This window comes from Diachasmimorpha longicaudata, chromosome 2 (genome assembly GCF_034640455.1).
Source record: "Diachasmimorpha longicaudata isolate KC_UGA_2023 chromosome 2, iyDiaLong2, whole genome shotgun sequence".
Taxonomy (NCBI): Eukaryota; Metazoa; Arthropoda; class Insecta; order Hymenoptera; family Braconidae; genus Diachasmimorpha; species Diachasmimorpha longicaudata.
In genome coordinates, this window is record NC_087226.1 from 495,512 (window position 1) to 639,690 (window position 144,179).

A 144,179-nucleotide genomic window follows, 5' to 3' on the forward strand; every position below is an offset into this window, starting at 1 on the left:
CGATTAGATTGGCATTTGCAATGACTATCAACAAATCCCAAGGTCAAACGATGTCTGTTTGTGGATTAGATTTGAGAACACCATGTTTTTCACACGGACAATTATACGTGGCATGCTCTCGAGTGGGTAAACCATTCAGTTTGTTTGTGTTAGCTAAAGATGGACTAACAAAAAAAATTGTTCACGCTATAGCATTAAGGGATTCATATTGTTTAATAGTGTTACTGTCGGAATTGTTTAATTAATGATATATAATTTTAAGGAATAAATTACAGCATTATTATTTTTAAGTAATAACTTAAAAATAATGTTTGCCTTTTGTTATTTTCATATTCCCTCATCGTTCACAGCGCTCCATGCTTATTTCACGCATATACCACCTTCTTACCTACATACAATATACACATTCCAACATACATACATACTTACAATAAGTAAGCTATTTTTGTCTACACTAGAAATTACTAGGAAATTATTTATCTGGCAAAACAACGTTTGCCGGGTCAGCTAGTATACTATAAAAAATTGAAATCCAAGATGGCGGCCTCTATAAAATGGCAGATAACTTAGATTTTATCAATCCCATCAACATGGGTCTCACATGAAAGGTCTCAACAAGTAAAATACAATTTACTATGCAAAATTGAAATCTAAGATGGCCGCCGCTACCAAATGGCTGATAACAATTTTTTATCAATCATAATAAAATAGATACAGTCGTGGGAATTATAAACATATCCGTAGACTAGACTAAAATAAAACCGTGGGGCACGTCAATTGTCTATAATTGTTGATTAAAATGTTTGTTTTGTAATGTTACACTATAATTAGGCAGTCGTTCAACCGACAACGATGGACGTGTGATAACTAGGGCTAGAATATAGAAACAAGCTAGCAAGCTCGATTATAAGCGAGTTTTAGGGTTTCATAGTGGTGAGTGAGTCGAACTTTTATCATATGTTTTGTCGATTAAAGGCGAACTACGAGCAGTGAAACGATTCCTCGCCAGCCAGCAGTGTGAATGTCCAACGATAAACTAGTTGAAACATCTCTTTTATTTACATGGAGTGTATAACTATTGGAATTTCCATGCGAAAGACAATAGTAAGTAATTTTCTCACCGTCTGCGGGCCAACTACCTAACAACGAATTAAACGATTCTTCTATCGCACATTAAGTCGATAATTTGTAGACTATTGACGTGCTCCACTGTTTTATTTTAGTCTAGTCTATGCGTATGTTTATAATTCCCACGACTGTATCTATTTTATAAGTTTTTGGTTTTTAGTACATTTATCTTAAACAGTGCAATGTATGTTTAACATAAAACCGTTTCACTTAAAAAGTTTTTTTACCTATTTCTATTTTTTCTTACGGCCCTTTCTGCCCTTTTTCGGCTCATTGTACACTGCAGCGCATTCACACTCCTATTGAACGTGGAAATTGGAATAGAAAACCACAGGTAAACCCTATACCGGCACAGCCGACTGCCCTACCGACAATCTCCTGCTGACAGTGGAAGACTCAAATTGTAAGAAATTCGCATCCGCTGGGATTTGAACTCAGAAGCTACCGTACACTAGGTTTGTGCCTAGTCTCTTCGGCCGACCACGTCGATAAAAAAAATCAACGAATGGATCAACTATGGAAACCATATAAACTTCATATCTGAAGGTAAGTGCATACGGGGGAAGAAGTTTTGGTTGGACCGTGGAATACTGATCGGGTTGATGTAGAATCACCTGGGAGCTTACCTCGGCTGATCATCGGCCTCATCATTATCGTGTACGCCCGACAGGGATCCGAGCTCAGCGATCGGTACTAAAAAATATATCCTTTTCCTTAATTATCTTCACTTTCCCTCCTCCGGAAATTAGTATTGACCCTTCCTCGAATTCAAAACAGTGAAAAACACTGCGGAAAAATACTGTTTATGATTAATACTCTAGGGGTCTTTACTCACTCATCCCCTCATAAACTATCAATCGATTGATTGAGACATTTGGTATCTGTTGACTATCGGAATGCTCCCACTTCTGCCGTGGGAGTCTGGTTATGCCCCTATCATTTCTTGATGGGATTTGCCCCGTCGGACTGGGCATCGAATTTTCGCATTCAACGAGCCCGATAATCATCCGATTGTGCCTTCACCACGGCTTCCGTTAAGAGGAAACTCGGATTTTGCCGTTATAATTTGCCGATCAGGCTTTCCCGCGCCAATAGTTTTCATATCAAATGGGGGGTGATCTGATGATCTCCTGATCCGGTCTTCATCGGGTTCTCCCCACATGCAGGTTATCAAAGCAAAACCCGATGAGATCCCGATCTAACTTTACACATAATTACCCATTTCTCTCCCATTTCTACTAGTTCCAATGGTCCTATTATTCCACATATATCTATAACATGTGAATATTATGTTCTCTATAAATGAATATATATTGTTACGTGTCCCCCTTCGAATATCATTTATTTGTCTATGATCTGAACTTGGTAGCGAGAACGACTGTCTTTTGGATAACATTAGTCTTGGTGTGTCTCTCTTCGGAGCTCTTACATGACACATCGTAATACTTCTTGTAAGTAATAAACCGCCCCAAACATTTACCAAACTGTGTCGTCTTTATTCTTCGCTGGATATAACAATATATAAATTTTTATATGAGCACTCGACACCTTTTAATTGATTAAGGTAATCATCACCAAGACGACCCTTTTGGAAGAAAAAACTGAAATCTGTCCAGTCGCTGATGAGATATTTGAAAAAATATATTCGTAAAAACGATTTAATATATCCACCATATTGAGGTTTCATTATCTTTAAGCGAGATTTATACAAAAATTCGACTCGCTCTCTCCATTATCATGTAAACAAGACTTTTCAGTAAAAACAGGAAATGTCAAAATTTTCTGTAGACATATAGAAAATGGGGTCATCGGGATAAAAATTATACAAAACTGAGAATGACATCAGTTCAGTAGATTTCGAAATAGTCAGGATAAATTAAATTAAATTAAACAAATAGAATTTAAAGAAGTTATTAGATGGAAGGAACTATTGCCCATCACAATAGATCTTAATCACAGCTACAATTGCAAAAAAATTGAGATTTTCCAGATTGAATTACTCCGCTTTTATATTAAATATATTCAAAAACTGATCGCGACAAAACCAGGTATTGCAAAATACCTACAAATATGATGTCAAAACATTTTTTTTTACACTTCATAATGTTGTCGACCATTCAGAATCATAATTAGATAATCGAAGAATAGCTAAAACAGAAGGCTCCCATTCGGGAGTAAAAACAAGCAATCAGACCGGTATTGCATGGGTTATTATTTGTCTCCCTTCGTTCCGACCAATTCGATTGATAGAATGCTTTCAAATCGCTCCGCATTAATTCCATTTCAACAATGAAAAGGTAGATATGGCCGATGTGAGTTAGTTGTAGTACTGACATTCACCAGGGGGTTCCCGAGTCGCCATATTTGTCTTCGATTGGATCTCAAACTGAGTTCCAAGGAGTAAAGCCTATTGTGTGATCTGGGCATCAAAGAAATACATTATTTTTTAATCCTCAAAAAGACCTGAAAATAGTAGGTATTTCCCTTTTATCATTCAAACGCTAATTAGTGTTCCGTCGCGGCTTTTTTTGTCATGAAAATCTTTTCTCTATTATTATTTTTTCCCCAGTATTACACAAATACTGTAATAAGATTCAGATGTAGCGATAATAAACCATATTATCGCTAATTCTGAAATTTTCAGTTTATGTCCCCAATTATTCATGTTCTTTGATAGTTATTAGCGGGAATTCCCCAAGTTTATTAAACATTTTCAATGTATTATTTATGCGAAATTCCGCCGTTTATTTGAGTCATTTATGTATCTAGTAGGGTCGCTCATGGATCGCAGACCCTACGGCCCAGATAAGACCCGATTATCCCCCCGCGTTTATTATGGCCATGCTTCCCGCAGTCCATTCATCATTTTATGTGCGAATGCACATTTGATTTTCAGTTAGTTCAAGTTTATTCTCCGACTTTGTAACAACACGGAAGTAATCGGTGTCTTTTTCAGCCTTGATCGAAGCGCTGCAAAGAGTCCCATCATTGAATTCAATAGTCAAGTTGCTCGGATTTTATTTAAATCTTGATTGTAAATTTATAAAAATTGTGAAAGTGTTTTTTGTGTTTAAAATAAAGACATCACGTAGGACAAAATATGGCCGAGTATTTATTTTTATTAACAGCGTGATCCAACCGTTTGATTCTTCATCCAAGAACAAACAATTAGGAAGCCCTCGTAGGTCTCACACTTCATTATCCACATAGTCCTCAATTTAACCTCACCAATCGGGAGTGTATGTCAAATTTTATTATAATTTACGTTTATTGTGGATGTGAGTCCCATACCACTATCCGAAAACTTGGAAAGCTAAATGTTTAGGAGGCCATGAAGGGGGCAAAATATTTTTCAGAAGTATACTGAGGTGAAAATCGAGAGTCTAACCGATTAAAAACTCGTTCGATCCTCGTATTTGAGTTCCAAATCGACTCTGAGGTTTAAAGGAAAACTAAACCAAAGGATTGAGGCCTAGTGAGAAGGAGAAATGATGAAAAGCTATGATCATACAATGTTTTAACTTGCTATCCCAATTTTTCATCAACTTATTTAGTGCAGAATGCTAAAAATATAAAAAACCGAAAAATATCAATATCACGCAATTTTTTACCAGCGCATATACATATTTTCATCGCTTTGTATGGTGCCCGCTGACACGAGCATTTTGGTCAAAAGCATTGAAGTTCTGCAAGAACTTCAATGCGAATGCACTTCAATGCTTCGAATAGATGGTTTGTTCGAGTACAGTGAAGAGGGAGAAAGAAGTGATGAAAATAAAAAAGATTTGGAAGAGTTGAAGAGTTAGTTCGTTTTGAGTTTTCAGAGAAAAGAGACATATTCTCATGACAGCGCAATTTTACCTTTCATTTAATACTAATGTACCAAGTTGTTATCTTTTATTATCAAAGTTTTAAATAGTTACCTTTGCATTTATTTATTGACGACCACTGTGATCCTGCATGACATATTGAGAAAAAACGAAATAAAAGTTATTATGTCCCAGGACGCATTAACCGCGCATCGCGGAAACAACGCATCAAAATAAAGGTCGATAATAGCTATCATAAGTTGAAAATTCTGATTTTTAACTAGAAATTTTACAGTATTTTTTTAGAATCTTCTCATAATTAGTTTTAAAAATAGCGAACTTTCCAGCGCATACACACTGACATGATACAAGAATTCCATCACAAAATTAAAATATTGTACTAATAGCAAAGTAATTTCTCACTTGTTTAATATACCTCGTGTTTCAAGGCTCAACTATGATACTGTCAAGGTCATCGCTTCTAGCTGATGACAGATATTGGTGGCTTAACGGGATTGAGAGAATAATGATGAGTTCTGAAAGGATCACGGGTATAATAAAATATTAAACGCTTATCGTAATATGAATCTCGATGGTATCGAAGAACTCCTCGACGTCGATCTTGAAGAGGCCTCCGTTAATGGGAGAGAAAAGTAAACTTCGGCTTGTTTTTTTCTTCTCATATTCTCCACGGTGAAAATAGTAAAAAGGGAACCAACTGATAGATAAAGTAACGAACCTCGTCCTGCTACAACATAGGTATATTGAACTCCTGCAGTGGTCAAAGCCCCCAAGCAGCCGTCATCTTTTGTTTTTATGAGTGTGGGTTAAATTATGGACTACAGTAGTAGCTACCTTTTTTCAATATTCACCAGATTGATATAAATTTCGATTTCACGGAGAACACTCTTTCGGATTAATCTTTTTGATTCATCGCAATCAATTCGGTGGGCCAATTTTTTCAAAAAAGCAAGTGTTTTTTGCTATCTAATTGAATATGTCGTAGTACCTTAGCGCATTTTTCTCTTGTGAAGGGCTTTGCATTTGTTACACTTGAACATTATGGATTTTACTCGACCTCTATTTGATCATATTTTATTCAATGGGAAAAATGTCAAATCTTAAAAATGTAAAGACAACATTCAAGCCTAGCGTACTTGATGCGCTTCTTCATATCCTTATAACTGTTTAGTTTGGTGAGAGGAATTTTTTCCACACTTTATATACAGGGTGTCCCAAAATTGAACGTCCAGACTTTAAACTTAAGTTGGGGGTGAAATTCTGGATCGAAAAGTCCTGAGCGACTTTTTGATCAGACGCACCCTCTTCAACTTATTCAGGGTTGAAGTTGGACGAATCAGGGGCGTGGGATAACCGCTCGCACGACGGTGAGAAAAACATGCGAGTGCTGTGGTGTCCCCTCCATATCGTACTACTCCCCTGCGGCGGCAGAAAGAGATGGCTGGCGGCGGTGGGTAAGAGGAGGGGAGGGAAATGAAAAGAATGAACACCCAAAAAAAAAAAAATCATCAGCGATTGATCATTTTTTTTCTCCTTCGCTGAAAGAAAAAATGAAAATCTCATACAGGGCCAATGGGGCTTTAGAAAATTAAATCGCCGGTTTTTTTTTTCCAGCGCTGTAATTTTCAACGCTGTTTTTTTCTCCTTTTCGATTAGATTAAGAGATGTAATGGGCCTCAATCGATGGGGAATTTATTCCTCCATCGAATGCCCTTGGTTTCATCTCTTGGCATTAATTAGGGGAGGAGTAAATAATTTTTATGTAGCGGACGGGTGTTCATTTTTTTCATCCCCCCCCCCTCCTCTTACCCACCGCCGCCAGTCATCTCTTTCTGCCGCCGCAGGGGAGTAGTACGATATGGAGGGGACACCACCACACTCGCATGTTTTCCTCACCGTCGTGCGAGCGGTTATCCCACGCCCCTGATTCGTCTAACTTCAACCCTGAATAAGTTGAAGGGGGTGCGTCTGATCAAAAAGTCGCTCCGGACTTTTCGATCCAGAATTTCACCCCCAACTTAAGTTTAAAGTCTGGACGTGCAATTCTGGGACACCCTGTATATAAAGCTTTGAATCAATCTACATAGGGGACGTCAAAAGAACATTAACATCGGCCAACCAATAGTTTTAAAGATATTCGCAAACAACCATTTACACCAAAATTTTAATGTTTCCGTAACTATTGCTCCAATTAAGCCCATCTCCAATACGAACGGTTGTGGTCCTGAGGCGGGGCACGTTTTAAGAAAACGTGATACCTCCATTTTTGCGAAGAACGATTGTTTTAAAAAGTACAACATAACAAATATCTCCGAAATTTTGTAGAGGAATATCAAGGTGAATATTTGGAAAAAAAACTAAAATCACTAAACTATTCACTAAAAATCATTGAAAAACAAATCGCTTTTTCTCTGAAACAATTGGACCGGTCAAGCTATTCTTTTGCACAGAGTTACTCCGCATTAAGACCTATGATCGATGCAAATTTGAGTTTTTTTTACTTTTTTTAGTCAATTTATTGGCCAATTTTCTAAAAGTTGGTTTCGGAAAAGTGGGAGGGGGGAGGGAGAGGATACATACTGACATGGCTCTCAAACTTCGTATTTTTGCGTTACAGACTATTACACTTCACTTCCAATGAAATGTGAAAAATTACCAATCACAATGTTTTCATTCGCATGTCAAAACACATCAGAAAATTTACTTTCGGAGAAAACGACAAAATAATGATAGAATTTCCAAATTTTTGCGTTATGAGAATTCTCTACAAATAATTTATAAACCACGAATTATATTACGTGTCTTCACCTTCATCACATGTCTAATATCGAATGAGAAACAAGTGAAATCCACTCGACGTCCTCTCATGCTACCTGACAACGTTCACGCTTGTCACTTGGTTTTTGTGCGTACGCGAGGACACGCCACAAGCAAAAATTAAATTTTCTTTATCCGCACCCGAAAGTGCGGTAGACCAGAAATATCTTAATATTTAATAAGTGGTAACGCCATCAACTGAAATATTATATTTGTAAATTCGTCGTTTGGCTTTTGTTATTGATTGAGCGCCTGCGCGGGATATTCATGTGTACGGCTATACCATATAATCACACCTCGTGAAGACTAGATTTTTTCTATTTCGATATTGACAACAACATTCTCTCGCCAGTTACATGGGGGGCCGCCCGACTTTTGCAAAACCGAGGCAAAGCCGAGGTTTTTGCTGGTCGGGGCGGGCGAAAAGTGAGAACTGAATTTAAAAGATTTCATATAATTGCTGCAGAAAAAGTGAAATCCAGAAAATGACTATTTATAAATATGTATGAGCTTTTCATTTATTTTGCGGATTATTCTCCTTATCACAATGACATCGAGAAATATTAAAAGTACAATGCCTTGAATAATGCCTTTTCAGGGTTAAACTCGTTTCAAGCTGATTATTATAAACTTGATTGGATCGGTTTTGGAAAAATCCGAGAAACGAATTTTTTTAAACTAATTATCGTTCAACCAAACTTTCAAATTTGTAAAATCACAGCACTGATAACCTGTCACATTTGTGTACAGTCCTCGCCTGGAGAGAAAACATATGAATAACGCGCGCCACAAAAGGCGTTGTTCCCGGAGCACAATTGCGCCGGGAAGACCGCACTTTCGGGTCGGGGATCAAGAAAAATAGTATACGACACACGGCCAGAAAATCCAACTTTCTGGCCTTGTGTCGTAATATACTATTGGGGCCTAAACGAATGAAATATCATGTATTACATAGGAGTAAATACTTTCCGACTCATGTGGTTATAATCTTCAGTTCCGACGCGGCTAAAAAACTCACATAAGTCAGAAAATACTTTAATCCTGGTTCCATTCCTACTTCATCCAAAATCCTATTCAACAATTTCCTGTGACATGATAAAATATGAAACGCTATATAAATTCCCCGTCTTGCATGTGTTACAAGTAACACACGTCCAGAACGTTAAAAAAAAAAACAACAAATCTGCGAGAATTAGAATTAGAGAGGCAACATTTCCGGCTTTCCTGAAGTGAAGTATTTTTCAACTGATTGAGTTTATCATTCGAGTCGGAGGTGCGGAATAGTTCAAAATATCTAAAACAGAAAGACAATTGAGGATTATTATTTTTTTAATGCTTAACATTCGTCAGATAACTCGAGGCAAATGCAAATAGACATTGCATTAGATTTCTTGTAGCTTTTGATAATTTTTCGTTAGAATGGCCGAAGAGGAGGTAACGTTTCAACCCATGAAATGTTTAAATACAGATGATTATGTATGGAGCTGATTATAATTTATTAAATTTGGTAGGCATTCGCCTAATTCAAGTATCCGCTGTGAGATCTTTATGAGATCAAGAATAGAGTACGATACGCCGTAAGAATTTTGCGAACGATGTTCTCACATTCACGAATGTTCGGTTTTCCTCGTCGAACTGAACTACGAGTCTCCCTTTATAGAAAATTCTTTCATTATTCCATTCAGGTTAATTTGCGATCCCGAACTAATCAGACGCTTTCATGAGTGTTCACCAATCCCTGAGCAGCACCCAAGTGGACAAAAAAAGGTCATCCCCCGATCTATTACACCCTCTTATCCCGCAGGTGCCCATACACTCAATCCTCAAAACCCCCTGTGCACCAGGAATTTTATAACCTCGGAGACACCCTCCGTGATTTTATTGTCACAGCAAATCCATCTAAAAAGCCACTTCTTTCTGAAAAATGTTTTACTCGTTTCGAAGTATTGAACCATTTTTCCATCACAATGTGCCGAATAGAGACTTTTTAGAGACTCGAAACCCAAACAGTAATTTTGTTGGACGACATTGGGAATTCAAACATGTTTTATTTTCAAATGTTTCGTCAGTTTATTTTTGAAACACGGGAAAAGTACTTGTGAACCTCAATAAATAGTCCCAGAAAAGTTCCCGAAAAAACTGCGAAGCAACGAAATTTCGAAGTCTTCTGAAAATGAAAGAGTATTTGGCATTAAGCAAATCATGTTGACTACAATTTATTGTCAGACACATGACATTATCTGCAGTTTTTTACAGCACATATAACAGTTTCTGAATGTGCATATTAAGTATATAATAATCGATAATAAGCTCATTATTCCAAAACGACTGATAAAAAATAATAATGATTATTATACATAATTTTATCTGAGCTGTAAGCATGGGTTTCTAATTTTAGGAAAGTTCTGAGACCGTGCGACCTTTCAAGTTTCAAATGGTTACTCACCCACGAAGTCATATTGATAACTAAACATCAGATTAATTGAAGTGTTGGCACACACTCCACCTTCAGCGGAATATCTGTGGACTACCCTTTGAATTATGTTGGTGAGAAGACGTTTGATTTGCAATTATAATGAAAATCTTCGTGAGTGAGCACAGAAGTTGGCAAATGCGCAAGTCGTTCACTGTAATATGAGAATGTCACAGCCAATGGAGAAATTTCTCAGCTACGAACGAAATTAGTTAAAAAACAATGTATCAGAAACTCAAAAGAGCATATAGTAAAAGGGCCAGCAATATTACTGTCGCTATGACATAAATTCCAAAAGATTACCAGGGATGGTAATTTAAATTCGCAACTATTGACCCTAGAAAAATGGAAGTTTCACGCTAAGTTTTATTCCGCAAGTGAGCACTTATAGAACGAACATTTATTTTAGAAATCAGTCCCTCCATTAATGGATATGTATTTCGGTCTTTCACAGAAGATTCATATCTGATATGATAAATAGAGATTTGATTTGAGGTTAGAACCGCGTTTTATCAGTCGCAATGACATAAAAATATTTACTATAACGCCGTCGCGACCGCGGCCTTGTTCGCGGTATCGCCTTTACTTCTTCTCTAATCGATTCTCGATTGTCAAATGATCTTTATCTTTATTAAATCCACCATGTTCGATTAGTGACCCCTCGCGCTTTTTTATTGTATAAGATGTCGCAGGCCATGTTTCGATTACGTCTACCATTTTTAATTAATCGATTTCAGATCTCATGTCTTTTTGACATAGGATAAGGAAAGTATGCAGAGCAATGACAAATATCAAAATTTCAAATGTTTTCGCAGATGTGTTTAGACGTCTAAAACTTAGATGCCTTTTGTATCCAAACCTTGTATATTTTTATATTTTTCATAGCATTTTCAATACTGTGATGTGAAAGCTATGACATTTCACTAACGTACTATTTCGAATCAAAAGTCAAGTAAAATCGGAAAGAATAATATTATATTTCGTGAACGCTGGAAAAACGTCTGAATTAACTGAAAATTCATCTGAATTTCAGACACACTGTTTCCTGAAGATCTTAATTCCCTTTATTGCAGGAAGACAATTTTAATAACATCGTACATTGTGGAGATGTACCTTAATAGCAAGAATTTGATCGTCTTGTTAGTGATGCGATCGGTGTTTGCAGGAGATCTCCATGTAGATGGTAAGAAGCGGGGGGGGGGGGAAGAGGAGCGTTTGTAAACGCAAATGCATTGGAAGGTTGGTGAGGTGGTTTACTATTGAGTTGTACAGGAAATTACCATAAGGAATATGGTGAAAACATCAATTATTTATCGTAGCGAATCGTCTCCAGCATAGGGAAGGGCCTTGCACGCTCATCTTGTGTACTTACGTTGTATACTTGAGTGGAAGCATAACGGGACTCGGCAATGATTTATTTGTAAATCTTGTTTTATGCTTTTTTCCTACGGCGTAGAAAAAAAAGCAGGCGATCGGCTCTATTTAACAAACGATGCGGCCGATGCTTTACGCGCCATTATTTATTGTCCTTCGTTTCTACCAATAGGATTGGTATAGTATGCTTCCGATACGATCCGCACCAATTCCATTCCAACATTGAAAAGATATTCGTTATATGAGTTAATTGGAGGACTGACATTCGCTGGAGCTTTAGAAAGACATATTCCATCTGTTGAAGACATGAACTTCAACAAAACAATAAATTTTGTAATTATCCAACGTCGGATATGGAATTTTAACTTGCTATCCCAAATTTTCATCAACGATTTCTGTACCAACGGATATATATATTGTCATAGCTTTTTATGGTGCCCACTGAGACAAATATTTTGAAAAAAAATTAAAATCTGTTGAGTGGTTGATGAGATATTGAAGGCAATATATTCACACAAAAAAGTGTGATATCTCTGGAACTGTCTGGCCGATTGCGCCCCTCGCAAAATAGCAGCCTTTGATGTTACAAGAGATATACGTGTACAATATTTCAACTCGCTAGCTCTATGTTAATTTATGATGATCACAACGTTTATCACGATAAAACCTAAAAACGGTGATACATTGAAGTTTTATATCGAAAAAATGTAGATATTTTGATCGCTATAGATAGGACCCACCCACTGAGACGAGTATTTTGAACAAACATTGAAAATTTGTCAGTAATTTCTGAGAGATGAGGAAAAACGAAATTTTCAAAAGACCGATCGAGCTGGAACAATGCATTAAAGTAGAGATAAGTAATAGCTAGCATAAGTTGAGAATTCAAATTTTTATCCAAACAAAACAATTTTTACCCTATTTTTTTGCCATTTTTCTCTAAATTAATCAAGAAAGTTACGAACATTCCAGCCCAGACACACATACATGATATAAAAAACATCGTTTGGTCGCGTTTTATAACATTTCAGATAATTTGAAATTGAAATTCGAGAATCGACAAGTTGGTCAGATATAAGGCTTCCATTCGTACGCAAAAACCGGTTAAATCGATGAGACACGAATAAGACTATTGAACATGACTATTAATCATGATTATGAAGATGTTTTAATTTACTCATTCGAAAATCCATTTATTGGAAATAGATTAATCTTCATACTTATATATCGTTAAACATGGTTCTTTGAACCATGTCATCAATTATTTTCTGCTTCATGTGAGATATTTACTTGGGACTTGACGAGAGATATAGGAATTTACAGTTAAGAATTAATGATATGGAGGAACTGTTGCTGATTAGTATTCTAGGCTTTCTTACGCTTCACTTGGTTGGTTCTCGTCCAGTAATTTATTTTCTCTTTTGTACGTTCTTTCGCTTTTGTTCAATTTTATCAAAATCTAAAAATGGAGACGGGAACATGATTTTTCGCATGAGAGTATCTTATATATAAGCTATGGGAGGTAATCACTCACCTAAAATTATCTGCAAGGAAATAAAGAACTGCAAAATGCCTTTCGTTTTTTATTTCTCCCTGCAATCATTTCTCCTGTGAAAGACTTTCGGTTGATGATGTGCGAATGGAAAAGCTGAAAAATCAATGGAGATGTTGGGCTTTGTGTATGTGTGCATTTGTAATTTCAATTTCAACTATTGTAAGACGTGTTCAATTGCTCGAGCAGGCATTTCATCGGTTCCGGTTAAAATCCATGAATGAACTTGGTGAGTAAATTTCGAAATTCGAATTTTGTTGCATTAAGTTGGTGTTTTCTCTTCCAAGTTTTCTATCACCTTATTTCCATCGTTATGCTAGTTCTTTTGGGATGAGGGTGCGATTTTAGTAATTCGCTGATTTCCACTTTTCTCATTTTTTATTGTGTAATTCTTATAATATGCGTGTACAGCGATCTGTCGTAGGCATTTGTCGTATTTCAAATTCATCCTATTTTTTTCAGGTCTCGGCGCTTTGTTGTTTCATTACTAAAGTTTATCTCTTAATTATCTGACGATCCATCATATTTTTTTCTTCAATTGTTATCTTGGCTTCTCGGTATGCATGAACGGAGAAGTAAATTATAATAATAACTTAATTAATTATTTCACTCAAACGGCCCTACGAACATATCTTTGGTGTACTGCTTCGGGGGGAAAGAAAAATTCGTTAGAAATAACATTTATAGTGTGCGCCTATTGATTATGCATTCAGCTGGGGTATTTTGCGGCACAGCGGGTTTTATTTATTCATCTCCAACGTCTTCATTTTTTACGTAAAAAATCGCTTTTCTTTTTCTTCACCTCCCGTTCAATACTCACATAAATTTTCCAACATTTTTCTTTCAATCTTTCAATATTTAAAAATTCATTAAAAATTTACATTCACAATTTTTTTCATCTAAAAATTATTTTTCTCGTAATTTTCACAAAAACATTTCATTCACCAATTACAGCCTATTTAATAATTGATTGACAACGAAGCCTGCCAGACATGTAATAATTAAGAGAATGTCGCAGTGAAGTTGTTTGAAAGTTTGGATAGTATAGAAACCATTGTAACAGTGGTCAATATTAATCCTTGATAAATAATAAGTTGTAATTAATTGAGTTCTATAAGTTTTTGACGGTTTTGAAGAGTGAAAACGGACGATAAATCCAACGAAAATATTCTAATAGCTCAACTTTCGATAAATTTGGTTGAAATTTCGATTACACACAATAGTATACATATTCCGTTACTAATGCGTGAAGCTGAAAATCATACGAGAAATGCTATATTATGTAGAACCGAACTTCCAGCTCAACCAATAAAAAGTAGAATCACGCCCTTGTTTATTGTGAATTTCTATAAATTTTGACCCCTGAAATCCGTCGGGAATTTGGGGGGTTGAACTTTTTTTCACTCTTTCCAACTTACAATACTTCCTGCAAAATTTTACAATCGTCACCATAATATCCGGAGAGTTTGAGATTTTAACGCGGTCGTCTCTTAAAAAATGAAGAACAATTGTTACTGTTAGGCAGAGTCTTCAAAGGCACCTCGAGGCTTATCTGAGAGCGAGAAAGTGTGGGAAATGGGTAGGAAGAGGAGAGAGAAAATTATTCTGACGTCCTGCGTCAACGCTAAAAACAGTGTCAACCTCAATTAGCTAACATCGGATGAAATTGGGCCTCAGATTCGTTATATTAATTACCATTTTGTAAAATAACCTACCTACAATTTTTGTAATCTTTTACTTGTTTTTATTTATTCTTTTATTTATTATTAATATCTAGGAGCATTACTCCTGTGCCGGCATATACTTCCGTGCACACTTATAGCCTATGAACACATGAAATCACTGCCCCCCCAATCATCCAAAATTTTGGACCCAATTAGACAAGGCACTGAAGGTGTATTGTCCTGTTTTTTTTTTTTATTGAAAACAGAAGAATTTAATGCGCCAAGAGTAGGCCGATACTTCAATATTGGACGTAAATAATTCGGTGGTTATTGAATCACGATATAAAAAAATATATTGATAACCAAGAATTTCTTCCTCCCCTTGTTAATGATGAAAATTTAATTAGAATCAAGAAGCTCACTAGCGTCTCAATTCATTGACAGGTGAGTGACAGGGCAGAAAGAACAACTAAAAACTACTTAAACAGAAAAAATAAAATCGGTGGAAAGTCGGTTGGTCCCTATGCAAAGTGTTAAATAAATAATAATGTCCATTTTTTTCATTTATCTATAATTACGTAACATTATTTACAAGAGAACCACGATCAAGACATCAAGTGCAAATTCATATTGTCATTTATTTAGAGGTGATAACCACTAATTTGTGGTTCGAGAACAGCCAATATGGCGCAGGGGGAAAAAATGAAGAAATGAAGTGATGGTTGCTTTTTCACTCTCTGCCTTTTGTCGGAGATTTGTTTTTATTTATTCATTAATTGAAATACTTTAGTCTAAATGTTATCCTAATTGTGCAAACTACGCTTCATTTCCCTAGCTGGAAGAAACAAATTACCAATCCAATATCTCGTAAATAAGCTACATAACTCACAAGATATTTCCAATCTCAAGTATCGCACCAATATTCATTGAAACTTTAGATCTCAGAGATGGCAGAAAGAAAATATTCCATACGCAGCTCGTTAGTTCTGATAATATACGAATATTATCTTAATAGATTGGGACTGAGGTGGAATGCCAACATGTGGAGCTGAAAAATTTATTTTTCATTCATGAACGCCCTAAATATAGCTAACTAATAAATACTTGACTGGTTAAAATAGTTATTTCAAAGGCTTTGCAATCGTTTGTGACGCCACGGAAAACGATTGGAACCGACATAACCCGATCTTGTGGCAAGTCTGCGCCAGTTGAGATTGACAACTCTCAACTGACTTCATACTCGACCAATCATATGCTACATGGGACATTTCCTGATGTCATGATCACATAATTTTGGTCAGTTCAATTGCCATTTCTGTCAACATAAATTTTCCGAGTAATTGGGAAATCTGTTCATTAAATTCTATGAAAAAATTGACTAATTATAGTCATTAGGTTATGGACAATAACGTTCTGCAGCAGCAGATAAATATGAGTTAACAAATCCTGACAATATCGATAGCCGTGATTTATCGAGAACGATTTGAACGATTTTTTTAAGCAATCTGACAAATTGCATAAATTTGGGAATTGCTGCTAGCTCTATATTCTATTCATCTTACTTAATTTCTATCATCTCTGAGAATTAAAATGATAGATAATGTCAGTGCACAACTGTAGATTAGAGCGCGACTTCGAAATGCATTATTCTCGAAATGTTTTCTGAGTTACGTAGTTTTCTTTAAAAGTCATCGAAATTATCTCACTTATTCATGGTGCGTCATGATTGTTTACTTGTTTTTTTGTTTTTTTCAAACAATATTCAATCTCTTTATACAATTCATTAGCGAGTATTGAACTCGTTATTAACGAAGCACAAGGTCGATCCCGGTTTTTCCATCCTAAGATAATGAAAAACATAATTAAAATATTCAAGAATTTATAGATCATATAAATTAACTGGGGAGGTTATGTTTTAGATTTGACGGGATGGACCTTGGTTATCGTCGCTATTCGTGAAGGTTTTTACTTAATAAAAGATTGTTGTGCGGTCCTGACAAATGCCTGATAAGCTCCTGAAGACTATCGAAACTCAATGAACAGAAACAACAGGTGAATGTGTTGTCAGGAGCCGCTATGACCCCTCTATGAACTGAGCACAAATGTTTTAATAGGTGGGCTTTTTGCTTGAACATGGCGACACAGAGTCGACAAGCAAATGGTTTCTCTCCGGTGTGTACTCGCAAGTGAGTCTTCAAATTCCAGGACATGCCGAATTGTTTTCCACAGTAGGTGCACCGATATTCACGGACCGGATTACACTTTGGTGGATCTTCGGTGGAGGGTGGCGGTGGAGCTCGAGCTGGGGGAAGGGTCCAAGCACCCCAAGGGGGTTCGAGACCAGCCACTGATGCTGGATCGGCGCTGGGAGGGCGGTGAGAACCACCTGGTGGCGTGATTGATCTGTCCTGCTGAAATAAATCATTTTATTCTTAGTCAAAGCTACAAAAACATTTTTTTCTTTTCTTAACAAACCTGATTTGGATAATGATATGATTGATGAACTAAGTCGGATAACTCGCCACGGAACTCTAGAGTTCAACTGACGACAACTTGTTTGAAGCACAAGTAATGAAATAAGCATGGGAACCCCCTCTCTATTTGATTCCCCTTCGTTTCAATAAAGACAATAAATTATCCTCATAAGAATGACAAAGTTTCCAAAAATGAGCTACAGATTTTCATAAATCTATACATTTTAAAAACACTCAACTCTTCGATTTATTCTTCTATCTAGTTTTCTGAATATTATAAAAAAATTCAAACTAATGAACGGTTCTGTCTTCAACAGAACAACGGTTTCAATAGCTTTCACGGTATTCAATAGGGAAAATCCGTTTATTAAGAAAAATTGTCAATGAGTTAAAATGTCGTAAGAAAAAAAAATCCGCTTCATTGAGGTAGGTTTCGGATACGCGCACTCTTCGAGGAAAAATTTCTCTTTCGTCGAGTCGGGATTCGAACCCGAGTCTCCCCGATATATACCGAGCACGTTTACCGATTCAGGTGTCATCCAAATTTACTACATGGGATGGTCACAGCCACGATGACTCATTGCTAAATGATGGCGTTCAAGCTTGTGAAATAATGAGCATGAAGATTTACGCGATTCGCAATTTTCAATGGCTCTATGGGATCTTCGGAAAATGAAAAAACTCGAAGTTATTTATCGTTGAAGATCATAACTAATCAAGGCGGCGTCTAACCCCAATTATGTTAGTGGGAGCACGTCTAAATATCCGGTCGAAAATATCCAGTTAAAAATATCCAATTCGAAAATATCCGATTGTAAAAAACCCAATAGCAAATATATCCGCGAACATTGGATCTGTTTGTAGATCCAAGAAGGTGGATTGGAGTTCAAAATAAATTTGTCTAATTTTTGTATTGGATTTGATAGCATGTGGATATTTGTATTTTGGATATTATTGTTTTGGACATTTTTCATTGGAGATTTTTGTTTGGGTATTTTCGACTGGATATTTAGACGTAGAACCATGTTAGTCAATCTCAGCTTATCTTTCCAAGACTAATTTTTCCAACAACACGTAACCTAAAAAGTGGTTGACTCTGTAGAGGTCTAATTTTAATCTACAATTTCTTTCCGTCTGCTCATACATAACCGACGTCGGTGGCCGAAGTGGCTAGGCACCAGCCTAGGGTGCGGAAGGTGTAAGTACAAATCTTAGCGGCTGCGAATTTTTCACACCCTGAGGCTCCGACGGGGGCTGTCGGTAGTCGGTTTTTCTTGTAGTTTACCATACCCACTACTCTGTAGAGGGTATGTTAGGACGAATTAACCGAAGGAAGACAGACAGGGACGAAATATTTCTGAATTTCCTCAACTATTAATTTCACTATTGGGCAATCAGTTGACGCGGAATTGTAGGATCATAGTGGTCATCAATAAATAAATGTAAAAGTAACTAGTCAAGACTTTGATAATCAAAGATAACCACTTAGTACATTAGTATTAAATGACAGGTAAAATTGCGCTGTGATTAGAATATGTCTCTTTTCTCTGAAAACTCAAAACGAACTAACGCCTCAACTCTTCAAAATCTTACTTATTTTAATCACTACTTTCTCCCTCTTCACTGTAGTCCATCTGTCTACAGATTCTATCTCCACTGGACCTCACGCAAAACTGCCAAAAAGGTAGGTATGCTATAAAACCGTCATTCAATCCCTCTAAACACTGCACGCTAAATTATTAACACTAGGAAAAACTATAAAAGAAAAAAAATAAACATATAGCCTAAATTTCACGTTCCACAATGGACTTATTTAACTGACAGAAAATCTTTGTTCTAAATTCTACGTCTTTTCTTAATACTAAAAGTTATTTCCCTATGCATTTTAAAAATCTTAAAACCCACAGAATATTTTAATGAATTTCAATTATCACTGAGATTTTTCTCCGTAACATAGCTTATATGTAATTTAATACAAGCTTTGCTGACCCTTGCCACGACACCGAGAAAAAAGTCTGTGAAAAATTACTGTGCCAGGCACTAGGATCGAGGTGCAACATACTAGAATACTGGAATGCGTTTAACTTACACATAAAAATTCCTACCGATACCATAAATTTTGTTATAAATTTCGTAATTAATGATGTGTGACTTTGTGAATTTTACTAAACAGCACTGTAAAATTTGAAGGTCTATTATTTGTTCTTTGAGGTTTGGCTGTACTACACAGCAATGTTTCGATAACTCATTGCGAATGGTTAACGATGAGCGTCGAATGCAGCGGATTATTGCCAACATTGGACTTGGTCATCAGAAATGCTGTGTTGCATCCGACTTTAAATTGTTACAAGACCGATATAGAAGTTTTCCTAAGCGTAAATATGAAGAATGTAGATAGGGACAACAGCAGGAGAAAAGTATCAGCTTACTTCAACATACTGTTAGAAACGAAATGAAATTTTGAAGACCATTGACGATTATTTTTCAGGGCGGCGACACTTAATGCAATTGAGGGGTAAAAACCTCATAAAATTTGGGGTTACACTGCAAAATTCTAGAACTTTAAACGATATATCAATGGGCATTCTACTCATTCAATCTACTCATATCTGGGATCAGATTTAAATATTCCAGATTGGAATATATTGAGTTTTTTGATAAAATTTGAAATCCAATGTATTCACTACCATTCCTTCAAAGCTAAGAATAGATTCACCAGAACTTTTTGGTTTTACATTTATTGTCGGAGACAATGACACGAGAGTTTACCGTTTTATTTACTTTATCCTCTATCCTTTACCATATCAAAGTTTCCCGAATTCGCGGAAGAACATTCAGATACAAGGAAAAAGTTATAACAATGTAAACATTTTACCACTATGGGGAAAAAACCGTCAAACTTTTGTAATAATCTTGAATGGCAGCTTCATCGCCTTTATTAGTCCCATCGAGGGTAGGAAAAAACCCTTGTGACTACCGACATTCTATAATCAAGACCGTGATCATGTGCTTTGCATATGCTCATAATATAAAATGAATAGGCAAGAATTTATTTAAAAATTACGTACAGTAATCGGCTATTCTGAAAATCGATCATATAGATATCATAGATTTTTATCAAAATTTAATTTCAGAATGCACTGGAATCAATCATATATTAAGGTGAGGTTTGATCCTGTGATCAGTTAAATTGATTGTGTTAAACCCCCAAATGAGTTTCAAATGATTAAAAAAAAATCTCGGCGTTCTAATCTCGACAGAAATTTCTGTCTTTGAGGATCACCATTTTTCCATTCCCAAAGCATTGAAATTTTCGATATTTTCACAAATCGTTTTTTCCCCAGCTAGTGAATGAGTTTAAAAATATGTAGGTTGCGGGAATCTTTCGAGTATTGATACAAGATCATAATACTTTCAAGAGCAAGCCTGAATTTTTTTCTTCTGGCAGTAGAACGGGGTCGCTAGTTTGTCAAATGTTATCTTTTTCATGATTACCTCTGTGGGATGTCGTTGTCAGAAGAAATAGTGAATACTAGTTCATAGTTGATATGCATGTTCTGCAATGATTCTGCATATTTCGCGTATTTGTGTATTGTTTGACAAAATCCCAATAGATCTTTTTTCGTAAAATAAATATTTGTCTAGTGAGTTGGTAATTTTAAGATGTATTGTGAGAAAAAATGAGGCTAATACTGAAAAAGCTGTTGCCATTGAATTACAGAACATCAATATTCATTGTAATATTTACACTTTTTGGAATATGCTCTTATTGGTGAATATCTCGGAATTTGTGGAATCATATCACAACCTTAATTTCGATTGAATTTCGTTGAAAATTCTGTCTAACTAAACAATCTATCCCCGGTAGTTCAACTTCACACTCGTTGCTATCCCCTCGCACTTGTATTAAAATATACTATTTGGTGACGGGGTGAAAGTAGCAGTGACAAAAGAGTATATTTCGATGCCAATGCGAGAAAATTTTTTTAAACTCGTAGGAGGATTATAGCATGTACTGACGATGAGTCTCAACGAAAAGTGTTTTGGTTTCTAAGTTTGCACTTTTTATTCACTCGTAAAGAAAAAATGGCGGAGTTGGAAACTGGGTGAACATAATATTGTCAATAAATAATGCAAAATTCTAAAAAACCAACTATTCGTAAAATCCGAAGAATACTTACTAAATATGGTGGTGCTGAGACACTCAGTGGATGTGGAGCTGTTAACCTCCTAGGCGTTTCAAACCCCGGATTGAATGGTACAAACGCGGTATTTTGCGCAGGAGAATTATGAAACCCCGGTCGACGTTTACGATGCGGTGTTACCACGTACGCTTCAGCTGGAGCGAGTGGTATTTCTTCGGATTTTCGTTTTCCGGGTTCCAGACCCAACGACAAACGTGCTGCTAACTGTCTCCGCCTCTCTTCAGCTTCTTCAATTGACTCTCGCCTCTCCAAAGGGGCTTTTTCTGGCCTGAAAATAGTCGTCAAGTTGACAATTTTTTATATTTTTTATGAATACCCCCCAAACGCAAAGATAGGGACTTTTTTAGGTCATTCATCTAAAAATGGCAATTCTATGAACTGTTACCGAAACCATTTAATTTGTTGGTAACGGATGTACTTTGCCACACGACAAAGTTGCATTCAATTTTTTTTTTTCAATATACAGGGGACAGTTTTCACGCATCTTTTGGCTCCCTTCTACCGTGGCTTAAATTTTCGATGGAGTTCCATGAGTTTCTCCATCGATCTCTCTGATTATCATCTTGAAAAAGTTCCTTAGACTAATTTTCGTTTACTACCTCAGTTCTGAGATATATGTATATATTTTCTTAACACGTCGATAAAGGCAATTTAACGATTTTTATTTTTTTGTTTAATTCACCATTCAACGAATTTGGATGCAAAAAACCAATTTATATCGATTAACCATCTCACACCTAAGAAATCACTTGAGACACTCGGGTTTTCTTCCAAAAGCTGCAGCTGGTCGAGCCTATATTTAAAAGATTTGGCTGAAAATGAGTTTTTCACTCTCCACATTTTTCAACGATAGTATTTCATTACAGTTCAGTACACTGTAGATATTCACTAAGCATTGACAAGTCCACAATTCTCCTTCCAGGACAAACATTCTGTATTTTTGTCTCTTTTTTTCATTTTTTTGCACGTGTCATATTAGAAAAAAACTCCTCCACTTGTCTACATAAATCGTTCCCTGTGTCTCAATCTACTTGACATTTTTCTAATTATTTTGCAACAACTCAACCATCTCAAGTGCGAAGTCTCCCTGGTTAGGATGATGTACAAAAAAAGCCCCTGTGATAGCGAGAGGCCGCCCATGGTTGACACAATCGACACACCGAGCATGAGGTACATTGGACTGTACTTTGGTAAAACTTTGCAGTCCAATTGAAGCGCTCAATTCAGGGGGATCGTTGTGCTAAACCTGAAAAATTTTGCCACTACCCCACTCGATACAACAACCTTAATATACATGGAAAGCTGGGTGTATGGGGTCGGTGAGGACTCGCCTATGAAACCGGAGGAATCCCGGACACCAATGGAACTTTATCAGGATTGTCTAATTCAGTTTACTCCTTAATGTATGTGGGATGACTGATTTATGGTGTGAAATGAGTGAAAGGGCAAATGCGGGTGTGAGTGAGATGAGAGAATGTCGCCACAAAATGTAAACCTAGACGGTAATTTTCCAACTATTTTTAAAGATTTGAATGTTTATGTGAATGTATCGGATGTCTGTTGCGTAGTAGGGAATAAAAGAACCATTGTTAGATTGAGTGGAACAAGGGAAGTGATTTTGGGAATGAGTGTGACGTGTGAGGTATGCCTTTTTGTGTTTATGTGTGTCGTATGAGTGGAATGAGTGTGAAAGAGAAAACAGTCTGACAGAGTGAGAAAGAGAAATACAATAAATAAATGTGTATGGATGGTGCGAGAGGACGACTTATGGGTCAGTCCGAGGATGAAGTTTGAGCAGTGAAGATCGTAGATTATACCTTATGTATTTTTATTCATTTTTTTTTAATAAATATTTTAAGTCTAATTGAAATAGTTACTGTCCCCTGTACCCTGATCCTACATGTATGAATAACTAATACCGGTATTATTCTCATTGTAAATGTACAACATCAGCGACTTCCAGGCTAATGACCATCATAAGTCTAAAGCTTACAAACTCAAACTTCAATAATAAGTTGAAAGTAATAATTTACCTGTGTATTCCGTCATGAGAGCTTTCGCTCTTCGTCGATGTACCAGAGTTGAGGCTGAGATTGACTGGATCCGAGCTATCCCTTCTCCGGGGAGGTTCGATATTACTTTCTCGATTATCCGATAACATAACATCCCCCTCCATTCCCTCGACGTCAACATCTTGTTCTACTTCGTCTTCATCACAGCCCTCACTCTTGATGAGCACCGAACAGCAATCAGCAGGGTTATTCGACGTTCTAGAAATTTCAATTCGATAGTAAAGATATCTGAAATGGGCAGACATTTAACTTTATAGGAGTGGATAGATAGAAACCGTTTTTCATACTGTGACTCATAACTGGAGCTCTCTTGACTGTCCGATGGCTGCGGTGTAGTTATCCTCAGTTGATCCGAGTCGGATGATGTGTGAGGCTGATTGGGATCGAAAAGCGCCGATTTTATTTGAAGAAGGTCAAAGAGTTCACGTAGGGGCGTCAATTCCGCTGACTGAAAGACATGAATTGGCATTTTTTAAAGGTTGTAGTGTAAAAAATTTCAATGCTTATAGTAATATCATGTTTCAATCTAAAATCATGTCGATGATTGCTCAGAGAGTTTTTTTTTATATTTGAGTCGTTTGCGAGATGAATTTCTAAAGGAATTTTCAAATCATGTTCCAAAACCTTCTGTCATTTGTCATTTCTCGGATTTAGAACTACCGCCTGTAAAAACAGGAATTTGTACGACTTTCCTTATATTTGCATTTTGGAGGAGGTACGAGGAGCAATCTTCAAGTGTTCCGGCATTAAATTCCGTGCGATAAAATTTCATGGAAAATATCTTTCGGGAAAATGATTTCTTGGGAACAACAAACTAAGGAAAAAAACTTTTCGAAAAAATTTCTTGGGAAGAAAAATATTGCAGAAAAACATCGCAAAAATGAATCATCTCAAAACAAAATCTAACGCAAATATATTTTAAGGACACCCACGACAATATGTTTCAAAGAAACAGAATTTCGGTATCGGGAATAAATAGAACCTTCAATTACAATAAATAGATTTAGTACTAATCAAAATAAACACAAACAAAAAAATGAACAAGGAAGCACTCAAAGCGCCACAAATGTAAATATCCTTCAAAACATAACTCATTACAGTCATTACACTTTCAGTTTCAATTGCAAATAAATATCAAACCGATGGTCTACCCCTGACAAATTGCTATTAACATACGCCAATTTTTTGTTGTTTTTGTAAGGAATTTATTCCCAAATATGTTGTGTCCAAGGAATTTTTTTTAACAAATTTTTTCCCCTACAATTTTGTCCAAAGTTTGAGTTTCCCAAGAAATTTTTACCAAAATGTTCTTTCCCAAGGAATTTTTGGGCGGACACCATCTCCAAGCATAGCCCAACCATCTTTCACGTGAATATGTTAAATTCAGACCTTCAAAGGTCTGAGCTTGAGATTCAAGTACAGTGGAACTTTCATGACTGCTGACCTTTGAAATACGCCTCGTCCACCTCCAGGAGGAGAAACGTTCCCACACCTATACAATTACCTTCTATGGCCACACTCTCTCCAACTTCTTTTACTCTCCCTTTCCAATTCACTATTGCATCTACACCTATCCCTTTCTGTCTCAGCGCTCTCCTTCGTTGGGTAATGAAGAAGGCTCTTTTCCTACGTATAAATTCCAAGGAACCAAAGCACCTGAGATGTGCAGTTATGAAAGTTCCATTTTACTTTACCAATATTTTTTCTAGTCAAAAGCTTTCCTACTTTCATGGTCGAATATTGAAAATTTGAGTCCAGCTCCATTTAACCTTGAGTTTTGGAGTATTTTACAGTAGCCTCGTTACTCTAACTTCGCAGGTTTCACTTTGAATTTTTCCACTGAGCCATTAGGAAATATAAAAAATTTTACAAAAATCAAAGGACTATGATCAAGGGAATTATTTCCAATTGACAATTTCCATGCATAATTAGCATATAACCAAAATTTATTTATTTATACGCTGTAAAATAGTAATCTTAATGACGTTGAATTTTCATGAGTTTGAAATATTTTTTACGCAATTTGATTGACAAGTTTTGCAACTGAAAACACTGCATGATTGAACTGTAGAAAGGATTTACATATTTTCATATTAATATCCTCTATAAAACTCTTGAAGTATTTATTTGAGGATATCTTTAACTGAAAAAAATAATTTTGTAATACAATATTATCATTATTATTACCATTATACGACATTATATTCTATTTTTTTACGGCGCAGCTGTATATATACACATATATAGGGTGTCCCATTTGAAACACTCCACCTAAACATCTCCTGAGGGTTGTAGGGTGTTGAGGGAGCTTTTTTAAAATGGCAATGGCATTTTCCACCCAAACTTATTTGTCTCAATGAGTTGTTATTGAATACCTTATAAATTATGTAAATTCCTACGTCTTTACTGAGAAAATGATTCGAATTCTTTTAGCCTGACCCGGGATGCGCCACCTGGAGGTAGAGTCGGTGCGCATTGCCTGCGCTAAAAAAAAGGAGTTGATGAATGTTGCTACCGTTGACTTGCAACATGCGCGTGACAGTTGTTCAGGAGATATTTAGGTGGATTGTTTGAAATGGGGCACCCTGTATATATGTTAAATATAATGTTATTGATTGAAGAGGCCATTCTGGGCATGAAGAAATAAGTAAATAAATAAATAAATAAATACACTGAACTCACAGGTATCACAGCTTCTCCATTGTACAAAATTTCAAGTAAATGATTCAGCTGTGTCTTCCTAACTCCAGACAAATGAACAACATGATCAAGGGCTGGATTACGAAGGAGACTAGCCAATAGTGGACTAGCTGCCGCCAAAACAACACGATGAGCTCTCACAACCGAGCCGTCGTCACATGCTAGTGTCACATCAACGTGACGATCACCGCTGTACCATGCGCCAACCTCAGCGGCCAAGGTGGCGGGGTGTTTCCCATAGTGGAGTGTCAGAAGACCGTCTGTATACATTGTCTGTAAAAAAAATACACAATACAATACATAATGAATAAATAAGGTATTATGAGACAAGAAAAAATACGATTAAATTCCAATTAACGTTTTTACGAGTTCATGCGGAATTCGATTATCTCTTCACTGGATAATACTTCATACTTTCATTTTTTTTTTGCTATCAATCAATCCCTGACCTTCGCTTCGTTTCGAAACATTACCATGACGCTATTATGTAATCCACGATTTCCGCCTTCGTTTTTTTTCTGTTACAGTGAGTCATAGCGTAACCGTGACGAATGGAAAAAGAAATACCACACGGTTGGAAGTGAATTACCATTTTGGCATTTCTCAGCTAATAATGGAGAAGTTGAAAGAAGAGAGGAAGGGGAAAGATCTCGTGAGGTTTGTTGCGAAAACTAATTCCCGTAATTTATATATAAACGAGATACTTTCATTCTTTCTTTTTTTCATTAGTAAATTAAAATTGCAGAATATTGGGCGTTTCTGCGTGTCGATATTCATTATAATCCATTTTTATAGCCCATCGCAATGGCTATGAACATCAACAGCAATTCAATGTGGTAAAAATCATTCTCAGCGAATTGCATTTGAAAGTTTTCGTATAAAATTCAGAAGTAGAGTTCGTGTAATTTTCAGTATTTTTAATGTTGTTTGTCATATTGACATGAAAATGACCATTTCATCAGACACGCCTATAATAACCAATTAATCAGTAACTTTGCATATAAAATGTGCATGTGAATAGCGTATGAGAGGCGCTCTGTACTTAGTCTAGAATAGAAAAAATATACTGACAGAAAATACAAGAGAGAACAGAAGAGAAACTCAATTTTTTAAACTTAAAAATTCGAATTCTATATATACAATATATTATATAATGTATAATATAGCATACTGTATAGTTTGCGTTGTGGACATTTTTCCACCACGCAAAAATAATTTGAATAAAGTGGAAATTTGTCTAAATTTCATACCATGAATTAACATTTTCAACCGCCTGTTCACCTGAAATTCAAAAAATTGAAATATCAAGGGAACTTTTTGACTAGCCGAAAAATGCTTATAAAAAATCTGTCAAGTTCCTAAATTATTTCTTGCTGTCGTTATAGCCTTGCATAGTAACCGTTTACATAGATTCTCGCTTATTTTTTCATTGAGCGATGAACAAGCTCAGCGGAGACAAAGTTTCATCGAAATTGGACGAAGCGTTCTGTTCGAAGATGATAGCAAACATGGAATATTCTCAACTGTGTCACGACGAATACAGTATCTTTAGAGTTTTAATGATCGCGGATTTTTTTCAAAAGTGGACGTTCTCTCAATGACATGTTTCCGTCGGGGGACGAAAGCTACTACTAATTAGTTTTTGGTATTTTTCCACTTCTTTATTAGCACTATTCTTTGAAGATAATGAGAACAAGTTTTTTTTAGTTGGGCATTGATCACCTTCAGAGCCCTTCGTATTATTTCATTGAGTTATACTACGCATTAAATTCTGGATGATAGGCAGTATGTAAACCTTTAAAATATTGCCACCCTCATGGCGATGTTGTACCAACCCACTAAATTGATTTTGAATATTTTCCGTTCCCAAGTTCAACTGATTGCATAACTAAAATTCAAAAAAACTATTCATCGTCAGTATTATCTAAATTAAATTTCGGAAAGGATGGATATTTCACCATTCCCTTCCTATAAACAAATAACAGAATTTATATCCCAAATGGTGGATTATCTTTTATGAAGTGTCGTAAAATTTTATTACCTGTAATGGTCAAAAATTTAAATTTCAAAATTTGCCTAGAACGGAAATGTTGATTTCCCCGTAGGATAACATTTCAAGTTCTGATTTTTTATCTTTAAAGAAAACAGGAACGATAATTAATTGGAGAAAAAAATAACGATTTCAAATATGATCGGATTTTATAAAAGGTTTGTGTAGTTTTCGCTAATCAATAAATTTACTAAAAAGGGCGGACTAATTTAACGACTGAGATAATTTCCAGATATATTTATTTACCAATTTTCTAATTCGTAGAAGAAATCTCTCTTCTAGAAATAATGAAATTCAGATACGCGGTAGAGTATCAGGCCAAGATAAACTTTGCTCGAACCCGGCAAAATATCTGGCTGATCGCACTGCATATCTATACATGACAGAACTTCCCCCTCCAATACTGCCAGCTCGTTTCTATTCAATATTATGGAAGCAGCGAGAGGATTTCAAGAAGTAACCTTAGTTATATCATACAAATCGCCTATGAGACTTCCAATGATGTGACTTTCAGATTTTTTAGGTGAACAGTAAAAAAGTTACGTACATAGAAACCGATTGATGTTCACATTATGTCGTCGGAAAATCATATACATAGAGGTACCTTTTTTACTTGAGTTTGACAACGTAGAATCAAATCTTGAGTTGAGAAACCCATTAATCGATGCAATAAAAGACAATCAATACATCTTGCACCTTAATTATGTCGCCTAACATGACCGAACTCCATACCCTCAGGTATTTAGTGCATTATCACTAATTCTTAATAACATCGTAGGAATTTTCGAGGTATAAATATATTCAATGAAAGAAAGCTATTGAGCTGATGTTCAATAATTTCTGTCTTCAGTACTCGAAAATTCGGTGGTCAGGACAGAAATTCATTCTACTCCTAATTTGGAATTTCGTTATGCATGTACAGTTTCAATAGCAGTACAACAATTCATCTACGTCAACATTATTTTTCAGTAAGAACCAACTAATAATTTTCTTGGCCCGTTTTGTTTACAAAACACTAGATTCCTTTTCTTTATATAGTACATTACGTTACAAGTGCGGAAATAGTACATTTTCTTTCGATTGCTGGGATGTGTTTGAACCTTCGAGGCTGCTTTATTTCACAATCTGAAGGCGCGGTCCCTCAGACCTGATAATGTAAAAGGACTTTTTCAAACATGTATTTCAGAAATAAAATTCCATATCTTGGTTAATATATATATATTTAACGCAATTCGTTACAAGATTTAGCTGGTCATTGCCCGAAGGCCTTCACCCAGTCTTTGTTTTATTAGAAGCAACAGTCGCCGCAAAATCATCATCTAATCTTTGGAGTTGTCTTATTCAAGAAGACACGAGCATATAAATAAAGTTAGCCATGGAAGGCATTTGCTAACTTCATGCCTAAGATTTGGTCCACCTGGTCGATGTCAACTCATAATTATAAAAACAGTTATTCAAGGTTATCGTTTTCAGGATTCACTCTTCGAGAACACGCCAACTTCGGTACCAGCGCCTCCCTGGACACTTAATAGCTCTTCAGCAGAGAATGTTTTAACGCTAAATCTCATTCATATCACCAATCAGGACAGGGCTACTTGGAGAAGACGATCCCTGAGCTGAGACCCCCGTCACCGACTGTGGGAATTGGTTGGTTCCATTTTTATCCCCACTCTTCGACTAGGTCGCCATTCCCAATGGCCGTGTAGACAGGTACATACTTCGGCGACATACAGTCTTTACAATATCCTGCGAATGCGGCAAATGACTCCCTAGACAACACAAGAGCTTATTCCGTCTGGGGTCATACAACATCCCCCATTATTTCCGCAATGGATTCTCGCTGTGGTCAACCTATCGGACAGTCCATAATAACGCGTTGCACTGTGTCTGTAGGTTGTTCGCCACCACAGTTCCTTGAGTCAGCAAGACACCGTATGTTAATATTTTTAGGAGCAGTCATAGCACATTTACCAGCTGAGCAATGGATTCGAGCAAACAGGCGACGGGGCGCTCCCCTCACCCGACTAGCAATAATGTCAGGCGAGCCTGAGGTTTGATCAGAACTTGATTTGGTGGTGACCAGGTTCAACTAATCAGGCGAGACTTGATGAAGAACTGATGAGTTTTTTATTTACTCCATCTGATTGGAATTACTCTGATCAGGTTCTCATATGGTGAGCTAGATCTGAACCTGAGGTCCGTTCAGCTGGTAAACGCCTTGATCAAGTTCGGATGAGATGAGTCTGATTTTATATTTAAGTCAGTCTGCTTGCGATTATTCAGATCAGATTTTGATCAGTTCAACTTGAGTGGAAATCGAGCATTACGCTTACAATTGTCATCTGCTAGGCAGAGTACCGAGGATAAATGTCTATGTGCAAAAAAAAGGGGAAACGCCTAGGTGCGCGTGAACAGCGAGTGATGCACACGTGTCGACCGTTTGCTCGGGCTACGACTTATCCCGGAAAAAGTGAAAAAAATGGGGAAGTTCTCTACTCAATAAATTCGGTTTCGGAAAAAAGGCTCTTTGTCGAAATTCCCCCGAACGTTCCCAGCTCATCTGTGACAAGCTAAAGATTTGAATAGTGCCAAAAATGGTTAAAAGATGGTATGCACATTACTATGAATATGTTGTGACCCAACACCCACCGTGCAGCATAGTCCGAGCGTTCATTTGATCAAATCCGGATCTGTCTGACGGGATTGACTTCTGATCAAGTTCCGGTTATCTAGCCTCATCAAATTCTGATCAGTTGGGCCTGATCAAATTCACATTTGGTCATATTGATCAAGTTCGGATCAGATCCAATTGAACAAGTCCGGAACGAGTGAAGGCTTTACATGCCGGATCAAGTTCTGATCCAGTCCTTGGATCAGTACCTGATTATAAATGAGGTCTGACCTGATCCGAGCTTGATGCAGACCTGAGTTAAATTTCGACTCGGGCATCTTCGGCTCGGCTCGTTCTCTCTTCGCTTGCCTCCTCTCATCTATCGCTCAGCTGTAAATTGTGTTACGACTGCTCCTAAAAACATTACCCCACTCGTTTCAACATTCTCCCTTTTTCGCATTTGTAACGTAATATACTATTATGATTTGGTTCTGACGCACCTGCTTCTGTGATATCAATATTTATAAGACCCAAGGTCTGAACTCGATGTGCCGTAAGCAGTGCAAGAAGGTGATAGCAAGTCCTAAGCGCGGAGTAAATGGGTGACTAATGTTAACGGAATTCAATGTAAAGTTTACAATGAAAATGCAAACGTGAAATTTCGATGTTTGATTTATTCATTTGTATAATCCAACAGCGAGGAATCAACCATCAGTAGCTTTTATAGAACATTAACACTGATATAGTATATCTCGATGCAAGTAGGGCAGGGCGGCAACAAGTGTGAAGACGGGGCGGCCCAAGGTAAAGCCGAGGACTGCCAATCACACGAATTAAAACACCCCGTCGTCCGTATATCCGAACTAGACTTTTTGTTAGTCATGGTACGTTCAACGAGTGGTGAACTCTGCCATTTTTCATTCACTTGTAAACGAAATGTAGCAGCACGGCTCCTATTACAATTTTTAGATCTTGCTTTTTTAGTTGCAAGGAAGTAATGGATCATTTGGATTCAGGTTCAATTGGATCATCGCGTGAAGTTTGCACTTGAATACATCCCTCAAAGGATTACACAGCCCCTTGAAGAATCTATGACTTATTGATCATAAAATATTGAAGATGTATCGCAGCAATAAAATCTGACTGTAATTGAAAATGAGGTGAATTAATTTTGTCAGCTACAAATTATTTATATTACCCCATTAATGCCCAGAATAAGTTATTGTTCTCCGGTTGATAAACACGTGTTTTATTATCTACGATGAGTCAATTTTGAACCGTTATTATGTATGAGATGCAATTTACCTGTTACAAGCATTGCATTGGCTCTCTTAACACTATTATAAAATGAGAGAAGAAAAACTTACATCGCGCGGAAATGAAAAGTATGATCACGTGAGGTTTCTTAATACTGAAGGGAGAGGGGAATGAGAAGGAGATGACCTTCGATCAGAATGATGTGTGATGTGTGTTGGTAATTGGAAAGGGGAAGACCTTGAGGTAGAGAGTCACCAAGACTAAGAAACACATCGATACGGACCAGATGTCTTCGTCACACTGGGCATTTCTGCACGATAATCTGCTTTGGATCTTAACGATATGTGATGACAGTCCATTGATGGAGTGAAGGCTACTATCGGGAAAAAATTATTTGTTGAGAAATTACGTGGAATTTTCGTGCGGTTTGAGGTGATCTAATTTTTTTGGATTTTATGGTTTTAAAGGGTATGGCGCATGTAGGTGATACTCAAGTGAGGAATGTCCATTCTGATGATGGAAATTAGATTGATCTAGGATTTGAGATGGAGCTCTGGGGGATCACTCCGCGATCACATGACTAAATATTACACGACACAATATTATTAATCAAACATATTTCGCTTGACAAAATATGATTAAACAAAAATATCACATAATAAAATATTATTAAGAGAAAAATCATAAATGGAGAACAAAATATTGATTTTAATTTCCTCACTTGAATCTTTGGGAATTGATTGAGTAATGGAATACAATTAGCAAAAAAATTAAAACCCATAAAATTTTGGCGAATAATATTTTTGACGTGTAATATTTTATCAGATAAGATTACGTCTCTGTAATACTTGCTCCTTCCAAGAATCTCAATCCAATCTTAAAATAGTCTTGTGCCTCGAGGCTGGAGGGCCGAGGATAGAATAAAGTTTGATATCATTGTCGAATCCACGACATTATTAGGTTTATAAAAAACGTACTTCGGTGTACCCAATTTTATTTCACTAAAATACCTCAAGAACTTATCAATGATAAGTAATTTTCTGGGGACTTATCGGGAAATTCGAAGGGTTGGCAGAGTATTGTCGGTGAAGCCTCGATCAAGACTGGAAATTCCAACCTGGACACTTGGTGAATTATCAAACTTCGTCCAAGTCGGGTTCAACCTTGAGAATCTAGGTTCGATCCACTTCAGTCAATTCTCAATCAAGCATGATCCAAACGCCATTCCATCATCCATTCACAACTGGATATGTACATTGTACAATAAGATTCACTTCTTGAAAGAAACGGCAAATAATTTGAATAAACAATAATGATTGGTACACGGTGTATTGTTAATACATGATGAAATTGAAGACTTTTCATGAATGTAATGGCCATCCAATAAATTTTCAGGAACTTTGCTTGATAAACTAAAAGTAATTCAATACTATTGCGCGACGTATAAATGTTGAAACCACCAATATCAGAGGAAAATAAATTACTTCTACTCTCTAAAACTTGCCTCCATAAATGGCAATGCAATAAAAATTAATTCTTCAGTATTTTTGGAAATAATTTATGAATTGTCAATTCGGATTCAAAGTTATTGAATCAGTGAGTCCATTTAATCCATTGATATTTACAACAAAAAATTTCTGAAAAAATTCTCAACCGACTATAACCATTGGGATTTCCCCCCGCAATTGTCGACTGCTTTAAAAATAAAATTTACAGCATCCACCTCCAGTTTGCCCGCATTTAGTTGTTCCCACTCCATATAATGATAGATTTCAATTAACCTTTCGATGAATGATGGAATGATAAAATTGCTAAACTTTTCGCAAACTTCTTGATTAGTTTGAACCTGAAATCCTATGATTAAATTAACTAAGCCCATCGTCTTAATAACTGAATCACCGCGTTTGAGTTGATTCATATTTCGTATTGTCCATATAAACATTACTTATATATTCTTCTTGAAGACATTGTGTTTATCACGGATTACATGTCTTGATATCTTGCCAGACGTCGTAAAGGTCAGCTGGTTTGAAAGCTCCGACATCTGAATCACAATAAAACGTAAGAGTTGAATGGAAATTGAAAAACGCGTGGAGAGTGAAAACCCACCATCAAAAGTCTATTAGGAAAGTGTTTGTTGTTAACAATAGTGGATGAATAATATTTGAAGATCTATATACACTATACATGCAAATGACTATTATATCATTAATTAAAGTTTCAAACTACGACATTCTCGGAAAAGATTAGAGTTTTCACCATTTAAATTGTTGATAAAAAATGGACGAGCCCAGTATCGCAAAAATAACTTCTATTTACGATCAGCAATTTCGAAAACATAAAATGCGGAAATGAACAGACGATAGGTCAGTGTATGTACTATATGTTAGTGATGGTCAACATCGGTCGAGTTCACTGGAGTTCATCTTTATAGTTAATTGATAGTGAGGAAGATTATTACTTCGGTGTTGATAATATAATATAAAAATTAAGAGGAATTATATTTTGGAAATGTGTACTAATAAGAAACATGATTGGAGATGGTAGGAAAAATGGAGTGAGAGAGCAAAATGGACCACTAAATTATCATTTCTGCGAATGTAATTCTCTACCTCAAAACTATGGACATATACACGAGTGACATGAATGTCTTGAATATTTTAGGAATTCCTAGAACAATTTCACGTGTCCTGAGAAATCCAAGGGATGTTGGAACTTTGTGAAACATGTTAGAATTTAAAAAAAAAATATCATACCACCATCTCAAAATGACAAGATATTGAATATTTAGAGACAATAATATTATTATGAAAGAAGATTGTTTCACATCCAGGTTCCACAAAATATCTTGGAAAAAATATCCGTGGGAAAACTATGCACAACAGCAATATCTGCAAAAAAAATCCCGTCGGAATTATCCTTCGAAACATGTCTAAATAAATTTTTCACATTTACGAAGGGGAATATATATAACATTTCACATCTTGTGACACCGCAGAAAATTGTTGGGTGGAACCCAGATTTTTCTCAATATAATTTTAAAAGGAAATTCTCCCGAAAAAATGGACAGTCTGGGCCGGAATTTGAATCCGGGACCGCCCGATTATATATCGGGTGCTTTCTCAACTGAGTTGTTTTTGTATTTATTTAAAACGAACAGTCAATATTTTTTATCCCAACTGAGCTATTCGACTCCTCGTCCCTTCTTCATTTCAAATTTCTTATTCATATCAAGGTCTGCCGTCCTTCATAAGGCAGTCGTTTTCAACATATAAGAGGGGAAATTTGTATAGCATTCGACATCTTATGACGTCACAGAAAATTGTTGGATAAGATTTTAGATTGTGTAGGAGGGCCACGAACAAGTTAATGATCAATAATTGACTTGTTCCTCTCTGTAAAAGTGGATGATGCTCCATTCAAAGGACATACACCTCTCTTTTGTAAAAAATACCTGCTCCTTAACAAAAAAAATTGCGTAATGGCCAAAATTTTGAAGGCAATTTGAAATAAAAATTTCCAAAAAAAATCCTATATGTTGGTGTACGATTATTTTGGTCCTGGATAGCCCTTGCACGATATTATGACGTCTCACCCATGTTCGTTATTTGGTGGAAGGAGATCATGAATATGTCCAAGTGGAAAAATTATTTGTCTGAGGAAAAAAAAACAAAAATTGTTCCAGTCCTTTTTGCCCTATCATCAAAAAAACTTTGCTCTATTTCCATAAAACTGGTGAAAATTCAGCAATAGTTGAAGCATAAATTGTAGACAATCCACTCGCAACATGATAACATCACCAAGTTAGTGAAATAAAAATAATCAATACATATATTCGTAATGATTGCTTAATTCTCACTTGTCGATTGTTAACGGGTACGTAACGCGCATCAGCTTATATTATCAATCAAGGCGAAAGGGGGAATGGAGGAACGGGAAGTCCGTGTAATGCAGAGGAAACACTGAAGGTAGTTACTTAGATGGGTAGAAAATTCATGTTATGGATTGAATCCAATAGTTGCAATTTTACCTTCATGAATGCAATTTTTAATAAAGCATTGACAGACAAAATCGTGAATATTCAATTGATTTAATGTATAGCGTAACGAATAGTCTAACGATGACACCATTAAGTAGATAAAGGCTTCGGTGTCCCTGCCGAGGTGATGTTGCGTAAAAAAATAGAGAGATAGAGAACGAAGAGCGGGAAAATAATTACTGCAAGTCAAGGCTATCGCTCAAGTAACAATTCATCCGGTGCACAACTCCATCGATTGACTGCGATGCGACGTATCAAGTCCAGAGAACTTTCACGTTTTAAAATGGAAGAGCGGCAAAAAGTCTACTCAATTTTTATTTTTTCCTCTATTGTTTAATTTACCGAGGAGACATGTACAACCTTTTAGAATGTTGCGGAGCATGTTTAATTTATTATGGAATATTGAAACAGTGCTCAGTTAATCCACCTTTTAGGGGAATTGCCGTAAGACTGTTATGAACATTCAATGAAAATGCTGTCAAAGTCGACAAACTTCACACATCTTCAGAATGTATAATCACCGATCTTTTAAGCGACTAAAAAATGTCAGCTAAGAATGGAAAAAATATCTTCCTGTCTGTTAACATTTTTCACACCGATGGAGGACGGTTTGCTGTGTGTCCGAGCGAACATAACCGTACCAGTTCCATTAAAAATGATTTTCCGACCCAGCGGATGCGAGGTGATACTTCTCTACCACTTCGCTAAGGATCACTTATTTCACTTGTCTTGGTTAGAAATATATTATTGTTAGAGACGGTACCATCAGCCAGTGGCGACAAATGCACCTTTCAAATGCCCGAAATTTCCATTGGCAAATCCGCTTTAAATTCTTTTCAGAAGAATATTCAATTGGCAAAATTATATTTTTAACTCAGTGTATACTCTTATAGACTGTTAAGGTAATGCTGTTTACTGATCCGTATTTCTCTCCGTATGGAAAAATAGAATTGACATATTATTTATTTGTCCCGCACCCTTACTAAAGAACTAGATTGAACCTTTGCGGTACTTGTCTCGTACATTTTCTTCCATTTCAGGTAAGGAGGTACTCGACACCGGAGTTGCTCCACAATTGCGAATTTTTCCCATTTTTCTTCGTGTGACCCTCAAACCGCAACAGTTTAGTGATTGTGTTCAGGCATTGAACGAAAAAAATCGTTTCTCACTTTTCCAGATCATAATTCCATCCCTTAATCTAATTGACTTTATCGACACTATCTAATGGTCTCTATTATTACTCAACTAAAAAATAAACGAGATGAATTTAATAATCAACAAAGATGGTTGTTTATCAGAACTAATTATTTTTTTTCATTTATTAAAAAATATATGAGGAACGCATAGCGTTCCTAATCCATAGATTGAAGGACATATCGACAATCTGAAAATATAAAAAATCTCTAGAATTGTATTTGTACGGAGAATGGAAAAAAAATTACAGATTTACTCTTCAGCGTGAGAGACGCATTAGAGAATACTTATCCTTGGGTAAGAGTTATAGTGATCGTTGATATATACTCATGTGCATACGTAATGGTACGTATCATTAAATGCACTCAAGGAAAATATCTGTATAAGGAAATTGTTGCTCACTGAATGATTGTATTTGCAGTGCCAAGTACGATGGTTATATAGGACTAACTCGAAGTTCAGGGTCAATTGAGATTACGTAGTGCACCTCGTTTTTTTAATGTCTATTTAAGCCTCAGTTGTTATGCGCGTGCGCAATAGATCGACAGGTGTGTTGCTGCGAAAAGGGGTGGGAGGTAGCAACCCCCCCTGACTGGACTCTCACCAATGACTTTTATTCTGCAGGTGCTGCACTCTGCCCTCCACCAGTGACATTCCTCATCGTGCACGGTAACTCCAACAGTCGGTAAATCATTTTCCCTCCAATTGAAACTAACGCCCCAAAGACAATAAAGTTGCACTCTCAGGCACAAGAGGGCTATTTAATGCCATCATTTAATACTCTATTGTCTCACATTCGCCAAACGTTGAAAAATGTATACATTTTACTGGTGTTGCCAACTAATGTCAATATTAAAATTGATCACCTAGTTCCAGTGATATACGATTTCTGGATTATAACATTTATGACGTAATTAATCCACAAATCACAAATCCCACTCACTTTTGCCCAACATTCTCCAATGTTTAAGATTTGTCTACCACCTGTTGAATCCGGACTAGTTCAAATCACACCCAGAGTGGAGTTTCTAGCAGGAGTGAGAGGGAGAGGGGCATAAATCGATTGAGTCGTGTAATGTCAGCGAGTTTATAAGTTGAAGTCCTTTCTATCTGGTAAATATCGTCATTTAGCGGAGATAAATTTACATCTACTTAAGGGAGGGCATTACTTTTTTTTCATATCAATTTTACGCAAGAATAGATTGAGAAACGATCCCAGTCACTCATGTCGAGCTGAAGCTCAAGACGTAAACCACGTACTATGTTATCGTCCAAAATCCAGACAATAACGCTCCAGGCACAAAATTCTATAGTAAATATTCCCCTCCTTACACGACTAAAACATTTGCCCAGGATATAATTATCTCAAAGAGTGTAGACTTAATGTATAACATGAATTGATGTTTTAAACTAAACTAATGTATACAAGATGTACAATGAAGTGTGTAAATAACTCAACTCTTGGGTTCCAGCATTTTAAATAAATAAAAACAAATGCTCGGGGCTTTTAAATAAAGTCGAACGAAACGAACTGCACCAGACCTTACACGACATAAAAGTTCGCCAACACATATCACCATAAGTTGATAGAAGAAGTTTGTCGTTTTCTTAAAAAATGTAAATTACAAATCTGGGGGAAACAAATCAAATGTACACAGAAAGGAAATGTAATGCAATGACAGTGTAAGGACCTCACATTAAAATAAATGAAAAAAAATTGATTGCGGAATGGAAGCAAGGAATGAGATGCAATTTGGCTAGGCTAGATAACAAATCCGATTCGACAAAGTCCTAGGCGTTGAAATTTTATATTTTCTCAATTGTACGCAAATTAAACCTCGAAGGTTTAAAAATTTTTGATAAAAAAAAAGAATGAGGTGAAATTAAAAAATTAAGTGATTGAATAATAGTATTATTCTTCGACCATCAGGTTTTAAATATTTTGAAGTGTTGTCTACTTCGTAGGGTATTCACTTATTTCCTCCTTTTTCAAAACTATTTAGAAATGGATGAGGACGTGGCGTTCATATTTATAGTATCGTTTTTTGGTAATAACTTAACAAAGACTTCTGAGGAATGATTTTGTATACTGTGACTTTCTCCAGTAATTAAAATTCTTCGTTTTGTCACATTTTGTTATCGGCAGTGAAATTTCTTCTTCAATCCAGTTACGAATATATTTACACCATTCATTTATTGCATGAAAGTGCAATCAGAATAGGGGATTTTAGTGAGAATGGAGAATTCAAACTATTTCAACTATTAATTTTCCAGAGCATGGAATATGTAGCAATTTTCAAATACGATAATCATAATCCACGAATAATTCTATTTTCACGGAGAGATAAATGCAATAGAAATTATTGTGCCGTTCGGTACTCGTATTGTAATTTGGCCATTTGGGGAAAGTTATGGTAAAATCCTTCGAGGATTTAATGAAAATAACTTGAACGCTGGAGAAAAATCATCAAACAGTTGGTTAAATTTTCTCGACTGGCTAGATAGCTGTTACTAAGCAGTTGAAAAAGTTGCGGAAAGCTACGGTAATTTTTCCCGACCGAAAAACATCAACACGATTGCCAAACGGTACCATCATTTCTACTGAATTTTTCCCCCCGTGTATTAGAGACTCTAATCTTCAATTTCTATTATTTATTCGGTTCATTCTATTGAAAAATAAGGATAGAATAGTCGTGTATTTTTCCATTATTCGAAATAATATATCCATTCTTAATACTTTTTGTAGAAATGGAAAAAAAAGGTTTTTTTAAATTTCTACCCGTGTCCCTTTTCTTACTTTATGTTCATATTTTCCACTTGAAAATCACTCCTAAAATTCCAAAATATTCATATTTGGTGTGCAGTCGAAGACGATAGAGCGATTCGAATTGTCCACCGGCAGAAGTAACGATTTTTTAAATCTATTTTGGTAGACGAATATCAATCAACAATAATTGTCATTGCATTCTTTTTGGTTTTTTTACTTCTTGTAGGCCAGATGATCTTCAAAAAATACATTCAATCATTGAAAGAAAATTCATAAGTTACGTACTAACTAATAGCTGCTGATATGGTCTAACAAGACTTATGTAGGAAAAAGAAATTAATTGAAGCAAAATTTACTATATATAATGTATGCTTGCATTACATTGACACATATAGAGCGGAACGGGCTCTAAAAGCGGGAATAGCAGACTTTTTGGATTATATTCCATTCATATGGCAGTAAAAATCCAAAATGTTAATTGGAATTATGCTTTTGTAGGGTAAACGACTACTTTCAGAAAATTTTGATTAATGCACATCCAACTTCTTATTTGGATATCCATTTTTATTCGTGCAATATTTTCCAGCATTTTTTGGTTGGAAAATATGGTCCGGGTAAAAATAAATAGGAGCTCATTAGGTCAAAATTCACTCTTCCAATACATAGTAGTATACTGTATAGTATAATAATACATAGCAGCTTCGATTTAAATGTCGATAGAATATTCGCGGTTCGATTTTCGGACCGATAAGTTTGACCTAATAACTAGTATTTCCTATATATTACAAATCATTATTATCCTCATAATTAAATCAACCAATATTTTATGATTGTGATTATTACTGGAAATTTTCCTCTGCCAGTACAGTATTTCCAATCAACGCCTGTTTCTGTCCTTTCTGTTCTATCATGATTTTTACTGCTGGGAAAGGGTAAAATTTACCGCCTAACGATAGGATTTGTCTTCAAATCTAGACAAAAATTCCTTTATTGGAAATATAAAATTTCATATACGGGAAATATTATCAATACTCACGCTGACGGTATTTAAACAAGAAATAAGATTTTACTTTTTATACATCAAAAATATTCAAAAAATACATCGTCATCAAGCGAAAAGATCATTTATACTAGAAACTTTTTCTCGGTTTGTAGTGTATATATTTAATACTGATTAATGTCAATGGATCAGGACCCATAATAACAATGATTTGAACTTATTTACCTCGATGGATTTATCCGCAAACTATTAAAAAGAGATTTACCATATACAGGTAAGCAGAGAGGGCATCCAATGCGCATATTCAACCTTTTTGGGTCATTGCCGGTTAACAATATAGCAATTTTATGCATTTTGTGAAATACATTCTTTAATATATTCTAAAGCCATGTACGAAGTTTTTAAATGCTGAGAGAAATAGTTCAACTAGTATAAATTAATGGAAGAAAGGCAAAAAATACCATTGGATACTTTTTTCAGTTGTAGTTAGCCAAAAACCACTGAGGAAATCATTTTTTATGCGCAATATCTGTAGTTACGACAAGGTTGCACTTGGCAATCGGTGGGGGTGAGTGAGTGAGTAAATTCAAATGCGTATAAGATATTGTAAAATGGTCTGCCGCTTTATAATAAAAGAAGTTTATTAAAAACAGGGCTAAAAGGAATAAAAAATATACGTTTGGATACCATTTTATTGATGCGGTAAGTGCGCGAGTTTGATATTTTGCAGGTGCTACGCGCGTTTCCCTTTCCAAAAGAGCCTCATTCCTTAAGTGACCTCGGTTTGAGGTTAAGTCAAACAAAGACAACTTTTGTCCCTATGACATTATTTGTGAGAAACCACACGAAATTCTTTCACTATTTAAAGTGCTTAACTCTAACGTGAATTATTTACAATGTCGTTTGTTGCATTTCTGTAGAGTGTAAAAGGATTATTCTTTTTTTACATATCTTATAATTTTACCTCTACATTCTTTTGACACCGCAATTTTATTATTTTGAAGTGTTTTTACTCTGTAATTATTTTTATATTTTCAGATTGCACTCTCTAAGATAATTATATATGTTCCTTTAACTGTCATTTACATTATTAAAATGAAGAGTCAATAGGCAATGAAAATGACGTGATTTTTTAATTTTACGAAAAAACGAGCGTAGATGTAGGCAGATTACCGACCGAGTAAAACATGACAAGCTTACTAGCTCTGTGAAAAAAATCATGGAGTCGGATGAACATTGCCACGTTTTTCTCACGAATTAATTACGTCGTATTAATGGTTAAAATTGATTATTGATGTTGGATTATATGACTTATTATTGAGAACACATTTAATAAACATTATGGGTAGAAAGACGAATCGACGTGGAGAGAGTTGGAGAGTTAATATAAACATAAACAATATCTTCGTAGGGAGAAAGAACTGAGAGTTCTTTGATGACGATTTAGTCTGCTTCAGCAGGCCCTAGGATACAGGCGTCCCTTCCTCGTGCCATATTCATAATGAAATAAAGTAAAGTTCAATTCACTGCGTTTTTCTATTAAAATTATTTTTTGACCCATTTCCATTAATTGAAATGTGTTGATGTATGTCACGTGCAGAAAAAAAAGTGTCTTGATAAAAATAATTATCTGATTATAGAAGCGGACGAATATAATCTAAATATTGAGTTAAAGTGTGAATAATTTTTTCATTCAGGGATTGGTTTTCTGCAAGAATACAATGCAATCTCCTGCACTCCTTCACTCCTCTCCTCTCCTCTCCTCTCCTCTCTATCGTTAAAGCAACGAAATGTCTAACAATTAAATTTGAAAAAAAAAATTGAATCCCCTTTTTCAATTTTGAAATTAAATCCGGCTGAATGACTGATTGATGATTCGATTTTTTTAGGACAATGGGCCGCGACCCTCTCAGATTACAAACGCTGACAAGGAGAAAGTTCATGAATTCGTAAATTTCATGGGTTTGAGTTCACGTTTCTTATCGCTCACAACTCCTTTAGCCTGTAAGTATAAGAGGTATTTATTATGTATACGACGAGGGGAGATTCCGTGTGGTATACAACTGTATTTACAACAGTCAAACGGTATTATATCCCTCTCTCTAGTTTTTTTTTTCTTTTTTTTAAACGCGCATTGTAATCTCTCGTTTGTCGCGGCAAGCAATACAGCGGACGTTACGATCCAGCCATTGAATCGAACAATGGATAAATCTGGGTTACGCAAATGTCGCACGTTAAATTAAAATGCGTTTATGTAGTACAAGTGTTTGTACACATTTTTTTATAACCTCAGACATTTTATTCAAGAATATAATATATGGAGGTTCGGTCATTATTAATTTATAAGTTTTTTAGCACAAGAATATAAATCGTTATTGTTGAAAATGCTTTAAAAAAAATTACTTAATCATTGTTTCCCCTCCATTTTTGATTCTCAATGGAAGCTTTGTAATCGACAAAATTGAAGTTTCATTTTGTTGCTATATTTCAATCATTTTCGGTTTTATGAGTATACCATTTTTCGAATCCACAATAAAGTTTATATTAAGTGTTTTGGAAATGGGTTATTTGAAATAATAATTCTGGAAATAATTGTAACTATTTTTCTACTTTATTATTTAACTCAAATAATTGTGCTCGGAAGACACATCCGCTCTGTACCGATTCCTGAGAGGAACTAACTAGATTTACAAAGGGAAACAACACCCTGAACCTTTTAGTCACATCCTCTCAAAAAATCCTGTTAATTCCACATTGTCTACATACTTAAAATCAAACCTAAACACCTAACCTCACACTTCTCTGAATTCCAACCCATAAAAATGTTTTTTTCAATTTAAAGTATGAACACTCAGAAGAGAATGAGATTGATTTTTGCTTTTTATTTATTTATTTCATGAAAAATCCAGCAAAGTGAAACGAAATTTGATCATCAGAAATTGGTTTTTCTGAAGTATCGGTACAGAAATGAGATAGCGATAATTCATGATACTCCTTTATAAAACGATGAGTCAATTTTTACTGAACATTTATCTGAGCGCTCTTGTATCACGACATGAGTTGATTCAAAATTTTTGAGACCGAAATATTTAGAACAACTACGACCAAAAACTGCCGTTACTTCCTCCTCATTGCAGGCAACAGAATAATTTTTTAGCAATTTGGCCAGTTAGATTACTTCAGTAATAGCAATTTTTTATGTTAATTCTGTTCAAGAAAGCACAAGCACATAACTCAATCACCTGATAGCCGGATGAAGTTGTGCACCCACTCAAGTACAAGTCCAGTCCTACTCGATTTCTACTCAATTGATCAACTGAAGATGAACTAATAATCTAATAGTGATCGATGAACCATCGATTGGCAATCGACTAGCAGTTGACTGCCTGTTAGTCAGCATTCGACCATAGATCAATTGGCCATCACCTAAGTAATCGATTAACGATCAATCAGCCTTTGACCAAATGCTCAAGTCGATGCCCAATCGACTAACCCTCAAGTAGCCATCGAGCGATCTACCAGAGATCTCGCCTAACCTCATGTGGAAAACTTTTCCTCATTGATCGATGTAGTCGCCATATGATCGTATTCGAGGCGGGAAACTCGAATACGGGGCGCGCCTCGTAAGAATTCGAGATTTGAAAATTATTATTAAAGTGAAACTTCTTGAGTGACTTTGAAAAATCTTGCATTAAACGTTTAAAACTTAAGTGGAGGGGGAATAGGGTTGAGCGTTTAACGCCACTCGAAGGGAAAAGAGCGAGAGAGAAAGATAGAGTACGAGCGACAGAAGCATAGGCGCTTGACTAGGTATTTCAATTATAACACTCCAATTATAAATATTGTAAACATTAACCAGTTAGAGACCAGCGAGGATAATTAATTTAGACTTTGTATAATAATAAATGTAGAAAAGGTGAATTTAAAAAAAAAATTGGCCATTCCCCCATATTTTATCCTTTCCCTCACGCTATTTTTCCCTGGCACGAAATGATACACATTTCTTAGAATATCCTTAAGAAATTTCCCTTTTCATTATTATTATTTGTGATTAATTTATTATTGGTTGGAAATTTATTATTATTTTTGGCTGAAATATTATTCGTATTGTTGTATTCAATGAATTCATTATATCGTTTAGTGATATTTAGAATATTATTCTAATGTCAACATAAATTGTCAATTTTACCGAACCGTGGCCTTGACACATCGGATCCTCGCTAACATTGATGGCCCAAAACAACATGTGAAGTATTCCAATGAAATTAATGAAATTTTTTCAATGCAATTCTCCTATTTATACCAATTTGAATTTAGCGCTGATTAGGGCGAGGTGCGGTAAAAGATTGAACAATCGTCAATGGAGTGTGTACTTGGGCCGGGCGTTTCCGCTCTATTTTGTTTTTTTTTGTGATCCCAGTTGAGTACGAAGAGATAAGTATTAAAAGCAATATTGTCGAAACCTCTTGTATACTAAAAAAAACAATTTTTTAATATTATCAATTTAGCTAGAAAGTTGAGAGTTGTTAAAAGAGTTGTCTCGGTAGTTTGTAAAGATTGATTAAAAATACATCGAGTTTTTACCCTTTCTCGAAATCATGGGACCAACTCTTTGGAATAAACCGTCTCCTTGCCACCACAAATATTGATCCTTCGAAATAACTAACGTTCAAAAGTACTTTAGATTTTTTTTTGTTTAGCCAGTTTTTTCCTTTGTCAAAGCAATCAATATTTACAATTGTTGGGAAATTAGAACACAGCTTTTCTGTTTATCTTCAAAAGAAATTCGACAAGGTTTATGACGTGCTTGAACGAGTCTCCAGAAAAGGACTAATTTATGATCTGTTGTGCTCCGAACTTGAGAGCGTCGCAATCCTGTCCACATGGGGTATTCAAAGGAAACTCTGTCCTCTGGACTAATAAACGTTCTCTTATTTTTTCCCTCGGTAAAGGTTTATCAAATTGTAAGAATTCAGACACGGGTCCTCTGGGTCCGGTCGTCGTGCCTTCCTCGTGTTAAAGTAATTGATTGTGTAACTGTAATTACCACTCGAGTTATTTTTAGATCGAATTTCGAAATCGCTGGATTTTGATGATTTTTTCAATTTCAATTTTTCCGCTTGGAAGGTATCTACCAGATTCAGTATCAAAAAATTTTTCTGATGATATAAATTTTATGTCTCTGTATAAAAGGATCTCCATTTTGTTGGACTATGCTATTTCGACAATATTCGTCGTTCTCCACTATGAAATATCATGCAAAAATCCTATTCAATCTTAATAGATTGAGATAATAACGAGTGTCTTGGTATATTTAAAAATGAAAGAACAAATTTAATGTACATTAAATTTTAGATCAAACGCCCTGAAAAGTTTGGATTGTCTGATGATTTTTCAAAACTCATTCTAGCTCTCCTAAAAAGCTTCCTCACGAAAGATTCAGACGCCACATTGAATTATAATTATCGCCATTATTATTATCACTATTTCACAAAGGTATTTGAAGATAGTTGTAAAGACGCTGAACTAATACATTCTCCAATAAATTGAACGATTTCTGAAGACTACAAGAGAAGTTGGAAAATTCAATTAGATTCACAACTACATGTTTTACTGGATTTAATAATCATTTTGGTAGAGTCCATAAACAAAGTAGAAAAGTGACAATAAATTTGACATTCTCCAGGGTTTATTTTCCGATTTTTGATGGATTCCACTGGATCTAATCATAAAGAAAAAGACGAAAAAAGAAAAAACTGAACAGCTTGCTTGGTTTCAGAGATGATTCCGAGAAACGAATCATAAGCAACTCAGGATTTACCAAAAATGGCGTCACCGATCGAGCTGAATCTGAGTTACGAGTTAGCCTCAACGCTTATCTAGTATATGATAAAATTTTTAGAAAAAATTGGATTTTGAAATTTCAAACCAATCTACATCCTGTTCCGGCAAAATAGATTTCTTTTTAGATCCGCAGTGGACGATTGCAAATATGTTATTTGGATGGAAAAATGTTTAAAAGATTAAAACGAAATTCTTGTATCATTGGATGTTCAAAAGTAATTAATTATAAAACAGTTTGTTAAAATACTGACAGACAATGAAATTTGAAACAATCCAAAATAATTCCAAATGTTGATAATCATCTCATAGTAACTGAATGACTATCGAGGATCATTCGTTTAGTACTAGTCTCGTAGTTCAACATAGTTAGCATACGTAGAACTGCAGTGGAATCGCCAGGGAGGAACCAATAGAGATATTTCCTTCTACTAACTCTTACGACAAGAATTTCTTTCCTCAGAACATTTTCATCAAGATAATGATCGAGCGGTTTACGCGTCAATAATTGCTACCACTGTAGCCTTATCAAAGAAAAGTGATAGTCTGGCTGCGTCGGTAGGGCCTAATGGTAAATAAAATTAAACTCTCGTAAATATAGACTGGGTTAGATTCTATTAGTTAATAAAAAGTCGAGAAGGGGGAGGTTGAATTGAACTCGTCTACTATATATCCCCTATCGTCATCGTGTCACTGGGTCACAGTATCTTTTCAAGATATTCATTCTCATTCTTCTATGAGCAAGTTATCCACTAGAGCTAACGTTTAGCTTAACTTTAGATTATTACAATCCTGTCCAACTCGCCATGGGTCGTGCCATTCTCACAGTCTTTATCTAATGGCTGAACGTTCCAGTATCGGATCATTGTCGGTGGCTGGCAATCATAAAAGTGTAATGGATTATTTTACCCAAATAAGGGGGTCGGTTATCCGGCTTTGAGAATTCTGGGTGGAAAGTTTTTAGTAGCGACATCTGGGGGGCAAAGGTTAATGCTTGATTTATGAATTTTACGATTGCTCGTGCGATAATGATGGAGTTATGGGGTTGAGCAATCGAAGCCATTTTTCTCGATTGGTTATTCCGATTATTCGATTATACCAATTATTTCTTTACCGACTCCCTTACTGCTAACAATTTTTGTCGCTATTTCATTTGGAAGTTCATCGCCTTGAATGTTTTTATCGAGACTCGATTTCATCGGTTTTTTACAATGTTCGTTATAACAAAATCAAGCATTTCTTACATGTGGCAACGAGTTTGGCATTTTTTTCGATTTTCATTCACATTGACGTTCACACTAACCGATTCTGAGATAATACGGATATTCGTACTAATGAATTCTCCAACGAACAACAGATTTTGCATTTGTTTGGATTTTCATTTCGATGATTTTCTCTCAAACATGAATGGAGCCACAATAAGGCTCGAATTTAGGAACAATGAGGGCTTCAGTACGGAAAATAAATCTTGTTGTGGAATAAAGATCTCATAGAAAAAGAGAGTTGTAATATTATTCTTGTCACCCAGGTGGGAATTCACCATTGGTCTAAGCTTGGACCGAGACGAGGCTAGGTTGGTTCGATCGTGGTTTCCAAGCTTGGAACAATCTTGGCTAGCCTTTGGTTTGTAACGCCCGTCCGAGCTTGGATCCCAAGTTTGATCCAAGCTTGAATCGAGTTCGGCGTCCAGACTTGGACCAACCTTGATCCAAGCGTCACGCAATTTGAGATCAAGCTTCAGTCTAATTTTGTCATCAGCCTTCACCCAAGCTCGACTTCCAAGTTTGACTTGAAAAAAAATATGTTCAGCTCGGTCCCCCCAACCCAAGCATTAGTATAGCCAAACAAAACTGTCAAAAGTTGATAATTCTTCCAATTTAAATTCTGACTTAATTTTTTTTCTTTGACCATCACGATCAACTTTATTTTTTATCCACGCATTTTGTTAACAGTTTTCCGGTTTTGGCTCAAAGCCCTCCGACGATAACCAGTTAGAAATTCTCGAACTTGCAAAAAATTAAAGAAAATAAAATAAATAAATAATATATTTATTTATAAAAAATATGGATCCATATCTTTCTATAATATAAACTATTGAATTTTTTCTACAATATATTGGCCCGAGCTTGGTTCAAACTTATCAATTCAAGCTCGGAGACTCAAGCTTGGATCAAGATAGGAATTGCCTTTGTAGCCAAGCTTTAATTCACAGGGAATCGCCAAACTTGGTTTTACCTAGGAATTACCACAGGTTCAACCCTGGTCAAAACTAGGAATCCCGAGGCTTGGTAACCGAGGTTGGACCACGTTTGAGCCTATCGTCCAAGCTTGGAAACCCTCATCTGGGCACGTGATCGTAATTTGTATTGTAGGGAAGAAGAATGCACTAGAGTGGTACCTCATGGCACACCATTAATTTTGAGTAAACTTAACACGCTCGGTGGTCTTATATCAAATGAAGACTTCAAATTCTCATCATTATACTTCGTTGACTTATCTGAAGACAGTAAATGGAACAGCAGTTAAACGGTTCTCTTTGAATGATTCAGAGGCTATTTTAAAGGATTGTTCATCATCCCACCTTTTCATCATAACAATTTAATGCTGACTCATCTTCTTGTTGCATGCCCCAATATTTCAATTCACATTTTCTGTATTTTCCTAATCCTCCTGAAAATTCCCCAATCGAATAACCCTTAGCGGACATACCTTAAATGAATGCCCAAACGTTTGAGACCCTACGACACATGTCTCAAAACCTTCCCCTCCATTTTTTCCGCAGATCGTCAGACACATAAAACTGAAGAGTCCTTTAATTCTAAGTTAGTTCTAATTTGACACCTAGCAAGGCAGTCACCCCGAGCTCCAAAAGTGTCTATCGACTCGGTTGTTGAATAACTAGTGTCTCTCGATTAAAATATCAGTTTATTTTCAGAATAAATCTGTGTTCAAAATTTATTTATTGAGAATCCAACATTCTTAATCTGAGCTGTTGTTCTCATTGTGTGACTCAGCTTCTACTTTGTCTATTAAACTAGGAGTAGCCTTTAATTGCTTATTCGAGAGATCAATGTATATGAAAATGTACATTCGTTCATAATTAACATGCAGCCCCCAAGAATGATTCTGGAAAGAATCCTTCTTTAATACAGAGGAATATTGAGAGGGTATGGTCTGTCTGTAGCTCTGTTTAGTCCATGTCAGTATTTTATAGTTTTTTCTCAGAACAGTGCCGGAATGGTTCGAATAGTTTTAATAAGCAGAGGCAGTGAAGGAAAAGAAAGAAATGAAAGAACAAGGCCCTGTTATTGAATGAGTCCAGAGTGAAAAATTCGGACCCTAAGGGTTAGTTCCTCTGGAGACATCATAGGAGAAAGATATACCGTCTGCATGCGATAATAAAGAATTAAAGTTTCTAGTCAAATCGTTTGACATTATTTAGTAAATCCCTGTTGATAATCCAATAGGGAAAAATGAATGCTTCCGTATAAATGCGAATTGAATTCCCATAAGCAATTGAAAGGTTCTTTTAAGTTAATTGAAACAACCAAGTCTAATTCATATGATAAAAGCATCATCTCTGATTGGGAAAAGAGGAGTACATGATCCAACATATAATGGTCACCATCATTAAATGATCTTGAAGGAATCCGAATGGCTTAGACATTTCGCTACTGTAAACTGCTCGAACTCATTTCGTGAGCATTTAAGCCAGACATCGGGTTAGTCTTATCAAGATCGTAGCCTTCAGTTTAATGAATTTTCTTGTGTTTCCTTATTTCTTTAAAGATATTTACAAATACTGAGCTTAACATAGACAGACGTCTTCTCGCAATTGGGCGCTCAAGATTTTTATATTCCTGAAAAACTGATTTTCCTTATCATTGTCTCACAGTTTTCCATAGGGTATGTTAGTAGAACTGATAAAAATTCTAACGAGCTGTACTAGCTAGTTTAGGAGGCCATAAATATCCTTTGTCCAACAAATAATAGACAACAAGCAATTGAAAAGGATTGTCTAATTAATCTCATAGAAATGAACCCCGGGGTTTATGCAACAAACATAATTCCCCGTCTCCTGCAGCTTTCAATAACTGCGGTGTCCATTTTCAAAGGAATAACTCAGGATTTTCCATTTTTCGTTTTTTTTTTCAACGAGAAAAATTGAAGTTTCAAGTAAGTTAACAATAATACATCTCGATTTCCTTCATTTTAAAGGCTGCAAAATTCAGAACCCTTGAAGTACTAAAGGGTCGGGAAAAAATCGAACCATGTAAACAATGCAAATATGATAGACTAAGAGAATAACTGACACTGTCAATGAATCATGTATATTTGCACAGTTTAAATATAACAAAAAAAAAACAATAATACGAAAAATGTTCTAGCAATTAAGCATTAATTATATAGATAACATGGGTTTATGTGATTGCATATCACGAATCATTGTGTTTGCGTCGTGTAATTATTTATAATAGTGATTACAATATTTTTCGAAACTTTCAAATACTGATGTTCTTTTTTTTTGTATACACGGTATTAGAAAAGTACGATTTTCGATAAAAATTAATCAGGGTAAGCCAAAACTGTTCTTTATTGGAAATTACTGCTTGGGAAATATCCACACGCTTCAAGTTCTTTGAATGGACAAGCTGAAGTAAAATGATTAAAAAATTTGCAGATGCAACGCATCAGAAATATACCAAATTTATTTATAAATATTGAAAAAACTGTCATCTATAAATATCAATCGAATTAGGCCGTAAGGGAAAAATTGTAAGTAGCTAGTGGAACGTGTATGACAGTGTAAATAACCAAACATAGGGGCTACATCACTTTAAACGGATAAAAAAAAGAACACTGAATTTTCCAGAGAGTTAGACTGAAAAAGAAAAAACCAAATCATTCGTTCACGCACTACTCCGGATTCAACATCAGAATAATGTTCTCTCAAATAACAACATAAGCACACTGCGAAGTGTAAAATTGATTTCTATAATTATGAAATATGAAAAAATTTATTTTCAATAGACCTACAGAGAACCGCTCGTCGTTGGGTGAAAAGTCACTCCCCCGGGTGCAATGTGCTCACTTCCATTTACAGGTTTGTTTAAAATGGCGGGTGCACCTCGGCCGGGAAAATATGAGCTTATGCCCTTGATGCCCAATATATAACTTTTGTACTAGTATTTAATGCTTGTAAATATAATAAATATTTAGGATTTTCTAAATAAAGACGTAGTTTTTAAAAAGTCGAGTGATAAAGGTATAAAACTAGTAGGAGAAGGTCACAAGTTCAGATCACATTTCGGAGGATTTTTTTTCTCAATCTGCAGAGTCTCGAACTGTCATTCATTTGTTATTAATTTTTCATACAATTTAATAATTTAACCAGCAATTTATTAATTTGCCTGACGGTCTATACCAGATTAGGGCGAAGCAAGGTCGCCCGCCACGGCCGTTATTAATTTTAGACATTAGGTCCTGACGATGTGCTTTTCAGGAACATATGAGAACAGAAAAATTCAACTCCAACAGGAATAGCTCAAATATCATGTTTTCAAAAAATATCAAAACATTAACTCATTATGACTTTTTCCGTTGAAATTGACTATCAATTCTAGTAATGGAATCGGAATAAATCTATGCTGTTATGGAGCTGCAAGAACCTATTCATTATATGAATACATTGAACAATAACACACGGCAAGTTGAAGTGAAAGGTGAACAGTTGACACAACAACTGGAAAGTTAAGTGAAGAGGGGAAAAAATAAAAGAGTGCACACAGAGAAATAAGCTAAGCAAAGTGTGTGAGAAGCTCCATAAAAATGACTGAGTGAACAGTAAAGGTATAAGACAAAATGTGAAATCGGAAAAAATACAAGACGAGAAGGAATTTGGAGGCGAGGAATTGGGTAATTGATACGTTTTGAGGTATTCTGTCCGTAAAACTGTCTGAATTTTACGTGTTTGAAAAAACGACTGATCCTATTTCTCAAAGCACAAGCATATAAATTACGTGAGCTAACTTCATACGTAAGACTCTGTCCTCATTGGTCAAGGTGATCGACATATGTTCACATTCGAGGCGGGACATTCAAACCGCGCAGCGCGCATTCGGTCTCGTAGTAATACAAATTTACTGCAGCAAATAACGAACTTTAGTGTTCTCTGATAATTTCAGGCCATGATTTCCGTCAATAAATATTTCAATTGATTATTTCATCAGGTACATACTTTTTTCCGTATTTATCTCTCTGTGTCAGGGCACGACACATCAATCATTTTCGAGACAAATAAAGACACTCGAGTGCCAAGAACATTTTTTTCGTGAATATTATTCCTTTTTCGTTTTCTCCCATTTTATTTTCTTCTCTTTTCACTTTATTTTTCAGTTGTTTCATAGACCCCTCACTTAAACTTGTTATGTTGTTGCTCAATCTATGAGCACACAAAAGAATAAGAATGCAGTTGACTTCATAATCAATTGATGCTTTTCAGTTTTGGGTCAATGCTTCCTCTCTAAGAGCAAGATCTTTGAGTGATTTCGAGTCTCGGTTGTGCAAGTTGTAGAGAGACGTCTTCATCGTTTCGTTTCGACTTCATTTCAGTCTCTTTCTCAAAACTAATTTTTTTTTCACCAAATCAATTCCAATACCCATAGTTAATGTATTATTTTTAAAGGCCGCAATTTTTTATTAGATTTATTGCATTACATCTAATGAAAGGCAATATCGTAGAGTAAGTTATTTGATTGGAAGGATTAATGGAAAAATAATATCTCAATTGATGTAAACAGTAACCATCGACATGACCAGTAACATGTGGAATTCGAGAAATTCAATAACCCAGAATTGCTGATTCCCTTCATAGTTTGCGGAAATTATTCTGAACCAGACGAAATCTCTGGCACAACGAATACGATCCTGCAACAATCTCCAAATATAGACAAATAATTTATCAATATGTAAAGGTGTACGATAATAATTCAGAAGTACACCAACAGTGTAATAAATTTTACGTAAAAATTTCAACAAAATAATTGCGAATCTCCAAAAATCACAATGTCTTCCGGATGTCCATAGAGAGGACGTACGTTTGGTGCTTTTTGGTGGTGATGTCTTCGGATGTATCTTCATCCCGAAGAAACTCCAATTTGCTCTGTCCTCATATGGAAGGTCAGAAAGAAATGGGATTCTCACTGGAAATAAATAGATTGAAAACTTCATCAAGCCAGAATAGACACTCTCAATGATCCTCTGCTTTCATTTTCAAATAAAAAGAATGAATTAATTATTGGCTGACTCAGAATAGGTCATTCCCACCTCAGCCATAGATATCTCATGTCCATAGAATCCCCGAAAAAGTGCTAAAAATGTAATGAAGCCATCTCCATCAATCATGTATTCCTGGATTGTCAAAGACTCCCCTTAGAAAGAACCACAGTTTCACTTCCACAAGATCTGAACAACCAATACGGTTGAAAAAAAATCATTCAATTATCCAAAAGTACAAAACTTGACAGTTCCATTAGAAAATAATCATACTCCTCACAACATTATATATTTGTTTATCATTTTTTTGCTTTGATCTCACATTTATACCGATAACTAAAATTTTTTTTCTAATAATTAATGTTCTCCACCAAGTGTTTTAAGGCCTAATCTGTTATATAACGACGTTAAATAAAAAAATAGAAAAAGAAGGAAAATGTTTTCTCTGGTCGAAATTCACAGCACAAGTGTATTCCTGAGGCTGCAGTAGCTCATTATTTTCTTGTATTTAGAAGTAATATGAGAGCATTATTAAATTCAAGGTTGAAAAATAAAATACTTTTCAAACAGACAACTCCACTCCCGACAAACTGACCATCACGGTAACTTCCCTTCCACGTGCACCAACACCATTTCACTACCAATGCACTTGCACTCCAGTGTTACCAGTCTAATGTTTCTCTCATGCATGTGGAAGTGAAACGGAGTATTGCGTGTGTGGGCGTCTACCTCAGTGGGGCAATCGCGTCTGCAAAAGCGGCTAGTTACATGATCCATTCATTATATAAGAACAATCACTCTTCTAATGTACATTCCATCGGTGTGGGTATCTATGAAGGGCGAGTTTTACTCGCGTAATATAGACATTATTTTTTTTCTCTCTCTCATTTATATTGCATCGATTTGTGCGTGTACCACGTGACATTATGGGATGATGACGGTGGTATATGATGTTTGTCTTCTTATGAAACCATTGGATGAACCGAAAAATGTCAAATGAAATTCTTGAATCTATGACATTCGCCGGAAAAAAATTTCTGCTGGGAAGTCATCGAAATATTTTGAAGATTACGGAAGAAAAATAAAGGAAAGTTTGAAAATGAAGGACTTCAAGGTAATTTTCAAAGTGATATGTGATAATCCCTGCAATTATGGGGGGAAGGGGGGGCTGGAATTTTCATGATGACATAAAAGTTTATCGTCTACTGACTTCAGGAATCTCTTTAAAACAGAGGCGATTAAGAGCACTATGAGCTGGATGGTAGACCAGGCAAGGTCTGAGGAAAAAGGAGCGGAATATTTCCGCTCTTTTTCTCAGGGAAACTGCAAAGTTGTGGTATAAAAAATGTAAACTCAAAAGAGAAGCAATGGTGACAGTGAACCGTATCAGAGCCAGTCATTAGCCACCAGGTAGGAATTAACAATTGGACCAGGCTTCAACCAGGACAAGCTAAGCCTGTCCCTAGATTGACGTCATCGCTTGGGCCTAGTGTGATACATGCTGGGAGTGAAACGTGAACCCCGCTTGGTCCAAGGGTAAGGCTCAACATAGGCCCACCGGTATAACACGGCCCTCATCCAAGTTAATCTAAACCAAAGCCTGGCGTCAGCCACGCCAGTTCAATAGACTGGAAATCAAAATTACTTATTTCATTTTCCATTCATAACATTGTTAGAAAAATCTGTTATCAAACATTTAAACATAGTGCACAAAAAAAATCGTATTGCATACATTAAGTCGTGCACATGATATCTATTTAATTAATCAAACATTACTATAAGGCAATTGTTGATTTGTGAAATAAAAATATAAAATAATGGACTCCAATCAATTTTCCATAATTTTATGACTTCATTAGTGTGACGGTTGTCTGTAGCAAGACCTATTCTAGGAAATGCCATGCTTGGCAGTTTACAGCCAACCAGGCTCGGCCCTGTGGTCAATGCTTGGCAATTGCTACCGAGGAACGAATTTGAAATTGGCGGGTTGAGGGAAAGCCGAGGGCTGCCAACCGCACCAGTTGAAACGTTCCGTCACACCTATATCCGACCTATATTTTTTTTTGTTCGTGATGTTATAATCTATGAGTGACGAACTCTGACATTTTTTAATGTACTAGTAACCAGAAAGGTATATTTTGACACGAGTTAAAAGTACCAACAGTACCAAAAAGTGACTTTTCTACCCAGCACGATGAAAAAGTCGATTTCGAGATGACTTATTTCTTTATATGTTGCCGGAACGGTGTAAAGAACGGCGTTTATCTCCATCAGAAAACATTATATGATAATTATATGAAGATATTGCGTCTGGTAAACGCCCCGAATGCCAGTCAGTAGAATGAGCACGAAAGTGTCGATATTACGCAAGGGATCCAATCGCTTGAGCTCCTCTCTCAAACCACCCCACACACACACACACACATACACACTCATATCGATACAGTGAGATTCAAAGAGCATACCGTGTATATCTTGCCGCAACAATAAACAATAATCATCGTCACCCATATGCTGACAGAATAAAGGTGTGGAAGCCATCCTATACTAGCTCTAGCTCATTTCCCATCTCTTTCTATCCTTCTCCACAATTTTTATTTCTCTTTATTTATTTTTCATTATGCAGACCACCTTGAAAAACCGCCGTGTACCAATCGCGATTACGCATCAACTGAAACGTATGCTAATAAAATATACAAATACACAAGTGGAACAGTAGTTGTGTAGTCGGCGCGACAATGGAAATGATGACTAAACCGGAAATACCGATTTTTCCATTATGATTTCAATATTTCAAAGAAGAATTTTTCCTGAATTATGCGGAGGATGTTTATTTCACTGGTTTTTGTGTCTCACTTTGATACTTTTAGATTATCCTCAGCCATACATGCAGCCAGAGGAGCGTCATCTTACGTAACGAATGATCGTGCTGCACGATACATAATAATGACGAGAAGTGAATATAAAAATGGTTGGGGGGGGGGGGATGTAAAAAATATTGTAGAAAAAAAAATGAGAGAAGTAAATAAAAAGCAAGGAGGAATTATGGGAATATGAAAAGTTGGAGTACTCTCCATTGTATTCCTTTCACTTTCTCGAGTTTTATTCCCACGTACTGTCCAAGAGAACTGTCGGTCGCCTTTCCAGTGGTCATGTCGTTTTGTCCTTGGATATTACAAAAAAATCCATAATCTTGGAGAATTGACGAAAGAGGTTTGAAAAAAACATTGGTTTGTGTCGTTTAAAATAATATGTATTCATTTTATTTCGTGAAACGAGACGAGTGTTGAGTGAAAGTGGCCGCAGCTTCTCAATGACATAAAATTGGGAAGAGAATTTTTCAAACTTTAGTTTTATTCATCTGACCCTTTGAATAAATAAAGATGGTGAAAATATTGGACCGTGTCCTCCTCCTCCTCGGTTACACTGAGGTGCGTTTCACGTTCAAATGGACAGGCATTACGTAATATGAGTGATCTCACATTGTGGGTGGGGAATGTAAAACTGCACACATACGTGATCTTCTCTCCGTTTAAGTTTTTATATGTCATGAATATTCATCGTCTCGATCTAGTATCTTCTCTCCCTATCTCCTACTTCTATTTACCATGACTGAATGCAGGAAGACCTTGAACAGTTGTATAAAGTACTCTTTTGATCGATATAAGTTGGATTAATATTGTAGAGGAAATTCAAGTGGATATCATCCCACTCGTCATTGTCGTTGTAAATTATATATTCCGACTTGGGTCAGAGGTCTTTAGTTGTTATGACAGACACATTTCTATGATGGAGAGAAATTGTACAATCCTCGAGAAATAGAGCTTTCAATTTTTTTTTTTCAAGATATTTGGGAATTATTTTTATCAGTTTTCCTCACTCACTTCGAAACTGGACATTTTTTATAGTCATTGGCAAGACATTTGTAAATATGTCCAATGAGTACTGGATGGGATGATAAGAATTGCAGGATTAGTAGGTGAAGAAATGACTAGATATTGAATATTTATGATGCGGAATAAATGGAAAAAAATTCATTTCAACAGTCTTTCACACAATTTTTTCATACATTTTCTGAAAACCTTTTGAGGGTAACATGCGGAATTCGTCTTATGAGAGAATGTTTACTTTATATTAGAGATATTGAGAAATAGTTTTATTGATTTTCTTCGAAGACAATCTGATAGAAATAAAAGAGAGAAGAACAGAAATAGAGAGTTTCTTGTTAGGTTGATCTAGAGTGTGAAAACTTTCTTTAATTGTAGTGAGTTGTTCGGGACATGTCGTCAGAGAAAAACTATCCATTTTATCAGTAAAATTCTCTTGTAAAATTATATGGAAAAAATGCGGGTTTGCTTCCCACCTAATCCGAAATTCTATCCAGAATTCCCTGTGACGTCACAAGATGTGTAACGCTATATAAATTTTCCGTCTTAAATGTCATTAAAAATTCATATAAAGAAAAACCTGTATTGCTATTTTTTGATTTAAGTATTTCTCCCCCTAATCTACATAAAAAGTTCATCGAGACATATTTAAGGTCTGTCAGTAGTGATACGCGGAGAACAGCCACTTTCGACTATTGGCCAGCTTTGGCGTGTATTTAGAATTGAAGAAAGATAGAAGAATTGTTATTATAACATTTTTTGGAGTGAATTGTGTATTATAATAAACAATTGTTGGGAACTCAGGTTTCAAATCACTCGAACCCGACTCAATGATAATCTCCAGAATTTTGGGAACCCATCGGGATCTCGGTCAACTGCAAAAAAAATCATTGACATTGCCAGTACTATTATTCCTCAGCACACTATCGAACAAAATCCTCAATTGAGTACATCAACAGGAGGCCATACGCTAATTATCTATCACTCTATTGAAGTTCATCTATTAAATTCAACTCATCATCGATCAATTGATTTATCAAACATTCCACAATATTCTACAATAAAGTACATCCCCAATAGTGATTTTATAATTCATGAATATATTTATTCTTAACTTCTTCCACAAGTCCATTTTTTCCCAACCGGCATCTCAATTTAGTCTCTTTTTCAAACAATAATGTTAAAAAATTATTTATAGAAATGAAGGGGGAAACAGAAAGTCTGAAAGGAGGAAAAAGAAAGTCATTATCTGTGAATTATTTCATGCCGAATTTGAGAGTGAATTTCTGTGGTGCCCCCTAGGTTAGTCGGTAAGAATATCCGGCGCGATACTGGGACACCCGGGTTCGAGTCCCAGTTTGGTTAAAGCAGAATTTTTTCTTTCTAATTCTAATTCTCGGTGAATTTTTGATTTTTTTTTTACCAACATACTCAATACGAGGGAGGATGAAGACGATAAATCTCTCAGGGTCGCTGAGATCACAGTAGTTGATTAATATGAGGCATTTAAAATAATACTAAGAACCGCGCCAAGTACGTTGGTCATGGATTTTCTTATAAGGCTTATCAGATTTGGGGTTTTTCCCTTCCTTTTTATAAGTTCCTCAACTTTCATTGGAATTAATTTCTGTTGAAGCAAGAACTAAACAGCAACTTGGCCCATTTTTTCATGAAAATGATAGTTTCTTTTTTTTTTATGGAAATTTATAAGTTAGAAAAAAAACTTTCATCAAAATTATCCTATGTTATAATGAGGGTATGATAAAATGTAGTATAAATTAGATATGATGGAGAAAATAATATATAGTGTAATCATATTGCTAATTTATCAGCAAAAAAACTATTACATATCCTACATGAGAGTGATTTCCCACTTGTTTTAATTGATCTCTCTTCAGTTTGCAAACAATTTTTAGCTTCTCAGGTTTGCCGTTCCCTACACTAATTAATTCCTTGATTACTCCTAATGTAAAATGGCTAGTATGGAAGAACTCGTTCTCGCTTGGAAAGAAATTAATTATAATGTTTGTAGGATATCACTTTCGTGGAATAATTTTTCAAAAAAGTGAATTAAGTAAATCATCAAAAAATTTTGTAGTTTGATTTGTCCGTGTCTTGTCATCATTTTTACTACAAAAATTGATGTTTGTCATACGTTTTTCATATAGTTTTGTTTGGACAACAACGTTGCAGAGGTAGGGTCCGAAGTGTCAGTAGCATATATACGGCCCTGCCTGTGCTTTGACGTTACAGATAGAAATATAATACACCAGTTCCAGCAGACGCTTATGAGCTAAGCCTGGCGCGATACGGGGAGACCTGGGTTCGAGTCTCGACTGAGTTAAAGCGCAAATTATTTCCTTTTAACTCTAATTCTCTCAGATTTTTTTGGTTTTGGCCGCACCATCTTTGGGTGACTTCTTTCGCCCGCGTCAAGTCCTTCTATCGTCCCTATGATGAGAATAATCATCATAATGAGCCTCGTGACGTATTGGCCTTTTCCATGCTCCCCAATGATTTCTTCCAATCCTTCGTTCCATGTCAATCTTTTCGTATTAATTTTTTGCCCTAAATTCTCACAATAAATATCCATTTATTTAATTATAATGTCCCGTTTCATTAGAACATTATCTGTTATTCGATGGAACTTTGCTTTGGTTCATTGTAGGTTAGTTTTAACGTAGTTTATTGCAAGAAAGTATAAAGGAGAACAGTTTTCTTGCAATATGCTATCGCCCGAGGGCCTTCAGTCTCGTTCATTGTATTTTTAGGCCAAAATGGTCTACCGAATGAGATAGATTATGACAATGACGACATGAAACATTGTATTAAATCACCGGATGATCTGCATCGTTTGCTTTTTAGCTCAATCTGATATGCTATTATGATAAGAGACGCACGTAAATGTATTATATTTACTTTTCGCTCCGTTTGGTGCTTTAGGTTTATTGGCATTCTAACAACTTCTATACGCAACGTGAAATTGGGAATTTGGGTCGTAAGGCTGTGCAGTGCGCGCGACAAAACGGGCGCCGTGGATGATTAGCGTGTCATGAGCCGGACGATTGCGAGATCGTCATTTGGAGTTCGTAACAATAAAAGAGGTCGTCATAGTATAATACTAGATGTGTGGATTATGACTGTGTGGAGACTGGGAAGCGATGTAACTGAGATACCGTCATGTGCGTGTGGGCGAGGCCTCTCATCCCTGGCTCTGTATTGCCGAGTCTACGAGATTGTGCAAAAAAAAAAAACACACACACATTTCTACTAATTGTAAGTGAAGAGTGCGTGCGTCACTGGCTTTCAAGGTGAATTACTTTCAGTTTACATGCCGGAAATGTGTGCTCATAAATTAGTATAATTATGATTTTTTGGGGAAGAGGGGCTTCATCAAATTACAATAAATGCTTACAGCGGAAATTATGACCGATTCTATCATTCTTACGAGTAGATATAAGTGAATTGTAGATAAAAAGCTTTGAATGCTACGCACCCGAGTAGAAATTTAGTTATATTCTTGAACAGTCGTCGGGGTTGGGGACTAATTGAAACTGACCTGTGGTATTACATCTTATTGTGACAAGATTGATAATCTCCAATTACTATGAGACTGTTCGGAGAAGATCCTGATCCAAATCGCCAAACCACATAGAGTTTTTATAATTAATAATAACGGAAAAATTTTGGTTTTTCGTAATTGATCATTTCTAAGCAATTTGTTATTGACCGATCGGATTTTCTTGAGGACAATTTCGCAACCCGGCTATTACGAGTGCTACGTTCTAACGATCAAACTATCGTCAAAGTCTTGTTTTCTAGGAATTTAAACATCACATTATTTTTTCATATTAATGAATATATTCCACGAAATTAATGGTGAATTAATAGCAAAAAATCTTTGTTAACTGTATCCTTAATACAGCCGATTTACGGAGCGTATTCAGAAGTAGGGGAAAACATTTTGAGGTCAGAAATATGTACACTAAAATTATATCAAGGTACGTATTTGCCGATAACCCGTCCTAATACTCAGTCGATAAGTGATCGTCAATCGAATGCCATCCATAAGCGATCCAACAGATGGCGTTGAACCTATCGAACTTTTCCTGAGATTCTTCCCCATATCGAACTGCATATTTCAATAATAATTTCTGAAAATTATTTTTCCTTTATTAATATTGGCCTCTTCTTTGAAATTTATCATGTACCTCGCATCCTTGATCGGGAAAAGTACCGGCTTACTTGATCAGTCGATGATCCAGATTCTTGGACCGAACCATGATTTAACAAATATTTCGAATTTTTTCGTCGTCATTCTACTTTAACATTGTTGGAGAATATGTCAACATGGCGGTAAAGTTCAACTCGTAAATGCGAAATGAATCATTGATCCAAGTTTGCTCTAACTCTAATCCAACTCATGTCCCCCTAAGGTTAGTATAAGATGAATGAAGAGACTATACACTGAAAAACATGTTTTTCTCAAATATTCATTTGCTTAAAAGGTGTGTATTTTTAAAAAATTATATTCCTTGAATTAAGCCATTCTCTATAGAGTAGAGTCGCGCCTCATAACCTCACAATAGAAGCCAAGAGTTATCAAGTATCAATACACTAGCGCCACCGCAGCCACAGTCTTCATGCCGGTTTTGCCTTTGGTTATTCACTAAATAATTATCGATTGTTAAATGATTGATTATGACTATGACAATCAAGTATCTCTACGGAACCCGCCATGTTCAATGAGTGATATTACCGCTACGCGGCCGCCTATTTGCCATATCGCTGCCATGTTGTGATTCTGGCCGCCATTTTCGATTGATTAAAATTTCAGATGTCACGTCTTTTTTATATAAGGATAAGGATGACACAATTTCTCTTTCCACCATGCTCAACTGATTTTCTGTCAATTGACACGAAGTGCATGTCCGAACTGAATGATCTTCACGTTTCCTCGCCTGGTAATTGGAAAAAGTGAAAACAAACTACGGAAAAATATTTTTGGTATTTTTTCATGTCACGCGGCATAATCGTAGGAAATATTCAGTAGCAGTACCAGTAGCCCTTCAAAATTATCAAATATTTGGCGATAGCATTGTTGCCTATAAACGATTATGTCAAATGTTACAGGTTTGCAATCTCGGGTGCAAAGTAGATGTAAATTGTCATATGTTTGTTAAATGTCGGTTCGGTAGCGTCCCATACTGCGCTCTGATTGGCTGAAATCCCGAGTGAGAAAAACAATCATCGAAAATAAACGGCACCGTGAAAGTGTGAAGCTGTTCATATATCTGTGTACATATGTATATGCCACGGAATATATAGAACATATACCCGATATACAGGGCGAGTATTTTCGCGGGATAATCCCGGCAAACTCCCAATGTCATTGAATGCCACTTCAATTGAATATGTGGGCTTATATTTTCTCGTGTGAGAAGAAATTATTTCATAGCGAAAAGATGAAAACAAATTTTGTGAAATTAAAAAGCAGTAGAAAGCGAATCCAAGATCTTTCAGACACACTCAAAATAATAACATTGAGAAAAACATATGCTTGACCGTAACAATTGAGTTGATAAATGTAATGATTTTCAATCTTTTAACAGACTTGCTTCAGTTGTATAGATCGAAATTGTTAAGGTATTTATGGGGTGATAAGGCTTTTAGAATGCCAATGCATTAAGATTTTTTTATAAACAGATGCTTTGAAGTTATTGAAAACTACGTGCTAAATTTTCGAAAACCAAGAAAAATGATAACAATGTAGATAATGGATAAAATTCCCACTTATGCGGAACCTTCAATAAGACGTGGGTAAGATCATCATTTTTTCTACATTACCTAGGCGCCGATAATGTAGAGAAAACACTAAAAATATGGATGTTTTGTTCAGTCTCATAGATAATTCATCACTATAGAAATTACTATCGGTGTTGCAATTCGTCGACACTATCTTCGGCTAGACTGAGATTGATTACGTATTTTTGGTTGATTGAGAAAAAAAATTTCTTGTCCCAAGAATATTTCCAAAATACAAGAAAATTTAGTTGGCAGTAGGATGTCTCAGGATAATATTTCCGTGGATTTACTGGTGGCAAGTAAATATATTTGGGAAAATCATTTTTTTCTCAGTGTATATCAAGGACAGGACGTACGAAGATCATCAAGATCTTGATTTTTTATTACTGTCCCTGACGACACTATACTTCCAAACATGCCTTAACTTACGCAATACCTCAAATCATAAGTTTTTCGTCAAACTATCATCATTCTACGAGGAAATACACCTTAAATAAAAGCCTTAGTCTTTGATAACAATTTATCTCGACATTCACGAGGGAAAAAATAAATAGAAGATCTTCTACAAGTGTATCTGAGAGTTCAAGTGAGGATTTTTTTCCCCCAAAAATAACAGAATTCTATAATTCGAAAAAGCTTTCCAGTGAAAGCTGCTTAAAAAAGAATAAACGGAATTTTAGAATATGAATTTGAGGAAAACATTCGTCTCAATTTCTCATGCAATGAGACATTTTCTAATTCAATATTCCTCAAAATTTCAATCAACAAAAATTATTTATTGAAAATTTCCAACAATTTTACCGGAAATTTCAACGAAATTTTTTGTTGCTACGCCAAGTTTTTACCCTAATTTTATGTTCTTCTTGAAATCTAATTCGTTATTCTGTGGAAAAATAAGAAAATTAGATTAGAAGACTTGTTATTGAACTGAAAACTCCGTTATCACAATCTCTGAATCTACGAAAACGTGTCACACTATTCTTTTTTTATCAAACACGAAATTTGCCCGTGAAAAAGATAATAGTATATTTCATGGTCACAAGATGGTTGTCTGTCAAAAGCGGAGAAAAAAATACATTACGAAGAGGACTGTTTGAAGGAATCACAATACTTGAGAAAGGCCATTAATAACGTCGATATGGCTTATCGCTTTGTAAGGTGTAAGTTGAAAAAAAATAACGAACAAAGTCGTGAAGTAGGAAACCACAGTGAGACAGGTACGACTATATAGCACAGCAATAAACATTTCAAACCAAGAAATTAGAGCACTGCTGATAACAAAAAAAAACTGCAAAAAACGAGTGTTGAATTTTCTGCACTATTTATTAATGTTAAATTATGAAGGCTGATTACTTTGTAATTAATGACTAGTCACAGTACTTTTTCATAAATTTCCGTGTTTATGAACTCCTCCATCGGGTTTACAAACCGATAATAACATAAATATAGAAACTAAGAGGGAATAGGGTTTCACATTTAATGTTTCTTCTGAACGAATAGAGGGGAAGAAAAAAATTTTGTGCTGAGAAAATATACGTTTCATGTCAGAATTTTTCATAGAGTGGGGCAGGTTTTCTCGCGGAAAATTGACCTTTCTTATCAATGAATTCGAACTGTATGCAGAGTATTAGAAGATTTGGCATTTCATCTCCCCCCCCCTATTGACTTTAGGGGCCAATTATTTAGCGTGGTGATTACCCAATTCTAATTTCTCCCTCTATTGATTTATCTCTAAATATTTATTACAAAGGCTCTCGGAAAGCTTTCCCAATGATTTCGTGTTAAAAAAAATCAAATTTATAAATTTTAAGAATCCTGCAGTGACAAAACAGTATATTACTAGCCTAGGGATGGAAAATAAAAGATCTGCAGATGCAAGTCCAATGTCCCACCAGGTCGCACACGGAGAGAAATATTCAAAATAAATTACGTTTTTCCGTAATTACGAAGCGGAGTGCAATTGTAGGAATTTTTCCTCAAGGTTTCGTAACTTTTATCTGAATCTGAAATTTATCTGAAATTTTCTAGTCGATCTCGTAATCGGTGCGAGAACGCCGAGTTCTGTAATTTTTACTAGATATGTCTGTTGGCGAGAAAAATGTTCATTTTTCAACTCCCATCAGGTAAAAATAGGAGTCGAGTTTGCAAGGTTGAACATTCCGGCTAGGTAGGTCTTATCAGAGTAGTAAATGATAGTTTGTTCCAAATCGGTCTCTTCCCAATATATGTAATGTAACTATTGGGATGTATCGTTAGCTAAATACAAGCCTACAGGAAAAACACGTGCATTCCATATCCCTAGCGATCTATGTACGCTATGTACAATTTGAAATTAGTATTTGTAAGCTTGATTAATAAACAATTACAGTGCAAACGAAGTAGACGTATGATTGAGTAACACATCTTATATATTTCTTTTGATTCTTCTTAATAAAAGTCCCTACTATTGAATACGTGACGTTTCAAGGTTTTGTTTAGCGTTACATTTTAAGATTGTTATTGTGTCATCCTTATACATACAACTAAAAAGATTTAGGACAACTGAGTGTCATGTTGAGGTTATGTACAAGTGCCATTAGTGATAGGAACTTTCGATTAGATTAAAATCTCTCATCACTGTATTCTTGTAATAACCATACCAATGGCCGACGCTGCAAGCTTCTGCGTAGGTTCCTTCTATACCTACAGATAGGCAAAGTTTTCAAGCGCCACCCGTTCACCTATAGGCATTGCGCCTAGTTTGACTCGTGCAAGGAAACCTTGCATCAAGCTGTATTCAAGTTTCGATTTCTAGCTGGGCCAGCTTCGTTAAAAAAAGATTTCCCTCCCACGAAGCGAAATTATAGTAAAAATCACAATAATCATAAATTATGGGGATAATAATTCTGGAGTTGGAACAGCCCATCGCTCGTGTATTCGAACTATAGTTGTTATTAGTGGTGTTACGTGTAGCGATTAGCGAACTGTACCATTCTTCGTTTACAAGTAAACAAGAAGATACTTTTCCGACACGGGGTGATGAAAATATTATTTTTCGTCTGCCACGAGCAGCAAAAAGCCAAAGAAAAGTGATGTGATTGCCTGAAAATTATGCTCTCATCGCATCCAAAGGAAGTGAAGAATTACAACGTTACCTAAACGCATCGTAAGACGATAGCTTAATAAGTGGTGTCGAGTTGAGACAGAATGAATCAAAGATATATGTTAAATAACTCGTGAATTATTGTCCGGGACTTTCCATTTTGGCTTTAAACCCTTTCTCAGAGGTCTGCCATAATTTATCCCTCTGTTTCTGAGTACTTAAGGAGGCATTTTACGGCGAGTTGAATGGGAGAGGGCATCGTTACAACTCTCAGGACCGGGTATTCTGAGTACAAAGAAAGTGAAAGAGGTACCAAAAGGAGAAAAGAAGAGGGGAGAGAAATCCAACCAGGTGGATGGGTAGTAACTTTAGCTAGTACAGTACATTCACGAGAGAATTCAATGTAAGAGCCGATAGATGAAAGTGAAAGGAATTGTAGAAAGGGTCTGCTCAAGTTTTCTGTTGGAAAAGTGTCTGGAATTGTTCCTGTGGCGAAACATTTTAATCATTTCATTTCATTTTCAATAAATCATTTATTATTATTATTATTATTATTATTATTATTATTATTATTATTATTATTATTATTATTATTTTCGCAACCGATTTATATTTAACATTTCAATTGTACAGAAAAGTAAAGTCTGGAAATAGGTTGGAGATTTTTAAAAACGTTCAGGTGTAGAATCACTTTTCTCTTCATCGAACTATTAAAAATATGTTTGAAACGAATTATCATGACTTTCTCTCTAACGAATCAGCCTCTGGGGTCGAATTTAAGAAATTAAATGGTCGGGAAGCCCTTAAGCGATAATAAAAATGCGACCAACAAACTCTGAAACATGTCTTCTTTTAAGCAAGAAAATTGTTAGTTGAAAATTACGGAAATATATTGTTACCTCCGGATTTGAAAGTCTCGAACAGCAAATAGCTGCTCGGCTTTCAACAATACCAATATATTTAGCTCACTGGATTGATTATCTGTACGAGAAGATATATGGTTGATTAAAAATAAATATTTACTCTCTAGGTTACAAAATTGCTGTCATATACTTATAAATGTATTTCATTCAGGAATCCATTTTTCTTTGTTATAGTTAAATAGTTAAAAGAGATTATTATAGAATCGTGTGCAAATAGAATTTAATATGAAATGAGCATCAAAGAATAAAGAAATATTGCTTGAAATTATGATTCCTCCTTGCAGGCACACAGAGAAATATTCAATAAAAATTATATTTTTCTTCAAATTTTCAAGTAAAATATGGTCGCAGGAAATTTCCCAAAATTGTCAGAGATTGATTTTTATCTAAAATTACGGAACTTTGCGAAGTTTTAATAATTTTTATGTAACCCATGTATCAAATATTACCATCATGTTCAATTTTTGAGTCGATTTCGTAATGACTGACTGAAAAGTTCCATTATTTATACTGAAAACTTCTTGTTTTGCAACAGGAAATCAGTTTTTTTAAACTAAAGTGAATTCTACAAACCAATTTTCGATTTCGGCACAGGTGTCGTACATATTTGCTCCACAAAACATTTTTATGAATTTGGTTCAAAACGAGTACGACTTGGTGAAGAACTCCACTATTTTGTGGTTCACTATTATGTGAAGCGAAATTGACCTTATTTTTACTAATTGAAGAGAATAATAGAATATAGAATTTTTTCGATGAGAAAAATAAGTATAGAAATATTTCGAACATTAGAAATAATCTGATTTTAACATCATTAAAAAGTCAGCAAAGAAAAATAGAAAAATAGTTTCACATAATTTAATTGAGATATAAAAATAATTAATTATTGCACGATTGAAAAATATGGAATGCGAGGGGTGGGCCAATCATTGATAGGGTCATAATTTCATGTAATTTTTTTCCATTAAACATCAATTTTTCATGATATTTGTTTACATAAATTATATGAAAACTCTCGGAGATTTCCCACCACGGTCTCGTAATAGTAGTATACTTCGTACCGCGGCCAAAAAATAGTTTTTGGCTCGCGAAAGACTTCTAGCATAAGCCGGAGGCGAGTGATATAATTACCCGAACCCAGACCTACTTTCCTCATTTTTTAATTATTGTACCTTACACAATTATATTCCTTTTTATTAAGCATTTCTTTAAAACTAAAAGATTTAATTTCTGCTAGGCTGTGATGGTTGGCGCCGATTCTATTTACTCAGGATATGATTTTTCCAAATAACTTTTTCCCTTTGAACCAAGGTTTTCTTCTTCTAATAAAACTTTACGTATTCCCCTTTCAAACTGTCTCTGATCGAACATCGAGTGAGGCCGTTGGTTACGACAGTGACCTTTTTAATACCAAGAGTTAGGTTAACTCGATTTAGCTTTGTCAATTACAGCCTTGCAAATATTTATAAATATATTTGGTATATATTTATACCACATTCACATGCATCTGCAAATTTTTTAATCGTGAAAGGTCGCGTAGAGTTCAATTTTCCTAGACTGTCTATTAACTGCTGTCTTTGGTTTGCATATTTAGGACAATGTCAAAGGACCTGATTAAATGTTGAGCTTGCTGTTCTCTAGCAGTGGCTGGGATCATTGATTATTCCCACTATTTCTCGAGAGGCTGCTAAGTGCTAATGATTGGATAGTAACTATTGTTTCTCTCGGACGTTTCCAGCTCTCATACCAAGTCTTGGCAATATCCTTGTAGTAAAGCTGAACGAATTCTGATCCTCTTTTCTTAGTGTCACTGGTTGCTTGCTTTATAATTCCAGTGGATATTTCTCAGTTTATTGTTTTTACTCATTCAGTCTGAGTGATTATTCAGTAAAATACAGTAAAATTATCCAAAAGTAATTTGGCATTGGAACTTATTTTTCCTCGAAGGAAACAACCCGAGATAAAATTGTTAGAGGATGCCATTCCCCAACGAAACCCATAAACACCTCTTTAATCTGCAAATCTGAAAATTTACGGAGAAAAGAGAAAGGATTGGGCTGAGCCGCCGAGTGAATAATAAAATTTCACTTAACTAATAATCCCTAACCCTCTCGATCCCTAAGTAAAGACAAACAGCATGAGGTGCCAGGGATTCACTTACGAAAGGGTTACGAGAAACTGAATATTAGCCCAACTCAGGGGTAGAAGAGAATAAATAACCGTAGCAACAGGTAAACTCCCCGAGGCACCATGGGGCTGGGTTGTCAGACCTGAGGGACTAAATCTATGTAAAATTTCATTGGCCTCTTTCCCTTTCTCACTTCAACCCGATGCGGCTCGGGAGTCGGGAGTGACACGCGCACGGCTCGCGTGGCTCAAATATTTAACTGAAAAAAGATAAAGGAGGGGCCAGACTACAAGAAGGGAGAGGGGTAGAGACTCCCTATGGGTCATTTTAGTCACAGTAATTAACGTGGGGAGAGACAGGACGTTGAACGTTGAACGTCGAGGGCAACTGTGACCCAAATGCTATTCAATGCATTTGCTCAAATAGTTGTACTCCTTACATCTACAACACTTCTCCGTACATAACGCTGTCCTCCATCTAACTTTCTTTGTTTATATCTACGTATGTTTGTTTATACGGCATCCAATAAAACCAATACTCCCTTTTTAATACCTCTCATTGCGAATCTCTCGGTTACCTTTTCGAAAAGCTGTCATTTTTATTGTTGTTAACAATTTGCATTGTTTATGCGAGTTCTTCTTCGAAATTCTCATAGATCCGTAAAAAAATCTAAATATACAATTGTTATCATATAATATCAAATTCCATTTTTTAAGAAATTATATTATCTATTATATAATATTCCATATATATGCGTGCGCAAAGCGCGAGTTTATAAAAAATCGAAGAAAAACATTACAAACAAAAATACGCTTCGCGAAATTATGGTGTGGTCGAGAGCGCTGACAAGGAAAAATTGCGAAAAAATGAATGATCATTCATTTAAGAATTTGTGCAAGATAGTTAACCTTCAGTTAGAGCGGAATTTTGTACACAAGTGTGACTCAGTTCTAGCAATTAATGACCACAATCTCAGATATTTCATTCAATATCTACGCAGATTATGGAATGCTACATTAAGTATTCATTTTAAAAATCATCTATGAAAAATATCCCTAACGGATATCTAAACGGATTACGATACTAAGACTCAACTTCAAATTCTCCAAGGATTAAATAACTGAAATGAGGCGATAGAAATTTCGATTTTTGTTTCGTCATATCCCCATATTTCGATTTTCCCCTCTAATCGCGCCCTAATCACATTTTAATCGTCACTATTTCGGTATCTTAATTTAATTAACACTTACTAATTCTCTTTTTCTGATATAAACATTAACTTAACGATCTAACAACTTACTTGTGGAGTGAATAAACTCATGATAAATCAATTCGGTGACTGAGATTATAATAAGAGATAAGAATCCAGCCTGTCCCTAATGAATGAGCCATTGTTTATTTACTTCATTCTTTAATATGAAAAAATGAAAACCAACGTCGATATCTCCCATATATCATAAGAAAGCATATCACACGTTCCACAGAGCTTAGGTGAAGTAATGAGAGCGCTTATTAAAGCCTCTGCACTCAAAGAAAACTCGTAAAAAAATTACTGTCCTGGGCTCGAGAATTGAGGTGGAAAAACGTTAGACTACTGAAATGTGTTTTATTCACACATAAAAATTACTATCAATATCATAAATTTTGTTATACATTTTGCAATCAATGACATGGGGCTTCGTCAAATTTGAAAGTCTCTCATTACTTATTTGAGTTGAAATGAAAAATTGAAAAAATTCCTAACTAAATGAGTTTACTTGGTTGTGCCTTCCTTCATTTTTTACTGTACTATACAACAATTTTTCGTTAACTCATCGTGATTGGTTAACGATGAGTGCCAAATATACATCCGATTAGGGCCGATGTTGGACTCGGTCATTGGAGCTGTTGCATCAGCCACTTAGCATCCATCTCGTCGCCCCCCATTAGAGTTTGAATTTTTACGAGGCCGATGTAGAAGTTTTCCTGAGCGGATTCAAAAATTTTACTAGATGGCGTAGTAGTTTTTCTCAAGACTATATTTTGCCCCGAGATTGTAAGTAGCACAGTAATTTTTCATAGAAATTCACAAATTTTTTTGCGTGTGATGGTCCAGCTATTTTTCTCACCCTCAGGGGGCGATGAGGAGACGCATTAGCCGGTTATAGAGGTGAAAACGCGTGGCAACTGCGATATAAAACGAAGCTGTAATTAAAGAGATACGAAAGACAGCACAACAGCACAGAACGACGCCAGTCTGACTCCTTTTGAAGACCTTGGGATTCGTCGGAGCGTACCTCCGCTACTGATTAGCTTCCTCTTTTCCCACATCGTCCTCTATCTTCTCCCCTCTTCATCATTCCTTTTTCCTCTTCCAATTCTTTTTCTCTTTCACTCCTCTCATTATCAGACGTACGTGGGAATCCACGCGATTATCGTAGGAAACAATTAAAATTATTTTTCATAATTGTTTTAATAAATTGCCTTTTTTTTCTCCTCTATACTGACTTCATTTGTGTAAATTTAAATATTTGCTAGAACTGCGGAATAATTACGGTACGATGAGGTATATTACATGGAACGACCCAAAAATATATGGGTTAATCCATTTGTATATTGGGGCAACTTGGAATTTTTCAAATTCAATACGCAAAACATTTTATTCCAATTATCAAGTTTCTCACTAGAACTTGGGGGAAAGAAAATTGAAAATCAGGCGAAATCAGTACGAAATTGTTTTCTGGTAAAATTCCGTATCTGAATAAATATATTGGGACTCATAGTCGAGACAAGTCTCATTACAAATCCAGTTACTTCGGCATACCTTAATCAGAATTAAAAATATGGGCTCTGACTCCTGGGGAGGCCTTGTCCATTTCCAAAAACAGGTTGTAAAATTCTGTAACGCACGTAATCTTGCAAAAACATTTACTAATTTCTTTATCCACACTCAGTGAAACTGCAGAGAATTTCGTTAAAAATCAAATAAAATAGATTCCAATTCCGAACGAATGATTGTTATGGTGAGAAACTGATTGTTCATCAATGAGTAATCTGTTCTAAAAAGACCTCTCCTCAACAATGAAACTCGTCTTTAAAGAACTCCCTTACAATTAACACTTCGACATACATTCACATGTCTGTGAACCTAAACGATGTTTTAGTATTTAGGTCTCCTTTTGTCGGGAATCAGACTTGTTGCACACTTTTGTTTATCCCAATGTTCCCAAAAAAATATTTCTATATGAAAACTGAAAGAAATTTTCAATTAAAAAGACACTTTTCGCCCCCAAATTTATTGTTTCCCCTTTTCCCAGTATCGAAAACTCATTTATGGAGAAGAATTACAAAAAGGGACTTCCAGAATTCCTACTCCTTGGCCTAGGAAAAGTGCTAAAATGGTCAATACGCCGCTTTTCCACAGAGTACACTATATTCCTCCCCTAATGACACAATATAATATTGCGTAATCGTCTACCATTTTATTATTATTCCTAACCGCCAAAATACATCTTCACATAAAAGTCTGTGTTATTTTCGAACATCTGAAGGACTTACTATCGATAACACTGTATTAACAATAGCAAATTGAGACGCTCTTTATCACTTTGAAATCCTCATTTTGAATGCCGAGCAAAATGATGATGCATTTCCAAAAAATCAATTTTGGAATAAATAATTCATTATTAAACTTCAGAGGACCAATGACGGTGGCCAAAATATTATGAAAAAAAAAATTGTTAAATGGTTCGGCCGGACGACGGGTCCTGTGAAGGGGGGGTTTGAGTCCGGCTTAGGACATTGGAATTTTTAATCTTTCGAAAATGATCGAATGGAAGTCTAGGCCCTAAGAATCGTCAAGAAATATCATTTCCCGGTGAAGGTTGGTTGATGGACGTCGTAGAGTCTGCATTTTGCGTACTTCCATATTATCCATGATTGCAATATGCCAGCCGATCTTTTGTGTCGCCAGAACGTCATATAGAAGAAGGAGTTAATGACATTTATTCATAAAGCGATATCCTAGTGAGATAATTACGAAACTGATAAGATCTCAAAGTTTAACTGCCTCATTTCACCGCCACATGAAAGATTTCAGTTTCCAAACTGAAGGTATTATTTTCTTGGATCACTCCTCAAAATATAATATATACGCAAATTAGATACTTTGAAAGTCGTTTGCTAACTCAGAAGGAAAAGGATTTCTGGACATATCGAAAACTCCAATAGTTGTAGAATAGAACAGTTTTGATGCTCGTTGTACGACAAATTAAAAGATGAGAATGTAGATAAACTTTTCCTCAATTATTTGAAACTCCTTCAGGGGGTTGGCTGCATTAAAATTAGCCGAGAACGTGGTTACACGTCACCTTAATATGTTTCCTAACTCAATCTTTATAAGCACGTTATCCAATGCCGGATCGATGAAGTGATGCGCAGGATAATTTATGCTACTTGTAACGTCATTAACAACACACTGCGGTCGCAACCCATTATTTGTTCCATTCATTATAACGAAATATCCAGACATATTTCCCGAAATTTTCTGCTGTTTGGCGACCAGAAAGTTATGACAAAGGGTTTGTATCGCCCGAAATCCATTGAAATACGTTATTAGACTTAACATTTACAGTGAAACCCCAACTCGTCCATTTTAGTCCCATTTGGGCCTAAAATCGCAGACATTATACAGTGCCTTTGTTATTTACACTTTACCAGTACGAATTTGAATCTCGATATTGTACGAGTAGAAAATATTTTTTCAACATTTTTTCAACATTGGAACATGCAATTTTGTGGGAAAAAATTATTTTAATATGTTGTTGAAGGAAAAAAAAACATTTTAAAATTTAAAATTGTGTTCAAGCCATAGGGTAGTTAATATAATATCAACGCCCATTATGTGGAACATTGACATCCGAGTAGTCGGAGGAGGGCAACCCATCACACACAGCTACCATTGAATGTTAAAACAAGTTTTTTTCCATATCTATTTAAATGAGAGGATTTACGTTATGTCCCTACAAAATAGAAAATCGGTGGTCTATGAAAGTTTAGGCTAATTAACATAGGCAAGCTAATGAGCGTACACGTGATGATTACAGCAAATGAGTGATGAATATCTGAGTGATTAGAGATTAAAAAATCCAATCGCAAGAGGGGAAAAATTAAAGTGACGTTGATTATAAAAATTTTCTAGCTTTCCAATGACAAAATTTCGAGTCAATAATTCAATCCACGACCACAAAGAGACGTCCACCAGAATTGTAGAGCAAACAAATAGTGTCAAAAGGAAAAAGTCAACTCAATATTTAATCAAGTCCTTTGACATTGTCCTAAATATGCAGACCAAAGACAGGAGTTAGTTGATAATCTCAGTAACTCGAACTATACGCGACTCTTTCAGGAGTAACAAATTTTCAGATGCAACTGATATAAAATATATCCAATTTATTTGTAACTATTTGAAAGACTGTTATTTACGAAGCTAAATGGTATTTGACCATAAGGGAAAATGAAAAATAGCTGGTATAACGTTAATAACAGGGTAATTAAGCCGTTATACAAGCTACTTCATTTGATAGTAAACAAAAATTCAATCCGCAAATCGCTATTAGTGAATTGACGTCCAAAAACGGATCGAAAAATATAAAGTAATGCAGGGTAAACGAATAAGAACTGAATAATATCATCATTAGATTCGTCATATAAATTGATATTTGAAAAATTAATAGCTCTGTCCGAAATGTCATTAAGCTGAGGAACTCTAATTATTCAATTGACAAATTTGAACACTGGAAATTGATTAAATTTAGAACGACTTTACGAAACTTGGATGAAAAGTACAATTTGTGGAGACTCAATTTTTGTCCCCTGCAATATGAAATATTTTTGGCTCACGAGCCTCTGGATCAACCTGGAATGATCAATGAATATATTGCACTGTCTTCCATTCACACGTATCTAGTGAGTGCTCGCAATCGTGTTAATTAGTTCCCTCTGCCGCCTTACACTCACGACACTAATTTATGCCGTAGGTAGTTGTATTTGTTTAATTAGTAATTCAAACGATAGAGGATGCAATTGCTAGTGGATTGTACTCGTGACCCAGAGGTGACACCTAGGATGCTGGTTTCAGGTGGGTGACAGGGACAGGTGTGCGATTGCGATTGCTCAAGTAACCTTGGAAATAATTTCTTCATTTCATGGAGGAAGGATGTTTACGCAATCGCGAGGTTTTTTTCACTCAGAAAGCTTCAGTTTTTCTTGTTTTGTCTAGAGATAAAAATTGAGGTAGACTTTTCGTGTTAAGTCGACTGAGAAATGTGATGAAATCGGAAAAATAGTGTAAGTACCGATTGTTTTTCAGCAGTCGATCTCAACTCTTGTCAGTTGATTATTCACGTAGTAATTTATTTTGCATCACGCTGTTCTAAAATAATAATATATCTCTGCAAAATTTTCATTAGGAGTGCGAAATGTTTTTGGCTCATGAAAGGATTATAAAACTCGCTTTCAAATTATTCTGGGACTATTTATTTGCACTCATATCGTAATATGCCATTTTTTAAGGCTTTGAGGGAATAAAAATTCGTCTCAAGAGATTTGTGCATTTACCCTGGTCCGCAACGAGGCATCACCGACACTTGGCCGAGGGTAAACCAACATTGGTCAACAGTGGGCCGAGCCTCGTATCTCAGTAGTGGCGAAGGGTGAATAACGTAATTTGTGCACTATTAGCAATGAGAGACTGTATTAAAAAGGAAAGAATATATTTTGAGCAAAAATTATCTTCCTGAAATATTTATTGGATAACGATAGACGGGAAAATCCTGGTATTGGTAGCGAAAACGAAACGAATAGTGGCAAAATCACTACACGGAGAGAAATATTCAGCAAAAATTACGTAACTTAATTTCGCTTACCAATTACAAAAACTACTGAGAAAATTTGCGGAACAATATCACACTTTTTCTCTAGAAATTAAGTTAATAATTGCGGGGTGCTGTGAAAAATCCCGTAACAGTTCCATGAAATTTTCCTCCACTAAATGTCGTCCCGGAATTAAGAAAAAGATACGTAATTTTTATTTAACATCTCTCTGTATGCAGATCAGATGCAAATTTATGCGCTGGAACTGGAAATTTTACAGACTTAAGTGGAAATGGTTCTCGAACTTTTGTGAAAATTTCTCCAGGCTCACCTAGAAGTTGTATCAGAAATATTTTATAGCGAGATTTGATTTTTACATTATTTGGAAGCATTCACTAATTAATCAATTCAAAGTACGGTGCATTCGGTGGGACTCAGAAGCATTAATTGGTTTATGATTGTGTTTAACGAAAAAGGAGTAATATTGATGAATAATTGAATTTAAATAAAAATTTCCGTGGGAATTCGATTTTTTTCCCCCAAAAAATATATTCATTTTTCATTCTCGATTTCGAAAGAGAATCGATTGCTCGATTCATTCGAACATCGACGTGGAACACGAAGAAAAATTGTCCATAAAAATTCAGTAACAAAGTGGAAAAATAAGATGAGCTGACTTATCTTTCAGTCGGGTTTTTGAGCAATATCTGCGATTCTAAGGGAAACAGCAGAATTTTTTTTCTACATAAGTGGTCGTACCCAATCCACTCTACAAAAATGTTCTCATCATAATTTTGATATCTTTGTTAGAGTCTGAGATAATCATTAAAAACTGGTTGATAATCAAAAGTGACTTATCTCCTCTACTGCAGTTCCCTACTGCATTCGAGTACGAGTACTCAAAAAAATCATAATTCCTTAGTTCCGAAAGAGTCTAATACTGTTGAGATACAATTTATCGGGTATACAGATCAATTTCTAGGAATTTTCGGTGAAGTTCCTGCAAAGCTGGGAGAAATGACGTTTAAGAAAATCAAATTTCCAACTTTTTTCTAGTCATCAATTTACCCATCTTGGACCAGTCCAGCGCCATTTTTTGCAGAAATTTCTCTCCGTAAAGTTCACAATCCAAATTCAATTTTACTAGGAAGGGCAATATATTTATCGAACGCAACAAATTTCTTCATTTTCTACTGTAAAATTACTCGATTCTGATATTCATAAATTTCTAGCCTCAACATGAACGTTCCAGGATTTTGATTGTATGAACTTTTCTCACTTGATATAATTTAATTTTCGTTCATGAATCATATCATGTCTTTCTCCTGTCAAACTGAACAACTACTTTTTATATTATAAGTTTGTTGAAATCAGCAACGCCATTCTGGAAACTAGAAACTATTTTTCACTCTCTGATCTCGTTTTACATTTTTTTCGGAATGTATAATTCAGTAACGACCCGATAAAAAGATTTCATTTACATAATCGTTAGCGGTATTTTTTCAAAATATCTCCAGATCTAAAAGAGATATCGAAATTTTTTGGACAAATACTTCTATGGAATGAAGCTTTATCTCACACATGTCTAATTTTTCTCGCCGGTTGGGAAAAGAGTGGATTGAATGGAAATGAAAATAAGAACAGGCGAGTTACACTAAAAAAGCCTAATTTTGACGTACTTTATGGGTGATATAGATCACGTGTCTAGGAATTTTAAACGGTGCACTGTTAGAGGAATTGTCTCGAATCAAATTAGTTAATCACCTTTCTAATTCAATGGATATTTTCTTGATATTCCCTCGCGGAACAAAGATAGAGGGTATTCCATGTGAAACAATCCACCAAAATACTTCGAGGAGGTCCATGAGTTGCTCAATGCTACCACTGTTGACTCGCATGAACCTTCAGAAAGGTTTGCGCGATTTTTTCTCATTTTTTTATACTTCATGTTCATCGCATTTTCTGAGTAAAAACGGAGAAATTGACACGAATGATGAGGTATGTGAAAACAACTCATCAAGGCGAACAAGTTTCATTGAATAGCCATTAAAAAAAAAAGCTCCCTATGCTTACAAGTATGACTAAAAGCTGTAGGAAATGTGTGTAACAGATATCCGCACAATTACACATCCACTCGATTAAACGGTTACGTTGGTACTCAATAGGTGATTCTCTTATTAATAGATATGTACTCTTTGATGGGTAACTTCATACTGAACGACGGCTACACTGATAGAGAATATGTCATCAGTACATGTATATTAACGTCATTCATTTCTTGACCAATATATTTTCAACCCACTTAATAATCATAAGACGTGTGAAATTAAACGAATTGGATTTCTTTTCATTGGAAGAACCTCTAAAATTGAAAACTAAACGTTTATACTTTTCAATTCAACAGTAGTTAAATTAATGCACATTTTCAAACTCAAAAAGAAAAAAGGGAATATTTTTTGCACTCACATTTGTTTATTACGAATTGAATTGGCAGCTCGTTGTGAGTGATAGGAAATTACTGAAACATAATGAATATGATAATTAATGGTGTTTCTTTGAACAAATACTAATAAAATACTCCAACTCATAACAGCAAAAATAAAAATGGAAAGTGATAGATTAGAGATGTAATCGATAGATGAACTGCACTACTAAGCGAACAAATAATAAAATGATTTAAAATAACATTGACAACACACTTGCAGATCATTAACAAAGATCGTATTCAAAAAGTCAACTCTTCGCATTATCTTGTGAAGCAGAAATTAAACAGTAAACAGTTAATTGCAGTATGAGAAATTACTTTATAAAGGGAATATTGAATCAAAACTAAGAGAATGAAATATTCATTTAAATACGATATTTAGTGAATACCAATCAATGTTGAAAGTCACTTGAACCCTTTTACTGTTGCAGTAGTCAATTCTATACAAAAAATTGTATTTTGGGTCAATTTTCTTGGTTGGGAGGTTTCTTAATAAATGTCATAGTGAAGAAAAGTGAAAGAAATTTTTCACAAACGACTGAGAATACTAATAGAAGATATAAACCGTGAAGCACTGTAAAAAACCTTGTTGATCGGCTTACGAAAAGTTGTGACACGTGTAAATACAACCTGAATATCCACTGTTCCTAATCCGTTGCACCCTAATACGAAAAAGGTAATGTTATGCTCTGTGATATGTCGGTGACGCGTTGTTCAGAGACTTCACATACGGGTATTATATTTATCGTAGAACAACTAACACGTGAAATGGTGAAAATGAAAATATATCAAGGAGAAATAGGTTTATTTGTACGATTCATTATTACGACTGGTTCCATTGAGTCGTTTTACGGGTGTAAAAAGTAATGAGATGAAGAGGGGGGTGGAGGAGAAAAAGAGGAGACGGCACTTGTGGCACGCAGACGAGGATGATAAATCGTTGAGAATATTGAGGGAGTGAGAAATTCTCGGAGAGTTATAATAGACGAGTGAATGCTTGAGACAAACACGCTTCCCGATCTTCGCGACCTTGACGGCGGGAGTCGGACTTTTCCTTCAGCCAATACACACGCGACTAATACACCTTCATGAAGAAAATGGAATGGAAACCTTAAGAATGAATCAACGATGAGTTGAAAATTGTGAAATCGCCCATCAAAGTATTGGAGTATTTAAGTATATTCCTAGAATGATTTTCAGAAAAAAATAATTGTTACAAAAACGAACCGACGTAGAAGACTCCAAAGAGCCTCAACTCAATTTACATAAATATAAACAATGATTCTATAGAAAGAAATAACAGAGAGTTCCTTCATTACGTGACGACTATTGTTTTGGCTTTGTAACCAGTTTTTCTTCCTCCTCCACTGAGAGAAAAATATAATTTTGTCAATTAAACGTTCTTCTGACAATAATTTAAAGCTGATGTTCGAATGAAAATTGCCAAAAATTGTTATGATATGTTTCTCTCAATGTGTCAATCATAAAATGAAAAATTATGTAAATCCCATTTTCTTATGAGTGGAAGTGTAATTTGTCGAAACACATTTTTCTACTCTTTTTCATCTCCTTTCTGTTCGTCAAACCACAGTATTGATGAAAGCATTTCCAATCATTAAATTTGCTATTTGAATTTCGTAAGAATAAAGTGATGCAAATAAGAAATGTTCAGTGACATTCAAATTACATTTGATACAAAATCAATTTAACCGTCGGTATTTGTCGATTATCAATGAATAATTCAATGGTTTTCCAATTTCAAAAATTTTATTTATTGAGGCCTGAAGTAGATCTTTCATGAAATCATAATGAAAAATGAATTTTTTACCGTTTCAAAGGAAAATTTCTACGCCAGAAACCAGAATGTAGATAACGTGCTTATAAAAAGTAACTGGTAATTTTTTTAAACTGCGATATTTAAATATTTTCTTAAATTTTTTTTTATGTTTGCACACATTTTTGAAAAGTTCGTTAATGATACATGCCAAGAATTCGAATTGAAACGTGCAAATTTCGGTCGTCAAAATTAATGTAAAATATCCAAAAAGTTTAGGATCAAATAGAGCTCGAGTAAAAGCTATTTTCCTTTCATGATAAAAATAGAAGAGCTTTTATAAGTATTTTATTGGAGACAAATTAACCGAAATTCGTGAAAATGATAAATGTCTTGATTTTTAAGAGATTCGCGTAATAAAAAAAATCCCATTTTTTATGCCTTAAAATCTTGCAATCCTCATTTGGTAAATATTTTTAGAACAGAAAGATGCACTGGTAGAGAATATTCCACAATAACTTTTCATCGGAACGTCAATATTTGCTAATATGTTCGGGGTGAAAAAATGGTAAAAAAATCGATCCAATATTTAGAAAATTTCAATTTTACTCTTTTTTTGGAGTTGTCTATTGTAGCCCTCGTCAGTCATAAATTTTTTTTATAACACTGAAAGTTCTTCCAAATTATGATAATCAATTCAAATGTCCCTGCGCTAACCAGAAAAAAACAATCACCATTTTCACCACCAACATATCAAGCAATACCCATACAAAGAATAAACTGATAAAGTGTGTTGTCACCAGCGGAACTTTCACTCCCGCCCCCCCCCCCTCTCCATTATCAATGTGTGTATTATTTACACTATGTATGTAATGTTATGTCGATACTCGCGAGATTGTAAATATCACCCATGTAATCTCGCGAGCTTTGCGTCAAACTTGTTAGGTCTGTGCACTAATGCACGCAATCTCCATGTTTGATTCATTGAGAAAAGAATTCTTGGCCTATTTATGCTATTTCGAAGGCCGTCGAGACATTTGTTCAGTTTCAAATAATTGCCAAGAGAGCCTGAGAGAGGCAAACAGAGAGAAAATGATTTAAAAAAAAAAGTAGCGTCACGAGTTGAAGATAAAAATTACTCAACTGATTGACTAATCAATTATGAAATCATTTGCATGGACCAATCTCCAGCTCAATAAATAAATCAAATTGCTGACTAGGTCCCATAATTAATGAATAAAATTTTTAAAAAATCCCATAACATCATGACACTCACCTTGATTGAAATCCTCCGTTATTGTCCACGTAATAGGTAATTATCCACTCTGATTAATCAGTGATCAAATCAACTGGTGCAAGAACAATTAAATCCAAATCCCTCAAGACTCTCTCGAGGAGTCCCACAACATTTTTACGTTACGTTGAATATCCATTGACACTAATTTCTCTCTTTTCTTCGGAGATCACGAGATAATGCCAACACGTGAGATACATTGGAATTGTACTTAACCGTTTAACTTATCCCATCTATTTATCCTTGGCCAAGAAATTGTATAAATTACCCCAACTATCACTTAATCGAGATCACAAAGAGAATTTAACCACTTCCTTCAAATTTATCCTTTCCCCAGAAGTAGAACAAAAAAAATCATTGAAAGGAATTAACACTTTTTTTGACACTTTCACCCTCACTTCCGGTTCTCTGTTGTCCCTTCCGGGACGCCTCACACTCCCGAGTTTAAATACCACTGATGAACGAGCACATCCATAACCGTGAAAATAATCCTCAAGAGATGAGGAGTAAAACAAAAAAAACAAAAAAAAATTGTTGATATTTTCCTTCTATTTGATTTCCTCGGGCTCTTCTCACACCAACTGACAACGCTGATGTGACGGTATTGGTGTTCCCTCCTTCTTCTCTCTCTCCGGTCCTGGCTTCCCCAGGGTCAGCCGGCTGTGTTGGCTCTAGCACTTTTACCCGTTGGGTACTCTCAAGGACTCAACACTCCAAGTCTCTCCTATTCCTTTCTCTTATCCTTTCGCGTGGACTTTTTTATTTAATATAAGAAAAAAAAATGCCAACACGTTTGCTTTTTTACCTCATTCACTCGCTAACCTTTTTCTCCAGCTTTTAATGTCTGAGAATAGTGCGTTTATCCCCTCGAAACTGTGGAATTTCCAATGATGGCTTAATATTTTTTTTTTTTTATATTTCTTCACATGTAGAGAGAGAAAAAAAAATTTCACCGTCTCTTCAAGTCACACATCAACGCTGCCGCAACTTCACTTTCCCCACGTTAGCTTCCCCACGACCAATTCTTTCTCTTTTCCTTGCACACATACAACTCCCCCCGTTCTCACTGTCTCCCACTCTTTGAGGTCTCCTTCTCTTTCAATCTCGTAGTTTCTCACTTCTTGCCACTGTCGATTTTGTAATCCCTTTTACGAAACTCTCCTCTCTGTCTCAGTTATACTCGAAGTAAAAGTCAGTCTTGGTATAATATCAATGACAAAAAAAAAACCACGTTTTATTGACAAATGTTGAACAGCCACAATCCAGATCCAAGAGTCAGACCAGGAGAACTTCCGGTACCCGAAACTCCAATTCACTTCCGTCGATGATCTCACTATTACCTCTTCAGTACACGTGAATACACGTGACACTGTACCACCGTACCACTACTGGGCTCACTACTGTATCCATACTGCCCATTTCGAATAACGATGAGACTAAAATCACCAATCCTGTTGCTATTTTCTTTGACTTCAGTTTCGTGGAATAGATTGATTCCTCGAGGCATTCATCGAAACGCCACAAAGTGCACAACAACCTCCTTGATTTCCCCAGCACTGAACCACTATTGCAAGCTTATCAAACAGTTCTCTATTTTCCTCTCTTATTTTTTCCCTCCCACCGCTGGCCAAGAGCCTGTCTTGTTTTTTTTATTCTCCTTTTTGTTTTGTTGAAGTGTCCTCGTCCTCGACACGTCGCGCAATGCTATCTTTCTTTCTCGTTTTGTGCGTTGGCTCTCGTGTTACGTTCCGGTTACGCAATGTGGATCATCAACGAGCATTCCACCTCCTCTTATTTTTTTCAAACGTCAAATGCTTTCTTTCTATTTTATCCACACTCAAGGACACATATCACCTCACTGCTTGATCAATGATGCTGATTAAATATATAATGTATATATTATATATATTTTTTTTTTCACTCGCAGCTTGATTATTTTCACAGGCCTTTTCACCAGTATATTCGGGTATTTTATAGTTGGTATTATCGCTGGTGCAGTTGAATTGAATTTTAACGCGCTCACGCGGCCCGCTGTTGTATTCTCTCTCTCTCTCTCAGCCGTAAGTCAGTGGTTTCAACTTTTACTTTCAGCTCTTACACAACAGTAAAACAAGCGCGCAGGCCAAGAAGGAGAGCTAACTGAAGTTAACACCGTGCCACGGTTGCCGTGATACTTCTCTTCCCCTGAAGCGAACGAAATACAAGAGTGAACTGAGTGAACCAACACTTGCTATCTTGACACTTTTCCCTGCCCCCCATTCGGCCTATGAAAATTGATCAAATCTCCAGGTGAAGATAGTCCATCGGGGAATTATTATTATTCACACACAACTTTCTGCAATAGATGTTCTTGAGGTTGCACTTGAATTTATTGTAGGAATACTTTGGTCGGGTATTCGGTGTTTTAGAATATCCCTTAATTATCACTCGTTAATATTCCAGCCAAGGGATTAGAGAAAAATTTTTTCGGGGATTAAGAGCGCCTTCACTTTCGCTTTCTAATTCATCAATGTTTGTTTCTTCCGCTGTCTGGCAATTGCGCCTGCGCCGTCGCTACCGCGCAAGCGCACTGTGTGAAGAAAAAACCCGGCAACTGGTTGAAAGACTGAGATAATATTTAATCCTATTGAAATCACCACAACGATGCTGATGATTGGCTCAATCACAAGGATACTCAAAGTGTCGAAAAGGTCACACAAACTGACACTTGACCGCTGCTGAATTTTTAATATTCAAATATGTTATTAATAGTCAAGTTTTTCCACGAAGCCGTTCCATCAATTCACAGATTATAACGTACGAATGTCTATAAATAAATTTAAATAATTAACGAATAATATCGGGGTTATTGGGTCACTTTTAGTCTCCGTGGTGTATTTCTCACTGATCCAAAGCACATTTAGTTAAAGTTTTGCGCAAAGGGGCCGGGTGAGGACCTCCACTCGCCTCACTCACAACACACTATCCCTCTCGCTTAGTTTTGTCTCTTAGGGTACCCCAGGCAATACAACTACATCCACCGACATTCAAGCGTTAGATGTATTTGTGAACTGAATCTACACCAGCGTTAGTGCGAGTGAGGCAGATTTAATGGGTTAAAGGGAGACAGATGTAGTTGTAGTTGGTGAGTTGAGGCAGTGGGAAAAGAGGTGGAGGTGGCAAAAGAGTAAGCACTAACCTATCAGGTGGCTTGTATTTGTGAGGAAACGATCTCCGCTGTGCAATTGTGAAAAACCAATATAAGTATGGGTTAATCCCTCGGGGATTTTCAGTTGTAACAGTGAGAGGGACAGCAAAACATTACGAAAGGGGAAGAGAGAGAGAGAGAGGACAGACGAGGGTCAAGGGATTCCCTTTTTCCCCGCCCTCTTCAACAGAATCACAAATTGTTACACAAACCCCTGGAAAAACTTCTTCCCAAGGTTTGACCCACTCTACCATCACTATTGGTACTCTCTCGGTAAATCAAGTGCGTGGGAGGGGGGAGGGGAGGGGGTTGCCCTTCTACTCAATTCTCTCAGTAACCCCACTCACAACTCATTCCACCACTCCCAAAAGCATTTTACCACTACCTAGTTACGATGAAAACTCCCACCACTCAATTTTCACACAGCCACTGTATGTTAACTCTCCCTTTCTCTCTCTCGCTCTCTCTCTCTCTCTCTCTCTCTCTCCCTCTCTCTCTTGCCACTCAGGCAAAACTAGGCTCTCACTATTACATTATGAATAGATGCGATTGCCTAGAATCCGAGCGACACAATTCAACGATTTATGCATTTGCTAGTTGTTTTTAGACAATTTTTGTGGTAATCATTTCATTTCAAGGATTCGTTCACGTGCTTATAAATGGATTTATCATTTTAGTGAAAAACTCTTAGAAAAATTTCAAATTGGTGAGGTTAATATTGTTATTATCATTATTATTATTATTATTTAAATGTATTTATGTATTCTTGTAGGAGAATCGGTAGTACGAGAATGCTCAAAATCGATGATAGTTGGTACTAGAATTAAAAGTGCGCCTGAAATTGTTCTTAAAACTTTTAAAAATTTCACGTATTTTAGTATTAGAAAATCGGTTGAATCCCGGGCTATTTAAAATTTTAATAATTTTAAAATTCAAAAAATATTTTTCTTCACTTCTCAATCGTTTGAAAAATTAGATAATCTAGTCGGAGAAATTCAACTATCCTGAATTTTCAACTTGAACAACCTTGAGCGATTTAACCATATATTTAAATCGATGACATTGAGAATTCAAGTATATATATTCCTTTATTTTTAGAGAAACATGGAAGGGCGTATTGACTGTTACATTCGTAGTAAATGTCAGAATTGAGGGATATCAATGCATCAAAACAATTTGCTGAACAGAACACGTAAATTACTAGATCAATTCATTTTTTTCAGTAATCAATGAGTTGACCTATTTAACTCTGCATTGAAATGCAAAAAATATCATTCTCTTCTATTCCGAAACTGTAGTTTTCTGCTCGTAAAATTGTTTTTTCGAGGAAATAGCTCGGACTTATGATAACTGAATAAAATAACAGACAAAAAATGTTAAATATGGTATCATTTCAGGTTTTCATGTAAGGAAGTTTGGAGTTCAAATGCGAGGAAATATGGCAAAGTCAATCTTTACTTCCGAAAACCTAATTTATGATTTTGGGTTTCTCGTCAGCCTTCATGATTCAGCATGAGACTGATCGGGTGTTAAATACTGTATTAAATCCTATTGGGATTCCTCCTCAGTATACTCAACATGAACCCATAGGTGATTGACCTATTTTCGAAAAGAAATGTGATAAATATATGATTTAATTTTATTAAGGATATTTTCCGAATATTTTAGTAGTCTTTCCGCTACGGAGTCCAGAGATATCCATCTACACTGAGAGGAAAAAAGTGAATATTTTTTAGCAAGAAATGAATAATCTTCATTGTTATGGTATTTTTGTTATTTTCAGGTGGTAAATTTTTCGAAATGACTAACAATAAATCGAAGCAAACGAATTTGTATTGATTGAGGAAATATTGGGAGAAATATTTCTTTGATTTGCACTCGTTATTTTTCTCAGAATATCTATGTGAAATTTCTTTGTTTGGACTGTCAAAAACTGACAGACTGAAATTGAGTATTTTTTTTAATGTTGGGAAAATTGGAAAAATCCAATTCTTTTCCAACTATCCTCATTGCTGTAAATATGGACATATCAGCAAAGGGGTTTGGTAATTTCTATTGAATTTTTCTCTTCTTAGAAAAATATCTTCATCTGATTCAGATTCGCATAGTTATCGAGCATTGGAAGGGCTGAAGCAACGTAAGTCCTCTTAACACCTTGCTCCTAAATTAGTAGAAATGAAAATAGTCGAAACACATGTGGAAAACACTAGTTATGTCATGTGCCAAATAACTTCTGTCATGTTATTTTTTCTGCTTTTCATAAAAAAAGAAAAAGAATTTATTTTCCGAGTTAAATTTTTTTTTCCTCTTAAAAAACGATTTTCAGGTGTGGAAATACAAAAGAGACGAAAAAACATCGTGAGATACTAAAATTTCGGTATTCTCATTCTGCCCCCGATGCGGTAATCCCAACTTGTGGTTTCTCATTCTTCTGTCACTTCCTTCCTCTCTCTCTCTCTCTTCCTTTCGTCCCACTGTGACACTGCCTCCGCCTCATGAGATGACGCTTATCACTCTCACTCTTACTTATGTTTTTTTAACAATTCTATTTCCTCAACGCATGGCAACTTATCGCATTTCTTGTTCTTATTTAATCAATGTTGTGATTGTATCTGGCCGTTAGTAGGTTAGTGTGTCTTGCTTTCGTGATACTGAAGAGGCTTTTATTTGAAATAGAACTGGATTAATTATCATATACTGATGACGAGCGAAGTTGACACACGTGGCGCTTATAATACTCAACTCGCCTGTTTCCATATCGACGGAAATATTTTGTTGTAACACGTAAATATCTTATGTACAACTGCACTGTCACGTGCATATTTTTATTTCGATATTTCAGGCCGACAATCACATTTTACCCAAATACAACTGCACCTTTCTACCTCAGATGCAAACATTGAAATACTCTCACATGGTTATGCACATGATGAAAATTTAGAACGCTATATACATCTTTATTATTTACTTTATTTACTGTGCGTAAATTTAGACTGAACTGAATACACGATGCCAAGGAATTCATGGGGAAATGAGGTCGGAAAGTGCGATCTCGACCTCGGCGTATCTTTTCCCTCTCTCTATGTGTCTGTTTCTCTCCCTCTCCCTCTCGCTGTTGTTTATTTATTTTTGGTTTTTCTTTCTTGTGTATTTATTTCGAGGAAGAGAAGCAGGTCTCTATGACAGAACAGCTGATATCGGAGTTTATCACTCTTCCTTGTACCTAGTGTACTTGGATGATAACAAGTGGAGTACCACGAGGTCAATTGTTATCAGAAACGTGTCACTGGATCATTGGAAAAAAAAACTTTTTGTTGTAGGAATTTTTTTTTTTGAAAAGCTGCCGATTTTTTTGGAGGTAATCTTTGTCGGAGAACTTTTCGCATTTTTAATGGCCAAAATTTTGTTATCAACCATTCTTTTCATAAAATAGGTTGTGCATAATAAAGCATGGGAAAAATATTAGTTTACACACGAAAGAGTAAATTCTGTTGATAGTATCTAAGGAGTCACTTTCTAGCATGTACGTAAAATATATCCTATACTTAGTTTCAAATCTGTTGAATTTTAGTTAGTAGTTTTTGTGCATATGTTGTCCAATTGTGGGCCGAAATATAAGTTGGGCTTGCAAGGTTGAACATTCCGCTTAGATGGGCTTGTCAGAATAGCAAATGACGATTTGTTGCAAATCGGTCTCTTCCCAATATATATAATGTAACTATTGGGATGTATCATTAGCTAAATACAAGCCTGAAGGAACAACACATGCCTCCCATATCCCTAGCGATCTATGTACGCTCCCCGCAAACCGTATTTCAATCTAATATTTGTAAGCTTGATTAATAAACAATTAAAGTTCTAAAAAAGTTGACTTGTGATTGAGTAACAAATCTTATATATTTTTTTGATCCTTATTAATGAAATCCCATACTATTGAATACGTGACGTCATGAAATGATCATCACAAATTGGAATTTTAAGTGAAGCCGAACTGTGTGTGGGTTATCTGCTGTTGAAATGTTTCATATACACTCACATCTTCATTTTATTTGTCGAACACGCTCAGGCAACAATTAGAAGTAAATTTTCCTTTACCCTTACATTTTAAAATTGTAAAAGTTATTCCTAATAAGATTCAGGACAACTAAGTGTCGTCGTGAACTTTCGATCGAATTGAAATTCATCATCACTGTATTCTTGTAATATCCTTACCAGTCCTCTATGCTGCAAGCTTATGCGCAGGTCCCCTCTGTACCTACATATAAGGTCCCACGGATATATTATTCGCTCAACCAGCCGCAAGGTTTTCAAACGTCACTAGTTCGTCTATAGGCATTCCATCATTGGCACCTAGTGCCCAGTTTGGCTCGCGCCAGGGAATCTTGGATCAAGCTGTGTTCAAGTTTCAATTTCTACTAACATTCGAACAAGTGAAATGGAAAATCAATTCTATTTAATTGAATTCTAGAGTCAATTATTAAATCAAAGACCTATGGAATTCTGGAAAAAGAAATAAAACTTGCAAAGCAGCACCAAACAAACGGTCTGTCCGATGAAAAAACATAGGTGAGGGAAAAGTATTGGAAATGGGATAATTGTAAATGATTCATACGTGTACATCCCGTTTTATTTTTTCATTTTATACGCTGGAAAGGCACAAGTGCTCTGCTTCGTTTCCTTAAGGGGGGATTCTACTTTAGAGGCTTCAAAAAATCTATATTTTCAAGGATTTTTTTGAAAAGGTAAGGAATGTCTGATTGAAATGAAACTTTTAGGATTTATTCTTATATATTTGAAGAGTCTTCTAAAATTTTTTTATTATTATACATTAGATATTTTTCATGTTTGAAGAAATTTACGGAGGCGCCTCGAGTGTGCAATTTCTGTGTGGCGGGCAAGATGCAGGTCGCAATTTTCATGTGAAACAAAAAAACAAAAGAAATTTTTAATTTTCAATAGTGTAATTCCTAGGTGAACCACGAAAATTGAACAAAAAATGAAAAATTCAACAATTTTTCGCAGATTGAAAAAAAAAATGCATTTTTAGAAAAAAAAATTTACCTTAAATCGTTTAAAAACCGGATTAATGTTAACTTTCTTAAGATATGTTAGGTTCACCTGGAAGAGAATTTAATTCCAAATTCAACCCATTTTGATTCGTTTCGATAGGACTTTTACTTTTCTTCCTATCTTGCCCGCCAATTTGAAAAAATCATAAAAATGGAAATCCGAGAAATGGCGTGTCAAAGTTTTCATGATGCTCGTATGCCTGCTCGACGCTTGCTCACTATTTCGTCTGTATCTCCGGAAATAATCCGAATTTTGTTCTGAAATTTTGGAGACATTCTTGGATAGTTTAGGAAGTGATTTACGCAAAAAAAAATCGATTTTTTGAAGCCTCTAAAGTAGGATCCCCCCTTAAAGGAAGTAACTAAAAGACTAAAGGGATGCAACACCCTGGACCTGATGTCTCTCATCAACAATGGTCCTCTGTGTACATTCAAGAAAACAGAGCATACACATCACCCCCAAACTTCTTAAAATTTTCTCTCATAAAAATGTTTTCCATTCTCAAGTGGAAGCAACAGAATAAAAGAAATACTAATCGTATAAAGACGTATTTAATCCATTTGTAAATCAAGTTTTGAGAAACATTCGAAATGTAAACTCCAATAAACAGGAAGGTTCTTAGCGCGGATTAGTAGATGGAGAAATTAATTGAGGCTATGAAGTTTGGCAGAGACAGTGAAGTGAAAATACAGAACTTTTGTTTCGCGCTCTTTTTTTGTCTGTATTTGTTTTTCAAAAAATTTCAGAGCAAACCATTACCCACAACTTGTTTTGGCGAATTTATTACAAGAATTCATTTTTGTTTATTTCATAAAACGACAATAAATATATGTATACAGATAAAATAGTGACCTTAAGGTGCAGCCACGTCGCAGGGTGAAGTGCACACATGATAGATTGAACTAATTCACAAAAGAGGTGATGACCAATGATGTAATAATTACGGTTAAAGCCAAGGCGATACATATGAAGCTAGGAATTCTTGAATTTTCCCTTTACATCCTCGAATATTTAAGTAATCATGGCAAAAATAGCAGTGGCCCGAGTCAAAATTTCACCGAGGTTTTCAACATGGTTCTAACGTCCACGGGCCAGTTTGCGACGTTGAAATCAGGTTGACCACTGTACATGCTCAATTCACGAATCAACTTACTTTCAACGTGCATATCGTCACTTATTTCCATTTATTCCGGATTTTACGTTGAATGTAAGTTGATCTTCGACCTACCCCTGACGTTCTTTCAACTTATTAGGTTGTAGGGGCAATTACCTTCCCCTTTCCCCCTTTCCGCCCTCATCGTCACTCCCTTCCCACCCTTCCTTCGCTAATTTTTTTCTTTTGCGCCCAGTTATAATTAATAAAAAATCGAAGTTTCTGTACTTGGTGGTGGTGGTAGAACCTGTTTCGAGTTCGGAATTGGCAAAATTGCAGATTTTGCATATATTGCACTGTGCTGATTTCCGGACTCGAAGGGACCTGATGTGTTGGAGGCTTGAGGATAGGAGAATGAGAATGAGAATTTTAATCCAGTCCTAATCTAGACGTTGAGAATACCCAATGTAAGTTAACAATATACTCAACTTACTCCCAAAATTACTGACGTTGAGGGTAGGTTGAGTATACGATGGGAAGTTGAGGGATTTTTGACGTACATGTATGAATAAGTTGACGTAGGTTGGAAATATGCTGAAGATTCCGCGGAAAAATTGCAGATCAAAGAAAAGTAAGTTTAGAACGTTAAGGCTATGTTGGGGGACCCGGTGAAATTTTGACTCGGGGGGACCCTCAATGCAAAACTCCTGGAGGGTTCAGAACAATAGTCTTTTAGTATGGGCCCCTGGAAATAGCTGAGTAGTGCAAGCGCCACACTGGTGCACATGGAGAAATTTCCGTACTTGACTGAGCATATGCTTCTGATTCCCCCCTCCCCGCGCCGTATTTGAATTTCCCGCGTCGTACGCGTCTAGCTCCCGAGTATGGCTTTCAGCCAGAGGTAGACAGAACGATCGAGTTGTAGGTTATACTATTGTGCTAAAATCAGTGTTCAGAACGAATGAGGTGAAGGTGATACTTTTGTTTATGACATTATTCATTCGGAGCTTTTGTGTGTTTGCAATTGAGAAAAAAATATTTCATTACATCAAGAGAACAGTCTTTATTAAACCTAGATTTTTGAATGAGCTATATTGCTAGATAAATTTTAAATAAATTCTGATTAAATCCTGAGTACGTACTTAGTCTACCTTAAATGGCCGTGTTACTTACTATCAAAGTATAAATTTTAACCCGATTATTCTGTAGGGTCGAATGATTATTGTGAAAAACACAAATTATTAGGCTCTCGGTAAAGTCATTATTGAGGGCATAAGAATTCGTTGATTGAAAAATAAATACTTCACCCTAGAATATAAGGGGAGTGAAAATTTTACTCTGTGGTAAATCATATGGTCACTTAATAAATTCAAAAATAAATTCGGCGCATAAGAGGGGGCCACTGGAAAAAGATTTTCACATAAAACGAGTAATAAAATGATGAAAGGTCCCTAAGTCAATTTACTTAATAAATATCCTCATCATATCATCGTTATTCTGTGCAAACAAACACGTAAACTCAGTTTGTTTTGTGCCTATCCATTATTACTATTATGTGTACAAAATGTTAATAATTGGCTGAAGGCCTTCGAGTGATGGCCGGTTGCAGGTTCTCGCAATAACTTGTAAAAAATTTCGTTAAAAATAAAAATAAATAAGAATGAAAGAGAAGTAAAAGATGTTCGGAAATATATAGCTCCTATATCGACAACCATAATTATGTTTAGTGATAACAATAGAAATTTATTTATCGGCCTTCTTCAATATTTTCAGATGAACAAAAGTCTTCTTCCATTTAGTGGAAGAAATAATTAAATAAATTAAATCAATTGACATACTCTACTTATGTCCATCATTTTTATCACCCAAATGAGATTAAGATAACACAACTAACAGCATTAAACGCTGATAGGTTAGTTGTCTAAGAATATACGAAACAATTTTTTAATAAATAATGATCACGCAATTGATTTTTATAGTTTTCGGAGGTGATTGCCCGAAAAAAAAGAACAAGTATTTTGGATCAAGACTGCACGCATATGAAGTGCGGGTTTAAAGAGCCGAAATAGAATGAAAAACGGTTTTTCTGCGCTGAACTTGACTTTCCCTCAATCCGAGAATGGCGTTATACTGTATATTATTAGGTATTGAAGCCGCACGAAAGAAGATATATATCAAAAGTCATATATAATGGTTTTTCTCCTCCACCAAACAACATTTTGAGATACAATTCGATTGATTTAAACTATGAATTTACAAGAATCTTCACGCAAGTGATTATTTTTGGAAGAATAAATCTGCTAAATATTTCTAAAAATAGAAACCCCGATGATTATTCTCGCCTTGGAATACGATCTAGGAAATAGTGATTGATCCAGTGATTGAATTCTTTCAGCCGTCGTTGAATTGCTGTGCTACATTTTTGTTTAAATTATCGTGACTCGACCAATTATTGACAGACTGGAAAATTCTAATAATTAGGATAAAATGAATCGGTGGGTGAATCTTTAGCAAAAAAGACATAGCAAACATGGGTATATACGTAGACACATAATATATGAACATCATATAAAAATCACATTTTCTGACTTTGTGGTTTAGAATGGGTTGAATAAAACACATAAGCAAATGAAATTTCGTGTATTTCACAGTTGCCATCGGCTTCCTATTGAAACAAATATGTTTTGAAACCATTGCATGATGACATAATTCATACAGTGTTTCTTCGGCAGATCAGAAGCTGATATACATATATGACTGTAATAGAGTGAATCCAAGAATCTCACAAATGAAATACGTCTCACTCTGACTTTTACTCTTGCTCGTTCATTGGCATCTCATTTTCGATAAAAAGGATTGTGAACAAGTAGATCAAAGAAGATGACATTGTCTGTTTCCAGGATATCCCTATTCCATCAATTGTAAGGGGGAAATGTACACAAGGGACAAAAAGATAGGATAAATAGAAGAAATAAAGAATAGACTATACATCTTGTTCTATGAAAGCAATGTATAGTACAGATACATCGTATTGAATATTTGACTTCTCCTGAAATATTAAACTAACTTCAAAATATATCATAACAGAAGAAGGAATAAGTTTCATGGAATGCAATAAAATGTCATTTAACTAAACAAATGAAAATCATTTAATTTATCAACTTTATTTCCTTCAGCGCATTGCAGCCCTTCACAACAAGTAATAAGTTTTATTCTAATATAAAATTAATGCTTTCATTGCCAGTGGAAGGTGAACCGTTCCTGTTCTACCTGACGAAGAATCACTCTATTCTAACATATATATCATATTTTTTTCAGCATAAAATAGAGCGAATAACTTCTTTGTTCCCCCTCCTCGTTGTACTTCCGTTTCCTCCATAACTCCCTTGCTCTCCCCCCACATCTCATGGCAACTTCCTCCCTCATCATTTTTTACAACGATCGCACTTGCACCTTTCTCACAAAACAAGAAGAGACCACCTCGTGTGTAACCACGCACATCGCATTTACTCCCCCTCCAGCCCCTCATCGCTCTTTTCTCCTCTCACCACCTCTCTCTACGGGTAACAACATTCTTATCCACGTCTCGCCCGTTCACTCTCGTTTTTCTTGGGAATTCATTTTTATAAAACGCCAAGTATGTATGAAGGGGCCCTGCGAGACAGAGAATTATACAAACGTTGTACACCACCTCGCATCCGCCTATGTTCCTCCTTTCTTTTTCCCCTCTTTCGCAAATTTTTTTTTTTTTTTTTTTTACTTCAGTTTCTTTTGGAAATCATTCGACGCTTTTATTGCGAATCCGGTCTACCTGGTTGTTATTGTAGAGGGTTGAAAGATCGGGTAAGTGGGAGGAGGAGGTCGCGTCACGCTAGGGTATTTCAATGGATATAATGATATTTTGTAGTTTTGAATATTTTGGAATTGTGGGAAGGGAAGGTGAGGGAAGTTGGTGATAAAAATACAGAGGGATTTTTTATGCGGTTTTGGGAGAACAGATGGTGAAATGGTTACAATGGGGGTGAGCATTTGAGGTGACGTATGGGCCAATTCAATCAGTTCGTTTTGGTTTCCTGAGAGGAAAGGATATCGGTTAAACGGTGCAACTTACAAGGAGAGAAAAGTTCGGTTCGGTTATTGCATAACTGTTTGGCAATTGTTTGTTTTGTTTTGAAATTTTGGGGGAAATCACCGTGCTCTTCAGGAAAACTTGTTGACTACTTACACAGAAGGGGAAAGGCTCGGTTATTGGAGAATTGACAGCGAGATAATTTTTCAACACCATTTTTTTCCCTCGTAAAGGAAATGTCCGAATTACAGTTCGTTGGAAATTTTTTTCTGGAAAATTATCTCTGAAATATATATATATGAATCCTCGGTAATAGTTATCTAACTATTAACTTTTGACTATTCCGCAGTTTTTGGTGAAAGTTTCGTAATCAAGTGGAGATAGCAAAACTTGTTTTTATGGATTCATCTTGATGCTCTCTATATAGATCGATCAAAAGTGTTATTCTCACAAAATTTCCGAGACATTTGTGATTTTCAGATTTTTCTCGACAACATTATTGTGCAGTGTTCGTTGATATCAAGATGTGAAGTTGAACTGTTGAGAGAACATCGGTGTCGTGTGACAAGAGCAGTTCCTGTTTCAAATATTGTTTTTTTCTGGAAGAAGAGTGTATGCACTTTATAGTCACCCAATCAATTTTCGTTGTTCAAAATATTCGTCTCGATGTTCTTTAACTCGATTACATCCTAAGAATTTATAGAATTTCTTCTTTCAAATTTGGCACAAGTGTTCTTTTGCATGGTAATCATACGATGAACATTGAATCTAAACGTGAATGCGCCAGTTCAGTGAGATGAATTTTGTAAAATAGGTCACCATGATATATGAGAATCTCCTCTTGATTTGACTGATAACTCTTTTCACAGGAATATCATTTTATTGCATGTCTGAATCAATATACTGAATTTAGATATGATTTTCAATTAACTTTTTTCCTTATGTGCTTTTTGGTAAATTTTTTGTGTCAGTATATTTTTTCAAGTATTCAATTCCCTCGTGAACATCTAATTTTATATGAAGTAATAAATGACTAATTACACATAAACAACCGGCCACATCACTTCTACTAGATAACGTCGCTCACTGATTGTTTTATTTTGGAAGTGCTTCAAAAATAAATCTCTTTATGATAATCTATAATAAACGTTTGCAGTGAATTCGAGTCAGATCCATCTCTTATCTATTATCTAATGACAATTCAATTTTTAAAAAAACACTCTACCCACCCATAACATTTTGCTTCCGCATGGAAGCTTTGTATATGGCCGATTTTTGAATTCTCTTATTTCAATTAAAAATTGTCAAAAATATTTTGAAACACCAAAAAACTGCGTATATGTGTTGGAAAATTCGCAATTTTAGCGATTAATTTTGAGAAAATTGTAAAAAATACAATAAAATTTGCAACTGAAAATCTAAATTTTAAATTTATGATAGATATCATTAACCTTTACTTTGATTCGTCATTTTAGCTCGATCGAAACAGTTAGTTCCTGAGATAGAGCAACTGTTGTAAATTTCCAAAACTACTGCAGCGAATTCAATTTTCTTTCAAAATACTCGTCTCAATGGGTTCTGTCTATATAGGTTGCCACAGATATAGATGTCCACATTTTTTTCAGATAAAATTTCGAGATATCGCCCTTTTTAGGTTTCATCACCATAAATTTTGTGAGCATCGTAAATTAATAAAAAATAGAGATAGCGAGGCGAAATTTTATACATTTTTGTAGCTCGCATAACATAAAAGTTTGCCATTTTGGATGAATGCAATCAGCAAAGCGGTTCCAGAGATATTACACCTTTTGCATGAATGTATTTCTTTCAATATTTCCTGAACCGCTCAACAGATTTCAATTTTTTTTTCAAAATACTAAAGCTATGAAAATATGTCCACGCGTTGGTATAAAAATCACCAGATATTGCCATTTTTTGATTTTTTTATATTTTCAGTGTTTTAAACTCAATAATTTGATGGAAAATTTGGATGGCAAATGAAAATTGACTCTGGTCCTAGCTTTTACGATACGAAAGTATCAGACGACGGATGAGGGCAAACTTTCCGGTGATTATTAGAAAATTTATTGTTTTGTTGTTTAAAAATTATCTCTCTAAACTACCTGGCGGCTGTCAGTATCATAACTAACTCACATCGCGAATATCTACCTTTTCATTTTTGAAATCGAATTGGTGACCATCCATTCGGAAGCATATTACCAATCGAATTGGTAGAAATGAAAGAAAAAAAATAATAACACGTGAAATCGAATAGCGTCGGTCGCTTATTCGTTTTGTCTAATAGCAAACGAAAAGGTACTTTTCAACACGGGCTGAACGTAGCAGCAGTGACAATAGTACATTGTGAGTCAAGCCGGGAAAACTGACGGTTTCCAGTCCCAGGTGTGGAAATAGCAACGACGCCTGGGACTGAAGTGCAGTTGCACCGGTGTCGCTCACATACTCTTTTTTCGGACGTCCGGCGCGATATGAAATCATCGATAAATTTTTCGGGGAAAAAAAGTTCAAGGAAGGAAATCATTATTCTCGGACTGAACAGTTCGTTTATTTATTTATTAATAATCAATAGTAATACAACATTTTCAACTTCAATACAAATAATATGCAAATATAACGAACGTAATATAAATGTAGAATTATTATTTGATGAATCACAGGTAAAAGCAGGTAATAGGTAATCAGAACTGGCTCTTTGAAGGAGTGAATGTTTCTGTCTTTGTTCCAAGCCAAGAAATCGGCAAAACATCGCTCATATTTCTTACCTGATATTTCAGGTAAGTAATCATCAGGAAAGGTTTTTGCAAAATCCGGGATTTCCTGAGGTATATAGCTGTCATCGTTGTTGTAGAAATTTTCTAGATAATCGCTCATAGTTAGCAATTTTGAATCCTTGTGCAAATAACGGAACAACAAAGTCAGTTTCACTCATAAGTTATAATACACTTGTCACGACGCGATAGAGTTTAGAATTACTCCGGGACTGCAGGCGTCATGAACATGAGACGCATGCGCAGACCGATCTCCGATCGTTGAGAGCACGCCAGATACTAGCAAATATAAGGATGTGAAACTTTTGCCAACTTGAACCGTGTTTTTAGTCGGGATAATGGTGTTTATTCACCTCCAGTCCAAGGAAAAAAAAACCATTGTGTGCAGCCGGAATGAGTTAAAGGGTTGAAAATTATAATATCATCCCATATTTTGTCTGGATTCAACGATTTTTGTCACTAATGATGACTCACCTATACTCAAACAATGATGAAATTTTTCGTCTCGTATCATATTATTCTAAAAAACGATTAAGCTCTTGAACAAAGTCCATTACTGATTCTTCATTTTCCCCAGAAAGTCTTATTTTCTATAGAGACAAATTTTAATGGAGTTTTCAATATTCATAATTATTGAAGGGGTTCACTCATATAACCATCTTCCATAACAATATAACTAACCTAATTAACATTTATTGAAGATGTTCGGACAATGGACTGAACTGGAGTAAAATGGTAGTGAAAACGCAAAAAATGCTCTGAAGTAAGTTGATGCTTGACTCAAATCATTAAAGCCGGATATTGCTTCATAATCATCTTCTGCTTCGAACCGTATGGTCCCTAAATGGTATATGTCCGCATGGTATTATTATATTATTTTAATAAAATAGTAACTTTACGTGTTTTTCAGGTTAAATCCATTGAATTCTTACCGAATTAGGCGACTAATATGATAAAATAAATTGTTGTCACTCTTGCGATATAAAGTATTATACGTAACTCATGTAGCCCTGATCATAATACACTTGCGAAAAGGGCAGCACTCGCCTTCCGCTTCTTTTCTACAAACCTGAAATTTCAAAACAAAAGAATTTTGCTCACCAACTTTTTCAGTGATGTCATTGATATTTTTGCTTGGCTGTGATGTCATGTCTTTTATCCACTGCTAATGTTAAAATTTTCCTCGACAATTTCTCTTTTTTTATTTTATTCTTTGAAGTGTTGAAATCTGTACATGTAAGATTTATTTACACTGTCGGTGTGGTTGTAGATTCTTAAATTGCATTCTTTTAGATAGTGGCAGATTATTTCTATATATTTGTAATCCCCCAGGTAGGAAATCCAAGCCTGGCATCCCAGTTTGGATCAATAGTGAATGAGCATTGGAATGTAACGTGGGGCCAGGCCCGATAACGAGGGGTGGCCCAAGCTAACTCAGTAAGGCTGGTCCAGGCCTTCGAACCAGCGCCGTTCCAGGCTCATATATTAAAAAATGCCTAGGGTTGGTCAAGGTTAGAATGTAATTTGTATTGGAATTTCCTGGAATGGCACAATAATGAATAACAATTTTTCGGGTGTAAATATGTTTATTCAAACAGTTTATAGTACTCAACATATCCAGATAAATGACAAATGAACCAGATACCCTGTGGCATTCGCAAACTTACTTTACACTTATGGAACAATATGGGGTTAACAATTAGGCATAATACCATAGGACATTGCCACCCTTTGGTTTTACGTGGAAGTAAAATCAGCATGCCGCCTAGTTAAAAAGAAATAAATTTTCGCCAGTTCGTCAGGCTGGGCCCAGGACTGGTGGAGAGGCTATGAACCAAAGCTGAATGAATCAGACTTTTCCCAGGCTTGGCACAAGCTTGGTACCCAGGTTTGATATGAGGGAAGGATCCAATCCTGGGCTTTCTTTGGTGATAGCAAACCTGGTTGAGTCTACGATTACCAAACCTTGGTCAGCCGGGCTTAACCCACGGTTGGCCCGGGCGTGAAGCTTGGCGATTCCTACCTGCGCCGTTCCATTTGCAAACCTGTTCGTTGTGTACGGAGGAGTGCATACGGAACTTTTCAGTCAGGTTAACAGTTTGTTTATTTGATTACCAAAATTCGGGCACTGCCATAATATATGATTAAAATCTCGAGATTCTGCTCCACATGAGCAGTTCGGTTCATTTATGATTCCGACGCGGTGTAGAGACGCTCCTAGATGGTTGTCCGCTCTTACCCGATTTACACTAACAATAGCTTCTCTGGGGAGTTTACATTTTTTAAACCAGGGGTGTGAAGATTGTTTATGGAATTTTTCAAAATATTTGGCGCCTTTCTTATTGCTAATGTCAGTAGCCTGTGCCAGGATCTTATTTCTTGTGCTAGTGACTTCGTCTATGTTGAAACAGTTTCTGAAGTCTGTGAAGGGAACGGCGAATTTATCTATCGGGTTAGCCGCTAGCCTGTCGGCTTCTTCGTTTCCCTCAATGTCACAGACCGACGGAATCCACATGAATTTAATTTCGGTGCTATTGTGACTGTTCGTTATGCTCCAGTACTTTTCTGTGATTTTAGATATGTAGGGGGACAATTTCATTTCGTGCAACTATTTTGTTATTCGACGTATGACACCTGACACATTTATTCAATTGGTGATCAATTACTGTGCAATTATACCCATTATTACATTACAATTACGACACGAGTAGTTGTAAGCGGTTAAAGTATAGGAGGAGCATGTGGCGACCTGCGTTGGGGTGTCAATTCGGCCCCATAATTGACAACACTAAATTTTAAGATGTCATTAGCGAGTAGAAGCCTCGCCGCAAAGGTGCTATAAAAGTAATTGGACAGAGTTTTCTGTTAATTGAGGTTTTCTTGTATGAAACTCTGCATGCAGTGCCGTCAGTATGAATGTAGCGAGGTAATAAATCATATAAATCCGAAAGCCTCTTTGAAAAAGGCGAGACACAAATAATATTGCATCTTAAAATCCCCTAAAAAAATGAGTGTAACGAAATTTGATCCTATTATTTCATTCGGCACTATATATATATTCTTATGATATTCACAGGGCGTATTATTTTAAACAATCCACCTAAGTATCTTCTGGAGGGGCTCATGCTTGCAAGCTGCAAGCATAAGGAGCTGTTTTCTAAGTGGCAATCGTATTTTTCACCCCAATGAAATTTGTTCGGCTTAATGAGTTCGGTCGTGAAGTGGTAAACTAGGATAAGTGCAGAAATCCAAATTTTTCAGGAGAGCTGAAAAACGATTTGCAGCATTGTAAGGAGGATTTTCACGCATCTAATGATGGATATTTATTTATTGCTCTACTATTTGTTAATAACGATGGCACCAAGCCTTTGTACTAGATTTGACGCCTAATTCACGCACTTATCCTCACTGTCATGATTGGCAACAAAAGATAAGTCAACTTATCTTCTTCGGCAATAAAAATGGAAAGAGATATGTTGACTTATCCTCTAGTTGTTGTCAGGGCAATAATCAATTACTAAATTCCGTCGAATTGTGTACGAAAAATTTTATTTATGTATTTATTACACTGCAATTTCAATTGTGTTACACTGATCATATCTACCCCTTTTTAATCATTGTCTTCACTTGATGAGATAATGTCTGGATCCGTTAGGGGGTTATCCTCGGCATCAACAATAAGATCCCTGTAAAAACACTGCTCTAGGTCAAACGTCGTGACAATTATTCTCTCGTCACTGCTTTTGGCGATTTGCTTGTCAGTGGCTTTCATGTTGTATGGTGCATTGGCCATATTTAAATGAGATTTCAGTTGTTCCTTGGCATAAGTCTTCTCTAACTCGGTAGTAGCTGATTTCAGTTGAATCTGCAATTGATCGCAGGTTCTGCACGTGTCAGTTTTCGGTTCCTTGAATGATAAACCCAGCGCCTTGATCTCTTGTTCATATGACCATCTTGAAACAGCTTGATCAGGATATGCTTCCTTGTACAGTTTAACCATCTGAGTCCGAGTCAAGTGAGAAGGTAGAAATTTCTTGGAGGTTCTGCTGCGAGAATAGTGCGACTCATAAGCCGGAAAACTCAGTATGTGATTTCTAACTACTGTCCCGGAATCCCCAACGAATTATTGTTGATTTGTTTAAATAAATTGTCAAGTGCTGGATGTGAACCAGGTCTGTTTCGAGCGGCTTGTTTTCAGAGGCAAGCACGCAACGAACTACGCCAAGGATCGCTTTAAGTTGATTTCAAACAATACAGCAAGTCGTGTAAAAATAGTAAGATAAGTCAACTTATCCTGTCCCAGCAACTCAACCTCCGAGGATATGTCAACTTATCTTCATTTGCGCTGTCATAATGTCACTTATCCTCCTCATTTTTGTTCGACACTGGCACCAAAAATTGATTTTCAGCTAAATCCTTTTGTGAGGACCTCCGGAACAATGTTATGCTTCAATTTAAACAAAAAACCCATTTTCAAAAAAAATGCACTTATCCTAGTTTACCACTTCACGACCGAGTTGTTTTCAGATATCTTATAATTCATGTCCATACCTGCGTTTTTACCCACAAAATGCGATGAAAATGAGTTCTGGTATCAAACTGAAGATTCACTATTTTAGCGGAAGCCGGGTTGCACCACGTGGAGGTAAAGTCGGCTCCTATCCCTTGGGCTAAAAGAACGAGAAAAAATAGCGCAAACATGTTTATACTCATGTTGGAAGTCAACGATGGCAACACTGAACAACTCATGAACTCATGAGCGCATAAATCTCCCCATATATTTGCGCAATTTTTTTCTCCTTTTATCAAAGGTCAGGAGATGTTTAGGTGGATTGTTTTAAATAGGTCACTCTGAATATTTACTCTCTGTGTATGGAACACTCTGTATATTTTTTGATAATAATGTATAAATATACTTTATAATATATAATATTATTATACAGATATATAATTTTGTAATAGAAAATATTAATTGATATGCAGAAAAACAAGAAAAGAGGAGTTTACGTGCCTGTTTGTATATGTAGAAGACATTGAGGGACAAAGGAGAAGATTTTACTATCTATGTCTGAGGGTTTGTGCTCTTGTTTATTGAAATGTCAATCTTTGAAATCAAAATTTTGTATTGGTGATGTCTTCAATTGGCAATTTTTTTGAATTGCGAAATTTCCTACGATGAGGTATACAGGGTGTCCCAGAATTGCACGTCCAAACTTTAAACTTAAGTTGGGGGTGAAATTCTGGATCGAAAAGTCCTAAGCGACTTTTTGATCAGATGCACCCTCTTCAAGTTATTGAGGGTTGAAGTTGGACGAATCAGGGGCGTGGAATACCCAGTCGCACGTTGGTGAGAAAAACATGCGAGTGTAGTGGTGTCCCCACCATACCGTACTACTCCCCTGCAGCGGCAGAAAGAGATGACTGGCGGCGGAGGGTAAGAGGAAGGGGAGGGAAATAAAAAAAATGAACACCCGCCCGCTACATAATAGTAGATTATGACATGAGGACGATAGGTGGAGGATTGTGAGAAGTGTGAAGTTTGCAGCACGAGGCGTGACAAGTCGCAGTCGAGGCGAGCCGGAGGCTTCGCCCCCCCCCCCCCCCCAGCGAAAAACAGAAATAGACTTAATTAAAAAAAAATTATTCTTTAGAAAAATACATAAACAATATCAACTAAAGAAAACGAATCTTAGCGTTTTGCTTAGGTTCTATTGTCCATGGTTGTGTTCATCGAAAGAAGAAATCATACGATTGCAAAATTTATTCACCAAAAAACATTTTATAATTTGTATCAATTTAATTTTATAAAATTTTATAATATTAAAGCACTTATTAATCTTTTAGTATTTCGATTAAGATGAAAAGTGAAAAACAGAATTAGGCTTAATTAAAAAAAAATTATTCTTTGGAAAAATACATAAACAAGATAAATTAAAGAAAACGAATCTTAATCGAAATACTAAAAGATTAATAATGCTTCAATATTATAAAATTTTATAAAATTAAATTGATACAAATTATAAAATGTTTTTTGGTGAATAAATTTTGCAATCGTATGATTTCTTCTTTCGATGAACACAACCATGGACAATAGAACCTAAGCAAAACGTTAAGATTCGTTTTCTTTAGTTGATATTGTTTATGTATTTTTCTAAAGAATAATTTTTTTTTAAATAAGTCTATTTCTGTTTTTCGCTGGGGGGGGGGGGGGGCGAAGCCTCCGGCTCGCCTCGACTGCGACTTGTCACGCCTCGTGCTGCAAACTTCACACTTCTCACAATCCTCCACCTATCGTCCTCATGTCATAATCTACTATTATGTAGCGGGCGGGTGTTCATTTTTTTTATTTCCCCTCCCCTTCCTCTTACCCTCCGCCGCCAGTCATCTCTTTCTGCCGCTGCAGGGGAGTAGTACGGTATGGTGGGGACACCACTACACTCGCATGTTTTTCTCACCGACGTGCGACTGGGTATTCCACGCCCCTGATTCGTCCAACTTCAACCCTCAATAACTTGAAGAGGGTGCATCTGATCAAAAAGTCGCTCAGGACTTTTCGATCCAGAATTTCACCCCCAACTTAAGTTTAAAGTTTGGACGTGCAATTCTGGGACACCCTGTATAAATTGGAACTCATTGATGTAGAGTATATCGAGATTAATATTTTGAGAGCTAAGCAATTGAAATCAGTTGGATAGTTGTCAAGATATTTGCAAAAAATGGTTCAGAAACAGATGGCAAATGAAGAACTGTGGATACAAGAGTAACTCTCTTCATGAAAAATAATGATTCATCGCTCGAATAGCTGTCAGCTTGGAACTACCGGACTATTAATTTTCTTTTCATTCAGTTATTTCACTGAAATGTCTGAGTTAGAGAAAAACCAAGAGTCAAAACGCAAATCATTGAACTCAGGCTTGATTCATTATAAAAAGGAAAAATTGCTAGAAAACTCAGAAGAACTTTTCTTGTCTTGCTTTCTCTTAGGTTAGGGAAGCGGAGTCGAGCTTTTATTACCTAGCGAGAGGCCGCCATAGAGTACATTGACTTTTTTTCAACCACATCATCGCAAATCGCAAATTGCTGCTACCTCAAATATCAGATATTATCTTCGAACTTTAAACATCGTGGGTTGTGGGGAAAACTTATTAAAAATTTGAGAAAAATTCACAAAAAGTTTCCATGTGCTGTCGCCTCACAATCGAAAAGTGTAAATAGAGATTTTCAAAACAGGCGTTGCCTGTAACATAATGAACTAATTTGGCATCATAGAATTCACTGAACGACATAAAAACTCAGAAGCTCAATACTGTAAAAAAACTGATAGAAATAATATAAAGAAGAAAAAAAACAAAAACCATTTATTGACACTTTGCTTCAATCACTTGATGTAAGTTACCATAATAAGCTCAAATAACTTCAAACTATAAACACAAATATCGCATTGTATCGGTCCATTATTAACAATCATTCGATAATATTGGGCGACCGAAAAGGAACTGATGGCGAGGGTGCAAGGGAGTAAATAGAGAGGAATAACATCCCTTACAGAGACTTTGGGGAAACTTTTAGAACCGAATGTCGGAAACTAACTGACCAAAAAGTGGACCAAATAAGATCAGATAAGGAGATAGAATGCTTTCAATGGTACTAGAAAAGAAGAAGAAAGCCCCGATTTGACAAATTAGATCTCGATCGACGGATCATTACGTGGTCAAACCGCTATAATTTGGACAGAGTCTATACAGCTAACTCTCCAGAGTGTCCATGTGGTGACCCCGAGGAAGATGTCAACCACATATTATGACAGCGTCCTAGATATGCCTATCAGCGCATAGAATTAGAAAATTAGTGAATGAGACAACTTATGTTCCCACCATATGATATCAGAGTCTTAAAGATAAAACTGCTAAAAAATAATTGACCAATACCTGGCTAGGGTTAATGTCAAAGTATAAGAAATCTTATGTGTAAATACCGCAAAACTCATGGTTTAGATACTTTAAATAATAATGAAAAACAGATCATTCTACATAATTTCCCAGGAACACTAGAAAATCCGCAAATCGGACGATCACAAAACTTCCATTCGGAAGCAAAAGGTAAAGAAAAATTAATTCAATGCATGCCCAATTTTCTTAACCAACCTACTTTCATTAAAAAATATTGTAAAAATAAATATTAGTAGCGATAATTGAGCTTAAAGCCTGCTTATCCCTCCTTGGTTACTATAATCGCCATTTATTCGAGGCGAGAAATTCACATACTAGAATGAATATCGACGTAACGTGACATTTACAATGAGTGAGTTTCACTACTGCCGGGAAAATGCAAATTTCCCGGCACTGAAGGAAAAGGAGGCTATCACTCATGATCCACATCGATTATCAAGTGAACAATGTAAAAAGTTGAAATGATTGTTATTGATTTGGAAAATAATGGGAGAATTTATAACAAATTCCACAGTTGAAGGAAAATTACTGACGTCTCTGGGCTCGTCGTCTCTGTGCTGGTCCTGTGACCAGAGCGTCCCACATGGAAAAAAAGTAGAAACTAGTAGAGTGGAAGTTTAAGTCCGCAGAAATTTAGCAAACGAAAAACAATGTGTTTATGTAATATACACTACCTCCATGTTTAATAATTTTTGTATTTATTGGAAATGGGTTATATGAAATAATAATTGTGGAAATAATTGAAACTATTTCTCTACTTTATTAATTAACTCAAATAATTGTGCTTGGACGACACATCCGCTCTGTACCGATTCCTTAGAGGAACTAACTAGATTTACATAGGGAAACAACACCCTTGACCTTTTAGTCACAAGCTCTCAAAGAGTCCTATTTATTCCATTTTGGCTACCTACTTGAAATCAAACCTAAACACCATACTCACACTTCTTAGATTTCCAGTCCATAAAAATGTTTTTTTCATTTAAAGTATAAACCCTCAGAAGAGAATGACTGCTTCGGCACGAATTGATTCTGGTAATTTCATAACGTGAAATGTGAATACTGGACCATTCCTATACGCGTATTTTCTTAATTATTTTTGTTGTAGTTGGAAAATTTTGTTTTTCTCAATAATATGTTCGGTAGTCAATCAGTTATACATTTACATTACATTTTTAAAGAACTTTATGGATGGTGACTATACATTTTTGATTCAGGTCTTTGAAAATTGATTTTAGTATGGTGAAGAGTGTATGAACGATAGAAGGCTATGGATCATGAAATCTTTGGGCTGACAGTCCCAGAGAACATGATAGAGGTCTTCGCTAGGATGATCACATTTACAAACGGCTGACTCAATAGATCTTTTGCGTTTGAGGTAACAGGCCAGATGGTAATGCTTTGGGCGAGCATTTTTTGTTGTCTCGTTGATTGCAACGCACTCTGCATTTCTTAGCTACTACGACTACTACTAGAAAAAGTGGAGGGGTAGGTGTCGCGTATGTATATCCGGTAGCACTAGGCCTCAGTCAGTGACTTTAGGGATGGACATTTATAATCAAAGCCCTTTCTTGGCCGATGCCCTACCGGCAATCTCGATCACAAGTCTACCTCAGGAGCAGGGTTGGGCATGTAAAATACGTCACGTAAAATACATAGTATTTTACGTTTTCACCTTTTTCAAACGTATAAAAAGTAATATACACTTCATACAACAACGTAAAATACGTATTATACGTCACGCCGTGTCGCATGGAATTTACATGTTTTTGCACTGATGAGAGTTAAAATATTCGATGAAAAGTCAATTTCATATGTTTCGCGACATGCTATGTATTTCATTTCCCCGTTCCGCACACTGTCAAGCGCCAAACCTGAACCTAGTAACTCGGCGAGACAGCAAAATCCCCAAATCAGTTGTTCATTTCCCCCTGAGACATGTGAATGCCGATGAAAGAAACCGTGTCCTGTAATTTAGTTAGAACATCATTTCGTTGTAGTCAATTCATCCATCCAATTGAATGATGAAAAAAGGTGGACGACGACTCCACAATTTTTGGGAGAATGGCGCATTCGAGCGTCAAAAATTGAATGGAAAAACAGTGACGTACTGCTTGATTTGTAAAGATCACTTGTCCAATACGGCAGAGGAGAGACTAAGAATTCACAGGTGAGTGATTTCAATCTATATTCAATCTTTGATATTAAAGGGCAAAAAGCTCCGGTTCAAATTGATTAAAATTAGTGGCATTGCTAAAATCACTTCTTACCCCAATAGAAACACATGCAGAAAGGCAAGAGGCTCTTCAAATCCCTCTGAAAATCGACAGAAGTCAAATCAATCACCAGATGAGAATTCGAACATCCAGTCCCTATCCGCGGTATCGATCGAGAAAAAAACATCTCCAGCTTCCTGTCCTCCATACTCAAGTAGAGCGTGATACTGCTCTTGGGAAATTTATTTATGGATGTAATATTCCTTTTGAGGCAGTCGAATCAAAGATGTTCCTGGATCTCATAGCACACTTACGTCCTTCATATAAACCAATTCCTGCAACTTTACTCTCAGGGCATTTGCTAGATAACATCCACACTGAACTAACCGACAATCGTTCAGTACGTCCCACTTCGGAAGGAATATTGAGCATTACAGAGACAGAAATTCAATCGAAGGTTCACGTAATTGGGTTTTTGAACTCTCAGCAAAAGACAGATTATTTAAAAACTTGGGATGTTTACAGGATGAGATTGAATTTATCAGCAATATTCAATGAAGCAATTCATTTAGCTACCACGAAGTTTGGAGTCTCTGTATATGCTCTTATCACCGATCAAGACATTCAGCTAATTGAAAAAGAATCTCTTGAAGGGGTATGGCTATTACAATGCAATAGCTCATTCGCTATATCAGTAGAAATGAGTATTCGTGACGTAGAGTTGAAGGAAAAGGTACGATATGTACTCGAAGAATTTATGACAACTGGATTAGACAAGGAAGTGATACTGCGAGGGGGAGTCTCCAACGATCTTCAAGACAGTTCCTCTTATAAAAATTGGAACCTGCTCTCAAATTTTACCAATAATCTCCAAGTTATGATACAAATTATGGGGGATAGAAAATTGACGTTGGGGAAAGAAGTAATCAACATCCTGATTGATGAATCTGTTGAAGAGCCGGTCAATAAAACATTGAAAATGTTGAAGCCGCTTCACACTCTCATGAAAAAATGCCATGAGGGAACTACGATTGCTGATGCAACCGAGGATTGCCTGATGCTGGCGTCAGACGATGACCCTTCATATGATGGAATTCGATATCAGATTTATCAATTTCTGTCTCCAATAATGTTGGTGACAAACTTTCTTCATCCAGTGTACAGAGGAAAGCGTTTCATAAAGGATCAAGCTTGCATGCAGAGGGTGATGGAGTTTTTGATCGATCATCTTGAGGAAGAAGGAATAGAAAGCTTCGGGAAGTTCCAAGAATCTCTCACGAGTAGAAAAATACACTAATCGGCTAACCTATTGGCAGGCTGTTTCATCTGTACATCCTCAGTTATCTTCTCTCCCTCTTAAACTACTGAGATTGCCTGCAGCAGTACCAAAGATGAAAGGACACCCAAAGCATGTGAATAGTTTATCAGCAGACCAATTTGAGAAGCTGAAGGACATTTTCTATTATCTCAATATTTAGACTGAGCAAACGGTATGTGACTGATGAGTGCAACATAATGTGATATGTTTGTTCGATGATTTGCTATTTATTTGAAATTTTATGACTGTTAGAGTTGTGACCTGATTAGTTCTTAACTAAGCTAAGAAAGTGATTAGGATATTCTTCTCAAATAAAGTGTAGTTTCTCCAACAAAATTTTGTAGAATTTTTATTTACTAATAAGATGTATGAAAACGAATTAATCCCAATCGATCAAATCATCGTCATTATCATACTGTTCATTAATTTTTAAAGAATAATAAATGTCAACTAGTTTCATTGAGCGATCAACTGTCAGACGATTACGCAGGTCTGAGTGAACGAAAGCCCACGATGAAAATAATCTCTCGAGCTGTGCGGAGGATGCAGGAATTTTACATAATTTGTTTGCCAGATTTGCCAGTTCAAGATAAAATGGACCAGCTGCAGTCCAAAACGTTTGAGGCGTTATATAATTTCTGTTCTGCAATTTGCAGAAAATACCTGTGTTTTGCTGATTCTGAACTAGTCCGGATTCTTTCGTGGCTTCACTCATTTTTAGCTCCTGTGTAATGAAGTCTTCGACCATTTTCATCTTCATCTTGTTATGAGCAAAGCGCTTACCTCGATACTGGGGATGTAAAAAATTTGCAGCCCACACAATAGATTTTAAAACTTCATTCAAACGGCGTTTCAACAGCTTTTGTAATTCATCATTAACCGTTGGTATAATCAATTGCAACCATTACTCATAACCATCGGCTAGACTGCAGCTCGATCTCTGGCAAACATTGATTAGCTGATAGATAGGATCAAAAAGAAGGATATAATCCTGTAATTCGGTCTTGAAAGCGGGATCTCTCAACAGCTTCTTGTTTTCAACGCTCAATTGAATTTTGTGTTCATCGATGAGCATTTTCATAAGATGGAAGTTTTTCAATAAACATCTAAACGCATCTCGATGTCGCAAGCCAGAATAATTCTGGAGCCTCCCAATTGCTTCAACTCATGTTCTGCTCCGGGAGTTTCGAACTCACGTAGAAGTTTATTCACCTTTTTTGTGAATATCTCAGGGACAACAGCCTTTGCCAATAAATTACCACTATGGCTCTGACAAGTAGTATGCCATATGTCTACTTTCTTTCCCATCGATACCATGGCCGATGCATTGTCCGATACAACTGCATAAACATCGATATTGAACTTTTCTTGTGCTAGGCACTTAGCCTCATCCACAATTTTCCTCAATTCTTCGCCTGTTTCACTTACTTCCGTCAAATCCCACGATTTCAAAAATATGCTCTTGGAATTTACTTTGTGAATGGTACAAACGACATTTTTGGTATTAGCTGCTGAGTTTGTCCAGCCATCAGTGAGCAGAACGCCCTGTGAACTGCGTAATGACACTGGGTCATGGACTAGGCTCTGTTGTACTTTGTCCAATAATTTTGTTGGCAATTTTTTTCTGGTGGGGATTTTGTAGGTAGGACGTAGGAGGCCAATGAAATTCTTGAAATGTGGAGATGCTACAACATTAAATGAAATGTTGCATGCGAAAAAGAACTGCGCGAGAGCGAAGTCGATTGCATCCTCTGTTGGATTTGAGTTGTTCGAAGATGACTGCTTCTTATATAGAAAAATATATACATTAATAGCTCGATAACAATAGTTATACCATGTCAGAAAAGAGTGATTCGTTACCTACGTTGTTAATTGTGGAAGAACTCATGATTTTAGTGGAACGCACTTTATTAATAGTTCGTAAATGAAATATAATTATATATATGAGGGGCCTTTGATATACACAAAATTATGAATGTAGTGTATTGTATCGAACTGAAGTGCTCACTGCTCAGTATCGACATTTAAATGTATCGATAGATTATGTATCTATGTATGAAATATCGATATTATTCAAACTGAAACAAAGCTTTTCACATTTGCTTCAATGCTTTCGTTTTTAACACAAATTTCATGAAAAATTGGTGAACCATCCGGGAATTAACGAAGGTAACAAGGAGAATTTATATTTCATGAAGGTCACAAGGGTAAGAAGTACTATCGTAAAGTAACATTGTTGTGATCCTTTTAATGCTCGCCTCTAGTAACATTTAATAACTCCCTGGTGAATCTCATGAAATTTCGCCATTTACTTATCACCCTCATGACATTCGACCTCCGCAACCATTTAGATACTTTTTACAGTTTATACTTTTTTAACGTATTTTACGTAAAATACGTGCATTCAAAATCCGGTCGAATGTAATAAATCGTAAAATACATTTCATACATTTCTTACATAATTTACGTGTATTATACGTATAAAGTAAAAAACCCTAGATCCCACCGATTTACCCAACCCTGCTCAGGAGGAAATCCTGGTCTCTTGCATATGATTGAGAAAGGAGCAATACCGTTCCATACCAGTCACTTGAATCATGTAGGATGATTTCGACCAAGTGAGACCAAAGACACTCAGATTCTGTTTGGCTTCTGGATGAATGCGATAAATGCGTTTTGATTCAGCGTTGTGCTGACGTTCCGCAAAAATTGGAGGTTGCATCTCCCTTATGTAGTCCTTATACATCTTTCCTTGTGACGGTGCATGACGGATGTTCAACCAATTGCATGTTTTTAATTGATTAGCTGGTCAATTAATGTTTTTTTCACTTGACTGGCTGGTCAATTATTATTTTTTAATTGACTATCTGATCAATTGAAAACATGTGATCGGCTGAACACTTCCTCTCCCCCCCTTTCCTCCACCACCTTAAGGGAAGGTTTATAAGGACTACTCCCAGATGCCGCTGCCCAGAATCAGAGCGTATAGCCCTGAACATGCAAACTGCAGCCCATTGCAAAACGTCAATACAACGCTGAATCAAAACCGTGGCATCCATTCGGAAGCCAAAAGAATGTAATTCATGGCCGCGAAAACCTCAAAACTAAAAAAGAAACTCAGATATTAACGATAAATTATGATTTTACCAGATTCTGTTTTCTGGAATCAGGTATTAACTATATTTGGTGTACCCTGACGTATAATAACTGACAGGGGTACTGCCTTCACTTCCCATCCTTGCAAGGTTCCTTGCACAGACGATGGTACCAAACACGCACTCAATGCTGTGGCAGTACTTCGAGCCACTGCTCAATGTGAGTACACGATTCGCTTTGTGCTTAACTCATTCGCAACGACCTATGCTGGGGAACTCGAGGATCTGGGAGATGTTAAGCTGAAGCAGGCGCAAAGTGCCATAAATTGCACCATCAACAGAACCACTCGACTGTGTCCAAGGCGGTTATTGTTTGGGTATAAGCCATGTCATCCCGCGCATGCGAGGTCACTGGCAGATCCGAGATTTTTAGGAGCAGGTAAATCTGAAGATGCTAAGAGACTCGCGAAGCCGCGAAGGGTGCAATAAATGCTGAGCAGCTCAGGGCACTTCAGTATGTCATATGTTACGTAGGAATGGTAACCTCCACTGCTCCTGCCATGGAGGATCGCAGGTTCTCCTTTCATTTTTGATTTGAAGCATTTAAATCATCAGGGTTACGCAGTTGCGTTAAGTAAACATTCATTTCATATGGATATTTACAAAAAAGATCTTGGAGTATACATTGACTTTAACTCTACTGAAAAATAAATCTATTTTTTCGTTACTGAGGCGCAGAAAGCGCTTCCTACCTGGCTGGTTTAAGGACGATAGGTTAAAAATTATAAGACGGGACTACACCGAGATACATTACAGCTCCTAGTAGTATAGGTGCTTACCTACCCTCCGCGATCTACTATGCCTCTAACGGAGACTGTCGGAACTTCAGAGTGACATGACAATTGAGCGTTATTCATTTTTTAGTATTTCGATTAAGATTCCCCCACCTCTCTTCGTGCGTTCCTTCGTCCACCCACCATAGGTCTTCGTAACGAAAAATAGATTATGACATGAGGACGATGGGGTCGGATTGTGAGTCATGTAAAGTTTGCAGCACGAGGCGCGGCAAGTCGAAATCGAGGCGAGCCGGAGGAGAGACTCCTCACAATCCTCCACCTATCGTCCACATGCCATAATCTACTATAGTTACACGAATAGTTATTGTACTGAGGGAGACCCTCACATCATACGGAGTACACGAACACGCTCTCCTATAAGTTTCTCTATTAATTCACCACGTTCTTGAACCTAACGAGGACATTGCGGGGGGTGAGGATAGACAGCATTCCTGGTCCGAACCAAGATATTGCCTTCAATCGGCTGAAACTCGGCCCACTGTTGGTCATTCCTCATCTACTCCCAGGGATGCGGAGGTGGGTCACATTTGACAGCATGAAGCTGGATTAGTGAGTTGACAATGCGGTCAGAAGATACGCTGAGAAGTAATTGCTTCAATGGCACTCGGGAATGGTTAATGCTTATCCAAGAGTAATCGCCCGAAAGGGTGTTCTGAGGTGGCTTAGGCGCCAAATCTGTTGGATCCGAGGGGAGGACATGATTTCAATCATACAAAAACCTTCAGATAGAGGTAGAATTGGCGGTCAAGTTGATCGGATTTTGCGAATAAGAAGTAGTAATCTCATGGGATTGGAACCAGCTTGGGGGCCTTACAGCATGAAACCTTTGATTATCTCAATCCTGTTGTATGAAATGGTGTTTGCATGGATATGGTGCGTCATTGGTAAGCGGAATTGAGCACTCCAAAGGTATTAATGCCAGGTGAAGTTGATCGAATACCTCATCTACACGAAGTTACAACTGTAATAAAATAGTATATTTTGATACAAGTGTGAGAAGGTGGCAACGAATGTGAAGTTGCCAATCACACGAATTAAAACACCCCGTCGCACGTGTATCCGAATTATACTTTTTGTTGGTGATGTTACGTTCAGGGAATGGTAAACTGTGCCATTTTTCGTTTACCAGTCAACGAAAAGACACTTTTCGATGCGGTCTGGATGTTGCAGCAATGACACAATTGATATTATCGGAACATATACCGAGTTCGATCATGGGCTTGGTCAAGCCGAATGTGGGAAATTTATTTTGGCGTGTCATGAGAGGCCCTTTTCTAAGTATTGGGACAAAGGCGGTTCTATGTGCCCGGCCAAGAGAGCTATATTTATTTAAAAATAGATGAGATCATAAATAGGCGAAAGGCATCGAATACAGTAATGCCAGTATAAAGTTTTACTTTTTCGAGTAGTCCCACTCTACGGAATTACCACTTGAAATGGTGTCCTTCATTCCTAACATCGAAGGAAATAAGTCATGATGATATTAGCATATCTTGGTGATGCCGATCGGAGTTTCGAGTAATACAGCGGTGGCGATCTTCATGAAGACAAGAGCACAGCGAACCTTACTCATCAATTATTTATTGAAATGATATTTTCATATTCTTATTGGTCTTTACTACTAAGCACTTTTGTAATATTTATTTATTCCATGTATACCATATTCGAGGTCTACATTGTATTTGCGGTCTCATGGCTCGATTTCCTCTCCATCAGTGTCGCATTTACCACAGGAGCTGTGCTTCACGTACACTCTCCTGGTGACCAAGAAAAATTTTGGAAAACTTTGGCCGTCACGACATTCATTAAACAAGCTTTATTGAGAAACAATATTTCCTGATGATTCTTCTAATTGTTGGTGTCTAAACTTCCGTTTGACAACTTCCCAAAGGTTCTAATTCCAATGCTCTAAGCCGGACTCGAACCCACGCCTCTTGAGTTCCGTCGTCCGGCCGAGCGATTTAACCAATGGGGCCATCGTCGTCGTTCACTTCTGCCATATATTAAGGCTATTTCTCTTGCGAAAAGACTACTTTTTAGTGAATTTGATATAATAGTTTTACACAATGAATCTATTCACTACAATCACGAGATAAGCAAGAAAAAACAAGTAAAAACTAATTCTTTAAAAGTAATCTATGACAAAATCAACTGCCTCTTGATTTAAATCCGTCCGTCTTGGGCTGAGTTGAATTTTCTAAACTAATTTGAGGAATTTTTCTTTCGAAATTTAGCCACCACTTATACATTTTTAGTACAATGCCCTCTAGAACAATGCGTTTCTCATAATTAGTCACTTGGGTCAGGATTAGTTTCAGGAGAAAGCGGCATGACATATATAGTGAAAAGTTTGATGAATTAATTTTTTTGTTTCTGATATTTATTAAATTTTCAATGGAAGTAATTGTTTCACATGGACATTCGATCATCATATTGGATTTACACATTTCATGGCTAGAGCTTGTAATGTAAAATTAACGCACTTCATTAGATTCTGTCAAATGATGAGACAAGAGATAGTGATATAGCTTGTCAATTTTCTAACTATAAATAATTTGTCAGTCAATTATCGACAAATCACCTATAGATCTCTAATGATGTTCGTATTCAATTTCCAATTTATCAAACCCATCAATACAAATTATTAGATTGATCATAAAATTTCTGAAAGTTGTTGATAGTGCATATCAAGTCAAGAAAAATAGAAAAAAATAGGATTATCTGACGATGTATATATCAACGATAGGATAGAATATGGTGCAAAGGACGATGAGTTCTGCGTTTTGAATGCGTGAAAAAAAAGCAGACGACCGGCATTATTCGACTGAAGTGCTCGATGTCATCGATACGAATTCGATTGGTAGTACGCATCCAAATGAATCAGCAAAATTCTTCAAGGTCATTTCTGCAATTCTCCAAAAGCCGTTTATTATAAATCAATAAAAAATCTGCAAGTGTCAAATTGCTCTGAATGTTTGCAGTTGCAGAAGGGTAATGAGAGTTGGAAAGCAATGAAAATGATAAAGAAGGAAAAACATAAAAATTTAAATATAAAAAAGCAAAAAACTGAAAAACTGAAAAACTTGGGGTTGAATAAACAGTTAAAATTTTTTGAAAAAATGTCTCTAAAAGTGGGACCCAGATGATTCAGAATGATTTGAAACAAAAAGCTTGGAGTTTTCATATTTGGAGATTTTTGTTCTCGATTGCTTTTACGATTTCATCAATCAAAGATTTTACGTGATTGAGATCTCGTAAATGACGGGGTACGAAGCGTCGGATTCCGCAATTTACGTTTTTCGAAATCATAATTTAGGTTTTTCTTACAGACCAGAGAGTCAAACTTTTGATCGCCTCTCATGAACTTTATCTGTCCCAAGTACGAACAACAGAGAATCAAACTTTTAGATAGACTCAATAAATCAAAATGGTTTGTGCCATTTACTTTTGTAAAATTCGCAAATGCAACAGACTTTAAATGGATAGTAGAAATATGTGAATACCTTAGAGACTAAAACTCAGATATAAACTAAGAACTGTACAATTGCCCATTTTTTCTCTACTTCGAGTATTTTTGTCATTGCTGCCACTTTCAGACCCTGTCGAAATATACTATTTTGCCACTGCTGCTACGTTGAGCCCGTGTCGAGAAGTGCCTTTTCGTTTACTAGTAAAAATTCAAACTTCTACAGTCACATAACTGCTGTCGCCTGCTTGTTTGCCCTAAAATCGCATTCAGCGTCTCTATTTTTCTCATAAAATTCTTTAACGCCTAAAAGAGGGTATACATACAGTCGTATGGGTACATTTAAGAGTTAATTTTTATGATTCCCGATAGCATAGTCAGTGATCGTACCCCGTTCGAGCCCCAGCTGGTTACCACCGAAAAGTTTTTCTCTCTAATTCTAATTCTCTTAGAATTTATCCTCTGCCTGTCAATGCTCACGCATTCTCTTACTTGTTTCATGCGAATGTTCTATTCTTAAAGTGTTATTTTGTTCAATCTTCTCAGCAAACTGATATTCATCGATCCATCTATTCTTGAAATTCGGGAAAAGTCGAAGAAAAATTTGCATTTCCCTACGAAATTATAGGTTTTTAAAGGTCCAATATTTTGAACGTTCAATGTAATTGTCACACCGTGACAAATAGCCCAGGTTGCCACACAAAACTCAGCCAAAATTGCCTAACAGTGTCATCATTCCGCCGGTCATCATCACAGTAACTTTTATCTGATATTTGACAGGATAACAATCTTCCACTGACAATCATGATTTATCTCAAGGATAATTATACAACACATTCTGGCTACACCGAGAGAGAAGTCGCAGAAGAATTACTGTGCAGCCACTAGGATCGAGGTGCAAAATGTTACAATACTGGAATGTATTTTATTCACATAAAAATTCCTATCAGTACCACACACTTTGTAATTGAAGAATGTGGTTTTAAAATTTGAAGCACGATCATCTTATATTTGAGTTTTAATGAAACAGTTTATTTTATTGTGCCCTACTTTATTTTTTATTGTACTGCAGAGTAATATTTCGTCAACTCATTATGATTGGTTATTGATGAGCGTCGAATATCGTATCATTCCCGACGTTGAACTCCGTCATAGGACCTGTCCCATCAGCCATTTGCGGTTTATCTGCTCGTCGCTCATCAGACGTCGGTGTTTTCCTCAGCCGATAAAGAAATTATACTGAATGGCATGGTGATTTTTCCCAGGTCTGCAGTTTGCGCTGAGGTTGTAAGATAGCACAGTAATCTTTATCGCAATTATACTATAAAAATTCACAGCTTTTTCTCTCTATGTAGTCATAATTTTGAGTCCATGAAGCTGAGGCGATAAAGAAGGAGGGAATTTTGAGGAGAAGGTGGAGACGGGCTGGTGTTTGCTAACTTAACGCTCTCGGGCAGTTTTCAAGGTTGCCTACTCAGTGCAATTGCAACCGCCAACTGTCACGCGTGTTACGTGCTCCATCCACCAGGTCTACTAGATACACCTCACGGCGTCGGCTCACGGTCGGCCATTATCCGTCTCGCTCGCCCTGTTTCCGTTTCTCTTTCCACAGATTAATTCCCTCACTCGCTCACTCAATCGTACAAATGGTTTTTCCACATTTATTTGTGGAGTTGTGTGCATTGACAGGCCGGACGGGGGGAGGAGAAGGAGAGAGGGGCTGTTCGACTTCTTTTTCCTGAATAAATATCGAGATCTTACCGCACACTGGTGAGTGGTGTGCAATCGAGCGAGACGCGATTGCGATCCAGTCGCTCGTATTACCTTATACTCGTCCAATGCGCTAATATTATTTTTAGCAATTAGCGGTCAATGAGAGGAGACTGATTATATCAGCATGTACATTTTGAAATTTATGTTATTACATTTTTTTTTTGTCGCTGTGATATTCACGGAAGATTATTTCTTTCGACGATTGGGGATATGCACATTTAATTGTTCATATGAATGTATTGTTTTTTTACGGTAAAGGGTGAAAAAATCGCAAAACATCGGATAGCGAATACGGAAGAGCACTAAGGAATTCATACACTGTTAAAAATTTTAACAAAAAAGTTGTCATTTTCTCGGCTGTATGACGTTGCAGTCTGCTTGAGGCCTTCAAAAATCTAATGGCTATTTAAGCATTTAGCAAGAAAAAGTGTAACTTGGTAAAAACAAGTTAAAGCAGCAATTGCTCGAAACAATAGCGCCATTCGAAAGGAGTGATGGGACCGATTCCTTATGTGTTATTTTTTTTTTCAATTCTACCAATCCGATTGGTAGTTTGCTTCTGACCGTATCCGCACCAATTCGATTTCAAAAATGAAAAGGTGGATATGGGCGATTTGATTTTGTTGTGGTACTGACATTCTCCAGGGGATTTAGAAAGATATATTTGATATATGAGTCACATGAACTTCAACAAAACAATAAATTTTGTAACCATCACCCGACTCGAGTTGCGTCCATCAAAACTAGCAGTCTTCTATGTTATGAGAGCTACAGGCGTATAAAATTTCAACTTTCCATTTCTAATCTCTGTTAATTTATGATGTTCACAATGACGATAGGTCGAAATTTTACCCGAAAAAATGCGGATATTTCGATCGATAGAGATAGGATCTACTAAGCCGAGCATTAAAAAAATTGAAATCCTTGTAGTACTTTTTAACACATTGAGGAAAAACGAAATTTACGAAAGTTGATGTATCCCAGGAACTACTGGGTCGATCGATAAAAAATGACGCTTCAAAGTGCCGGTTAATGATAGCTATCATGAGTTGAAAATTTCGATTTTTAGCTACAAATTTTATCGTATGTTTTAATCATTTTCTCACAATTAATCTACGAAATGGCAAACTTTCCAGCACATGCACGCAGACCTGATATAAACAACATAATTTTTTCACGTGTCATAATCTTCTGGAGAACTTGCAATTAAAATTAGAGCATCGAAACATTAGTCAAATACGAGGTTTCCATTCGGGAGCAAAAACCCGACGCATCGAAATATCTGAAAATGTCAGTATGGAAAGATGTATCGATTGGTGAGATAGAGTACACCAAACCGAATATTTTAAAAAGTCAAACCCTGGAATCGGTTCGGTAGTTTTTGAGATATTTCTGAGAGATGCTACAGCAACGAATTGCAATTCTGAAAGGGCTGAACCAATAGCATTCAATTCTGAGATAGAGTTAGTCCTTCCCAGGTGAGGGTTTCCAAGCTTGGACGATAGGCTCAAACTTGGTACAACCTCGGTTACCAAGCCTCGGGATTCCTAGTTTTAACCAGGGGTGAACCTGTGGTAATTCCTAGGTAAAACCAAGTTTGGCGATTCCCTGTGAATCAAAGCTTGGCTACCAAGGCAATTCCTATCTTGATGCAAGCTAGAGTCTCCGAGCTTGAATTGATAAGTTTGAACCAAGCTCGGGCCAATATATTGTCGAAAAAATTAAATAGTTTATTATATTATATAAAGATATAAATCCATATTTCTTATAAATAAATATATTATTTATTTATTTTATTTTCTTTAATTTTTTGCAAGTTCGAGAATTTCTAACTGGTTATCGTCGGAGGGCTTTGAGCCAAAACCGGAAAACTGTTAACAAAATTCGTGGAAAAAAAATAAAGTTGATCGTGATGGTCAAAGAAAAAAAATGAAGTCAGAATTTAAATTGGAAGAATTATCAACTTTTGACAGTTTTGCTCAGCTATACTAATGCTTGGGTTGGGGGGAAGAGCTGAACATATTTTTTTTCAAGTCAAACTTGGAAGTCGAGCTTGGGTGAAGGCTGATGACCAAATTAGGCTGAAGCTTGATCTCAAATTGGGTGACGCCTGGATCAAGGTTGGTCCAAGTCTGGACGCTGAACTTGATTCAAGCTTGGATCAAACTTGGGATCCAAGCTCGGACGGGCATAACAACGAAGGGCTAGCCAAGATTGTTCCAAGCTTGGAAACCTAGCCTAGTCTCGGTCCAAGCTTGGTTCAAGCTTGGTTCAAGCTTGGACCGAGACTTGGTTCGATCAATGGTAAATTCCCACCTGGGTTAGTAAGACCTCTAATACCAAGAAATTTCAGCTTTCTCGAAATAACTTCGGAACTAACTCAAAATCTAGATCAGATTATTATAAATTATTTCCAAGTTAAATTCGACGATTTTAAAGTTTCCGTTCTGAAGAACAAATGCCCGTCAATTGTATTAATATTACAATCCTAGGAAATTATTGATTGCCCTATTTCCATAAAAGTATGGAATAAAGAATGATCCCCCATTTTTTTCTGCACTTTTCCCCTTTTACTCTCAGTGAAAAGCGGAAAGATACAAATAAAAATAGCTATACCGTACATTTCGAGTGTCACCTGAAGTATAAAAGGCCATTGAAAAGCACATTCCGATTTTGTCATCGACGAATCGATTACTCATTGTAACGTCAAATGGGTCTTCACCATGTGCTGGAGTTTTAACTGATTTTTTACATTAAATTCTTATACTTCATGCCATCAACCGAGGGAGCGGTCTGAAAGGCCCGAGCCAGTAGATCTGGATTGAGTTGATTACGTTTTCTCAGAATAAATGAATGTGTCACATGAGTAGTGAGTTACCATTATATGCTAAGCACCTGGACGAAGAGCGATTTTAAGAAAACAGAGTGGGAAGGCGTATCCCTCAATAAAATTGATTTTTCCAATCAATTTGATTCAATTTTATCATCATTAAAATTGAATTCATCGAAATACATTTTAGATTAATCGGGAAGAGAAAGAATTTTTAATATAATTATGCACTTGAGTATCAATCGACAAGACAATGAAATGGGTTGAACTACCGATTCAATCGCTTCACTTTATTCCTTAGTTTGTATTTGTAACAGTTCTTTTGTCAGTCGATTTGTTAATTTCTATATTTTCAGCCGTTCTTTGCACGTAACAACTGGAGAATATTTGTTTTATATTTTTTTTAATTTTCAGTGGACTTTGTCACAAGGGCTTTGTAAATGGCCGACACCATAACATAGAGGTAATTTCAATTTTTAAGTGCAGAGATCGTTTCCGTCCCTATCAACTTAAATTTCCCTGACGCATGTGGTTCTGAAGACACCCCAACGGATCTACTCCAGGCCACTGCATCTTGTGGGTAGATGGTGATGGTCTTCTTCCGTTAGCCCGCACCTTGGGCATCGGGAGTCGTTCCCCTTACCTATTTGTGTTAGATAGCCAGCAAGGGGCCAGTGCTCCAGTGGACCAGTGGTGCTGGCTAACTTTTTCGTCGGATTGCGCAGTAGGGACCTTGTGTGTCTGGCACTCTTTCTAGAGAATTTTAATTTAATTTAAGTAATTAATTTATATCGCTTAAGCAGATCTAAATAGCAAAGTGATCAAAATATTTAATTATTTTATTAAAAAATATTAATATTTTGTCCATTTCCATCATTTTTCCCCATTTTGTCGAATTGATTATGATAACGTTTCAGTTGATTATGATAGAGAACATCAGAACTGCAATTTCAAGATAAAGAAAACGGATTTGATCCGGTCAGTTTTGAGATATTCCACATAAATATTTTGCATTAAAAATTGAACATTTCCGAAAGTAATCGTCCTATTAAGCTCATTTTCGATACCATCCGTTGTAGTGATTAAAGACAAATCTCGTGAATTTTAACTTAGTAGCTCGATTTTTGCACGGGCAAGAGGGGGAATAACAATTGGTTTTCAAAGAGAGCAAGGTGCCAATAATTATGATTTCTTTGGGGGTTCAATTTTCAATTTGTGATTGATAGGCCTGCTCAGAATGAAACGACAAAAAAAAACTGAATACCGTGCGTAGTCTTAGATATATTTCCGAAAAAGGAGTTATAAACAAATCTGGATTTTATCAGGAATGACTTGAACGATTGAACTGAATCTGAATCCAGAGCCTCAACTGTTACCCACTAACTGACAAGATTTCAAATTTTTTGGAAATGTTTACCTGCCTGTACCTTTTTTTTCCACAAAAAGAACCCTGGTCACACACACATTTTAATAAAATAGTATTTTTACATTTCAGACTATTTTGCATCATGTTCAAGCCAAACTAGGATTTTTTGAGGGCCGATGTGGAGTATTCCAATACATCTATTCAAAAACCAAAAGTCGATAAATATCAATACAAACAACAGCATATGATCGGATGACAAATGTAGCCAGAAGATTGATAACAGAATACTGGATAAAGTGGGTGTAAAACACTTTAAGGAAATCACTAGAGAAAAGAACGTAGAAAATCATCATGGCACATAAACTCGGAGAACAAGGATATTGATTGTAAATGATCTTTCCCCATTCACCATTATCGGTAAAAATTAATATGTCATGATGAAATCTGATGCTATGGTGCTGTGGTATGCATGAAATGGCAAAATTTATCGTGAAACAAACTGAAACTGCTGGTCGAGTAAAAATTAACGAGCGTTATGGAATTTTCATTAGTATTCAGACTGAAACTGTTGAACTGGAAGGATGAAATTCACGATAACCGACTATGAAAACCCGTTAACTTAGACTGAAAATCAATCGTCATAAATTAATTCTACTAATTTTCGAACCAGGAATGAGGAAAAGATGACTTGTGATGAATTTCTAGCGAACAATAGATCATTTTCATCCGAAATTTCACTCCATGTAGCGTTCACTTGATGCATTTTATTGACTTACGTAATATCATTCGCATTACGTGATGCGAAAATACGTTTTATATGCGATGTGTCGGACTATTGCTATTTTCAAGGTCTCGGCCTTGTTGTTCTGTACACCAGTATTAGCATTTACAGGTAATTATGTATCCAAGGACACAATTTGCCTCCACATGCAGGAGAAAGTCATTGGAATGATTGACGAGTCATAATCGTTTGCGTGATTCATATATTTATTGTATGATGCATCGATTATGTTTTATAGCATTGAGTATATCGCTTCATGTATTATCAAATTTCAAGTTTTTTTGGCTTTTTAAATTTTTGTTTTATTTTAATTTCTCAATAATAAACGGCGCCCTCTTTTATCTCTACTTTCTTATCGCCAATAAATATCTGATTAAAGTGCACAATAGGCCTTTCTGCTGCTAAATATGTCAATGAATTGGTGAAAGTTGGGCGCATGTTCAAGCATCTTTTACCAAGACACTATTTTTTGACCTCTAAATATTTCTGATTTTTCTTACCAATTTCTGTTGCTAATGGTTAACTTAAATACTGAATAAAATACTATTAAATTGCTGAGTTCGGAGCATCACTACTCCATAATTTTGAGTTACGACATATTCAAAGAAATTGATTGATGTGGATTTTCATTGATTTCGAATTCCATTAATTTATTGTACGACTTATTACTCATCGATTGGGCCGCTTCATTTTGGAAATTAATACCGGTTTCTTCAACGAATAAAAAAACATTGGGCTCTCTGTGCGCTTATATATGGTAACCAGGCGTAAGCAATTTTTCAATTAGACAGAAGAGTTATTTAACAGCACCGAACTTGGATCTTTATGTTGAATATGGGTCGACGGTACTACTGTGCGGTTAGAGGGCTGGACTAGGTGCCACTGATCCGGGTTCGATTCCCGGCGACGGCCATCAAATTTGTGGAGCTTTAATCTTACAGTTTTACTGCCGAGTGGTAATCCCGTCTGAGGAACGACTGTACCTGGGCAGTTTTTTCTCATAGGGTGAGGTATTACATGGTCATTCGGCGAATGCGGTACAGGAGGTTGGGGGATAGGATGGGAACAAATCGTAAAACCCCGAAAGGGTATACGAAGAGAAAAATAAAGTATACTGACGACGGAATCAAAACTACCCCCTCCCTGTCATTCAATATCATCGTAAAGAGGAAAAATATTTATAAAAATAAATTGAAATAGTATATTTCGATACAAGTGCGACGGGGTGATAACGAGTGTGAAGCTGAGGGCTGTCAATCGCACGAGTTACAACAGCCCGTCGCACGCGTATCCGAACTATACTTTTTGTTAGTAATGAAAAAATATACTTTAATATTAGTCTAAAGAAGGTTAGACGAAGGAACACATGGATATCAACTAAAATCATCGAGGGATCATCATCTGTAATTATCATACTGGATGAGTCTTGAAATACGAAGAGTTGAAAATATATATATATTTATGAGTTTAGGTTTGATTTTAAGTATGTAGACAAAGTGGAATTAACAGGACTTTTTGAGAGGATGTGACTAAAAGGTCCAGGGTGTTGTTTCCCTTTGTAAATCTAGTTAGTTCCTCTAAGGAATCAGTACACAGAGCGAATGTGTCTTCCAAGCACAATTATTTGAGTTACGTGATAAAGCAGATAAATACTTTCAATTATTTCCAGAATTATTATTTCAAATAACCCTTTTCTAATACCAGGCTACCCCGTATTGTATTTTATACCCTATTCCTGTATTCAGGTGCGGCAGAGCTCGATTACAAATAGATAACTCGCATCAAACTCAAGTCCACAACCTACAAGAATTCCCCACGAGACCCAGAAGGCTGCCCAAAAAAGAGCAGGAACAATTCTCAGTTGGCACGAGAACTCTTGGGGCTGATCACGAACACCGCTGAGGGTGCGAGCACTGAGGGCCATGTCCATAGTGCGGAAAGGTCTGCTAGCCTCAGAATTCAGTTCGATGTGCCTTAGATATACTATAACTTCCTCATTCAAACCCAAATAGTGAAAGAGTGTTCTCTAAAGTAAATTTCATCAAGACTAAATTTAAAAATCGTTTCATCGGGTCTACTGTTAGAGGTAGTTTATTCGAGGGGCCATTCATTCAAAAATTCGATGACACAGTGATTGCTGATTTCATCTGATTTCGAGATGATTTCAATGATTTCTTGAAATCGTTGATTTCATGTGATTGCCAGGGATTTTTTTCCGGTGATTTCACGATTTCAAATGATTTGACGACGTTTCGTTAATAACTGCACTACTTCGCGTGTGGTCGAAATTGCCAGATTCTGAGAAAATACGTCGATCGATTTTCTCTGAGAACTTTATGAGTCGATCCTCTCGCGTTGTGTATTTGTTTTTTTTTTCCCGTAAAAAAAGCGTCCGGAGTTGAAAACAAAAGGTGGTTAACACCTCGATGCAAAACACATTGAATTCATCGAAAATATTCCGTGTATATTTCACCTATTTAATACATTCGAATTTTTTTTGTCTTATCTGCGGACGATTTTCTATTTATTTTTTGGTGTTATAGTTCATGCGATTTCACTGATTGCATGGTATTTCACTGATTTCATGTGATTTCATTTGCAGTCACCTGAAATCGATGAAATCCCAGAATTTCTCTGATTGCAATTAACTTCGACCGATTTCATGAGATTTCATGTGATTTCAAACATGATTTCAGCCCGAAGTCACACAGTGATTTCACGAATGAATGGCCCCTCGAGTTTATTGGTCAATCAGCATGTTGCACCCAATAACAGCTACTTTGTCTTCAAACTACATATAGAAGTAGTATTAAGAATGACTGAAGACTCGTTCTATGAGAAGCCACAGAAAACTGCAATTGCAAAGGATGGCAGTGAAGGAGGACATGATGGAGATGATGTGATTTTTTCAAATATCTAAATAAAAGTATATTGCTCGTGTTATTTAAACGTTTGATGTATAAGTAGAGATTATAGGGTCTCTGGTATAAGAATATAAATTATTTGAATTTCCGGGAGGCTTATTTTATCGGTGAATAAGATAATTTCCCCCTCTCAGTAGCATCAACTGAGCTCCATGGGCTGGCAACGCTGGTTTAGTGTCTGCCACTTGCCGGGGGCAACTCCTGTGATGCAAAATATATCCGTGAGTTATTCTGACGCAATGAAAAGAAAGAACGGGCCGGTTGATCCGGGAACCAGCCGTCAACCCGACAATGGTACTCAGCCAACCTCCAAAAGAAATGCTAGCGATAGGGCTGTGATGAGGAGGGTCCGAAACATTAGGGTTGCTGCTCTAGTCGGCTAGGAACTTCCTCAATCTCTCCAGAATCAAAGTACCTTGGCGGCGTTGAGTGGACCCCCATCAGAACCTTGAGAATGGCTGTATCGCCGGCTGCCGGGTCGCGGAAACCACCTCTACGAACCTGACCATGCCGACCAAGAAAAGTCGGCTCGGTACTGGCTGACCACAGTCACTGCCGTGCCCCGGCCCCTAGAGGGTACTATCGGTCAAGTTCTGAAGTGAGAGGCCCTTTTCAGACTAGTAGAGATGATAGCGATTCCGTCAGGTACGAGGGAGGTTATTCTCGTTGATTAAGAGAGACCAGATCCCACACACTCCACTTGCTCGTGGAGGATATAGAGCTGCGGAGCGGAAGAGAAATATCTGGCATGGAGAACAGAAGCCTGGGCAACCTGGGGAGGTATTGGTTCTTCGGCGGCGATGAATGATGCTGAAGTACTCTCCCCTTCGTCGTGTCTGCAGCCTTAAAAACAAGTTGCAAGTTGCCTTTATTAAAGACACACCCGTAGGTGCGGGACCATGGGCGATTACCTGAGTCGTTGGAGGTGGGTGATAGGAGTAGTGGATGTCCCTCTAAAGCAGTGTCTCGCAAACTTTTTTAGTCTGCGGCACGCTAACTGAGGAATTCTTTTCCGCGGCAAGCTAAGCTAAATGAATTTTCGGAAGAAAACGTATATTTAAAAATAATTTTAAAAAATTGTTTTACAAATAGGTACATTAATTAATATTTGGTACAATAGGAAGGAACGTATTTTTATTTTAAGCTTAATGTGATGGATGGGCTTGTTTCTGGGAACAAATTTGCATTATTCGTGTTTCGAAGTTGGACAAACACACTCGCATCTCTCCATCAATCATCTGAAGTCGCTCACGTTTTTTAGATTTAATTTCAGTCAATGAAGAAAATGCAATTTCGCAGAGATAAGAGGAGCCAAATGGTAACAAACTTCGAAGAGCTTTCATGCTCAATTCTGGATATTGATTTTGAAGAGAGATCCAAAACGGTACGTTGAGTGGGGGAAAATCCACGCCAGTGCCTCTCTAACCAATTCACCCTCCCTTGTGCATCTTGTTGTTACGACAAAGTTTGGGAGGGCAAATACGAGTACCTGCGTTCTGGCTAATTTAGTTAAAGTTAAATGACTACTTTTTGGGTAATTTTATAGTTATCAGAAATTGGTTTTTAGATTAATCTCAGAATATCTAGTGCAACTTGGAAAATCTTTTGCGGCACACTTAACATTCTCCCGCGGCACACAGTGTGCGAGACACTGCTCTAAAGCCCTTTTTCTCTCAGACACAGCTCTGGAGAACCCGCACGCGAGGTCCCAGAGAACTCCGGAGAAGTATCTTCAGCACTCCTTTAAAGCCGTGCTACCAGGAGGCGCTTGCGGAGGGGCATACGCACCTCCCTAGTCCAAGAACCATGATTATATAAGGGACTCGTCAAAGGACTTAATACCCCAAGTGCAGATCCCATTTATGCTCAATCCCAATCTGGCCCCGGACCCTCCCTACATGTTAATCGTAGTGTCGGGACAATGAGCTAAGCAGATTCTGCTCGAGCGACCTACCGGCGAGGAGCATCATCGTGCGTAGCTGAATACTTTTCACGAAACTGGCGCGTGATTTATACCTTCCAGGATACGTAAATCACGAAGGAATGGGACTTGCGACTCATCGCGTATTGTCAGTCTCTATAGATGGAGGGGGAAAACTGATCCCTAGCGCTGTTGGAAGTAAGTTGAATTGTGCGTTGCGGCGCGAAATCTCGAAATAAAATAAACGTGCAAGTTGCAATACCGGCTCAAGTGCAAAATTGCAAGTACAATGAACAGTCTTATACAACAACAATTTCCTTAAAAGTGGAAATGCAACCTTATTACTGGTTTTATCAAACATTTACATTCTCTATTTCTAACCTCAAATTTTCCGGTCTCGCAAGAAATTGTCTGTTATGTGTCTTGTGTTTAATTTGTATCCAATGCCTGTGATTTTTTACGTCCAATCGATTATTGGTTTTCCATTTTCTTTTAAATTTTTTATAGTTCATTTAACCATGGTAAGGGAAATATTAATCTACATAAGCTATGATGCGCGACGTCAAAATATATAACTAAAATGAGGTATTCAATTCAGCTTGTGATACGTATTCTTGTTTTTGCATATTGCTAATAAATGTCAATTAAAATGTTTCTATTGATCATCTCTAAATTTTTAGGTTTTCTCGTTAGTCACTTTTTTCCAATAAAAAAAAGTAGTGCAGCAAAGGTCTACTCACGATGCAGACGCGTAGAATCCCCCTCCGCCTTGAGTCATCGGACGGATGAGTCATTTTTACGGAAATCCGCGGAAAATTTACGGACCGCAAACTTCGCAAAATCAGCTACGATTCATGATTTTTATTGAATTCTACTTTACTTGGGGATTACGTTTGGAGACGGGATTTTTTACGCTTCTATTCTATCTATTTGTCCCCATATAGGGTTCCCCGGCAGGAGCAAAACATTGAACAAAAGTAATGGAAGGAAATATCTGAAAGTAAATCTGGAATATAAATCCTGGCACGGTTGCGCGTGGAACGGAAGTCAGAACAGAAATCATGCAATTCTGATCGCCCGGAGTATAACTTTCAGCAAAATCTCTAGAGCCCCTCAGCCTGCATCGAAATTCAGAATAATAGTCTTCGAGCGATTCACGCGGCATCGAAACTCGAAATCATAGTTGTGAAACACCCTGCTTAGGAAAGAAACCGGAAACCGAATGCGGCAGAAAATGGCCAGTCCAGTAACTGGAAATAGCGTTAAAAAATTTGAGACACACAGGAAAAAGGCAGTGTCTCCATTCTTCCATCAATTTCACTAAAAACGCCCACAGAAAATCGCCGTGAAAATAGTATATGTGCATAAAGTATTGTCATATACACGACGCCAAATCGACCAATATCTGACCCTCAACTCTTCGAAAATTAGCAGTAGTTTTTTTCCGCGTAGTCATAGAAACAATGTTCCCTGAATTTTTGCATGTCGACTGCATATCACTATGCCTTGTTGAGCTAATAATTAAGGATGATACACGTGTACGAGCTAAATCATATCCATATTGTCACCTGTAATATTATCTTTGAGCGGTAAGTGTGACACTGAAGGTTCGAAGTTGGTAGTACTGCGCTCATACAAACTCAGGAAAGGAGGAAGTCAATTTCAAGAGTGTATTACTCTTCTTCTCCTGTTCAGCTACTTCGCTCATATGAATTTCTTAGAGAGACTGAGTTACAGTAAAAATAGATCAAAAATAAGTGAATGAGGTAGTGAGGCGCTCTGAGTTGAATAAACAATTTTGGCCTATCCTAAAAATAAGTTTCCATTTTCCTAATTATTAACGAATATTAATGTTACGAATGAGCACTGATATATTCCATGTACGAATATAGAATATCTATTTCTATTATTGGAGATTAAAAATCTGATTTTGAATTCTCGCACTTTTTTTTAAATAGCACCATTAGTCATGATGGTGGACGTCCCTGGGGAGGCCCTGAACCAAGCAACTAGCCCACACCCTTAGCCAGGCAGTATATTTAGGCCTTTAGCAAATTCAAAGTCTTAGCATATTTTGGTAATTGTGGTAAAAATCATCTGCGAAATATTGCGAGTCCTCCCTTAAGATGCACGTGAGCGACAAGTGGATGACCACTCAAACCCCATTTTCTCACCTCTTTTCCTCATTGTGATCTTGAAGATCTTGCACATCTTCCATCACACCAGCTGGTCGTATATGTAGTTCACATTATACCAACAATCAAAACCAGGATCTATCAACGTCGGTGGCCAAAGTGGCTAAGCGCTAATAGCCTGGTGTGTGGCAGGTTGTGAGGTTAAATCCCAGCGGATGCGAATTTTTTACAAATTGAGGCTCCGACGAGCGGAGACTGTTGATAGGGCAGTAGCCTGTACCGGTAAGGGGGGATCCCGCAGGGGGTGTAATGGCGGGTAAAACCGCCTTTGCACACGGGGGTGACGACCCCACGGACCCGAGTCGAACTAGGAACCTCCTGACACGCTCGAACGCATTTGAAATACGATTGTACTTCGTGTGCGCCTCACTGGGGACCAAAACCTCAAGATGGTTCAACCTCTACTAGCTGAACCCCATCTGAGGTTGTACCAAAGTACTTGAAATATGATAATGCCAAATGCACGGTGTGTGCTCCTGGTAGCGCATGGTGGCCAAACTATTCAAAATGGCACTCTACCCGAAAAGCTCAATCTCCGCAAATATCCTTTGTGTGTGTTTCATGATATAGAGCATTGGAACTCGAAAATATGAACCAAAAATAAAAATGGAAAGTAAACCGTAGAAATGGGGAACTCGCCGAGTTCTAAATGCCATCAGATGTTCTTTCGATTGTAACGGCATCTTTTGTGAATTCAGAAGATGTACCATTGAGCAGCAGTAATGCTTGAGGTTCTACATATCTGGGCATATGCCAGGGACTTCCTCCCGGAGGTTGCCAGGGGTGCAATGTCGGTACTTTGACAAAAGTGGTGGCATTTCAGCGAAAGTCCTCCAGCTTGCTGGCAGATCGGGATTTTTCCAAGACCGAGGAGATCCTGCCACGGTTTCGCACTTTCCGAAAACTATAACCTGTTAAGGTTGTTTCCGTCAAAGGCATCCACTGTAACGGTATGGGTTTTTATTGTGGTTTCCCATGTCAACTCGTATGTTCTGTAAGAATGTGAATGTGTGATAGTGTTGAATCCACAGCTGTATATATAGGGATTGGTCAAGCCCATTAGCCGAAAAACAGGAGGCAGAAAGGGCATAAAATCGGGGACTTATTGACCGTTGGCAATCAGATACATCTTCGGTAGATTTAGTATCATCTTTGCCTGATTCAACACTAAATTGATTTAATTGACCAGCCACTGTTCCAATCTGTTTGGTCACAATAATTGTCCCCTGATCAGTATGTTTACCCTGACAAAGTAATCTCAGAACAAGCTGGATTTAGATAATTCTACTTATACTGAATTCGGCTCTTATATGACACTCAGATGGCCCCATTGACTTTCTAGTCTGATTAATCATGCTGCCATGCTCACCGGTACACATTTCAGATATGCCATTATGATCAATGCCACGTTGGTTTTCGCCAACTGGGTTCTCGCCTTTTAATACAAGCATCGTAAGAACCGTTTCGCCATGAGATGGATAAATTGAGTTTGGAAATCATAACGTCCATTTTGACCATTAGCAGCGAGTTGGAGCTGCATTTTTAATTATTTATTCTTCACCGGATAGTACGACTAGAAATTTTTGTGCAGCGCGGAATTCGTAGAAATGTTACCTCATATGAGCTACATGGGAATTATCTTCTTACAAAGGTGTTTTCTAGCGATAACAAACAATTCACTATTTGAAAGGTGCAACGATCACAGTCAGTAAAGAATGCTTGAAGTACGGTAAGTGTTATGACTCAGCATCATTATTACATATTTGTTGTCAGTTGAAGAATGTAAAAAATAGCGAAATAAATAATACAGATTATAGAGCTTATCAGCGTGCGCTAACGGGAAAGAAGTATTTCTTCTTTTATTATAGTCAAGTATGTGATATCGACCGCTTATCATTGGCCAACTTTTATTTTAAAAAAGCAACCCCCCTAGTGTCTCTCGCCCTTTCTCTGTAGCATAGGGTCTTCCTTTTTTTAAGACGTATCTCCCAACGTAGAAGACTTCGCACTTGAAGTGATTGAGCTGTTTCAAAATAATTGGAAAAATATCAAGTAGATAGAGATCCAGGGGATTTGTTGACGCACGTGAATTAACTGAGCGGAAGAGTTTTTATTCAATATGATGCGTGGACATGAAAGAAAAAAATCAGAAGATATTGATTCGAAGGGAAATGGTATTGAAGGAAGGGAACAAATACAGAATGTTTGTCCTGGAAGTAGCATTGTGGATTCGTCCGGGCTTAGTGAATATTTACAGTGTACTAACCGTCAGGAACTACGTTCATGAAAAAATATCGAGTGCGACAAACTCTTTCTCACCCAGATCTGTTAAATATAAACACGACGAGCTGTAGCCGCAGTGTTGTCGTGCCAGGAGCATAACTTTACGTGTTCCGGCCATTTTGGAAGAAACTCCGACTTTTTCAAGTTGTTGCTATAACAACCTAACAACCTTAAGGGGTTATTCTCATGTGAACGCCTATATTTTACCAGTTTTTCGGAATTTTTTTTTTATGCGACAACAAACTTCAATCATGTTGATTTTTCAATATATTTTTATTTGTATTTTGAAATATACGAAAAAAATTTTTTTTTTCGTTTTTTACATTTTTAACATATTTTTTTTTTAAGTCAAAGTAGTCACCAACAAAAAAAGGTAGTTCACTGGTCAAGGTGATAGCGGCTGTTCATGTTGTCTGACATAAAAAAATCGAATGGATTATTATTCAGTAGATCTGTGGCTATCGTCCCTACCAAATATAATCAATTTCATTAAAAACAAAAAAAAATATCGAACTTCAAAAAAAAAATCACGAAAATCTCCTTCTTTTTCGTTACAAATCGTTTAAAAAAAATATGAAGATATTGTCGAAAATAAACAATTGTGGTAGGGACGATAACTATAAATGAGTAGAAGAACATATGTAAATTTTAAAGCAATCGGTTGAATACTTTTTCTTGTAGGACCTTGATCGTTTCAGAAAATGATGATTCGAGAAAAACGCGTTTAAAGTTGAAAGCCTGGTAGACAATCGCTTACGACACATCGGCGACTATGAGCTGTAACTTATCAAATACTATGAATTTCGGTCTGAATTTTTCACAGTATGTTTTCAATAGGTTTTACTGTCAAAATATCTAAAAAAAAAAATCGATTTTTTGAAGTGCTCACATGAGAATAACCCCTTAAGTACCAAGTAAATCTGTATGCAGGGTATGCCTAGCAAGTAAATCTAAAGTTATCTCCCTACAAACGTTCTATTGTTATATAAACTTTTTTAATTAATGAAGAACCTCCTAGACACCAGTTCTAGGGACTCTAGAGGAGGGAAACTATGTTCTAGGGAACAGAGTTTATTGAAAAAATGATAAAAAAATAATTCACAGTGACTCTTGTTACAACATACTGAATTATAGAGCCGCTATCGTAATGATATGAAGGAACTTACAACTTTTTAGTGTTGATATTACCTATCACGTACAGATAACAAAATTGAATTAATAAGTGTGAATTTATCTTTGTCATGACATGGCCCATATTTTTATACTTTTTAATGATCAATTGTCTTTCCGAATGCACGGACGGTGCATGTTAACTTGAATTTTCCAAATGAAGATTTCATTGAGTTGCTCATCAGGGACTGATTCTGAAAAACTGACTGGGCATGCAACGCTGTTATGGATCCAGATACGATCCGACAGCCAAATCTCATTTGGATCAGGGAGCCTTATTAGATCCTAATTCAAATCTCCCGATTCTAACCTGACGAAAGATTGCATATAGAAAACTGATATGATCACGGGTGAATGAAATTATTTTCAAAACTGTGTGGGGGGAAATTTTTCGGAATTGTCATGAGAGGCCTTTGTCTTAGAGTCGAAACAAAGACGGCTCTGTGCACTTGGACAACTCGAACTATCCTATAAACAAGTGTGAGGTGTCGGATAGCTCCGGCTACGCAGGGCCACATTTTCGTCTAAACAAATGCCGAATGCAGTGGTTTTCATGAGCAATACAGCGTTGACGATCTCCATGACGGATTGGAGATCGAGTTAGTTTGCCTGGCAACGAGGGCGCGTGCACATCGGAACACATCCATTTATTATTCAAGTTATACCTGCTCTTAATTTACCATAAATATTGTTGCAACACCTCAATATATTCCAAGAATAATTATATTCATCCAAGACCAGTGTTCACCGAATTTATTTCCAATATTAACCTTTTTAGTGAACGTTTTTACTACAACGGAAAATTGGATTTATTTGAATGCGTATAGGACCCAGTTACACTGTAATGATCTGCCTTCAAACTAGTATGATTCGAATACCCAATACACGATCCCTGAGGTCCTAGTCCTACACCGTACCACTATTCTACTGAGGCTGTAATCGAACATGGTGAATTTGATGGAGATAATCGATTATGCAATAGTCGTGATCGATGATTTGACAATCGATAATCGATTAATGGCAAACCAAAGGCAAAACTGGCCTCAACACCGCGGCATATCTGCCGTATTTCGGAGAGACCTGAGTCAATCCAGGAGCCTAACCTCAGATCACAACGGAACGGGACCTGATTGAGAGGGCTTGGTACGTGTGGACAACAATTAATCGTCTGTCCATAGCTGTGTTCAGTCGATGTTAGTATTTTATTGTTTTTATCCGAACAGTACCGAAATGTTTAGAATAGTTTTAATAAACAAAACCAGAGAAGAAACAGAAAGGAATGAATAAATTAGGGCCTTTTGTCGAATGGGTCTAGAGTGTGAAAACTTTGTCGCTAAGAGTCAGTTGCTCTAAAGACATCGTAGAAGAAAGATATATCTTCTGCGTGCGATAAATAAAGGATTAAAGTTCATAGTGGAATCGTTTTGATATTATTTTAGATAATTACGGTCCATAATCCAGAAGACCCAAGTGTAGAAAAAATCCGAAAAGGTCCTATGTGCCCCATCGTATTTTTGTTGATAAATAATAGTTAAATCAATAAAGTAAAGGTTCAACGTGTGAAGGGATACCATATCAGTGGCTCATCAGTTCCTTATCTATCAGTAGCAGATAGAGTTGACTTAAGGTTAAAAAAATATTATCACCAGGGCGGCACTGACAAAATTATTCCCATCGCACGCTATTATCGTGCTGAGCGGTGCCTTTAGATTTGACCTAAAACTTTTGTCACATTCTGTACAAGTCATCCCACGCATCCGTGAATATAACATGCCGCAACGGGTACGAACACATAGTATCGCTTCGAGGGTTAGTTCGACATTCAGTGATGTTGCGTACCCAACTCACTTGTCCCGCGTTAATGCAGAGAAAAAAAATTTCTCAGAACTGAGACGAACAATCAAAATTATTGTGGAGAATTTTTTAAAGATAATCATCAGGGCTATCTGTGAAAACAAATCCATCAGAAAATGTAGAAAATTTAACCAGGCGACAGCAACCTTAAGGAAAATTTTACAAAATTTGATTTGAACTATCTATGAAAAGTTACGATACGGCCCATTAAATTTTCCTAATCGCTTTCCCAATTGGTAAACGAACGTGCGTCCTGTCCTTTTTACTGCATATTTCTCTCCGGATAAGCAGTTAAGAACCATATTTTCCAACCCAATGATCAAGCTGTGTTCAATGGCATTATCGTAATCTTTTACAAATCATTTAGATAAACGCTACAGAACCCTCTGCAAATTCCACAAGGGTGAATAAAATGTCTGCATAGTTTTGCAAAATTTTTTCGTGAATTTTCATCGTCCTGCACGATGGATTTTGGTGTAATAAATATGCTACAAAATTCATTACACATATATCAGAGCGATATCTTGAGCCTTCAAGTACGAGTTTGATAAGTGGCATGAACCTTTAGGAACGCACAAGCTTGTTTTCAAAATGGATTATCCCTAAATTTCTGAGAAATAACTAGATTAGAAAAAAAATGGAAACTGGAACATTGTAGCTTCAATTGGGGACTGTTATTAAATTTTATATTGATAAGGAATATTCAAATTGGAGTCCTATTAAATATATGTTACCCTTCCTAACAGAATAATCTCATCTGTGAGGAATTAAGATTCCAGCAAAATGTCGGATATTAAAAGAATAGATACAACGAAAACAAGATTGTTACCAAGCGTATAGGGTAAACGACTATCCATCGATATGGAACGAATGGGAGAATAATAATTTACGGGGTTGGCCCGACCAATTGAAACATTTGACGTCGTTCACATAGATTTTTATATTAATAATATAAAATAGAATACTTACCATTTATTGGGTTGGAACATAACCTCTTCGGATCACTCAAATTACAAGACACAGAAAAACGAGGGACTTTCCACGTTAATATATATATTTTTTAAAAACCGTTTTTACCCTAATTAATTTGATTGAATTCTAATTTTGAAAGTTTCACTTTTTAATATCCAACTGAAAAGATGGCTCTTTCACACTCATTTGAATAGTGATATTGGATTAATGATGTGTTCACCTTAGATAGGCGAGAGTAGGGACATTTAGTTGAGGTGTGAAAATCAATGTAGATAATTTAATAATCCCGATAACGGAAAAAGTCATTAAACCATCAATACTTCAAATGTGTAATGATACCCCATTAAAAGAAGATAACTCATGGTAGTTAATGGTTCTTGAAGACATGCTTTTTTTGTTGAACTGCTCAGTTGATTAAATAATAATTTCTGAATAGCTGTCATATGTCAGTGGAAAACAAGTAGGAGCGAGGGAGTATATGGCAACGCATAGATGACAATGAGCATTGATTCATATTTTCTCCGCCATCAGTGAATTGATGGCATTCTTCCGAATGACATTGACATGATACCATCTTTCGTACTCCAAACCGAACTCGCTATTTTTACAATTTTTTGTTGTGGATGGACTGTGTTAAAAAGAGTTTCGAGATGTTGACAAACTTAGATTCATATTCAAACGTGAACATCACCCAATTCCGAATTTAACGAAAACCATTCGTAATATCGATCATTCCAATGGGGAGGGAAATGTTTTCGAGTGGAAATTGCCAAAGACAGCCCCGACGTCGGATCGATCAACCATTTGATCCGGTGGTGGTCAGATTCAGCTGATCAGGCAAAACTTACTGAAGAATTGCACAGTCTCTGATTTACTCAACCGGATCGGTATTACTCTGGTCGTTCTAATCAAATTCGAATCGGGTGGTTCTATAGGTAAACTGAGATCCACTACCTGCCATTATTCGGATTAGATTCTGATCAGGCCTGCAATTACTTTGATCAAAGTTGGACGAGCTATCAATGAATGTAAGGGAAAAGGAAGGATAGTGTCCTAAATAATGACTTTTATTAGTGATTCCTAATGGAAACCTTGGATTTGACGGATTTTTCGATTATCTAATTGCAAATGTAAGTTATCTAGACTGCTATGAACCGCGACAAAATCAGGTTTTCTACAGCATGTGTATGTGTGTGCTAGAAAATTAGCAATATTGAAGATTAATTTTCAGAAAATTCGACATAAATGCAGCAAAATTCATAGTTAAAAGCCTCAATTTTCAACTTATGATAACTATCAGTACCCCTTACTTTGATGCATTGTTTCAGCTCGATCAGTTCAGTAGTTCCTGAGATATAGCAACTTTTGTAAAATTCCTGTTTCCTCAAGATCCCAAAAAGTACTGCAGAGATTACAATTTCTTTCCAAAATACCCGTCTCAGTGGGTGTTTTGCATGCCGATTGACATATCCACATTTTTTAGGGTAAATTTCGGGATATCACCATTTTTACGTTTCATCACCATAAACGATGTCAATATCATAAATTAACAAAACCATAGAGATAAGAAATTGACATTTTGTACACTCGTAGCTCTCATAACATAAAAGGCTGCTATTGTGGTTGGGCGCAACTGGCCAGAGACAACGTTTGCGTGAATACATTTCCTTGAATATTTCATAAACCACTCAACAAACTTCAACTTTTTTTTCAAAACTGTCGTCTCAATGGGCAGCATACGAAGCTACGAAAATATGTACACCCGGTGTTATGAAAATCGCTACTTATTGCCATATTTCAGTTGGATGGTGTTTACAAAATTTATTGTTTTGTTCAAGTTCATGTTCCGCATAGATTAAATATATCTTCCTAAATGCCCCGGCAAATGTCAGTACTACACTTACCCGAGTGGAAATTATGTCAGGCGCACCTGAGGTTTGATCAGAACTTCATCTCGTGGTGGCCAGGTTCAACTGATCAGGCAAGACTTGATGAAGAACTGATCAGTTTTTGATTTGCTCCATCTGATCGGAATTACCCTGATCAGGCTCTCATATGGTGAGCCTGATCTGAACCTGAGGTCCGTTCAGCTGTAATCACCTTGACCAATTTCGAATGAGATGGGCCTGATCTTATACTGAGGTCTGTCTGCTTACCATTATTCAGATCAGATTCTGATAAGTTCAACTTGAGCGGAAATCGAGTATTGTGCTTACAATTGCTTCGATCAAATTTGGATGAGATAAAACTCATCTTGGGCTAAGATCCGTCCTCTTGCAATAATTCGGATCAAATTTTGGTCAGGTCAGCCTGGTCTCAAATTTAGTTGTTCAGCTGCACTCACTTTGATCAAGTTCTGATGACGTTAGTCTAATCGTTCACTGAGGTCCATCTATTTGAAATAATGCTGATCAGATTCTGATGAGGTCAATGTGACATGAAATTTCAGCGCCTAACCAATAAAAATAGAGACTTGACTTACCCCGATATAAATTATAACTCATATCGCCAACATCTTTTCCTTTTCATTTTTTAAATCAAATTGGTGCGGATCCATTTGAAAGCATACTACCAATGGCTTTGGTAGAAATGAAGCCATCACTTCTGTCGAATAGCGTCGATCGGCTGCTTCTTTTAAATGAGCCTTCCAAAATTTCAAGTTCTCAATTTTCCTTCCAATCAAGTTCCTGCCCGACGGATAAGTGAGCCATGGCGGTCTTCAGCTTGTTGACCGTCAACCTGAAGCTCGCTAATGACCTCACGAATCGGCGCTAAGTCAGCTCCTATAGAAAACGATGAAATTAGGCCTATATCAAGCCTGTTCTCATTCTCACCCCTCCTCTTCGCCAGCTGACAATTTCAATCCTCAGTTTTGTTGAGAACTTTCTTGCTTGCTACCCAATAAATCCAGAGAATGCAGAAAGGAAAGGGAAATAGGGTCGACGACCCTCTCTTTGCACTACAGGAATTTGTAATTTGTCAGCCGTAGTTCGGATGGTATGACATGAATGAAAGAGGATTTGTATAATCGCTCGAAGCTTTATTTCCCCCTTATTTCTTCTGTTTCCCTTCCCTTCCGGGAAAATTTTACATGAATATACAGGCTGATTCAAAATTCACCATTCAAACTGAAATAAAAAGTTGAGAGGACAATTTTGAATGGAAAAGTTCTGTGGAATTTTGGTATCGGAAATACCTTTTTCAAATTATTTAATGTTGAAGTTGCGCCATTATTTTTTAGAATCATTTAGCATCGTTATCAGTATTTAACATCATTAAAAGCGACTCATTAACTTATTAAACGAATTCACCAAGTAATTGAATATTAATTGTTAAAACAATAGATTTTCTGATTCTCTGTTAAGGGGTTATTCTCATGTGAGCACTTGGAAAAATCGATTTTTTTTTTATATATTTTGACAGTAAAACCTATTGAAAACATGCTGTGAAAAATTCAGACCGAAATTCATAGTATTTGATAAGTTACAGCTCATAGTCGCCGACGTCTCGTAAGCGATTGTCTACCAGGCTTTAAACTTTAAACGCGTTTTTCTCGAATCATCATTTTCTGAAACGGTCAAGGTCCTACAAGAAAAAGTATTCAACCGATTGCTTTAAAATTTACATATGTTCTTCTACTCATTTATAGTTATCGTCCCTACCACAATTGTTTATTTTCGACAATATCTTCATATTTTTTTTAAACGATTTGTAACGAAAAACAACGAGATTTTCGTGATTTTTTTTTTTGAAGTTCGATATTTTTTTTGGTTTTTAATGAAATTGATTATATTTGGTAGGGACAATAGCCACAGATCTACTGAATAATAATCCATTCGATTTTTTTATGTCAGACAACATGAACAGCCGCTATCACCTTGACCAGTGAACTACCTTTTTTTGTTGGGGACTACTTTGACTTAAAAAAAATATATGTTAAAAATGTAAAAAACGAAAAAAAAATTTTTTTTCGTATATTTCAAAATACAAATAAAAATATATTGAAAAATCAACATGATTGAAGTTTGTTGTCGCGTAAAAAAAAAATTCCGAAAAAGTGGTAAAATATAGGCGTTCACATGAGAATAACCCCTTAATTTGAATGAATCGCATTGTCTTGGCTATTCTCTTAACTTTCATAATTAATTGATTCTTTCATCAGTACTCTTTATGGTCCTTAACTACTAATTAATTGATTGGGTACACTCATTTACATCTTTTGACTCCTGAACTTTTTCCAAGTCCCACAGGGTGAACCTGCCGATGTCTCTATTATTTCCCGGTGGGGTGCACCACGTCGGACTGGGCAAATGTTTGCATTCAGCGCGCCTCATCATCATCCGATTGTGGGCCCATCAGGGTACGCCTTGTGGGAAGACCCTGATTTCATCCTGATCATTTCCCGATCCGATAGTTTTTATATCAAATGAGGGTGGCCTAATGATCTCCCGGTCGAGTTTTCATCAGGTTATTCCCCATGCGGGTTACCAGAGCAAAACCCGATCAGGTCCAGACGTTGGTTGGGTTAATCCGACGAAAACTCTACTCGGGTACTCTCATCAGACGGGTGAAATAAAAAATTCTTTTCACCGACAACATATTCATATTTGTTCCTTTACTCCCTTTGATACTGAGAAAAAAATGTTTTTATCAAATGTAAATACTTCTCTGAAGTAAATGAATATTTAGTAAAAACAATTTTTTTTCCCAGTGCACCCCTGCTTAAACCTTTCCAAACAAAAACGGAGTCGTTTATTTTATCCCCCTGAGAAGAGCAGACCCATATTCTGGGAATAATACTACCATTTTTGCATTTTATTCACTGATAAGCGCCCAGTGATTCCCCTGATTGTCGCCAATTCAATTTTGAGTAGCCTGAAAAGGTTCCTTCCGATCCAAAAGTTCCACAGGACTTTTCCATTTAAAATTGACCCTCTTAATTCCAGTTTTAGGTTAAACGTTGGGTTTTAGGACATTCTCTAGACAATGCCCTCATGACGAGAAAAAGCAAAGACCCTTCACTGATAGATGCATATATTCTTTTGATCTTTGTGGCTGTAGAATTAGTAGAAATCATTTGAAATCATCTGAAATTATTTCAACTCGTATAAAAATTCCACGGAATCACTGGAATTTCTTTGGAATAACTCCGAAATCACTTGACATCGGAAATCATTGTTCCATAATATTTGGCCGTGAGCATGTCCTCAGATGGCGGACAGGGCCGCAGGGAAAGCACCACCGCGGCTCAAAGTCAACTTTTGGTAGCCCGTTGGTACGATTCCCTGCTGAGGAAATACCGGGACTCGTGGAACGTGATGAGGTCGACCTTGAAGTGTTCCTGGAGCGTGAATTCCGAAAACCATAACCTTAAAGATTGTTTTCATAAATACATTGTGACGCTTGTTGCTACGACACGAGACTATCTCGATGCGAAAATTCAAATGATTCTCTCTATTCCTTTTTGACTAATAACCATTTGTTTCCATTCCTTACCTCGTCCATTACTTTTTTGATCAATAGCCATTTGTTTTTTCACATTTTTTCGCAAACCTGTAATTACAAAATTTCTAGTCGGGTTTGCGAAAAAAATCACCTTGATGGGAGGGCCAGATTGGTTAGGAATGAGGACAACTTGATTTGGGCCGGATCCGGTTTGCATACGGTATACCGTGTCAGGTAATAGTAATAGTCAGTCATATCGGATCAGGTATTGTCATGGTGGAAGTGAGGCATGCCTGAGGACGACAAATGACAGGTATACTTCATCAGATGCAACAAAGGCTGAAGCATAGTATGCCGCATGACAAATCGCCAGTCACATCGGATCAGCTCGTGCTCAGATCGAGGTATGGAATACCGGAGTCTGGTTAACCTGAGATATACCTGGTCCAGCTCAGCTAAAGTTGAAATATGGTAGGCCGGATGTCAAGGTAGAATAACAATCATAATAATAATTATACAATCATTGATATTTGATGTTTTTTCACTAATGATACGAATTATTATCATTACAGTTCTCAATATGACAATAATTATTGAATTGTCATTGACAATAATAATTGTTCAAATAATTGATTGTGCATTATTATCAATTAAATTGTCGATGAATCAGCTTCGATGAAGTAAAAAAATCAATAACATATTTTTCAAACTATGAGAATGAGCACCTATCGGCTTATAGTGCCCATACGATTACGAGTACTCAACTATTGCAGCGCAGGAGACCAGAACACACAGGACACTAGCGATCTTGGACGTTAAGGACCATCAAACCAGAATAGGAAGTCGATAGGTGACCAAGTGCGACAGGACCTAAGTTCAAAGCCTGCGGGAACCATTTTTCTCCTTTTTTTTCCTTCGTCATTCGCGTTTGTGAACCGTTGGAGTAGTCCGCAATGGTATAGACACCGTTAAAAACCCTAGGTAACCGGACGAGCATCTGACT

General features: G+C 36.5%; 1 protein-coding gene and 4 long non-coding RNA genes across 21 annotated transcripts; 4 read left to right on the top strand and 1 right to left on the bottom strand.

Annotated features, from left to right (window-relative positions):
- Window positions 1–13,533: 13,533 nt before the first annotated feature.
- On the bottom strand, window positions 13,534–85,553 carry LOC135173099 (transcription factor Ken 2). 5 transcript variants are annotated; one of them, XM_064139731.1, is made up of 7 exons: window positions 82,536–85,553; window positions 79,467–79,518; window positions 26,272–26,562; window positions 23,865–24,037; window positions 23,551–23,787; window positions 21,494–21,785; window positions 13,534–17,249 (listed from the first exon to the last, which is right to left on the bottom strand). In XM_064139731.1, exons 3-7 carry the CDS (start codon window positions 26,557–26,559, stop codon window positions 16,788–16,790), a joined length of 1,452 nt encoding a protein of 483 aa, XP_063995801.1. In that variant the 5' UTR covers window positions 26,560–26,562; window positions 79,467–79,518; window positions 82,536–85,553; the 3' UTR covers window positions 13,534–16,787. The 5 variants fall into 5 exon arrangements, with proteins under 5 accessions (XP_063995801.1, XP_063995800.1, XP_063995799.1 ...); XM_064139730.1 differs by lacking the exon at window positions 79,467–79,518 and having other exon boundaries at window positions 82,536–85,550; XM_064139729.1 differs by lacking the exons at window positions 79,467–79,518; window positions 82,536–85,553 and adding an exon at window positions 26,763–26,781 and having other exon boundaries at window positions 13,534–17,246.
- Window positions 23,910–32,104, top strand: LOC135173100 (uncharacterized). 10 transcript variants are annotated; one of them, XR_010301239.1, is made up of 5 exons: window positions 23,935–24,067; window positions 26,340–26,605; window positions 26,817–29,077; window positions 29,813–31,834; window positions 31,935–32,104. It is a non-coding gene; the product is annotated as an uncharacterized LOC135173100 (long non-coding RNA). The 10 variants fall into 10 exon arrangements; XR_010301240.1 differs by having other exon boundaries at window positions 31,967–32,104; XR_010301237.1 differs by having other exon boundaries at window positions 29,813–31,577; window positions 31,648–32,104.
- On the top strand, window positions 41,250–45,845 carry LOC135173102 (uncharacterized). The gene is made up of 3 exons (XR_010301245.1): window positions 41,250–42,718; window positions 43,097–43,211; window positions 44,424–45,845. It is a non-coding gene; the product is annotated as an uncharacterized LOC135173102 (long non-coding RNA).
- On the top strand, window positions 64,839–110,509 carry LOC135173103 (uncharacterized). The gene is made up of 3 exons (XR_010301246.1): window positions 64,839–65,175; window positions 108,711–108,880; window positions 108,989–110,509. It is a non-coding gene; the product is annotated as an uncharacterized LOC135173103 (long non-coding RNA).
- Window positions 85,610–89,564, top strand: LOC135173101 (uncharacterized). Of its 4 annotated transcripts, XR_010301244.1 has the most exons (5): window positions 85,615–86,446; window positions 86,839–86,932; window positions 87,138–87,330; window positions 87,409–87,461; window positions 87,524–89,564. It is a non-coding gene; the product is annotated as an uncharacterized LOC135173101 (long non-coding RNA). The 4 variants fall into 4 exon arrangements; XR_010301242.1 differs by having other exon boundaries at window positions 85,610–85,975; window positions 86,284–86,446; window positions 87,138–89,564; XR_010301243.1 differs by having other exon boundaries at window positions 85,618–86,446; window positions 87,409–89,564.
- Window positions 110,510–144,179: the final 33,670 nt, after the last annotated feature.

Coding starts and splice junctions, on each gene's coding strand:
- LOC135173099 (XM_064139728.1), bottom strand. Junction 24,038..26,271: donor ATGGAGAAGCTGTGATACCT/GTGAGTTCAGTG, acceptor CATGTCTTTCAG/TCAGCGGAATTGACGCCCCT. Junction 23,788..23,864: donor GAGTCACAGTATGAAAAACG/GTTTCTATCTAT, acceptor TGAAATTTCTAG/AACGTCGAATAACCCTGCTG.